Raw genomic sequence first — 144,179 nt, 5'->3', positions numbered from 1 at the left:
AAAAAAATATGGGCTAAGAAAAAGAGAACCTGGTTCTCCAGAGTTAATTTCATAGAAGAACCCTCAGGCTAGCAGAACGGGCTTGGCCCAGAAGTATTCCAAAAGCAAATCTCGTGACTGTGTAATTCATGCAAAGAATACAAAAAATTTATTCTGGAAGCTGAGGCAAACTGTATCAGAGATTGAATCAATAATTCCAATAATAAACCAAGAAAACTCTTTGAACTAGTCAATAATCACACCACTCCTCAGCCACCCACTATCATTTCCTATTCCAAAAAATCCTGTGAAAAATGCTCCAACATCTTCAACTCTAAAATAAGAGCGATCAAACACTCTGAAAGGCTAAACTTCTAATGAGCCCCCAGCAGCACAGCTAAGCATCAAATCCCCTTTGAGATGGTCAACTTTCAAGGAAGTAGCACAAGTCAAAGTCTTTCAACCACCCCAAAATTTACCCCACCAACACATTTTTAGACCCAATACCAGCCAAAAATCCTCAAAGGTATCATCTCTGCCTACATTCCTCTCTTGATCAGAATGATAAATGACCCTCTCACCCAAGGGAATGTTCCAGGCAGTCTCAAAGTAGCTAAAAAAAAAACCTCTACCAAAGAAACACAATGCCAACCTGGAAGACATGAACAACTTCTTCCCAGGATTCAATCTTCAATTCATGGCCAGTCTTGGAAAGCTACGTGGAAAGACAACTGAAACCTATATTAACAAACACAGTCTAATCAACCTCCACCAGTCAGGATTCAGAAGCGGCTGCAGCACAGAATCTGCTATAATAGATGAAACACTCACCCACTTTGTGGAAAGTGAGTCAGATTTGCTTTCTACTACTGTCATTCAACATTGTCAACCTTATCTCATTGATAAAATCATGAAGAATTGGATGGTTTTTGAAGGCAGGGTGCTAATACAATGATTCCTCTCAACTCCCAATACGTGAATTCGCCAATGACATATCATACCGTCCCTACTCGAAAAAGCAGTTCCTCAGCCTTCATCCTCTCACACATCCTCTTCAAACTATACACAGAACCCCCGGACTCTCTCTTGAATAACTTGAACTTCCCATTCTACCTATACACCAACGAAACCCAATATAAAATTAAGATCTACTCCTCTGAGGACATGACCGCACTAGGAACTGTCTTAAAAGATCTTCAAACATGGATTACCAAATACAACCTCAAATTACCCCTCTGAAAACAGAATTCCTCCTGATCTCACTTACTCATAGTAACACACCCATATAAACCTGGATGGATTTGGTAATTATTCTTGACGGTAAGACCTCAATTGTTGAGACCGCATATCCTTGGGCTTCATCCTGGACAAGAATGTAAATCTTAACATTCACTTCACTTCCATAGCAGAAGGTACTCAACATCAAATCAGACTCTGAAAAGTCAGACCCTTCATCCAGACTAACGACAAGACTAATGTCTGATCTCCATTGCTCTCTAAACTCAGCTGTAGAAAAGACCTCTTAGTCAGCATTTTCAAACCTCCCTTTGCCCCTTTAAAAGCAGCATTAAGCTCTGTAGCCCGCTCATAACCAAGCATCATTAAATGAGATCACATTACTCTCTTACTGACTGCCCTCAATTGAATTCAAATCGAAGCCAGAAATATTTTTAAGCAAGCCTGCATCTTCTACAAATTCATACACCATGGAACTCCAACCCATCTGGCTCGCAAACGAAGGCCCAGATTCACTAATGCTTTGTGCTAGGTTTGCATCACTTTTGTGACTTTGTGACGTAAACTTGGTGCAAAGTGTTAGGGTGGGATTTACTATCCAGCGCAATACAGGATTTGGATTGAACAGTATCCCACAGAAACACAAAGCTGTGTTATGCAGTGTTTTGTATTACTGTGCATCAAGGGAGTGTTCCGTGTATTCCCTGGGTAGTGAATCCTCAATCCAATGCAACTGCCCATGGGTTTTGATGCAAACCCTAGCTACAAACATTGATAGACAGGGATTTGCAATAAAATCTTACCTCTCCTCGAGGCAGGCATAACGACAAGAGAATCTTCCATTTCTCCTTGTGTTTCTAACTTTGCATGTGTGCTGCATTGTACAGCACACATACAAAGTGGGAAAAGTATTAGAATTGCACCATTTCAGTACAAAACCTGTGCTTCAGAGAACGGATACACCCTTGCACTATGGCCCAAAGGGGTGTGCATTGTTGCAGGCTACCAAAAACGTTCCAGCGCTGGGAAGGGATAAAAATGCAACATAAGTTAGAAGATATTTCCCATGATTTCTTCTCATGACACAAGGCAGCGCAGCAACTTTGGTATAGGTTGGCTTGCATCAAAGAACAGTAAATCTGGACCAAAATGTTTAAGGTAGATCCTGAATGCTCATAAAATCTCCACATCTAGAAACCCTCTGTTCAGAAAATCCCACTCAAGGAAGCAATCCTTCTCAGGCAGTGCTTCTAAAATCGGGAACTCCATCCCAGCAGCCATAAAAAACAATCTTTCTCAAGCCTCATTTAGAAAAGAACTCAGACACTTCCTCATTAATCTGTCCCTACAACTATAAACTAACAAACCTTGTCCAGTCTTCATAGCTGAGTCATACCACCGAGGTATCTTCTAAAGCTTTCTAAAGCTCTTCCTTTCCTCCCTCCTCTCACCAACAATGCCCTCTTGATCATCCCCACATGTATTTACCTTGTTTTACTATTGCAAAGCATTCTGTCACACATCCAGTTTCGGTTCACGCTACATACAAAAGAAATAATTACATTAATTTAATAAGTAACATTAATTTATAAATAACCTCTCCCAAATACCTAGAGAAGGGGCAACATAAGATTTTACTTGCCTTTTTAAAGGATGTCAAGCTTCATATTACCACTTTAGGCTTCCGCCAACAAATGAAACCAATAGCTTTCACTTGGGGCTATCCCTACACAATTACTTCTCACTCATCCTCATAGCTTGTACAAGTCTACTCCTCTTCACGGACAGGTGTATCAATAGGCCTACAAGAGACACAAAAAGAACATTCAAAATACGCATTACATTACATGGATGTAGCAGGTAGCTCCATAAACTCAAACAAAAACCTAAAACACAAATATCCACTGAACAGATTTGCAAAGCATTAAAGAATCTGGGGCATGCCTGACTTCTGCAAATCTTTTCGAATAAAGTTAAGAGCAAAGCCAAGTCGGTACTAAATGCTTTTTTCTTTTAAGTTAATCGTATGTGCAACATTTTCTATGGCAAGAACATATATACCACATATATACCACAGCCAACAGTACCACTGTTGTATATGTGATTCATTCGAGGTTCACTGGAAAACACATAGGTATATTGTCAAAATACTTTAAGGCAGAATAAGAGAAAGAAAAGTCAATAAGTGAGAATGTGTCAATGACGTAGCCTAGCTGTGATAGGGTTATCCCCTGTATAGGATGAATTTCCAGGTGTGGTGTGGGGGCAGAGTGTAAACTAATGTGTAAGATAAACCCAAAAGAGACCTCGTTTTTGTGAATACACAGAGGTAAAGTTCCTGTGCTGTCATGGTTTTAATCCTGACCCAGAGATGCATGAATACATTATTTAGCATACTCTGGAGTTGAATTAATGAATGTTTATTTTATTAGTTAATTAAAACCATAAACATTTTCCTTCAACATAAAATGAACAGAACAGTATTGGTGCTCTAAGACATTTATATTGCAATAAAAATTATGAAATAAAAGTAATTTGATACATTCTGCAGATTTGCCCCCTCTTAATTCCAGTTGATGGTACATGGCTTAATTACAAGGTTGGCTGGATGCACAGCGATGTTACCTAAGAGCCTTCCTCTCTTTAATATATTTATCCATAGTAGATGGATTTTGTTTCCATTGGCACCATCCCTTGATTTGGCTCATGAAAATTTGGAGGAAAAAAATTCAAAAAATTGAACCAGCCTAATATTCAATATGATGTTTCATGGATTAAATGCTTCAGTTAAAGCTTGTCTACATGATCCAATCCCCAAAACATTTAGGCCCTCATTACAACCCTGGCCGTAAATCCCGCTTTCCGCCATGCAGAAGACCGCCAACATACCGCTGCGGCCGCAGAATTCCGCTACAGGTATTACGACCCACATCTCGGAATCCGCCACAATACAGACAACCACACAAGTCTGCCACACCAAAGGTCAGTGATAAACTGGCGATACCAAAACCGACACCGTCACGCCAACAGGAATAAGCCCACACTATCACGACCCACGAATCAACGCAGCGGTCATTCAACCGTGGAAATCCATTGGCAGTACACACCGCTGCGCTGAAAACACACACACACTTACAAAACACAACCACATTGGACAATTCAAAATACACGCACCTGATACACATACACACACCACACCCAATCCAATATAAAGCACACACCCACATCACCCACAAACCCTTACAACCAAAAATTTGAAAGAAGGCCAGAGAGAGAGACTACCAACACCAGCATCCACAGACACACAACACCATCACTTACACAACATCCACGCACCTCAAACAACACACACCAACACATCCCCTCACACATCACAACAGACACCACCTCACACATCACCCACACCACATCATGGCACCTCAACGACACCCTAGGTTCTCTGAGGAGGAGCTCAGGGACATGGTGGAGGAAATCGTCCAGGTAGAGCCACAGCTATTCGGATCACAGGTGCAGCAGACGTCCATTGCAAGGAAGATGGAGCTATGGAGCAGAATTGTCGACAGGGTTAACGCAGTGGGACAGCATCCAAGAACACGGGAGGACATCAGGAAGAGGTGGAACGACCTACGGGGGAATGTGCGTTCTGTGGTATCCAGACACCAGATTGCTGTACAGAGGACTGGCGGTGGACCCCCACCTCCTCCCCCACAACTAACAACATGGGAGGAGCAAGTCTTGGCAATCATACATCCTGAGGGCCTCGCAGGAGTAGCAGGAGGACTGGACTCTGGTATGGCAAATCTTTAATACTTTATCCCCCACACCCCACCTGCATGCCATCACATATCGCCACCCTTACCCTCACACCCATCACCCCAACAACCCACAGATACCCCACTAACACAACCCACACATCTCAAAACCAAGCCCTGAATGTAACACCGATGCATGGACACCCATCACCAAAGCATGTCTAGTACAGAGACTCACTCATGCCCCAAAATCACCAATCACACAAGGACCAAGCCAATAATGCAAGCACAGGAGTAGAGGGTCACTCACCCATTGCACACGATGGCACACCCACATAAAATAACTATGCATTTACACCCCAACAGGACCCATACCCAACGTCACCGGACAGGAGGTGCCAGACATTTCCAGTCCCCCCACAGAAGAGACCCACAGTGATGACAGCAGCTCTGCACGCCTGGATCAAGATGACCAGCCCGGCCCATCAGGGACCTCGGGACAGTCGGTTCCCCTGTCACAAACCACCATTGAACCTCCCCCATCAGGAAACACCACCACAGCACCCACCCAGCGGGCCCATCCCTCTGTCCCCAGGACACTTAAATCAGCATTGTGTCCACCACTACAGGGAACCCAGGCAACCCCACTAACACAGGATGATAAGGAACCTGGGGGCAGTGGCAATGGGCACATGGATCAGGGGACAGAGACACAGGATAACAGGGAAGCTGGGAGGACTTCTGTGCGACAAGGGGAGGACAAGCCCAGGGAACCCACTCTCCACGAGGCACTCTCCAACATCATGGGAGCTTATCACCATTCCCATTACTGGGCAAGTTTCAGGAGACCCAGCAGCTGCAGGAGGAACACTACCTGGTGATCAGGGAGGACTTGAATTCCATCAACACCACCCTGGTCACCATTGCAGGGGTGCTGGCAGACCTTCTCAACACCAGGAGGGACACAGTGGCACACCAACGGGCCAGTGACACTAGCCTGGATGATGAACAGCCCTCCACCTCCGCTGGCGCTGGTGGACAGGAGTCACTGCCACAGGACCAACAGGCCACCAGCACCCCACCCCCTGCAGATGGAGAACCACCCCGCAAACGGTCCCTGAGATCCAGGAACAAGACAGAGAAAATTGCCAAGACCCCCGCCAGGAAATAAGACCCTCCTGAATGTCACCCTTCTGTCCCACTATGTCACTTCCTATGCCCCTTTGGACAATGCACCTGTGAAACACATAGACAGTACTCTGCCATGGACATACCTTCACCATCACCCCAGCCCATTTTACAACCCCCTCCACTTATTTGCACAGGAATAAACACACTTCAATCACAAAACAATCTGGAGTCAGTCTGTGCTTTCACAAATGTGTAATTGCAATATCTATGAAATACAGCAATGCCAATTTACTTGTTCACATACCAATGTAACACAGCTGTAGGCCAGGAGTAAACATAGCAGAGGGCACAAAGTGGGACACAGATATGTGAAATGGAAGGTCAAAGTGACAAGTCAGTGTCCATACACTGAGTGAAGATGACAGACTTATGCTAGGTCCAACAAAAGTATGAGATGTGGGAAGCAGTGACATCTTCTTACCTGTGTCTCACTGGAAGTATTGCAAGATGAAGTTGTTTCGGTTGTCGATATCCTCTTCTTCTGCCTCCTCTTCTTCACTGTCCACAGGCTCCACAGCTGCCACAAGACCACCATCTGGCCCATCCTCCTGCAGAAAAGACACCTGGTGTCGCAAAGCCAGGTTGTGCAGCATACAGCAGGCCACGATTATCTGGCACACCTTCTTCGGTGAGTAGTATAGGGAACCCACCTGTCAGATGGAGCCACCAGAATCTGGCCTTCAGGAGGCCGAAGGTGCGTTCTATTATCCTCCTAGTTCGCCCATGTGCCTCATTGTAGCGTTCTTCTGCCCTTGTCCTGGGATTCCTCACTGGGGTCAGTAGCCATGACAGGTTGGGGTAACCAGAGTCACCTGCAAATGTCAAGGGACAACTGTTAGATACACACTAACCCTTAGAGACAACCCCATACCCAGACACCTATGTCAACTGTATTGGGACCTTGTCCTCACCTATTAGCCACACATGGTGCCTCTGGAGTTGCCCCATCACGGGATGCTGCTATTCCTCAAAGTGTAAGCGTCATGCACAGAGCCAGGATACTTGGCATTCACATGGGAGATGTACTGGTCTGACAAACACACCGTCTGCACATTCATCGAATGGTAGCTTTTCCGGTTTCTGTACACCTGTTCATTCCTGCGGGGGTAAAAATGCCACATGGGTGAAACAAATGTTGTTGGAGATATGTCTCAGGGCATAGAAGTCGCCTTTCACTGTGGGTAAATCCTCCACCTGAGGGAAAACGATGTAGCTGCGCATGTGTTTCAGCAGGGCGGACAACACTCTGGACAACACGTTAGAGAACATTGGCTGGGACATCCCTGATGCCAGGTCCACTGTTGTTTGAAAAGACCCACTGGCCAGGAAATGGAGTACAGACAGGACCTGCACTAGAGGGGGTATCCCTGTGGGATGGCGGATAGCTGACATCAGGTCTGGCTCCAACTGGGCACACAGTTCTAGGATTGTTGCACGATCAAGTCTGTATGTGATTATGATATGTCTCTCGTCCATTGTCGATAGGTCCACCAGGGGTCTGTACACAGGAGGATGCCGCCATCTCATCACCTGCCCAAGCAGACGCGCCCTATGGAGGAGAACAGCGAGCAGAGAGTCATCTAACACTGAGGTATCACAATGTGTTATTTGCAGAAATGCAAGTAATCCGCAATGTGCTGGTATCTGTCTGTATTCCTGGCCTACATAGGTGTGACGCGGTTTATATCCATCCTATGTGGCCCCCTGAAATGGCGGCTGCCTGACCTGTAAGGTGGGACAAGGGGATATGAGGTAACTGCGCTGGCGTACTACACCGTCACCGTGGGCAGTCGAAGACCGCAACGTAATTCTGCATTGGTTAACATTGGGCCCTATGGGTCCCTGGAGCCAATGACGATGTACACCGGTGGTGACGGTATGCACTGCCGCGGACGTGACCGCCATTTTCTCTCTGTTCACTCACTTGATACCTGACCTTCAACAGGAGAGGACCTACAATGCAAGTGCTGCTGTGACCTGTGTCTGGAGGCGACAATGGCTACAGTGTCTGGGGAAAGGGCCCCTGCCTTCACTTCGGAGGAGTTGGAGAAACTAGTGGATGGGGTCCTCCCCCAGTACACGCAACTGTACGGTCCTCCAGACAAACAGGTGAGTACACTGTGAGCATGCTGCATGGGCAATGCCTGTTTTGAGTGGTGTGGATGGAAGACACATGGGGGGAGCTGAGGCCTGCATGTGCTGATGGTGAGTGTCGGTGCATCAGGGCATGGGTTGGAACTGGTGGGCAATGAGTATGACGGTCCAGACGGGTGAGTAATTTCCTTTCCCCCTGTACCATTCCTCTAGGTCAGCGCCCACCAGAAGAAGGGTATTTGGTGTGCCATCGCCAAGGACATCCGGACACTCGGGGTCTACCACAAACGGAGCACCCACTGCCGTAAAAGATCGGAGGACCTGCACCGCTGGAGCAAGAAGACGGCTGAGGCCCAGCTGAGGATGGCCTCCCAACGTGGAAGGGGTGCCATTCGCACCATGACCCCCCTGATGTTCCGGATCCTGACGGTGGCCTATCCGGAGTTGGATGGGCGCTTGAGGGCATCATAGCAGCCACATGGGGGTGAGTACACTCTCATTCAGCTGACTGCGCGCATTACGAGGTGTTTGGGTGGGAGAGGTGGGCAGTGGGTGCCTCTAGGCCAGGGTGAACTTGGTAGGCAAGGTCCCTTGTGAGGCAGGCTTTGTGGCACCCCAACCCCACTAGTGGCAAGAGCCATCTACACCTAGTCAGGCTCCTGTGACTTCCAGGTGTGCAGCAATTGGGCTGAGGCCTCGTACCCCATGGTCAGGTGAATTTTCTAGGAACTGTTAGTGCATGGCGTAGTGCTGAGGGCTACTCCCTGGGTGTTCTGTCCGCCAACGGTAATGGTGTTGCATGCACTAAACATGTTTTTCTTCTGTCTTTCTCCCCCTTTTTGATTTGTCTCCCTGTTCTTGTGTGCAATAGCATCATCTTGCGGTGGAGCAGTGGCACCGGAGCAGGAGGGAGCTGCAACCCACTTGTCCCTGGAGGGTGAAGCAACAAAGTCTGAAGCCACCAGTGGGACGAAGGGCGAGGGGAGCTCCACGACGGGGACTGGAGTATACACCAGCGACAGCGACTCCGCCTCTGATGGGAGCTCAACAGGTACAGCCGCCCCCCCCCTACCAGCACTGCCCTCCCAGCAGCCCCTCAGCGTGTGTCCCGTGCCCGCTCACCCAGGAGGCTGGGCATCTCATTCGCCCCAGGCACCTCAGGCCCTGCCCCAGTCAGCCCTGCTGTCCTCAGTAAGGAGGCTACTGACCTCCTGAGATCCCTCACTGTTGGGCAATCTACCATTTTGAATGCAATCCAGGGTGTCGAGAGGCATTTGCAACAAACAAATGCATAACTGAAGGGCATTCATTCTGGGCAGGCGGCCCAACAGAGAGCATTTCAGGCCCTGGCCTCAGCACTGATGGCAGCCATTGTCCCTATGTCCAGCCTCCCCCTTCCAACCTCCTCCACCCAGACCCAATCCCCTGTACCTCAGACTATCCCAAGCACACCATCAGAACAGCATGCACACAAAAGTGGCTCCAGAAAACATAAGCACCACACATTCCACAAGCACTCACACAATCACCATCCCCATGCAGACACAGCATTATCCACTGCCTCCACTGTGTCCCCCTACTCCACATCCTCCTCCTCCCTCCCTGTCTCATCTCCACTCACACCTGCATGTACTACATCCTCAGCCACTACCTCCATCACCAGCACACCGCTCACGTGCAATCACCACCCCACTACCATTCACACACCCCCTGTGTCCTCTCCCAGTGTGTCTGTGAGCCGTCCTCCCAAAGTGCAGGCACACACCCACCCAACAGCCATCCATCCCACAACAGCCTCTGGCCCATGCACCTTCACCCAAGTTCAGCAGACGTACACCTCCCACAACCACTACCTCTTCCTCCACTCCCAAACCCACTCAATCTTCCCTCCCAGTGTGTCTAAAAAACTTTTCCTCACAACCCTTGACCTCTTCCCTTCACCCCCGTCCTTCCCCTAGGGCCAGGCTTTCCAGGTCCCAGCCCAGCACCTCAGCCACCAAATCCCCAGGCACAGTGGTGCCAGCAACTGCGGGGTCATCGAGTGCGCCACCCATCAGGGCTGCCAGTGTGCCACGTAGCGAGGGCAAGGACATTCCGCCACCTGCCAAGGTGAAAAAGGTGCCAAGGGCTCAGCAAAAACAAAAGGGGATAGTGGCAAGACAACTGCGGCACCATCAAAGGTGGGGAAGGGACAAAAGCAGAAGGGCAAGTCAGGAGAGGGCAGGGTGGCACCGACTGAGAGACCAGTGCCACACCTTCTGTCCACGACCACACCAACCTGTATGGCAGCGTACACCGCAAGCTGCCTCGCCACCACAACCTCCACCTGCCCCGCCACCTGCACCGCCACATGCATAGCCACCTGCACAGCACCTGCACAGCCACCTGCACCGGCACGCCTAAAGACTCAGCGACAGTCCCCATCCTCTTCCCCAGTGGGCAGCCGTCCGAGGCTGCAGGAGACATCCCGCTGTGTCCCTCAGTAGGTACTGACCCATGCACCACCGCCAGCACCGCCGCCACAGACACCGCCGCCACAGACACCGCCGCAAGCACAGCCACCAGCCCCGCGACGTGCTCGGACAGTGGCACCACCGCTGACATGGCTACCATCACCAGTGGTCAGTCGTCCGAGGCTGGAGGAGACTTCCTGGACCCTGGCCAGCTTCCATGAGGCATGACGACCATCACTGTTTGCACCTGTACCTCAGCAATCTCGTGGCACACACACCCAGGAGAGGGAATTGTACCGGCCACACTGCACGTGGAGCACTCTGGGCACCACGCCCCCTCCAGAACCAGTGGAGCGATACATCCACTACCTCAGTCCTTGGCAGGATGAAGCACTCTGGGCACCAGGCTCCCTCCAGAACCAGTGGAGAGATACATCCACTACCTCAGTCCTTGGCAGGATGAAGCACTCTGGTCACCATGGCCCCTCCAGAACCAGTGGAGAGATACATCCACTGTCGCGTGGGCTCTCATTATCCTAAATGAGACTACTGGATTTCTAGGCAGCAGGATCGATAACGGTGTGGGGGACTGAGTCTGACCCACGTGTAGGGAACTCTGTCACCCTAAATCCGGTTTTTGCTCCGGCTAACTAGCAGTGCCTCATTTCTCCCACGGGGAAGAGATGATTGGGCAGCCGAGCGCATGACATCTTTGGAACTTCTCAGGGAAGTCGTGGTCACTCAGATCCAAACCAACTCTCTCATTTACAGTATGATCTCATATACAAATGACAAAGGCAGTATAAGTTTTATATAATGTTTTAATAAAACGACTGCATTTTAGATAATAAGGCGTGAGCCGCAATAACCAGAACCATACAACACAGTAGGATTGAAATAGTCACCAGGAGAGTAAAACATAAGAACAAAGCTATCATCGTGTCTAATAGTTTCTACTCTCCCTCTGCTTGTTCTATTTCGAGCACAGCATGTTAAGCTTCTAACTTGCCTTTCTGAATCACTGGGGAGACATCAGCCCTCATACCTGAGCAAAGGCCTGTGATCTTGGTTCAGCATCTGCAACGAGGCAGTCAGCGTCTAGTTGTGGTTCCCTGGTCGGAATCTCCCTCTTGCGTGTGTTGGGACAAGGAAGTGTTTTTATACGTGATCACAAAATGTCCCTACGCAAGAATGCCAAAGACTAAACTCCTACCACGTCTATCGGAAATGTACCAGACTGTATCCTTGACTGAAGCACAGAGTGAACAAGAATGTGTTATGGAGAACTCCAGTGCTGAAGTAGGCTAAACAGTGTGATATGAATATAAAACAAGACCGTATAACTGTTTTTTTGAAAAATAACAGTACGAAGCCTAATAAAAAGCATTTAGAGCAAAGTGCACGGAGGCTCTAAGCTGCAAGCAAATGAATAAAATACATCCAGGGCAAAGTGCACAAAGGCCTAAAGCCTGAAGCTAATGCGCAAAGGATACTTAAAACTAACCACACTACACAACTACCTCAGTCCTTGGCAGGATAAAGCATTCTGGGCACTAGGCCCCCTCCAGAACCAGAGGAGAGATACATCCACTACCTCAGTCCTTGGCAAGATGAAGCACTCTGGGCACCAGGCCCCCTCCAGAACCAGTGGAGAGATACATTCACTTGAGAGACTGTGGCTTTGCACTCCCCAGGATAAAGCAGTGGGCAAACCACCCACTGGAGAGACTTGAGAGACTGTGGCTTTGCACTCCCCAGGATACAGCAATGGGCATGGAGCCCCCTCGTGCAGCAGTGGTGTTGTGCGTTCATCTGGCTGAGGTGCCCCCCCTCCCCCTGAGATGCCTGTATGTTTTCGATCTGATGCCCCAGCAGTGTTCTCTCCGTTTCCAGTCAGGTATCTTGTGTGGGCCTCGCCCATGCATTTTGGGACCAGTGGTCCACAGACAATGATTGGTACACTATCCGAACTTGCGTAGTTGGTGTACATATTTGTATATACTGAATTTTGATTTTTGACTATCTGATTTTTCATGATTACAATCGTTACAATCATTTAATTTTGTCCTTGCATTCTTCCAGGGGGTGGGGGGTGTATATGTAATGTTGCTGCATGTATTTGTGTGTAAGGTGTTGTGGGTGAGTGTGGGGGTATTGCGTGTTGAGTGTGTGTGTCACTCTCTTTTCCCTTCCCCCCTCCCCTGTGTTGTAGGTGCAGCACTCACGGTGGTCGTCCACGGAGTCTGTCCTGCTCCTGATAGAGTAGGAAGAAGAGCAGCATTGGTAACACCTGTAGTTCGGGCTCCATGGCGTCCTGGCTCCTCGTTGGGTGTCGAGAGGTGAGTGTTTTCCCTTCTGTGTACTGTTTCCACCATGCTTTTGATAGCGTTGGTTCCGCCCCGGAAAAGGTGGCAGATAGGCGTGTTGAAATACAGTGGGCGGTACTTTGTCCCCACCTGTTTGTTGGCAGTTACCGCTGCGGTGTTTGTTTTTACCGCCGTGGGGGTCGGAGTGTTAAAGTGGCTGTCTGTGTGGGCGGTTTCCGCATGGTCGTGATTCCATTTTATTTCCGCCGGCCTATTGGCGGTATTACTGCCGCTTTAACACCGACCGCCAGGGTTGTAATGAGGGCCTTAGTTCTTTTTTCAATAAGCATCTTCTTTCAGTAGCCAAAGCTGGGCAAATGCAGACCACATGCACCAGGTTTTCTTCCACCAGATGACATAGTCGGCACTTATGGGTGTCTGCTAGCGTCCCCTTCTTCCATTTTGGCATGAGGTCTAGCGTTTGAACTTCACACAGCCTTAGCCTTAGAAAGCGTTGTTTGATTTTCTGTGAATAGGGGAGCAGCCATAATTGGTGATTCTTTGAGAGTTTTATATGAATTAAGAATCAACCAACCATGCAACCTTTTAGCTAGAACTTTCCTGTCTTCTAGCCAGCTGTGTAATTTACTTGATTTATTCACTGCTTTGTTGAAAGCCAGGGTGGGAAGCGACTGATCCCATACATCGCCTACGTTTGAAAGAATTATACTCTTTTCCAGATGCCTTTTGTAATTGGTATTCCCTCTTTCTGAATTAATTTCCTGCCAAACTAAATTAGCTTGTGACCCTTTTGGGGCACGGCTCAGTTTGTAACAGCATTTGATATATGCCGCGGGACGAGCCAGCGACTGCTTAACCAACATAAATTCCAGTCTATATTGGGCTAGGGAGGCATGTCCTGGTAGCCGAAAGACACGCTTATATGTCTTTACCAGAAGTTTATCCAGGAGAGCTACCTCCATCCCCCTCATTATTTCGACCCCATAGGTGAGGGTTGGAAGTAATTTTTCTCTCATTATGGCTGTCAATGGATTCAGAGGATGGCCACAGATTGAATTTGCAAGCTTGCCAAAGGCGTGAACAAGTGCGTGCACCTTATTTTTTTATAGCTTCTTTTTATGGCACTTAATTACCTCTGACATCTATCACGACTCCTAGGTATCTGTATGAGCTTACTTCCTCTAAAGTCTTTCCATTCAGATAGCATTTACACTGGCTAGTGAGTCTGCGATTGAGAGTAATCATTTTAGATTTGCTATTGTTAATTTCTAATTCGTTTTTCTTGCATACTCTTGTAGATTGTTTAGCAGTTTTTGCATGCCTATTCTGGTGTTGCTAAGCAATAATAGGTCATAACATGTTAGATAGTTGTTGGCCACCTAGACAGGGGGAGTAGGCTGACTGATCGTTTAACTTAGCAGAGAGATCTGCTATGTACAGGTTAAATAGTGTTGGGCCAATACACAGCCTTGTTTAACACCAACTGTTGTTTTAACTGCCCTAGATAGGTGTGAACCTCCCCCCAGTTTGTCCTTCACCCATGTATCAGAGTACATCAATTTGATGGCATTTAAAATCGTAGCTGGTAACCCCCAAATCTGCAGTTTGGCCCATAATTTGCAACAGGGGACACAATCAAAGGCAGCTTTAAAATCAACAAAGCACAGATAGGTGGGAGTCCCAGTTGCTTTTGCTCTGTTGATGATCAGTCTCATTGCCATAAGGTTCATTAACGTTCCTTAATACTTTGTGAAGCTGCTTTGAATTAAGGGCAGTATGTTGTTATCTGCAATCCATATCTCTAAGGGATGTAGCACACAAGATGAAAAATACTTGAGGTCGACGTCTAAGTGGGCGATTAATTTGTAATTGCTTGGCGAAGCACCGTTCCCTCCCTTGTATATGCGGTGGATTATTGAACCTCTCCAGGTTGCCGGGACAATTCCTGTTGTAAGACCATTTAGCACAAAGAGGCCTACAGATTCACAGATGTGTATAAAACTCTCCCCTAACTTATCTTTCCTACTTTTTATTGGGAGAGTTTGGCCAGGCACCATTGCCACTGTTTGAATTTGATCTTCACCAGGATTATAGAATAGACAGAGATTAAAATCACCCGAAATTAGCCAATATGCAGAGTGTACTGGGCTTTTTATCCTTACCAGTTGGTTTAGTAACTTGTTGGCTTCAATTGTTTTCTTTTTTGGATTAATGTATATATTGACTAAGATCAATGGTTCCTGTATATTCTTTCCCCATCCATCAAGCCTGACTAGTTGAAAGGGTAGATATTCCTCCTTATGCTCTGTGATCTTCGCTAGGATGCTTGTGCTAACATAGATTGTTAGGCCTCCCTTCGCCGTGCCAGACCTATTGGTTTTTGTGGCTGGACTGAAATATTCCATAAATCCTATTAGCGGTGTTGATTCCTTAACCCAGGATTCCTGTAGGAGTATAATGTCATATGAACTAAAAAATGTTGTTACTGCTGGGTCCTCCATCTTTGCCAGTAGGCCACCTATGTTCCACAAGCAGATGTTTAATACGCCTTGTGGGGATTGTTCCTCAGCTATTCAGCTTTTGCCCGTCACTCCTGGGGATGATGCCGTCGATGACCATTTCCAGTCAGGCTGAGATCTCTGACCTAAAACAAGTCTTTTCCTCCCTTCTTCCTTCCATATTTGAACTCTCAAGGGGGACTTGGGTGTTCTCCTTTCGCTAATCATTTCTTCAGTGACTCCTTTGTGATGGATGGCGGCCGGTACTCCATGCAAGACTGACTGCGTGCCCTTAGGCATTTCCGAGTGTTGAAAGTCTAGTAACGGGGATAGATATCGCTTGCCTTCAGAGATAGCCACCTCAATACCCCAGGCTTTCAGTAGGTTCTTCCTCTCCATGATCTGTTTGGAGAGGTCCGGAACTAAAAAAAATAGTAAGCGTTGGGTCCATATGCTGGTTGCCTCTTGCTTGAATAAATGTTATAGCAGCAATGTTGTCCGTGGACACATGCTGTAGGTCTGGAAGTGCTTTTATAAGTCTAAAGATAGTAGAGCGATTGAGGACATCTGTAAGGGACCTTGAGATGAATTCCGGTATCCAAACCAGCTGATAATTCAGCTCATGATAGTTCGTACTTGTTTGAGTTGACTGGTTTTGCTCCGCGTGCCAGTTTTGTTCCCTGTAGCCAGCTTCACTCTGTCTGGTACCATGTTCATTTCTCTTGTTGCTTAAATTGGCCTGTGATAGTTGGCTAGATTGTCCAGGCATAGTATTCTTAGGCTTTACACTCTGCTGATCCCTTGGGGGGCTTGCCTTTTGTCCATGTGGTTACCAACTACTGTGGGCGAGCGATGCCCCGAAGGAGACCTTATTGACTGAGTGGCACCTGCAAGATCAAGGGGATTCTTTACGTCTGCATTTAGGTCGGTACTTTCGTTAGTATGGGCAATATTGCACCTGTTTTGCCTTCCACTTGATACCGTGCTCTTCTTGCTTGGTTCATTTATAGTGATTTCAGTGGCCTTTACAGCGGTTAGTTGGTGAGACCGTACAGACTTCCTTCCTTTTCTTACCCGTTTCCATTCTCTTTTTGATCAAATCCGAGTTATGGGGTTCTCAGAGCTCCCGGGCTTATTGGCAGCCTGTGAGAGAAATTGAGTCTCCATGGTTTTCATACTAAGGCTTGCTGTAATATTACTTTCTGCCAAATCTCTTTTATCTGTTATGGTTTAAGATGAGGCCACTGGGGTAGAGTGAAGCATCTCCTCTTGTTTCTGCACAAGAGGTGTAGATGTTAACAATGTAGCGAGGGAGTTAATATATGTGCGTTCATCATTTCGGGTGGAACGAACTTCTTTTAATATTCCTTCTAGGATTAGCGACATTTGGGATAATTTATCTACCACCTCTTTACAAGAGCAGATGGTAAAATCATTAGTTTGTTTGGCTTGGGCCCTTGTTATCAAGGCATTTAATTCTTTCAGCTTGCCGTCAATTCTGGAAACAAATACCGCCATTGTATTTAGCAAATCTACCTGAATGTCCATTTTATTTGAATGAAACTGCAGAGCCATAACCGTTGCTTGCATTGAATTCAGGATTGCGGCCCACATTTTGTTCGCCCTGAATGCCGCTGGGGGTTGTGATTGTGAGTTGGCTGTATGGTCCCCATTTACAGCTCTTTTGATTGTATTTGCTCTGTGGAGATCATTCTGTGAGGCTTTCACCTTCTCTTCCTTCAGTGTTCTGTTTGGAATACCTGGTTTTGTATCCCAGAGCTCCTTCTCCTCACTTTCACATCCATACATCGGAAAGGAGTAGAGCTTCGGTCTTTGACACAGGGGACCACCTTACTGGGAGTCTTGTTCTAGGGTTTCTGCGGTTGCTACCATCTCTGAATCCAGAATAGTTAGATTAGCTGGACTGGATGTCCGGTGGTACTTGGAGAGGTCTAAATAAATGTTCCTCATGATTTTTTCTTGGCTAGGGGTACAGGGAGCTCCTATTGCAGGAGTTGGTACTACTGGGGCTATAAGCTGTACGTCTTCCGTCAGAGGCTGCTTTCCCATAATCACTACTGTTGATGAAAGAGGAAGGAGGGGGTAGATTGACTTTGGCTTTCTTTCCAGGACTTCCTGCAGGTTGTGAATAGATGGTGTACCACCCCCCGAGTTTAGTTGGATTGGTGCCAGCAGAGCAATCCTTCTTTCATTGTCATGGATTCTTGCAAAAGTAAAGTAGTCAGTTATCTTACGATGATTGAGTGGGGCAACGTGGCTGGGTCCCCCTTCGAGAGGGGTCCCAATTTTCCAAAAGTCTGATTCTCCCCAGTTCGTTTCTTCCACGCTGATGTTTCGCTCAACCGAGCCCCTTCCTATTTTGTTGGTTGAGGTCTGCCCCCTGCACGGAGTGGGGTGATCTAAATCACTACTTGCTCTCCTTTTTGCTACTGCTTCATCCAAAACCAGTTCTCTTTTCCTTTTCCTCCTAGTTTGAATAGTGGGTTGGTTGGTAACATTTCTTTGTGCTTTACCTGACTTCATACTCCTTTTCCCGATTGGTCAGTCTGTTTACAGGGCAGTGGATTAGTCTACTCGAGGGGACCTTCAACAATTTGGATAGGCTGCAGGTAGGAGTTTTCACTAGGTCTGTTCTAATACCGATGACTTGCCCCAAAGTACTCTCTAGCTGCTAGGTTACACAACCTATTTAAATTGTGGGTGTCGTGACACTTTACTTTCTTGTGTCATTTGAGGGTCAAACAGGTATAGAGACTGGTGAGCAAGCTTGTCAATTGTCTGCAGTCTATAATCTCCGCTGGCCTGTGGTGGTAATATATGGTGGTACTTGTGCTGGTAATCGAACAAAGTCAACAAAGTCTACGTGGCCACCCTTATTACAGCCCATCTTTTATAATAAAATCCCCCTCCGTACCTCTTGCCACCTTCTGTTCCTTGGTCCTATGTCCGCGCTTTGTCTGCGCTCCGGCTTCACTCCATTACGCTGCTTGCTGCTGTTTAACCCGCTCTTGTCCTGCTTTAATACCTTTTTGCTCCTTATTGGTGCCTTCTGGGAGCCTTCCGGTCAAGTTTTTTCTAGACACTTCCAGAGTTCTCTAGACTCTCTGGATTGCTATTTCACAGGTTCCAAGGGCTCCACTAAAGCCTTCTCTCTTTCTCAGTCACCTTTTGCCGTGACTGCTGTAACCACCACCAACCCACCTCGCAAGCTAGGGGGGCGTCCTGACTGCTTGCGCGCCCTCTCTCGTGTACCGCTCCACTCTGCTCCGGTGCTTGCCACTGTTCGAGTTCACTGATCTGGCACCTTGTCACACACTGCACTGTGCACTGTGCACAGTGCCTGTGTCACTCCAGATGCCTCCATCACTCCAGGTTCACTGCAGACCAACGACCAAGGAACAGCCCAGAGTTGACACTCCTGCCCATTCCTGCCCAGCTCCTACACAACCCCCACGGGCTCCAAGGGCTCCACAGGCTGCACACAAGCCAGGAAATCGATGGGTGCCCGAGGGTCGTGATCCAAGTCCGTGGGCGGGTTGGAGTCGGGGTCAGAGTCCAGCTGAAGGGCAAAATGGCAAAGGCAAAGAAACTGGGCAGGCAGTCAAAGCAGAAGTTGTGCCAGGAGCCTGGGAGCCTGTGTCGCTGTTCCCGCCTACTAATTTTCCACCTCAGGGTGTCCGGGCTGACGGAGCTGGCGACCGCGCCTCCCTTCTCACAGGGGCTGGATGCCATGTGCCAGGTGCGCCGGGGATTAGGCGGCTGAAGAGACTTGAAAAAGCTCGAGAACTTCAAGCTCCAGAAGCTCAGACGGCAGCAGCGGACGACCGTGCCAACCCTTGCACCTTGTTCGCTCGTACTCTGGACTTATTTTGAACACACATCACTGCTTTCTCCTTTGCATTTGGGTTTTTCTTACACATAAGTTTACAAGCCCTCACACCTGGCTTTCCAACATAGGTTGTAAGTATCTCTTGAAAACATCCGCAGGAGCTCCCCCTTAGCAGTGGAAGGTTTTGTAGCCTGCACCATGGTTAGCTGTCACAGGGCAATGAGGTTCCTTAAGATGAAGCATGCCACCTCTAGGTGCGTGAGGTAAGTTGTCCTACAAAGGGGATATCCCTCTCACAGCTAGGCCACATCATTGAAACATTCTCACTTAATGACTTGTCTTTATTTTCTTCTACCTTCAAGTATTTTGGCCATAGACCTAGGGGTTTTCCAGTGATATATTGTGATGTATATGAGGGGGAGATAAACCTGGTAGGTATCTTAAAATTCCCCGAGCTCTAATAGTGTGAAAGGATTCATTAGAGGTTCCCAATTTGCTTAAGACTGTTTACTTTTCTGACAGCAACATTATGTTAGAAATGCCAGTGATCTCTTTCTAGAAGACTTTAAAGTCTCAGGGAGTAAACCTCATAGAGCAGTTATCGGATCAGCACTTATCTGTATAGCTAAGGCCGCTGAAACGGCCTGCAGGATCATATTACAGAAAGGTCTCAGATTCTCACACCAAAAGGATATGTATAGTTGTTCCCTTAGCTGCACAATTCCTCCAGCAGTCATCAGTCCTAGTTATGTCTATAGCAAGCATTTTGGTGGGGTTGAGGTGCTGGCATAAAATCAATATGGTAGTAGCTTGCAGCCCTCAAAGGTGTGTGGCCCCACTCCTCGCTTGTTCCATAATTATATTCCATTGATGTTTGAAGACTATTTTAGCTAACTCCTATTACTTTTTTACTTGAATCCTAGATTTATCTTTTCCTAGAGTGTCCAAAAGATTGCGTACATCTGAGAAATTAGGGGTCGAAGTTATCAGATTTATCAAGGCTTTGTATCGCCCTTGCACCACACAAGGGGGAGCAAGTGCACACAAAACCTAAGTGAGATTTATCAAGCCACGCAAACTGGCTCTGCATGGCTTGATAAGTCTAGAGTAACACAAGGAAGCACAAATCGCTGCATTTCATCACTCTGCCCTGGGAGGTGCTCCATGGATAGAGCATGGGTGTTCCCACAGATGCACCCATGAATTTTGGCACATTCACACGTTTGCCATTAGTGGTAGACCTGGAAATGCATCAATCTGCTACACTTACCCAGGTGAGGCGTAACAAGGAGAAACAACTTTATTTCTCCAAGTTTTACCTCTCTGTACGTGTGCTGCTGGGTTTGGGTTGTTGATTGAGAATAGAATGTCATCAGCAAACAGTAACACCTTGAATTCATCCTGTCCAAATTGTACACATTGGATTTGGTAATACTGTCAAATCCTTAGGACCAGGGGTTCTATGTATACTGCAAATAGCATAGGCGAAGTAGGACACCCTTTGTCTGGCACCTTGCTGTATAACTATTGGGTGGGATGATCAACCATTATTTGTGCTTCGTGCCACTGTGTCCAAATAACCTGCAAACATATAGGTAAATCTTGGCCCAAATCCTCAACAGAGTAAAGCCTCTCAAAGGAAGCACTACTAACAAAGGCTTTGTCAAAGGCTTTCTCACCATCCAAAGAAATTGAAAAGGATTATCTTTTTTTTTCTCGTGGACGAAATCTATTAGGCGCAGTTTATTTTGCATTGTTGGCTACCTACTAGTTGAGTATAAATCCAGACTAGTCTAGGTGGATCAACTACAAGAGAATTTTTTCTGATTGTAAAGTCAGAATCTTTGTATAGATCTTCGCATGAACAATAGTTATGGAAATGGTACGATACGAACCGCAGTCAGTGGGTTCCTTCAAAGGCTTCAGAATTAGGGAAATCCCAGACTATGCCATTGATCTCACTAACCTACCTTTGTCAGCAGTGTCAATAAATAATTGAGGCAGAACTGAGATGAGGGGAAGCCAGCATTCAGAGTAAAACCCAGATGGAAATGTATCTGGCCCTAGGGTTTAAGGATTTAGGGATTTAATAGCCTTGATAAGTTCTTCAAGGGTCATTATTTGTTCAAACAGTTCTTTCTGGAAGGGTATACTTCATGAAAGTTGTGTATGGCAAAAAAGTGGTTAATATCTTTGGGGCATGTTATTTCCTTAGAATATAGGTCTTTAAAAGCTTTAAGCTTCTGTTTATGTAAGGAGTTTGCAACCCCAGGCTTTTCTATGATGGTTAATAGTTGAGACTGTGCCCTTTTGTCCTTCAATGTTATTGCTAGCATTCTACCCACCTTGTCCTCCTTTCATAACAGTGCTGTTGAGCTCTGACCAATGTGTATTGTGCCTTATACAATTCTAATAAACATTGTTGGTCCATAATAGCCAGCACTTTATAGCAAACCTTCTGTGAGAGAGATATTTTGTGTTGATGTTCCCGCTATTACAATTGGAGAATACGTTTCTGTAATCTCCCTGATTCCGCTATAGATATTCCCATGTCTCAAACTGTTGTAGTAGGGCATTCCTCATTGTTCATAAGCTGTATGTACTCTTTGATAATGTCAATGATAAGCTGCCTTAATACTGGGCCTATATGTAGTAATGAATTAGCTTTCCAGAATGTATTCCTGTTTGAATGTCTTCTGCACCAATCCATTGTGCAAGTGACTACACCATTATCAGATCAGATCAGGAGAAAACACCCTGTTCCACCTACTGGGCTGAGATTCTTAGAGCTTGATAAGGGGGACCATATCAATCCTGGCACACAATCCATGAGTGGTTAAGTAAAAGGGATAATCTTTAACATTAGATTTAGGGCCTGATTTAGAAGTTGGCGGACAGGTTACTCTGTGACAACAGTGATGGATGTCAGGTCTTTAAACATCTAAATCCTATTATATCCAATGGGATTTAGATTTTGGCAGACTGGAAATCTTTCACTGTTGTGACAGAGTAATCCATCCGCCAACTTCTAAATCAGTCTCTAAGTGCCTTTCCAGATGTCTATAAATCTAATCTCTTTAAATGAGTCTCGTACCTCTTGTGACAGGGTAGCAGTATCCTTGCTACTGTGGCTCGATTTATCTAGTCTCGGATCTAGAAATAAGTTCCAATCTCTTCGCAGTATCAAAGGCTATTGAGGTGGGGATAACTATTTTCAGACTGTATCTCTTTAACACCCCTCTTGGCACTGATAAGCAGCATAGACCACTCTCAGGGAAATTAGATGATTATTCAGTGAGCCATTTAATAACAGCCATCATCCTGCTCTGCATATACTGTTTCACGTGCAAAGTGTGCTTTGTTGCTAAAGAGTATAGCCTCTCCCTTTGTTTTAGTTTTCATATTAGCAAAGTATTGTTGTAGAAAGTATTTGGATACCAGCCTATCCCTGTCCTTCCATAAGATGTAGGTCTCCTGGTTGAAGTTAAAGCCCTCTTTTGTATGTTTCTGAGTACTGAGCATACCAATTGTTTTGTTAGGATTATTTAGGTCCCATAAATTGAAAGTGATAAAAGATTTACCCATAAGGAGACACAGAAATGGGGGTCTTCTGTGTTACAAACTAGTCTTAATCTTGTCCCTAGGTATAGATTTCTGCGAGATGAAAGAACAAATGTAGAGGTCTATTTGTGTGTGACTGGTGTAGTGCCCAAAGAAAGAACACAAACTGAACACAACTATATTAACATTATAGTGGGAACTTGACTGCTACTGTAACCACCTCCTGCATGTGTGATGAGGGGAGGCAGTACTCCATCCGGCCCCGCAGGTGGGGGAGCTCTATGTAAGAATCTCAATTTATCTCTGAGCTCAGCCCCAGATTCATCCCACACCACATCCCCCTTCAAAGGGTGTACCAATGAGGACTATACATATCAAACAAACTCCAACCAAAGCCCTGTCCTGGAGGCCCCCAATCTCTCCCAACCTCCCAGCTACCACTCACTTGCATCTCAGGGATCTCAGTCAGCCTAAGAATTCCTCATTAATAGTGCACTGTAAGGTGCAGAGAGACAATGCCTCCGGACATCTGTCTCTGAGATAATCCATTACTGCCCTTTCACCTTATTGATAACATTTGCACCTGGCTTGGAACTAATCTTCAAGCACTTTCTGTAATCTCTCTTCCATACACCAACTAGTCAGGGGGTGGACTGTGAATGAGAATGTTAATGCTCTGTGCTTGCTGTCTGCTTGTCAGTGAGATGATGTATGAAATTTGCTTGTTCCAGTCATTATGGCGGTCATTATGAACATGGTGGGTTGGCCCGCCATGCCGGCGTTAGCGGGTGAAACCGCCAGCCGGCATGGCAGGCCAACACACCACATAATGAACACGGTGAGGTCCGCCATCGGCAGCCCTCACTCACCGCCAGGCTTCCTCCGTCAGGCAGCCTGGCGGCAGGAGGAAACATAATCTGACAGGGCTGCGGTGCTACCCCTCGAATAATGTTTCCGAATCCTCCAGCCTTTCCCTGGCGGGTGTCCCCGCCAGGGAAAGGCTGGCGGAGGGGGTGCTCTGGGGCACCCCTGGGGCCCCCTGCACTGCCCATGCACCTTGCATGGGCAGTGCAGGGGCCCCAGTGCAGTGCCCCATCACGCAGGTCATTGCCCGATTTTCAGGTAGTGATCTGCACGACGGGTGAAGCTGCACCTGCCGCACAGAGGCATTGGTGGTGGCTCCATGTGGAGCAGCTGTCAATGTCCCAGCCAGGAAGGTTCATTATTTCGCCGTCAGTGTTTTGACCGCCAGCATGAACACAGCGGTTGTTACTGCCATGTTCATAATGAGGGCCTATGTCTGGATTGTCCATACTTGCCAGTTAAAAATAACCCTAAATGGGTAGCCTCAGCGTAGTTCTAATAGTTCCTGATGCAGAACGTTGAGTCTTCTCCAAAAATTATGTATATAAATTTGTCTCTCAGATGAGATCTATTGTAAAGGTGTAAAGGTGTAGCTAACTTAATTTGTGGATGAGTGCTTTCACATGACTAAAGCAAGGATATGCATTAGTCCCAAGGAAAGGAGAAAGGTGATTAATACCGGTAGAAATAACCACAAGTGTTGGGCTACGATCCAAATGGTGAAGACAGGTGAAATCCATCCCATGTTAGTAGTAATTTTATAATAAAGGTCAAGAAGAAGTGACTAATAAACTGTTCGAAAAGAAGTGACCAAATTAATAACGAAAATGAAAAGTGATCGGTCATTAATCCACCCATTCTAATTTCAGCTGAATAATACAATGCATATTCAATAATGCTTATGGGTAAGTCCTTGTTTAAGGTTTGTTGTCATATTACGTTGATCAAAAAACATATCTGTACAGACAGAAAAATGTACAGGGATTAAGTCCCCATATGTCATTCATGCACTTTATAAATATTGTATAGGTAAACATAAGTTCAACACAACTCGTAGCAGTAGGATATCTGAAAATAGAGATTATCCACAATGCAGTGGTAATAAATTATAACTTCAGTACATGACATGAGCCCTGAAGGGGAAGAAAGGGACCAAGTATTGTAAACATATATATTTTTTAGACATGGAACTTTTTTTCTTAGTTCATTTTTCATAATAGAGCCCAATTTGAGTAAATTTGTCTTTAATTATGAAGTAAAATACAACTGAAGAAATAATTAATACTCTGAAACAAGTTGTTGTGTCACCAAATAAGATATTCTTGTTATAATGCTACTTTATCATGTTGCCAATTTTGCATTTTAGGGGCCAGTTATAGGGAAAAACAATACGATCACCGGTATTTCAAGTTTAATCATCTATTTTCTCACTGCTGAAGTAGATATGTATGCGATATGTTGTTCTGTAATGAGTACACACGTATCTTATTGGCAGTATTGTATATTTTGTGCCAGTTATAGGGAAGAAAAATACGATAACTGATACTTTAAATTTAATCGTCCATTGTCAAAAGGCAAAAGCAGATAAGTCTGTGATTTGTTGTTATATGGTATATATATTATCTAAGGGTATTCATGATTGTCAATCAGCAAAACATCTTAAAAGTTGAAACCGAGTAACCGCGTTACGGAGTGTCACAGGATAAATTCCTGACTTTGGATAAGCTGAACTTGGATCGGGCGTTCTGATTCAGCGCCATATTTGTAAGGGATGGTAAGTTTGTCCTACTTCAGTCTTTACCAACAATTTTTACTCAAGTAAGTCGAGGGCGGCCATCTTAAAGGAAAGAAATAATATGGGGGAAAACCAGAAGCTTGAAATACGGCATCAATTGTGATGTAAACAGGGATCTAAGTGCTACTTATAATTTTTCTAATATTATTAATGGTAATTGCTTAAAGAGCGTAGCGGAGACCATTTTGAAAGGATGTAATGGGAATTGGAAAACCTATACTGGTACGTCGGAGGATATTAGAGGTAGAGAATTTAGTCCTGCTTCTATGCCAGTCACGGAACATATTCTCATCATGCCGTGACGGCGGCCATATTCAAGGGATGTTGTGTGCAGGTAAGAAGGCTTGTATCGTAAGTCATGGCTTATTAGGAAGGGCATCTCCACCCTTACAGTTTTGCAAAAAGTGTTAAAAAGGCATCATATTAATACAGAACATGAAATCTGTACGCTATGTGTTTATTCAAACATTGTTATGGTGCATATCAATGCAGAACATAAGATCTGTATGCGTGGTATTCATGTAAGTATAATTTTATGACAAGACCGGAGGCTCCTATTATGCAGTAGTCTTTTCTTTATTTTTAATAGCAGCTCCAGTCAAGATCAACTACAAGTCCCATAAGGCAAACAACAAGTAGCCAATGGGAGAACAAAAGTAGTTCATAACGATGCACCAATCACCACCGTATCCATGGAATAATACCCATCTTGACTGAAAACAGCCCTCTTTTCTTGCTGCTCCTCAGTCAAGATAAGTATTATTCGTGTTTTCTCTTCATTAAGTGTGTTGGCGCGTTATCGGTGCGCGTTAAAAGTTAAAGTTATTTTCATTTGTTTGTATTTGTAAGATCGGCTTGTCAGCCGCATGCTTTCGGTTTTTCCTCCCGTCGCACGCAGCTTTTAACGGTCTCCGCGACCGTTTGGAGCCCTTCAGCGCACGTTGGCATATTTCAGCCTTCGCGTTGAAGGAACCTCACGCTTACCTCGGCGCTGTACAGCTGCGCTTCGGTTAGCGCTCGTCTTTGGAAGCCGGTTTTCTTCTTGTTGACTCGGTCAGCTCCCGGCTCACTTTCTCGGCAGTTAACCCCGCCCGAGGGCGGGCCGGATACTTTCTTTTCCTCTCTTTGAGAGAGGTTTAACCCTTGCATGTCTTTCGGTTGAAAGGAGTTGTTTCCAGACACCACCATGGACAGTACCCAGTCACAGATATCTCATGAGGAGGAGGAGGACGTTTTAAAGGAGCATTTAAATGATTTTATTCAATCTTCTGTGGATCAGGCTATGGTTGCCTCTTGGCAAAAGCTTTCAAAAAATTTAGAAAACTCGGTGGTTAATATTGTGTCCAAGACCATGCTGGCCCATTCTGCGGGGGAAAGCAGAAAGCGTCAAATCTCTTCAAAAAATGTAAAAGCGACGCTAACTGGAAGTGACAGTGTTTCACACAAGGCGGAGAACGTGGATCCTCATGGGCCTCCTAACAAGGAGGGGTTAATAGCTAAGTCTGTGAAAAAATGCATGGTGAAATCTAAACACATATCATCCCCTATTAAAATAACAAATATTTTGGGCACAGATGATGAAGGGAACGGTCCTGATTCGGATGCGGATAGTTCCGATGAGGACGTTGGGGAGTTGTTCTTTCCTCCTCCACTCAAAAAAGCCAAACATACTTCAGGGTCCACCGCTATTCTGGATTCAGAAGGGGTACCTATGTTTGACCCTGGAGATATTCAACACCCAAATTCCACAGAGTGGCTCCCCGAGGAGCATGTGGCGGACTACGTCACTGCCAGACTTCGAACCCCCCTGGATAAACAGGTCCGGGCGAAATTAAGATCGGAGTGTCCTCGCCCGGCTTTGTCTTCTAAAATAACAGCGACTCCAACTATTGACTCTTCACTCCTGACGTTCTTTACCAGATACGGTAAAGATCCCCGTAAAGGGGTAGATAAAGCTTGGTCCACGTGCCAAGATAAGCTTTTGGACATTGTGGGTCCCTTGACCCGCATATTTGATATGGCGGAATCAGCTCGGCTGGAACAAGTGGCCATTGATGCAGAAGAACTCTCTTTATGGGCACAGCGGGCTGTATGCCTGTTAGGGAATGCTAAGTCCTCTATTACTCACGAACGGAGGAAGGGACTCCTTCTCAAGTTGGACCCAAAGTTGGTTAACTTAGCTGGTTCGGATCCGGGGGTAAAAGCAGAAGGCTTGCTGTTTGGTGATTCGTTCATCAAGGAGCTAAGCAAGTATGTGACCACTTTTTCGTCGTTGGACAAGGCACATCAATCTTTAAAAAAGATGTTTGCTTCTCAGGTTTTCACCAGGGCCGGCAGAGGTAGGAACCGCTTTGCCGGCCGAGCCTACGCCAACCAAGGTTCCTGCGGTTCCTATCAGAACACCTATCAAGATTACAGGCCCCAATTCTACCCCCAAAGAAGCAGGGGCTTCAGGGCTAAGGGAGGCCGTAACACCAGAAACGCGGCACAACTCGGTAAGTCAGAATACCTTTACTCCTGTGGTGGGGGGTCGCATTGCGCAATGTATGTCAAAATGGGAGGATCTTACAAAAGATCCTTGGGTTTTAAACACAGTACGAGGTTATGTTATAGAACTCTTTTCAGAACCTTTTCAAGAGGTTTTTCCTCCCCCTCCTCAATTTTCGAATCAAATGACAGATCTAATCTTGTTAGAAATTCAGTCTCTTTTGCAAAAACAGGCTATTATTCCTTGTTCTCTAGATTCTTCAGGTTTCCTCAGTTCCGTTTTCTTAGTTCAGAAAAAGAACAAGAAAATGCGTCCTGTCATCAATCTGAAACAGTTCAATCAGTTTGTTCTTTATCGGCATTTCAAGATGGAGACCATTCTTCATCTCAGAGATACTCTTCTTCAAGGCGATTGGTTGGTAAGATTGGATCTTCAGGATGCTTATCTGTTGGTCCCCATTCATCCCGTTTCGCAGAAGTTTCTCCAATTCCACTGGGCAGGTCAGTACTTTTGTTTCACCTCTCTTCCCTTCGGCCTTTCCTCCGCCCCATGGTGCTTCACAAAATTAATGAGGCCAGTGGCGGCTTTTCTCAGAGCTCGAGGCATCCGCCTGGTGATTTACTTGGACGACATTTTAATCATGAGTCAGAGTCGCACCTTGCTACTGTCTCAAGTTCGTCTTGCTTGCGCTCTGTTAGAGGATCTGGGCTTTATAGTAAATTACGAGAAATCTTCTTTAGATCCAGTTCAACAAATCGAGTTTCTAGGCTTTTTAGTGGATTCCGTATCAGCTACTCTCCTTCTACCGTCATCAAAGATCAAATCCATAAAGTCCGAAATTCTCCTGATTCTTCGCAGTTCTTATATATCCCTCAGATCTCTAGCAAGGATTGTGGGTCGGCTTTCGTCCTCAATTCAAGCGATTTTTCCGGGTCCTCTGCATTATCGAGCATTACAAAGACTAAAGATTCGGCATATCCAAAAAGGTCTAGCTTATTCAGATGTTATAGCTCTAGACCAAGATTCACGTGCAGAACTCCAGTGGTGGATAGACCATTTAGACGCCTGGAATGGCAGAACTATCTTTGCATCAGCCCCAGATCTTGTATTAGAGTCAGATGCAAGTCTGTCGGGTTGGGGAGCCCGGTGTGGTGCAATCTCGACTGGAGGTTCATGGTCTCTAGAGGAGTCAAAATTGCACATAAACTGTTTAGAGATGCTTGCAGGCTCCTTTGCAATCAGGAGCCTCGCAAGGGACATGATTTCTTGTTCGGTTCTGCTCAGAATGGACAACAGCGGTGCATTACATCAATCGGCTAGGAGGCGCAAAATCCAAACCTTTAGCGGAATTAGCGAAAGGGTTTTGGGAGTTCTGTCTTCAAAACAAAATCTCGGTTCAAGCCGAATATCTGCCAGGCAATCTCAATCTGGTAGCGGACTGGTACTCCTGTTTCTTTCGGGATTCCAGCGATTGGATGCTCAATTTACAGGTGTTCAACACCCTGGTACTCAAATGGGGTCCCTTCCATATAGATCTCTTTGCTTCACGGTTAAACGCTCAACTTCCTCGATTTTTCAGCTGGCTTCCAGACCCTCTAGCTCTAGCCTTCGATGAGTTTACTCAGGATTGGTCGTCTTCCCTCAATTACGCCTTTCCTCCTTTTATCTTGATTCCCAGAGTTCTGGCACAAGTCAGACGTCAACAAGCCTCTTTAGTCCTCATAGTCCCTTATTGGCACTCCCAGGTTTGGTTCCCTTCCATCCTGGAACTGTCAATCGAATCTCCGATTCTGATACCCTCCTTCCCAGACCTCCTGACCAATCATCAAGGCCTCCGGCACAGTCTCATACTTCAAGAGTCCCTGATCTTATCGGCCTGGAAAATTTCGGGGAATCCCGACCTAGCGTTTCAATTTCGGCAGAAGCTGCAGCCTTCATTGACCGGGCTACAGCTCCTGGGACAAAGAAGGCTTATAGATCAGCTTGGTCGCTCTGGTGTTGCTGGTGTTTGGGAAGACAAGCTGATCCCATTACAGCGGATGTGTCTCTGATGGTCAATTTTCTGGCGTCGGAAGCCAGTAAAGGTAAGTCCTTTCGTACTATTAATTTATATAGGTCTGCGATTTCTTCGGCTCATGATTACTTCCAAGGGAAGCCTATTGGTGAACACCAGTTGGTCTGTTGTCTGTTAAAGGGAGTAAAATTTTCTAATCCGCCAAAACCTAAATACAGTTTTTTATGGGATGTCAATACAGTACTAAAATTGTTTGTCTCTTGGCCTGACAATCCTTTGTTATCTTTAAAGCAGTTGTCGGCTAAGCTAGCTATGCTTTTATGTTTGCTATCTTTTAAACAGTTATCTGATGTTAGAGCTCTCGATGTTACTGCTCGCTATTTTACTCCCTCCGGAGTTCTGTTTAATGTGGCGAGACGTACCAAAACTAACCTTTATTCAGTTTTTTATCCCTTTTTTCCCGATCATCCCAAGCTCTGCGTGGGTCAATGTTTAAAAGTTTATGAACAACGGACAGCCGATCTGGGAAATTCCTTTTCTGCCCAATTGTTGATCTCTTTTAGGAAACCTTACAATCCTGTGTCCTCTCCTACTTTGGCCCGTTGGGTCCGCTGGATTATGTCTTTAGCTGGTATTGATACCTCTGCTTTTGGAGCGCATTCAGCTAGAGGAGCCATGGCGTCCAAAGCTTTTTGGGCCGGTTCTCGTTTAGAGGATATTCTCAGGTCGGCTGACTGGTCTAATGATAATGTATTCAAAGTATTTTATTGTAAACCAATTCAACATGCCTCTTTAAATGTGATTGAATTGCTTTAAAATCGCATAATAGGAGCCTCCGTTCTTGTCATAAAATGTAGATTTTCCTAGTAATTTATAAAGGAAAGTCTTAATTTTATTAAAGACACGGATGCGAGTATTATCCCGCCGCTACAAACTCTAACTATGTGTTTTTGTTACCCTCCCTTTTTAGCTTCTACTCCAACACAGCAAACCTCTTAGTGGAGATTCTTTATGTACGGTGTCTGCTTCGTTGTTGCCTTTCAAGGATTATCAAGAGACGGATCGTCAAAGCCTGCCGGTTTTCCTACAGAGACTTTTGTTCTATTTACAAGAAGTTTTCTCGCTCTGCTTGGCGTTTTGTATTTGTTGCGTTATTATACCATTGTTTACTTCTCATTGAGTTTCGCACAAGAAAAGAGGGCTGTTTTCAGTCAAGATAGGTATTATTCCATGGATACGGTGGTGATTGGTGCATCGTTATGAACTACTTTTGTTCTCCCATTGGCTACTTGTTGTTTGCCTTATGGGACTTGTAGTTGATCTTGACTGGAGCTGCTATTAAAAATAAAGAAAAGACTACTGCATAATACTCGCCTCCGTGTCTTTAATAAAATTAAGACTTTCCTTCATAAATTGCTAGGAAAATCTACATTATAGTGTATATTATGTGAATAGGTCAAATAGTTCAAGAATCTCTCAGGGAAACTCAGAACAATTATATTGTAATATAGGGTCTAAATGGACAGTGATCTCAAAAGGGGCTAATGCCATGCATTTGCCATTTTTAGGTGTACATAACTTGAGGCAAATCATACTATTGCAAATACTTAGTTCATTGTTCTGCAGGGGAGGGGGGCATTTATTTAGTTATTTATCAATATTGTTTAGTTTTACATATGTTTGTTCGAAAAGCATGTGGTAGCCCATTGGGGCTACCCCAGAAGTGCTACGAGCCAATGATACCCTTCTCTCGAATTAGTTAATTGTTGACTATATATAATCAGTAAAATCTGAATTATATTGTGATGTCGAGTTATATATTTTTTTTTATTATAGCGACCTAATAGCATAAAAATACGTTGTCCATAGTGTTACATAGGAGTAGCAGAAGCATGGGAAAATATACATATCAGTTGATGGTTACAATAGCCAATAATGCCATTCTGCATCTTTATTTAAACCAAGTCGAACTGCATCAAAACGAATAATGAGGGAACTTACATGTCATCCTAATTTTAGCTCCAGGTCCCCTCCTCGAGGATGATGTCTTAGTTTCAAAAGACCCCAGAAGAAAAAGGTCCTAGAATATGGATGACATGGTGTGAAATGTTCTACCAGTGGGAGATGCAGGTCATCTCTTTGTATATTTTTGTTTGGTCGTACTCCCAATAGAATGTTTGTCACAAGGGCAGGTGATAAGACATACTACATTAGTACTTTTGCAATTGATGAAAATATGTATTGCAAATTCCTGACCATTGATGTTTATTTGTTTAGATTTTGACAGTCCAAGTTTACAGATTGAGCAGTTAGCACAAATATAGAAACCAGAGATCGTTGAAGAAAGTGTTGCATTGTTTTTTTTTCATGAAGAAAAGACGGGCAAAGTTTACCCCTGAGATTGGGTGCCCTTTTGAAGCACATTTGAGGGAAAGGTGGAATACCTTGTGAAATAGTTGGGTTCTCAGTGAGTAAGGACAAATGTTTTTGTAACAGTTTGCGGACATGTTGGTGACCAATGCTGAATTTAGTAATAAAGTGGGTAGGTGTTTTGACTTCAGGAATCTTGATGTTATATAGAATGTTATTATGATCTGTATTCGCAAAGCGATCTTTTGTTTGGTTTAACCTTAATTAATGATATCCTCTCTTAGTTAGCCGTTGTGTAATCTCCAGTGCCTGTTGTTCATATTCCTCCTTTGTGCTGCAGTTTTGTCTAGCCCATCCATATTCCCTTGATGGTATACTGATTATTGTGTTGTGTGGATGGCAGATAGATGCGTGAAGAATATAATTGGCAGCCGTTTCTTTTCGATGGAGACGAGTATACAGTTTGTTCTTTTCAATATACAGAGTCAGGTCTAAAAGTTCAGGTGATTTGTGTGAGATTTCGTAGGTCACTTCAATATCCCATCTGTTTGGTGTTAATGTTCTAAAAAATTGTCAAAGGTTGACCTCCTGACCTTGCCAGATAAGTAGAATATCAACTATATATATCGGCCCCAGAAAATGATATGATTGGCTAGGTTATCCGTATTTTCCCTCCACAGCCAATATCTTTCCACTTCTCCCATCAGAATACAGTCATGCCGTGGAGCAAAGTGAGCTTCCATCGCAGTACCTTGTAGTTGGAGGTAATATTCACCCTTGAACAAGAAAAAAAAGTTTTTCAGGCAAAAGGTGGGCATTTCAATGATCATGTTATTTCTGTCAAGAAAGTGTACTGAACGTGTTGATAAACATTTGTGTAATGCTTCAAAGCCATCTCTGTGTTTAATTGAGGTGTATAAAATGACATTGATGGTTGCTAATATGTAGTCTGATTGCCAGTCAATATTCTGTAATTTTTTAAGTATATCTTTAGTATCTTTGATAAAAGAGGGTCGGTGTTTCATGAAAGGTTGCAGTTCAAGGTCTATGAAGTTGCCAATATTAGAACAAATAGAGTTGATTCCAGCAATAATAGGTCTACCTTTGGGTGGAAACCCTCCCGTGTGAACTTTTGGAAAAAGGTACAAGGTTGGAGTAGTAGGATGTTTTATAAACAAATAAGCCTTTTTGTAGTCCTTTTAATTTGTTTTGAACTTCCTGGGTTGGATTATTAGACACTTTCATATAGCAAGTATTGTCATTTAATTGTCAATATGCTTCCCTGGTGTAGTCTTCTTTGTTAAGAATTACAATATTCCCTCTTTTATCTGCCTCCTTGATTATGATTGTCTTATCAACTTGTAATTTGTGTATAGCTTGTCTCTGTTTGTAGTTAATATTCATGGGTAAATATTTTTGCTTAGCTATATATTTCTTGTGTTCCCTGTCCAAGTCCTGCATCATTGCCGTGAGGAAAAGGTCAATTGTGTTGCCAGATGATAATGTTGGTGTAAAGGTGGATTTGATTGGTAGTGCTGAATATTTGGAGTGGGAAGTGTCAATACCGAGTTCCAATGCTGTTTCATTTATTGGTTGGTCCACTTCTTCAGTTCTTGAGATATTGCTAAGTAAATTGACAGTTTCCAGGTCTTGAACAGTTAGATCACTTGTAATAGGTTGATGAGTAACCCTGGTATTTGATGGTTCTCTGGTAGCAAAAAAAGATTTTAACCTAAATTTCCTGGTAACTTTGAATAAATCAACTTTAGTTTGAACTAAGTCCCATTCAAAATTTGGGCAAAAAGAAAGTCCCTTTGTTAGTATCTCAATCTGTGATCTTGAGAGAACTTTATCAGGTTGATTTAAAATGAATTCCTTGTTTAAGTTTTGTTCCTGGCCTCCTTGCTGCGAGCCCTTGTCTGTACACCTGATGTACCTGGTTCTTGGGTTGTGGAACTTGGTGGTCTTGTTCGATTGTCTTGTGCCGTGCCCAAATGATGTCTTCGTACTTCCTTGTAAAAATGTACTCCTGGTCTAGTAGTGAGTCTAATATTCGGTCGTGTCCCAGTCTCTTCCGCTGATTCCACATCAGATTATGGTATTGTTTCTGAACAACTAGGTAATTCAGTTGTAGGTTTAGATGTGTTGATATTGTCATATTTCTTCCCAAAAGTATACACTCGGCCCAGTTGGTAATCTGTGAGATCCCTTCTAAATTTTTGTATTTTTCTTTGGATTATGTCTTTCTCGTATCCATCAATGACCTTATTGAGAATTTCATAGTTTTTTGGTAATGTCACCCCAATTTGCTTCCTCAATTCGTTTATTTAATGTGTCTACCTCCTCTTGATGAAGTTCGTATTCTTCCTGTGCTATTTCTGCCAGTAATCGTAGCATGTTGTTCGATGCTGTATGTAAGTTTGATTCCCATTGTTTGAGTCTCTCTTGGGATGCTGTTTCTATGGGTGGAAAGATCAACATCCTTTGGCCTCTAGGAATAAGGTCATGTTCAATGTATTTTTTTAGGGAGGTGGCTTTCCACCATTTGCATGTTTCTTTTTTCACCTCTCTTTCTAGTGTCTGGAAAGTATTTTTGGCAGAAAAGGTATTATGGACATTGCAGCGACTTCTAGCACCCAATGGAATAGAAGGTTTGGTTCAATTTGCTGTCCCTTAATTCACATGTTTTCAGTAATCTGCCATTGGTGTTGGTCAATAGAAAGGTAAGGGCTTGTGAAGAGAGAATTACATAAGGTAAAAACATACACTCCAGAAGGGTCAATACTCTCTTCTTAAATGCCCTATTTTTTAGGGGTTATGGGCTACAAAGGGGGTGTGGACCCCTTATTTTTCCTCAGTATAAGTATATACATCTGCAACAAAATATTGGTAAGCCCATATTTCAAGTTAATAGTCCAAGTCCTCATTTCATAGTCATATTTAATAAGCACGTTCATCCAAGACAGTGAATCCAGTGGAAATGTATTATAAGGTACATAGAGGAGATCAAACGCCGATACCTGTTTCGCCCCCGGCAGGTGTGTGCAAACCTGGAGGCTGTATCACACCTTTTAGACCTGACAGCCTTAGGTTGGTCTTCCCCCAACTTGTTGCCTGCCGTCCTCTATTTTCTGACCTTGTTTTTGCTGGCTTCAGGACTGTGCACTTTACCACTGCTGACCAGTGTTAAAGTGCTTGTGCTTTCTCACCTAAACATGGTAACATTGGACTAACCCAAATTGCCATTTTACATTTACTCATAAGTTCCTAGTAACGTGCGCTACATGTTCCCAGAGCCTGTGAACTACATGCAACTGGTGGGACTGCAGCACTCATTGTGTCACCCCCTTATGGTGAAGTCGAATTTTAAATTGCAGTTCTGAAAATGCTACTTTTAGAAAGCTGGCATTTTCTTACTTTAGCCATTTGGTGCCAGCTGCCTGTTTCTAGTACACATCTGGGGTGACAGCTAGGCTTGTGCCTTCCCTCTAGATAGCCACACACAAATGAAGCTTAGGTGTAACTGATGGGTCATCCACAGCTTCATGAGCCATCCTGGATAGGAGAGAAGGGCTGACACTACCAACTGAATGGTCAGTGTCCTGCCCCCTACACAAAGGGCTGCATACCGCCCTGTAATGAGTCTGAAGCCATGACAGGAAGGAAGGACCTCTGTGCCCTTCAAGGCCCTTCTTTGAAGTCTTCCCCACTTCAAAAGCACAAGTGGGTATAAGTACTGGACCTCTGACACCAACAACCCAGTACACTTCTGGACCTGTGACCGCTCTGCCAATAAGAAGGACTGCTGTGCTGCTGAAAGGACTGCCACTCTGCTAGACTACTGCTTTGCTGGACTCTTGTCTTGCTGAGCTGCCCTGCTGTTTGCTGGTCTTCTGCTTGGGGGAGAAGGACTGGACTTGCATCACTTGAACCCAGCATGATTCCAAGGGCTTGCAGACTTGTCTCCTGTTTTCAGAAGTCTCAAGGACATCAAATACTTATCCTGCCACAGCACCTGAAAGTCTTGCCCTGCCAAGTGGTGCCAACCCAGTCCTGTGGGTATAAAGTGCTGCGCCAACCAGAAATCCAGTTTCTAACACCACCAAACCAAAGCACTGTGTCTGGGAGCATCTGACCATGCCCACTGAAGTTTAGCACCAGCGGTCTAGTGAGAATCAGCCTCTCTGATTGTAGAGATTCAACCTGTCACCGGATTTATGCTTCTCTGATGCTGGGGGAACCGAAATTGTCCATTCACATCTAGTTTAATGAGGCAGATTATGGTTCACAATTGAAGCAGCGTTTGAATTATCGCCACCGATTCAATGTGAGCCCCGCCTTATCTGGCACATTCCTTTTCTATGGTCTTCCTGGTTGAGTAATTGAATGTGAAGAAGCAGTGAAGTTGCTGGAGTGGGGGAGTCTCATTTAGCAGTGCACCCTCTGCTGCCAAGTCAGTACTGCCTGACCAGCGAATCAGTAGAGTGGTCACTCCATGTGAGGGGAGCTTAACAGCATCAAAAACGTAAGTAGAATGCTGAAGTCTGCAGCTAAGAGTGGTGAAGTCTGGGACATGTCAAAAGGAGGGCAACTATTTAAAGGTGTTCTGGGCAGAGTTTCTGGTGTCACAACCCAGCATGGGATCACTCATATTGGAGATCCCAGGCACTGCTCTAACATCCAGGGGCCTGCACTGCTAGCAGAGCCAAATGACGCTCCACTGCTCCATATGCATGAGCCCCATATGCATGTGCTCCTCACATCAATATGTAGGAGTTATGATGGCTCATGCCTGGGCTGATCTTCAGGGCCCTCACGCTTAAGGTAGCCAGGCCGCACAGTACAGGGGGGCCACTGACAGCTCACCCAAGGCAGTGCCACAACTGCATTAAAAGTCTTTCAGTACCGCTACCCTATCCAAGGGCTGCACAGTCTGTGGATGGACCAAACAAAAAAGTCCTGCAGGACCAAGTGGGCAAAATGCCCCTCTCTGCAAACCTGACTGTCTAGACAATAGTGCTTCATGATCATATGGAGGGATTCCCACGTAGCTGCCTGGCAGATGTTGTAGGAGGCTGGACTGGCTTGTAGTGGGTACCAAGGGGTACTTACACCTTGCACCAGGCCCAGGTATCCCTTATTAGTGTAGAGGGGTGTCTAGCAGCTTAGGCTGATAGAAAAGGTAGCTTAGCAGAGCAGCTTAGGCTGAACTAGGAGACGAGTGAAGCTCCTACAGTACCACTAGTGTCATATGCACAATATCATAAGAAAACACAATACACAGATATACTAAAAATAAAGGTACTTTATTTTTATGACAATATGCCAAAGTATCTCAGTGAGTACCCTCAGTATGAGGATAGCAAATATACACAAGATATATGTACACAATACCAAAATATGCAGTAATAGCAATAGAAAACAGTGCAAACAATGTATAGTCACAATAGAATGCAATGGGGGCACATAGGGATAGGGGCAACACAAACCATATACTCTAGAAGTGGAATGCGAACCAGGAATGGACCCCAAACCTATGTGACCTTGTAGAGGGTCACTGGGACTGTAAGAAAACAGTGAGGGTTAGAAAAATAGCCCACCCCAAGACCCTGAAAAGTGGGTGCAAAGTGCACCTAAGTTCCCCAAAGAGCACAGAAGTCGTGATAGGGGAATTCTGCAAGGAAGACCAACACCAGCAATGCAACAATGATGGATTTCCTGACGAGAGTACCTGTGGAACAAGGGGACCAAGTCCAAGAGTCACAATCAAGTCGGGAGTGGGCAGATGCCCAGGAAATGCCAACTGTGGGTGCAAAGAAGCTGCCACCGGATGGTAGAAGCTGTGGATTCTGCAAGAACGACACGGGCTAGAAACTTCCCCTTTGGAGGATGGATGTCCCACGTCGTGAAGAGTCTTACAGAGGTGTTTCTGTGCAGAAAGACCACAAACAAGCCTTGCTAGCTGCAAGGGTAGCGGTCAGGGTTTTTGGATGCTGCTGTAGCCCAGGAGGGACCAGGATGTTGCCAATTATGTGAGGAGACAGAGGGGGCGTCCAGCAAGACAAAGAGCCCACTCAAAAGTAAGCAGCACCCGCAGAAGTGCCAGAACAGGCACTACAAAGTGGAGTGAACCGGAGCTCACCCAAAGTTACAAAAGAGGGTCCCACGACGCCGGAGGACAACTCAGGAGGTCGTGCACTGCAGGTTAGAGTGCCGGGGACCCAGGCTTGGCTGTGTACAAAGGAAATCCTGGAAGAGTGCACAGGAGCCGGAGTAGCTGCAAAACACGCGGTTCCCAGCAATGCAGTCTAACGTGGGGAGGCAAGGACTTACCTCCACCAAACTTGGACTGAAGAGTCACTGGACTGTGGGAGTCACTTGGACAGAGTTGCTGAGTTCAAGGGACCTCGCTCATCGTGCTGAGAGGAAGCCCATTCGACCGGTGATGCAGTTCTTTGGTGCCTGCGGTTGCAGGGGGAAGATTCCGTCGACCCACTGGAGATTTCTTCTGAGCTTCTAGTGCAGAGAGGAGGCAGACTACCCCCACAGCATGCACCACCAGGAAAACAGTTGAGAAGGCGGCAGGATCAGCGTTACAAGGTCGCAGTAGTCGTCTTTGCTACTTTGTTGCAGTTTTGCAGGCTTCCACCGCAGTCAGCAGTCGATTCCTTGGCAGAAGGTGAAGAGAGAGATGCAGAGGAACTCTGATGAGCTCTTGCATTCGTTATCTAAGGAATTTTCCAAAGCAGAGACCCTAAATAGCCAGAAAAGGAGGTTTGGCTACTTAGGAGAGAGAATAGGCTAGCAACACCTGAAGGAGCCTATCAGAAGGAGTCTCTGACATCACCTGCTGGCACTGGCCACTCAGAGCAGTCCAGTGTGCCAGCAGCACCTCTGTTTCCAAGATGGCAGAGGTCTGGAGCACACTGTAGGAGCTCTGGGCACCTCCCAGGGGAGGTGCAGGTCAGGGGAGTGGTCACTCCCCTTTCCTTTGTCTAGTTTCGCGCCAGAGCAGGGCTGAGGGATCCCTGAACCGGTGTAGACTGGCTTATGCAGAGATGGGCACCATCTGTGCCCATCAAAGCATTTCCAGAGGCTGGGGGAGGCTACTCCTCCCCAGCCCTGACACCTTTTTCCAAAGGGAGAGGGTGTAACACCCTCTCTCTGAGGAAGTCCTTTGTTCTGCCTTCCTGGGCCAAGCCTGGCTGGACCCCAGGAGGGCAGAAACCTGTCTGAGGGGTTGGCAGCAGCAGCAGCTGCAGTGAAACCCCGGGAAAGGTAGTTTGGCTGTACCCGGGTCTGAGCCAGAGACTCAGGGGATCATGGAATTGTCTCCCCAATGCCAGAACGGCATTGGGGTGACAATTCCATGATCTTAGACATGTTACATGGCCATGTTCGGAGATACCATTGTGACGCTATACATATGTCGTGACATATGTATAGTGCACGCATGTAATGGTGTCCCCGCACTCACAAAGTCCGGGGAATTTGCCCTGAACAATGTGGGAGCACCTTGGCTAGTGCCAGCGTGCCCACACACTAAGTAACTTAGCACCCAACCTTTACCAGGTAAAGGTTAGACATATAGGTGATTTATAAGTTACTTAAGTGCAGTGGTGAATGGCTGTGAAATAACGTGGACGTTATTTCACTCAGGCTGCAATGGCAGGCCTGTGTAAGAATTGTCAGAGCTCCCTATGGGTGGCACAAGAAATGCTGCAGCCCATATGGATCTCCTGGAACCCCAATACCCTGGGTACCTCAGTACCATATACTAGGGAATTATAAGGGTGTTCCAGTATGCCAATGTAAATTGGTGAAATTGGTCACTAGCCTGTTAGTGACAATTTGTAAAGAGAGAGCATAACCACTGAGGTTCTGGTTAGCAGAGCCTCAGTGAGACAGTTAGGCATCACACAGGGAACACATACATATAGGTCACAAAGTTATAAGCACTGGGGTCCTGACTAGCAGGGTCCCAGTGACACATAACAAACATGCTGAAAACATAGGGTTTTCACTATGAGCACTGGGCCCTGGCTAGCAGGATCCCAGTGAGACCGTGAAAACACTCTGACATATACTCACAAACAGGCCAAAAGTGGGGATATCAAGGCTAGAACGAGGCTACTTTCTCACAGATGTCCAGGACAGAGACTCTGCATGGCAATGCAGTGGTTGCAGCTTTGACCATGGTCGGAAAAGAAGGCAGTCCTGCTTTTTAGCCAATATGTAGCAGAGCTTAATGCAGAGCAAGATCCAGCAAGAGATGGTTCTCTTCTGCACAGCCTTAACTTTCTTTGCTTTAGAGAATTCCACAAAGTGCTGACCATCAACCCAGAGTTTCTTGGCACTTTCTATGTAAAAGCGCAGAGCTCTCTTGGGGTCAAAGGAATGGAGTCTCTCCTCCTTAGAGGGGGTGAGGCAGAGCATAGATGCCTGCAAGGTGATGTTTTGGCTGATGTTGAACGGTGTCACAACTTTAGGCAGGAAGGATGCCCATGTGTGCAAAACCAGCTTATTCGGGAAGAAGGTGGTATACAGCGGGTTGTTACAGACAGCTTTGAAACTGACTCACATTCCATGCTGATGTAATGCCAATATGTCAGTGAGGAACGCTGTCTTGAGGTTGAGAATCTGCAAGAAGCAGTCTTGAAGAATTTTAAAGGGAGTACTCATCAGAAACATAAGGACCAGGTTAAGGTTCCATGTGCCATGACAAAAAAGAGGGAGGGAGGACACAAATATAAACCTTTCAAAAAGTGTAGAACAACTGGGGGCTTAAACAATGAAGACTGACATGGCAACCACAAAAAGGACAAAAGAGTTGAAAGGTACCATTTAAACGTGCCCAAAGCAAAGCCTAGCCTGGTGAGGGATAAAAAACAAATAGTGAAACATTAGATAACATCTCCTGGAGGGGGCAATCTGCTGAGTACTGCACCAAGCCACACATTTCTCCCAAGGACAAGCATATATGGTTTTCTCGAGGGACGCCTGAATGCCAAGATGACAACAACCACCTCCAGAGGAAGGGCAAAAGTATTTAGCTGTCACTGTTCAGTCTCTAAGTATGAAGATGTTGAAGGCCCGGGTGCAGAACCCTGCCCTTCTGCTGCAACAGCAGACCCTCCCGCAAGGGCAACCTTATCAGAGGACAGATGCTCAAGCCTAGGAGTTTTGGATACCATACTCTCCATGCCCATTCTGGGATAACTATGATGATTTGGACCAGGTCGGTGCTAATCTCCATGAGAACTCAGGGCTGGCGAGGTATCTGTGGAAAGGCATTTGGAAGTCCTGAATACCAATGTAGGCCAAACATGTCTCTAAGGAAGGAACACCTTGGAAACTCCATCACACAGAAGAGCTGACTTCTCATGTTCTTGGCAGTGATAAACAGATTGAGCTAAGGTTCTTCCTATCTGCAGAAGATACCTTGTGCAACCTCTAAGTGTAACTGCAACTCATGATCAGCTGGGCACCAATGGCAGAGCTCGTCCACTTTGACATATTCAAAACTCCTGCCAGGTGAATCACCACTAGTAAAATTCCTTGGTGCTCTAGCTATTTACAGAAGCGTAGGGCCTCCTGGAACAGGGTCTGTGACTCCACCCCGCCCAGATTTTTGCAGTACCACATGGAGGTAGTGTTGTCCGTGAGCACCTGAACCAGCCTACCCTTGATGTATATAATGCCCTGGCCCTCTGCTCCAGAAGGTTGATATGAAGGTTGATATGAAGCCGGGACTCTGCTGGAGACCAGAGGCCTCTGATCTTCACCTCTCCTAGATGGCCACCCCAACCCAGAAATGATGCATCAGTCATCACTGTTAGTTCTCGGTGGGGAAGGGGAAAGGGTCTGACGCTGTACCCGTCACAGCCCAGTAACCATCACTGCAGATCTTTTGCAGTCTCATTCAAAATCTGAATGTGGTTGGAGTGGCTTCCTCAATTTTGGGCCCACTGAGACTCAGATCCCACTCCAGAGCCTGCACATGCCATCCCACGGGCACAACCAACAGGATGCAGGAGGCCCTCAGTTCCAGCAGCCTGAGAGTCATCCTCACTGAAATCCAAGACCAAGGCTAAAAGACTGGGATCGTAGCCTGAATGTCCTAGACTCTCTTCACATGGGAAAGGCACAAAACCGAACCATGTACAGAATGGCTCAGATGAAGGGGCGTGTCTAAGGAGACAGGTGTGACTTTGGCACATTGGTAGTGATCCCAGGGATGACAGGAGGTTTACCGTAGTTTAGAAGTGGTTGATGACTGCCTAGGGCAAGTCCGACATCTTCTGCCATCAATGGAGTCTGCGTAAGCATCAAAGTACCCGGAACCGACGTGGGACGTGGCATTGGAGTTGAAGTCGGTACAGGAGTGAAGGAGGCCCCCGTTGTGGGCTTGGAAGGTCCTGGTGGTGCTCAGGGCAAACCCGCCAACAATAATCCAGGTGAAGAGCCTTTCAGCTCTGGGGGGCCAGCAGGCACAACAGAGTCAGCAAGGACCCAGAGAGTTGGACCATGGCCTTACAGAAATCTTTGATCTGTGTTAGGAGTGGCAGATGGCCTGGGAAACTTGGGTTGTGCTAGACCAAGGTGCAGCATCGACTCCAAAGTTGAGACTGAGAAGTCTAGTGCCTCCCCCACAGACTTTTCATGACAGTCTGAAAGGTGGGAAGGGCCGAATCCTGCTTAGATTTCTTGTGTTCTTTTCTTCAACTATTCAACGACTTTGATCAATATGAAGCACGACCTCTAGAATGACTCCTGCAACTTCTGGACTTTGATTGGGGCCAGGACTGAAATTTTGACCGGTTTCGCTGAAGTCTCCAGGTGCTTCAAGATATAGAGTTTCACCTTGTGGCCTCCTATGGCCTTCAGATTCATTGAGGAGCAGTAACTACAGACATCACAGTTGTGGCTGACCGTGGACACCACAAGAAAATCTGATGATGATCTGTCACAGACATTTGTTTGCGACAGTCATAACAGGGCTTAAAACATGTAGTTTGGGAGTTGACATGTCCCTTACAGCCTGAAAACAGAATTTTGATTGAGACAATGTCTCAAACAAACATGAGAAGGAGCTCTGGATCCACATCTGGTGGTGTAGAAAGAAAGGAACTCACATCAGGGCACAGGAGTGGCACCTATATAGGCTCCACACATCATTTCCGGAGCAGAAAAGTGTCAGTGCAGAGCCCCACAGCCCCACCTATCGGTGCACAGAGGTGCTGCTGAAAAGTTTCTGGATCCAGTCTGATGCCTGGACATATTAAAAAGGTGGGGAGTCTGTGACGAGCAGTCTCTGTCAGAAAATAATCTTCATGTGCCACTCAGACTGAGCCTGACTAAAGTGGAACGCTTTAACAATACACATACCTGTGTTACATTGTTTATAGACCAAGAGTTCACCTGTTTGTTGTGTGTGGACAGAATCGGCATTTCATCTGGTTGCCTGTAACCAGTGTATACCACTTGCGACTCTTGTATTGGTCCTTAGCAGACCTATGCAGCAATGTCTGAAATTTGCCTGCCACTGCCCAATTTTGATGAAAAAGGTGTGAATATCATGTACAAGCTGGGCACAAGGCTTTAGCCTCAACTGCTCTTTTTTCCCTGACTCCTGTCCATTAATCCCTTACCTCCTCACTCTTTCTTAACCTATCCATTGCTCCTACCCACACTACTAGATGTCACATCGGTCTTAGTGGTATCACCTGGTGTCTTAGCACTGCACCAGTGTATACATTTCTGTAATTTCTCTGTGGATTCCATGGGGCATTTCCTGATGACTTGGCATTGATGCTAGGGACTAGGATTGTGCTGCTCCTGGGGGAGAATAGGTCTTTATACAAGAAGAACTGAGTGGAGGATGCCCACCTGCCTTCCCAGGTTAAAGATCTGTCCAGTCTCTGGGAGAAAGTAGCCTCTTTCTAACATAGTTATCCCCATTTTTGGCCTGTTTGTCAGTGTGTTTTACTGACTCACTGGGGTCCTGCTAGCCAGGAACCCAGTGCTCATAGTTTGAAACCTATTTGTCAGTGTGTTTTTACTGGCTCACTGGGATCCTGCTAGCCAGGTCCCCAGTGCTCATAGTTTGTGGCCTAATGGGTGTGTTGTCAGTAGTGCTTAACTGTGTCACTGGGGCTCTGCTAACCAGAACCTCCGTGCTTGTGCTCTCTCTGCTTTTAAATTTGTCACTTTAGGCTAGTGACTTAATTTACTAATTTCAATTGGCACACTGGACCCCACTTATAAGTCCCTAGTATATTGTACCTAGGTACCCAGGGCATTGGGGTTCCAGGAGATCCTTATGGGCTGCAGCATTTCTTTTGCCACCCATAATGAGCTCAGACAAACCCTTCCACAGGCCTGCCATTGCAGCCTGCGAGAAATAGTTCACACACTATTTCACAGCCATTTTCACTGCACTTAAGTAACTTATAAATCACCTATATGTCTAACCTTCATTTACTGAAGGTTAGGTGCAAAGTTACTAAGTGTGGGGGCACCCTTGCACTAGCAAAGGTGGCCTCATATAGTTCAGGGCCGATTCCCGGGACTTTGTGAGTGCAGGGACGCCATTACAGACGTGCACTACATATAGGTCAATACCTGTATGTAGCTTCACAATGGTAACTCCGCATATGGCCATGTAAGGTGTCTAAGATCATGGAATTGTACCCCCATTCCAAATCTGTTATTGGGGAGCCAATTCCATGGCTCCTGGGGCTCCACCATGGACCCCCAGTACTGCCAAACCAGCTCTCTGAGGCTTGCAATGCAGCTCAGCTGCTGCCACCTCACAGACAGGGTTCTGCCCTCCAGGGGTCTGAACATCTCAGTCCCAGGAAGGCAGAACAAAGCATTTCCTTTGGGATGATGGTGTTACACCCTCTCCCTTTGAAAATAGGTGTTACAAGCTGTGGATGGGTAGCCTCCCCCAGCCTCTGGAAATGTTTTGAAGGGCACAGATGGGGCCCTCCTTGCATAAGCAAGTCTACACCAGTTCAGGGACCCCCAGTCCCTGCTCTGGCACGAAACTGGACAAAGGAAAGGGGAGTGACCACTCCCCTGTCCATCACCCACCTAGGGGTGGTGCCCAGAGCTCCTCCAGCGTGTCCCAGACTTCAGCCATCTTGCTTTGCAAGGTCTCAGAGTGGCTAGAGCCAGAAGGTGATGTCAGAGACCCCTCCTGAAAGGCCCATACCTGATGAGGTAGCCAATCCCCCTCTCAGGGCTATTTAGGGTCTCTCCTGCGGGTTCTCTTCAGATTCTGCTTGCAAGTTTCCTTCAGGAATCCTCTGCAACTACTACTTCATCCTCTGACCACGGATCAACCGCAGCCTGCTCCAGGAACCACTGTAATAGCAACAAAGTATCCACAAGGGATACTTTTCTTCTGCAACTTCAGCTCCAGCCAGCAACTGCAACAGTTTCTATGATGTGCACTCTCTGGGGACTCCCTGTCTTCATCATGCACCAGAAGGACCAAAGAAATCTCCTGTGGGGTGACGGAGTCACTCTCCTGCTCACACAGACACCTTCCAAGATGAAGACTGGTACCCTTGGACTCCTCTCACAGTGACGAGCATGCTCCTAAGGACACAGAGAGTAGTCCCCATCAATATAGACTGTCCTGAGGTCCTGCTGACGCAATTTGGAGGAGATAAGACCTTACCTTCCCTGAGAGCGACGGTACCCCTGTGTACCTAGGCCTTGGTGCACTATTTGTAAAATTCCTTCATGCTCAGCCTGGCCCAGGTCCCTAGCGCTCCATCCTGCGATGCTCAACTCGCTGAGTTGTTCTCCGGTGGTGTGGGACCTTCCTTTGTTGTGCTGCACCAACTGCGTTTTGCACCTCCTTTGTCCCCGTGTCCTGGGATCCCGTGGGTGCTGTATGGCATCCTGAGGGCTCGCTAAAGTGCTAAGAGCCCCCTCTTCCTCCTCCTTCAGAGTTGAGGCCCCCAGGTCCCTCCTGGGTCCAGCCAGAGCCATTTTGGTGCAAAACGCATATTTGTCATAACCAAGGCTTGTTGGTGACTTCCAACACAAAATCATGTCTGCATCCATCTTCACATTGTGGGACATCTTTTGCATCAAGCAGGAACCCATTGGCATCTTCCTAGGGTGAATTCCTGCAGTCTTTGACTAACCGGGGACTCTTCTTTTGCACCCTCTTCTGGGTTGGCAGGGGCTCCTGTCCTTCCTGGAACTTCTTTTGACTTCGGGACTTGGTCCCCTTCTTTTGCAGGTCTTCAGGTTCAGGAATCCAGCAGTTGTTGTTTGCATACTTGGTTGATTACTGCAATAATCCATATCACGAGGTGTAGTGTGTCCTAAGGAAACTTCCAGTACTTCACTCCGGCTTTTCTGGGCTCTGGGGTGAGGTAATTTACTTACCTTTACTGTATTCTTACTCTCCTAGCGGTTGCCACTGGAACCTGTTAACAGCTGACATTCAGCCTTGTGAGCTGTAGCATGTATGATGCATAATTTCAGTAGTAGGTGATATGCTCACCGACCTAGTGACAGCTTTTCTGAAGCTCTTTAGAGCCTACCAGACAGTTCAAGCTATCTGGATAAAAAAACTATTGTGGGCTTACCAAAGACATATAGGGTCTCACAGTCTACCCATTGCTTACCACTAGTGGGCTTTATTGCCAGTCTCATTTGCTTTCTTCTTATTTTATGACTTTCTTTGTCCGTGCGTGTCCAGCTTGTGTTTGTCCCTCCTCTGGCGATTAGCTATTTACCATCTCTCTGATATGCTTGCTGTTATCCTTCCACTGCTAGCTGTCAAGGAACTTATTTTTTCTTTCTGCTTAAGCACTTCATGAGAGTGTGCACTTCATGACAGTGTATGCAGTTCGCAACTCTCTCTCCCATGTGCTCTTCCTCTGCAAAATATCCACTTCTGTGCTTTCTGGTGCTGCCTTCCTCTTGTTGAAAGACCTCTCGCTTATGCTTCTTTCCTACCAAACTCCTACCCTCACCTACGTGGCTTTCCCTCTTATGCTGCTTTTCCCCTTCCCTGTCCACTATCTGTTGCTTCCCTCCACCCGCTCCACCAATTATCGATTGCCTGGCATGCTGCCCTCCATCATATTTTTATTTTTATTAATTTTAGGAAGGAGACCCTTCGCCTTAACAAAAAAAGTGCTTTTGCGCTATTTTTCGTTTTTATGTATGTATCCATCTTGGATCAGTAAATAAAAAAAAATATGGCACTGCATCATTTTGTTGAATATGTACACACATATTATTACACGCATATGCCTACAAAATGACGCGGCCGCTGCAGCCTTGTCATCACATATTATTTTTGCTTTTTTTTCTTGGCCATCCAGTACAGCATCTTGCCGATGTGGTACATCAACCCCGAAGGGCATAAGCAAAGCCAATAGGTCTGAAAGGCGAAACCTATTAGCTTTGCCAATGCTTGTTTCATATAGCAAACAAAGAACTCAATGCTATGAAAATTTGAATGCCGTCATGAATTTGAAAATTGTTACTTTTCAAAATGTCGTCCATTCTTTTACTGGTACCTCTGAAGAGCCCCATACCTTCCATCCCCAAAATACCCTTGATTTTAAACCATTGTCTGTATAGATTGTTTAAGCTTTTACAAAACAGCCAACGCTGTCTCTAAACAGATCTAAAAATATTTACGTGTGCATTTGCTGCTAAAAGACATTGACATTCTACAAAACACCAACACTGCGTTGCAATTGCAACAAAAATAAATATTATGACTATGCAGAACTTCATAAGGAAATATTGGTTACAAGCCCTTTTGGTATCACATGATTTAAATATCAACAGGAAAGAACTTACCCAGGCACCCTATTCTGTATCTTCTTTATTGATTAATTATAAAAGTTAATGTAATCAATGGGACTGGTGAATTTTACCTTAGGCAGGAAGTGGACATATAGGCCAACATTTAATGAGCTAGAGTTCAGAAGTTATAGAACCACAGATACTTATTTGAAACTTGCCTGATTCATTTTGGAAGGAGGCATATGTATTTTCACTTCAATCGTTTTTAGGATATTAAGGCCCATATTTATACTTTTTTAGCGCCGCATTTGTGCTGCTTTTTGATGCAAAAGCGGCGCAAACTTACAAAATACAATTGTATTTGGAAGTTTGCGACGCTTTTTCGTCAAAAAAATGACATAAATCCGACACTAAAGAAGTATAAATATGGGCCTAAGTGCCTCCAAATGCTGCACCATTGTTTTTTATTTTTTGAGCATTCGTGATTAAACATTTATCATTTTTTCCACAAGGGATATCTATGACAAATTTGCATTCTTTTTCCCGTGTGTTACGTATTGTAATTTACCCTAAAGAGGCCTGAGAAAAGAGCAACAATGTGAGCTTTTTTGTCAACGAAAAAAAAATGTGTCAAATGTGTTTTGAAACAAAGGGCTTTTTTAATCAAATGGAAATACAAAGAATTTGCATTGCTAGGATCAACTTCTTCCCAGCTGTTGGAAAAACAAAGTAGAGGAATTTTTTTTTTTAATCAGAATGTTTGCAGATTTCTAATTAGTGGTCAATATTTTCTACTTTTGAAGGTTTCTAGCTACTGCTAAATAGCAGGAGAAAAAAAATACCCATGAGTGAACCCAGAAACCTACACATTTCTGATAACGAGACACAATTTGGAATTCTACAAGTGATCGTTTGCAGGGATCAATCAAGGATTTCGAAAATAAACTAATCGTTGCAATAAGAATTAGTGACAGTAAGTAGGAACAAGCATTGACAAAGCCAATAGTTCATGCCGACGAGTGAGCTATTGGCTTTGTCAATTTATTTTAGCAATATTGTACACTAGTGCGGCTGCCATTCAGCATGGCTTAAAGTTAGCGGCATGGAGTGGGGTGGGTGGCGTGGCTTGCTCAGCCAACAAGGTAAGCGCGTTCTAGGAGAGCTCTGCCAAATACCCCTGTTTATCCGCAATTAATACTTTCTGAAGCCCGCCACCATGCAGAGATAGGCACCCTATCCAGTCACCTTGACTAAGCTGCACACACTCGGGATGCTTCTGCCCTTCGGTAAATGCTGGGGGTGGATTTACGGCCTGAGGGAGCGGCAGTTGACCTGGCCCAGGGCTGCTTTCCGCGGCGCATGGCAGAGGGTCTGCGGGGCTGAGTTGGGGCCCCGGAGCAGCGATAGGAGGGGAGGCCTCCCCCTGCATTGTACAAGGATTCGGCTAACAACACCCCCTGATGACAGGGTGAGCTTGGTGCCAGCGGTGGCTGCTGTGCACGCGGCGGGACTGGAGTACCGGGCTGCGCCGTGCGGCCTAGGCATGACAGTAACCCATCGCACCCGTGAATTCTGCCAGAGTTCATTACATATTGACACACAACTTGGCATCACTGCACTCCAACAGAGCTCTAGCGCAGATGCACTACTTGTCTGAAGCTACATCTTCCTCTCGTTTTCTGTTACCTGATTTACACCAAAATGCACCTGATACCATGGAGGGAAGCCTCCAGCTATTGGCCAGAATTCACGCACAAGATGCATTCGGATAGCAGTTGTGCGAACATAGTGGCTGACCCTGATGTCCTACATAGACAGTTAACCCCCTAATGTACCATGGATCACCGTTGCTGTCACTACTCTGTGCATATGAATGATCAAAACTGTTGTGCAGAGTGACGATACTGGATACATGACGCTATGGGATCAGTTTAGTAATAGTCCCTCCCTACTCTATCTGCCATCATACATGAGCCATACTGGATCATCCAGGCTGCAGAACCTACCACACCGTGTACCAGCAGGACTGCTCGTGCTGCTGTGCCTAGCGAAATAGCGAGGTGCACGCATGCGGGTCCTTTCATTGGTACCACTTGTACTAACAGATGCGACAACATTATAACACTCGTGGTATACCTACTTAGAGAAAAACGCTTTGTAATTTCTGTCACTGGCTGCTCTGTTGCATTCACTTTTTGCGTAAGTCAGACACTACAACAGGGTTGATGCTCTAGGGCTGCTTTTGCTGCTACGTTCCTTGACGGATCCGGAGTTGGCAAGTGGGCCCTAGCTGTGATTACCCAATCAGAAAAACGGTACTATCACGCTTCACCATGATGGGACAGCAGCACATCGGCACACAATCTGCATCCTCCAAACCTGCTTCTAGCACTGACAAATCAGTACCTAACTATACAACCCCTGGTGATCCCACACTCCCGTTATTGATCAGTGACAAACTGGATGCAGTTCTTATGGCAGTTGGCAAAATTAGCCCGGTGTTGGAATCTATGAGGACATCTCTGGAAAGTAAAATAGATGCGGTAACAACAGATCTAATGCTATTGCACACAGTTCATCGTAAACTGGCAGATACGGTGCACTCTGCTGAATTGATTATTAGGGACCTGCAATCAAAATTCGCGAACTTGATTTCTCGATGTGCTTCATGGCGGCGCTCGTTGCTATTTTGGAAAGCCACATGGAAGATGCAGAGGGTCGCTGCCAAACCTAAAAATATATGTGTGGTAGGACTCTTGGAGGGAACGGAAGGCCTGGATGCAATTGCATATGTAGAACAATGGCTGCAACACCTGCTTTCAGTAGACACTCTCTCACAATTCTATTTCATGAAACATGCTCATCGAGTGCTAACATGCCGACCGCCACCGGGTGCAAGCCCCAGACCCCTGTTATTTTGCTTACTACATTACAAGGACAGAAACCCCATTCTACGCGAGATATGGAAACTTCAGATCACAGTAGATAACGCCAAAATAATGTTTTTCTCAGACTATACCACCGCTTTGCAGAAGAAACACAGCTCTTTCCTTGATGTTAAAAGACATCTTCGCAAACTTGCCATCAAATACACCCTCAAATTAACCCTCAAATATACCCTCCTCTTCTCAGCAAGGATAAGAGTAACATCAGAGGGGAACTCATGTTTCTTTAATACTCCAGGAGATGCATGTTACTGGTTGGAGACCGCAGGACATATAATAGCAGGCCACTCAACACGACACAGAACGAAACCTCATGAAGAGTCACTGCGTCGGAGAGGTAGGCGACCCAGATCTTGACGTTCCCCTCAAATGAAAGCTGTGCCTAATCCTGGAACAGGTTATAAGGGAGAGGAGACAAGCCTTACGGCGCAAAGTGAGAACCCCCGGTGTTTGGACATGGACAAGGACATAAACAAATCTATGGGTGAAGATGACTCCTCTGTTACTTGTCATTCTTGAGCGGACTTGACAGTGATCCCTGTGGTCACGCCACAGTCATCGGATGACATTATTTAATAAGTGTAGTTCCGATACATTATGGTTAATCCTTACTCCTGAGTACTTAAAACTAACAGACATGCCAAATGTAGCTGTAAAGAATGTTTTACTTACTCTGTGTCTCACCGCTATTACACTGCAAATAACATATTTCCTCACTCGTCCACAGGACACTGGATCCGTGTGGATGATATGACAATTGCCTCATACTTAGATACAGGTAGCCAAGCCCTTGTACATACCGCTGTTCACCTTAATACACAGGCCACTCCCTTATTGAGGGCTTCTACACATGGCTCCTTAATTATATTGGGTGCTGTAAGTATTGGCTGCCTGGCTCTCCCCATATCAGTTCCTCTTGTGACTGATCAATCTCCACTAAGTTCGTTCTTTTAAAAGTTTGGGGGGGATACCCGTTGTCTATCTGCTCTTTTGGAATTCAGGGTTTAATGTTCACATTACATAGGTTTTATGTACTGACGCACAACATTGCATGTCCCAATTCCATACTATACTTTCATCGCAGATATGCCATAAACTGTGCTATCTTGATCACCGTTCAGGAAAACTTTAGCCTCACAACAACATATTGTGCTATTCATGACACATTTTAACATACATATATGAAACATGAGGGGCATGCATACTCCCTCCCAAGATTATTCAGTCTATTCCTTTCTGAGACAACACTGTACACATTGCATTATTGCAAGAAACTCACCTCATACAGGTGGAAACTGTTAAATTATGTAGATGTTGGTGTGGACAGGTGTTTGCCAGTAATTTCTCCACATATGTATTAGGGGCACTGATCTAGGTTAAACCAGCGATCCTGTTTGTAGCTGAAGTCACGATCCTAGACCCGGAAGAGCGGTATTTGATAGTGTTGGGTCGCCTGGATGGCAGACCCATCCTCTTGGGCTCTATTTATTCCCTCAAATTCACACCAAATTACACTTTTTTCATATGCTTTTGAATATGCTTTCCGACTGGAGCACTGTACCCTAACCCTTAGAGGGGGGTCTTAAACAGGGACTTAAACAGAGTATTGGATACCACACTGAATCAGTCCTTCCCTCCCCTGCCACACACCCTGCATATTCCAATGCTCAGATGTTAACTGTTTGGCTTGTAAACTGGAGGATGGTCGACAATCATCGTTCCAGCAACCGAGATACAAAGGTATACTCATTCTTTTCTGAGCCCCATGGTCTTCAGATTCGCACTGGCAGATTTGTTGATGCACCCTCACTGATACCCTCCATTACCTGGGTGGAATATATGTGACGCACCCATTCAGATCAAAACTGACACATATTACGGGTTAAATGGACACGTGACATGCCCCCTATCCCCATATGGCACCTGAAACCTGCTTTGCTAGAAGACCCCCCCTTTCAAAGTCTCATTGCAGGAGAAAATGATGGAATATTTTGAACACAACACCCGCACCACCTCTTTCAAATTGATAGAATTAGATGATTTTAAAATGACTTTGCGTAGACAATCTCTGAGTATACAGGGCAACATGAGATGCCTTCTTAAAACAGGCATAACCAAACTAGAAAACTAGAAAACATGTTAATGAAATTGGAATCCAGATTAGTGAGCAAGCACTATGCCGCAGTAGAGCTATCAACAGCTCGATCGAACCATACTGCCTTACTGGAAAGATTGAGCTGCCTTAATTTTGCAATGCAATCAGCTCATAAGAATGCCATGGTTGATAAAGCTGGGCAACTCTTAGCGTGGCTTATCCATCAGGGACAGACTCAGCAGCCCATAATGGCATTACAATTGAGTACAGGCTTCATCCTCCAGAACCAAAAAGATATTCACAAGGAACTCACAAAACATTACACTCTGGTTTACCAATCAAAAACAGAAGTAAGCTCAGAAGCCTACAACTCCTTCTTCAATACTCTACAGATACCCTCCATCACTATGGGTCAGTGAAGAGACCTGGACGGTCCAATCACACTGATGGAAATAAAAGATGCAATTGCATCGCTAGCCACTGGCAAATTTCCAGACCCTGTTGGATTACCAGTAGAACTATACAAGGCCTATGCAGACTAGACTAGGTAGTTCCTCAATTACTGTCAATGCATAACGAGGCCTTGGCCACTGGCAGCCTCTCTGCTTCTCAAAGGGAGGCAATGGTCATCTCTTTACCCAAACCTAATAGAGACCCACTCCCTGTGGGCTCCTACAGACCATTAGCATTGCTGAGCACTAATTACAAAATCCTAGCAAAAATACTAGCAGAACAGTTAACACCTATTGTCCCGACCTTAGTACACCCTGATCAAAATGGGTTTGTTCCCACTTGTAACAACTCCCTAATCCTGCAATGCTTTTTCAGAGTCATGACCTATGCCCATAATGCATGGTGCCGTGCCTGGGTGCCGAGTATCAGATCTCGGAAAAGCCTTTGACTCTTTGGAATGGGAGTTCCTCTTTGCAACACTCTCTAGGTTTGGCTTGGCCGTCCGTTTTCTCCGCCTAGAGTGTTTACTCTATACTGGCCCTTTGATCAGGGTCAAGACCAGGACCACTTGTTTCAGAGGCCATCAACATACATAGGGGTACGAGACAGGGTTGCCCTCTGTCTCTGGTATTATTTTCACTGGTTATTGAACCACTGGCAATAGCCTTTCACCACTGGGGGACACAATGGGACATAGCATTAGGGGAAGGGATACATACCATCTCTCTATATGCCGATGATATGTTGCTATATATCAAATATGCACACATCTCTGACACAATCGCCTCCACTCTAACTCAGTTTGCTGCTCTTTCTGGTCTGTGGGTAAATTGGACGAAATCCTGTTTGTTTCCCTTCCAGCTGGATATAGCTGATCCCTGCTTTACACTGGACGGCACAAGATTGGACTGGCAACAACGCACATTTAGATATCTGGGAGTAAGGGTATACCATACTGCATGAGGGAAATGTTACTAAGGTAGTGACATCTATTAGAGCACAGATGATCTTTTGGAATATGCTGCCACTGGGGATGGTGGGTAAGATGGTGCTGTTGAAGATGGTGACTCTGCCCTGACTCCTGTATTACTTCGTGAACATCCCAGGAAACATCCATAGAGCTTTTTTACTGCAGTCAACAAGAAGGTTTGTGAATTCATTTTAGGCAAGTCAAGATGCAGGATATCAGTAGAGAAACTCTCCACGCCCAGATAGAGGGAGGGCTAGCTGCACCACACTTAGAGCATTAGTGTCTTGCTACCCAGATCCAGTGGATAGCAGGACTGCACTTAACAGACACAGCCACATCCTCTGGCAGCTGGACACTATCAGCTATTTTACACCTGTTCCACCCACGTACAAGGGCGTGGACCCTCACGTCACCATTGCTGCTTTCATTGGTGCCTATGTTACACTAAACATGTGAAGCCTTATGCACCGGGACTAACACTGTTGGGCACACCGATACCTGGAGGACCCTTCACAATGAACAAACTGAGCACATGGCATATGGCACATGGCATATGTCAGGCATACACACACTGGGGGATCTGTATAGAGATGTAGTTGTTGCACACTATGAAACACTGATAGAGGAGGATGGCCTGCCTCCTGGGCAGTTCTTACTTCATACCTCTTTACTCACCACATTTGGGCATCACTGGGGAGACATAACCTCGGAACCACTTACACATCTCGCAATTCAATATCTGCATGTATTAGGCAGGGGTAAGCGATTGGATCGCTGGTTTGCTTATTCACTCCCCTATCATACAAACCCTCAACTTCCTAATCTGCGACAACGTTGGGAAGCAGACCATCTAAGCCCTTTCAGTGCAAAGGGGTGGGATACCGTCCTGGAGGACTCAAGAAATGAGCCACGTGATGCCTGGTTCCAGCTAATGAAGCTGTACATAATACACCAAGCTTACCTCACACCAGCAAACATAAATAAGTTCTACCATAAAACTGATGAGGCTTGTCCACGCTGCTCTCAAGTGAATGCTAACCTGCTCCATATGCTTTCGTCCTGCCCTCACTTACATCCATTTTGGACCAGTGTCACTACCAGATTAACCACCTGCACTGACCACCCAGGCCTCCATAAATGGGAAATATGCATCCAGGGACAAATCTGTAGGACAAAGAAAAACAGGATGACTTCCTGCTTCCTAGATTTAGGCTTTACAGTAGCTAAACGTCTCATTACTCGCAAATGGAAACCCCTTGAGCCACTGCTGTTTACAACCCGGGGGCGCTCAATGATCAATTGGGCACAGGCAATGGAAAGTGTAGCTCTACATAGGGAAGATAAGCTTGGTTTGAGGAAATACTCCATAACCACCTACTTGGACAATCTTCTACAGGATTTGCAATACCCCATCCCTCCGCTGAACATGATAGCCCCAATTTCACAATGGAGCCGCTAAACACTCAAGTAGTGTATACACACTGAGATTTAACATTATAACCAATTAGATGCCCCCCTCGCATTACTCACAAATTACATTGGCACCATCCAAGCTACAATGGCAATGCTGAACTTACTAATGGGTGGGAGTGGTGACAGGCAGAAATGAATTAAGGTTCGTTAAAATGTTTAGTTTATGGTTCTATTAATGGTAACCTTCTAAAATGTATTGTTCTGTTATTAATGTCAATCATATTATCAATAATGATTCCCCTTCTATAACTGTTTCTCAAGGAGCTGCTATACAGACAGCTCATCAGTTTTGTACCCATGTGCACTGTGATTGCATGTATTGATTGTGTACCTAAGATCCAGCATTCTAGCATGTTCAATATTCTGCCGACTAGTACTTTCTGTAACTGATTAGCAGAATCAGGGCTACTAGTAGATATTTTCAGCAAAGTTTGAAAACACACACTATTAATATGTTCATAACACACTGCACTACTTGAACAGATAAAAAAAAAAAAATGGAGTGGGTGGGAGGGGTAGATTTGAGTAGGGTAGTTTGGGGTGGAGTGGGGCAGGGTAGATTGGAGGGGTGGAGGGGGTGGATTGGGGTGGAGTGGGTTAGACTGTCCTTGAGTGGGATAGATTTCAGTGGCATGTGGTAGCATGGATTGAACTGGAGTGGGGTATATTGGGTAGGAGTAGAATGGAGAGTGGCAGATCAAGGTAGAAAGGAGTGGGGTGGATTGGGTGGACTGCAACAGGTAAATTGGAATGGGTGTAGATTGGGGTTGAGTGGAGTTGGGTAGATTGGGGTATAGTGGAATTAGATAGATTGGGCTAGAGTCAAGATTGGAGTGGAGTGAAATTGATTAGGGAGGAGTGGAGTAGGCTGAATGATAGAGGGGTAGAGTGGAGTGGATTGGAATTGGGTAGAGTGGGGTAGGGTGGGATAGAGTTGGGTGGAGTAGATTGCAATGGGGTGGGGTGGAGTGGGGTGAAGTGGGGTAGATTGGGGTACAGTGGGATACAGTGGAGTAGATGGGCTAGATTAGAGTGGGGTAGATTGGGGAGAGGTAGATTGGGGAGGGGTGTATTGGGCTGGAGTGAGTGGGGTAGATTAGAGTGGACTAGATTTGAGTGGAGTGGGTTAGTTTGGAGTGAAATAGGGTTGATTTGAGTGGAGTGTGGTAGGCTGGAGCAGGGTAGATTGGAGTGAAATGGAGTGGGGTACATCTGGGTAGTGTGGAATGTGGTAGACTGGAGTGGGATAGATTGGGGGGAGTGGGGTAGACTGGAGTGGTGTGAGGCTAAATTGGGATGGGGGTAAGGTAGATTGCAGCAGGGTAGAATATGAGTGAAGTGGAGTAGACTGGAGTGGAATAGATTAGGGTAGACAGGATTGGTTTGATTAGAGTGGGCGAATGGATTATATTGAATTGAGTAGATTGGGTTGAAGTAGAGAACATTGGGGTGAGGATAAACTGGAGTGGGGTAGACTGGAGTGGAGTAGGGTAGGCTGAATGGGGTAGATTGGGGTAGTGTGGAGTGTGATACATTGGGGTAGATCAGAGTGGAGTGGGGTAGATTGGGGAAGAGTAGAGTGCAGTGGATTGGGTAGATTGGAGTGAAGTGGGGTGGATTGGAGTGGGGTAGTTCAGAGAGGAGTAGATTGGAATGTAGTGGGGTACATTAGGGTGGAGTGAGGTAGATTGGGTAGATTATTGTAGGGTAGATTGGAGTGAAGTGGGGTAGATTTGAGTGGAGTGGGATGGAGTGCAGCTGGATAGAGTGGTGTGAAGAAGATTGGGATAGGGTGGTGCAGATTGGAGTGGGATAGATTGGAGTAGAGTAGATTAGGTTAGTGTGGGGTACATTGGAGAGGGATGGAGTAGATTGGAGTGGAGTAGATTGGGTTAGATGAGTGGAGTAGATTGGAATGGGGCTTTGTGGATGGATTAGATTGGAGTAGGATGGTTTGGGGTAGAGGGGGTAGGGTACATTGGAGTAGGGTTGAGTTGAGAGGACTGGGATGAAGTGGGCTTGTTTGGCTGGAGTGAGGTAGATTTGAGTGACATGGTAGGTTGGAGTGAAGTGGAGTAGGGTAGATTGGGTAGAGTGGAATAGAGTGTGGTAGATTGATTAGAGTGGAGTGGGGTAGATTGGGTGGATTGGAGTGGGTAGATTGGAGTGGGCTAGATTGGGGTAGAGTGGAGTGGGGTATATTGGAGTGAAGTGGAGTTAGATAAACAGGAGCGGAGTCAAGATTGGAGCCAAGATTGGAGTAGAGTGAGATGGATTGGTGAAGAGTGGAGTGGGGTAAATTGGAGTGTAGTGTAGTGGGTAGATTAGGGTGGAGTTGGGTAGATTGGGTCAATTATAGGTGAATAGATTGGAATCGAATATGGCAGATTGGAGTGGGGTAGAGTAAAGAAGGATGGTTGGAGTGAGGTAGTTTGGAGTGAGGTGGGATAGATTGCAGTGGAGTAGATTGAAGTGGGGTGGTGCAGAGTTGGGTGAAGTGGGATAGATTGGGGTAGAATGGGATAGATTGGAGTGGCATGGAGTAGATTTGAGTGAAGTAGATAGGGACAAACTGGAGTGGGGTAGAATGGGGTGGTGCAGATTGGGGAGAGTAGATTGGCGTAGGGTAGATTGGGGTGGTGTGGGACTGATTTGAGTGGGGTGGATTGGGGTGCACTGAGTTAGATTGGAGTGGAGTGCTGTAGATTTGAGTGGAGTGTGATAGATTGGAGGATGGTAGACGAGTGAAGTGGCGTGGAGTAGATTTGGGTAGACTGGAGTGGAGTGTGGTAGAGAGGAGTGGGGTAGATTGGAATGGAGTGGTGTAAATTAGAATGGAGAGGAGTTGGATAAATTGCAGTGAAGTTTGGAGTGGGGTAAATTGGAATAAATTGGGATAGATTGGAGTGGCTTGGAGTAGATTTGAGTGAAGTAGATAGGGATAGACTGGAGTGGCATAGAATATTGGACTGGAGTAGAGTGGAGTAAGGTAGATTGAAGTGGAGTTGGGTAGATTGACATGGTGTGGGTTGGATTGGGGTACATGGAAGTGCGGTTGATTGCCATAGTTTGGGGTGGAGTAAATTGGAGTGTAGTGGGGTAGACTGAGGTAGTTGAGTGGAGTGGGGTAGATTGTAGTGGAGCAGACTGGAGAGGAATGGGGTAGACTGGATTATAGTTGATTTGATTGGGGTATATTGGAGTAGGGTAGATTGGGCTAGAGTGGAATAGATTGAATTGGGGTAGATTGGAGTTGTGTGTGGGAGATTGGGGTGGGGAGGGTAAATTGAGGTGGGATAAATCAGAGTGGGGTAGATTGGAGTGTAGTGAGGTGGACTGAAGTGGAGTGGGGTAGATTGGGTGGAGTAGATTGGGGTAGTTGTAGCAGAGTGGGGTGGGGTAGATTGGAGGACATTGGTGTGGAGTGGAATAGATTAGAGTGTGTTAGACTGGAGTGGGGTAGAGTATAGTGGGGTAAGTGGTGTGGAGTGAAGGGGTGTAGAGTGGAGTGGCGTGTTGTGTCATTGAGAGAGTGACATAGATAGGAGTGACTTGGAGTTGAGTGTCGTAGAGTGTCTTAGAGTGGAGTGGCATCTCATAGGGTGGAATGGAGTGTCGTAGAATGGAGTGGAGAGGCATAGAGTGGAATGGCGTAGTGCGGAGTGTGCATGGTGTGGTTGCACACTCCCATTACAGATAACACATTTTTAATTGAAATGACCATTACATTTTCACTAAAATATGGTTTTACTCCACACAAACGGTAATGTGTGCAAATGTCATTACCTAGGGGGTCATTCTAACCCTGGCGGTCAGTGATAAAGCAGCGGCCATCCCGCCAACAGGCTGGCGGTCCAAAAAATGGAATTCTGACCCTGGCGGGAACCGCCAAAGCAGCCCGCCACTTTAACACTCCGACCGCCACGGCGGGACAGACAAACAGCGCGGCGGTCACCGCCAACAGGCAGGCGGCAGACAATGTACCGCCCACAGTATCACAACTCACCAATCCGCCACCTTTTCCGGGGCGGGAGCCCCACCGATAAAAACACGGCGGAAACAGACTACGAACGGGAAAACGCTCACCTCTATACACTCCAAGAGGACGGAGGACAGCATGGAACCCGAATTAAACATCCTACCAGCTCTTGTCTACCTGCTCATCTACCACGAGTACGAACTCCGGCGCAGAAGACGACGGTGAGTACTGCACCTACGACACAGGGGAGGGGGGAGGACGAAAGATTACGGGCACACACATACGCCCCCCCCAACTATCAACATACCAATACAGAGCAACAACTGAGTGACTCCCCCAACCCCCCCCTAAAAAATGCAAAGACATAATAAAATTTTAAATTAAATATATGTAAAATTAGGTTAATTGAAGTCATGGAAAATTATCGTAATGAAATATCAAAGCAAAAATCATGAACATTGCGAAAGCTATGTACAAAGTCAATAAGTCCTGCTCAGTGTGTCAAATTTCCACAGTCCGTGGGCCAATGTGTACCAAACACATGGGCAAAGCCCACACAGGAGACCTGAGTCCGTTGGAGAGAACACTGCTGGGGCCTCAGATGACAAAACTACAGGCACCTCAGGGGGAAGGGAAGGGGGGGCACCTCAGCCACAGGGGTCCACGACGCCAGAACCACGAAGGGGCCACCATGCCCACTGTCCCATCCTGGGGAGTGCAAAGCCACAGTCCATCAGGTGGATTACAGACTCCACTGGTCATGGAGGAGGCAGGGTGCCCGAGTGCAGCGTGAACACTAGCTCGACACAGAACCGGCACTGTCAATGGGCCAGCGGTGCATGACAGGAAGGGCCCAGCGGAGCGGTGCTTGAGACGGCGGGGCCCAGCGGAGCGGTGCTTGACAGGAAGGGCCCAGCGGAGCGGTGCTTGACAGGAAGGGCCCAGCGGAGCGGTGCTTGACAGGAAGGGCCCAGCGGAGCGGTGCTTGACAGGAAGGGCCCAGCGGAGCGGTGCTTGAGACGGCGGGGCCCAGCGGAGCGGTGCTTGACAGGAAGGGCCCAGCGGAGCGGTGCTTGACAGGAAGGGCCCAGCGGAGCGGTGCCTGAGATGGCGGGGCCCAGCGGAGCGGTGCTTGACAGGAAGGGCCCAGCGGAGCGGTGCTTGACAGGAAGGGCCCAGCGGAGCGGTGCTTGACAGGAAGGGCCCAGCGGAGTGGTGCCTGAGACGGCGGGGCCCAGCGGAGCGGTGCTTGACAGGAAGGGCCCAGCGGAGCGGTGCTTGACAGGAAGGGCCCAGCGGAGCGGTGCTTGAGACGGCGGGGCCCAGCGGAGCGGTGCGTGACAGGAAGGGCCCAGCGGAGCGGTGCTTGACAGGAAGGGCCCAGCGGAGCGGTGCTTGACAGGAAGGGCCCAGCGGAGCGGTACTTGACAGGAAGGGCCCAGCGGAGCGGTGCTTGACAGGAAGGGCCCAGCGGAGCGGTGCTTGAGACGGCGGGGCCCTGTTCAGCGGTGCCTGTCTTCACGGCGGGGCCCTTTTCAGCAGTGCCTTTCTTCACGGCGGGGCCCTCTTCAGCGGTGCCTTTCTTCACGGCGGGGCCCTCTTCAGCTGTGCCTTTCTTCACGGCGGGGCCCTGTTCAGCGGTGCCTTTCTTCTTGGCGGGGCCCTCTTCAGCGGTGTCTTTCTTCTCAGCGGGGCCCTCTTCAGCGGTGCCTTTCTTCACGGCGGGGCCCTCTTCAGCAGTGCCTTTCTTCACGGTGGGGCCCTGTTCAGCGGTGCCTGTCTTCACGGCGGGGCCCTCTTCAGCGGTGCCTTTCTTCACGGCGGGGCCCTCTTCAGCGGTGCCTTTCTGCACGGCGGGGCCCTCTTCAGCGGTGCTTGTCCAGTCATTCAAGGGAGCCAGACCTGGCCATGACTCCCTGCTTAGTCGCCCTCCGACCGTGCATATGCTGGACCCTTCGCTGACGGAGTCCTGGGCCCGTGGGTGTCCTCCCTCACACCCGGGATGGGGCTTGTGGGGCCCTCCTTGTCCGCGCCCCTGCTGGCTGACTTCTCCGCCCTGCTGCCCTTGCCCTCCTTCGATGAGGCTCTCTGGCCCTTGCCTTCCCTGGATGTTGTGGCAGGTGACGGCCCAGGACTTTGCTCCTTGGGGGCAGCCGTGTCAGTCTTCTCGCGGCAGCCCTTGATTTTACGGGTCCTCTTTCCAGGGGGGGGCTGGCTGTCCCCTTGCTGCTGGCCGATGTATCAGTGCTGGGAAAGGGTGGACTCCAAAACCTGTGCACAATGGTGACACTTGAAGCAGGGCTGGTGGTGGCTGAGGTGCTCTTGGGACTCTTAGCAGATGGAGGGGGTGGGTCAGGTGGGGCAAAGAGGTTAAGTTTGGAGAGGTAAAGTTTTTTAGGACCAATGTAAAGGGTGGGTGTAGTGGGTATGGGAGTGGAGGAAGAGGATGTGGTTGTAGGAGAGTCAGGTGTGCTGTCTTTGGGTGCAGGTGCTTGTGACGTAGGCTGTCGTGAGGTGGTTGGCTGTTGGGTGGGTGGCTGCCTGCGTTTGTGTGTCTTGGAAGAGGGGGTGACAGACACAGTGGGAGAGGACACAGGGGACGTGTAAATGGCAGTGGGGGTGGTGACTGCACGTGTGCGGACTGTACTGGAGGGTGTGCTGGTGATGGAAGTACTGGCTGATGGTGGTGTGCATGCAGGTGTGAGTGGAGACGTCACAGGGAGGGAGGAGGGAGACGAGGAGGAGGGGGACACAGAGGAGGTAGTGACTGTTGCTATGTCTGCATCTGGGTGTTGCTTGGGTGAATGCTTGTGTGATCTGTGGTGCTTATGTCTGGATGAGCTGCCCTAGGGTGTTGAGGTGTGTGCAGGCTGGTCTGATGGTGTGGATGGGATAGGCTGAGGAACAGGAGACAGAGACAGGGTGGAGGCAGTTAGAAGAGGGAGGCTGGAAACAGGGACAATGGCTGCCGTCAGTGCTGAGGCCAGAGCATTGAACGATCGTTGATGGGCAGCCTGACCCGAATGAATGCCCTCCAGGTATGCATTGCTCCGATGCACCTCCCTCTCTACCCCCTGGATGGCATTCAGAAGGGTAGACTGCCCAACAATGATGGTCTGTAGGAGGTCAATGACCTCCTCACTGAGGGCAGCAGGGGCAACAGGGGCAGGGCCTGAGGTGCCTGGGGCGAACGAGATGCCCGCCTTCTTGGACGAGCGGGCACGGAGCGAAGGCTGAGGGGCTGCTGGGAGGGCGGAGCTGGTGCGCTGGGTGGCGGCTGTACCTGTAGAGGCGGGGGGCCCGGATGTTGCCGCCACCGCTAGGGAGCTCCCTTCCGAGGACGTGTCGGTGTCGCTGGTGTCACCACGGGTCCCCGTTGTGGTGCTCCCCTCGCCCTCCGTATCACTGGTGACCTCGGTGTCTGTAGCATGGCCCACCGGGGCCTTGTGAGTTGCAGCTCCCTCGTGCTCCGATGCCAATTCTCCTCCACCTGATGATGCTAATGCACACATGCACAAGAAGATAAAGAAAAAGGGTGGGGGGAGAAATAAAAACAGGTTGAGTGCATGCATTGTCAACACCGTTGGCGGAGAGGACAGACACAAGAGCCTCATGCACTATGCCGCGCAATCGGGGTACACTACTCAGTACTTGTGACTAGGCCAACAGGTCTATGGACAACAAATGCGCACATGGGTGATGCTGGACCATGGATTGCTGTACTTGGCACCCTACAGAGGTGGGGGGCGGGGGCACAGGGCCATGCCTAAAGGAGGGGACTACACTACAGAAAGCGCCCTGGCCTAATGTCACCCACAGCCCTCCTCCCCCACCCAGATGCCTCCACTGCGTGTAAAGATAGCAGAATGTGCTGGTACTCACCCCCTTGTGTCTGCTGTGATGTCCTCACGCGCCCATCCCAATCGGGGTAGGCCACCGCCAGGATCCGGGACATCAGGGGGGTCAAGGTACGACTGGCACCGCTCCTACGTTGGGAGGCCATCCCCAGCAGTGACTCAGCGGTCTTCCTGGTCCCGCAGCGGATGTCCTCCCACCTCTTTCGGCAGTGGGTGCCCTGTCTGTTGTGGACCCCCAGGGCCCGGACTTCCTTGGCGATGGCACGCCAAATGTCGACTTTCTGATGGGCGCTGACCTATTTGACTTGTACAGGGTGGGAAAGGAATTTTCATCATTTTTCTGCATGTTAGATGTGATTGCCCCCCCCCTCCCCAACCCTGCCATGTGGCACATGCTCTCATCTGTCGTGCCTTGCACTCCTCATTCGCTCCCCACCCCACCATCTTACATCCACCATACACAACCCAGGCATAGCCCATTCAACGTGCACCCAGTGTACTTACCTGTTGGTCTGGAGGACCGTAGAGTAGCGCATACTGGGGCAGGACTCCATCCACAAGTTTCTCCAACTCTTCTGAAGTGAAGGCAGGGGCCCTTTCCCCAGTCGCAGCAGCCATTGTCTCTTCCAGACCGAGGTCACAGCAGCACTTGCAGTATAGGTCCTCTCCTGTGGATGGTCAGGTCTCGAGTGGTTAAGCAGATAGAAAATGGCGGTCACGCCCGCGGCGGTGCGTACCGCCGCGGTGCGTACCGCGACCGCCGGCGCACCTCGTCATTGGCTCCTGAGACCCATAGGGTTCAATGTTAACCAATGCGCCTTCGCACTGCGGTCTTCGACCGCCTACCGCCACGGTGTGCCACGCCAGCGCGTTGACCTCATATCCCACTGTCACACTTCTCAGGTCAGGCAGCCGCCATTACAAGGGCCCACATGGCTTAATTGCTACTGCGTCACACAGGCCTAGGCCTTGCATTGCCACTCATACAAGCCTTTCAATGCATAGCGATTTGTGTACTGTGCAAGCTGGGTGAACGTACCTGTGGGTTGCTTGACTCTGTGCTCCATGTTGTCCTTCCTAGGCACCGTCCGCTGGGACTTGCGAGGAGAAGGATGAATCCTCCTGTGTACCGACCGCTGGTGGACCTGTCGACAATGGAAGAACGACATATTATACTTCGATACCGACTTGACCGAGCCACTATACATGAACTGTGTGCCCAGCTGGAGCCTGACCTTGATGTCCCCCATCCGCCAACCCGCAGGGATTCCCCCTCTGGTGCAGGTTCTGTCAGTACTCCATTTTTTGGCAAGTGGGTCTTTTCAGACAACAGTGGCCATGTCATCAGGGATGTCTCAGCCTATGTTTTTTAAGGTTTTGTCCAGAGTGTTGTCTGCCCTGATGAAATACATGCGGAGATACATTGTTTTCCCTGAGGAGAGTGATTTGGCCACTGTGAAGGGTGATTTCTATGCCCTTGGACATATCCCCAACATCATTGGTGCCATTGATGGGACCCATGTGGCTTTAGTAACCCCAAAAGACGATGAGCAGGTGTACAGAAATCGAAACAATTACCATTCGATGAATGTCCAGGTGGTCTGTTTGGCTGACCAGTACATCTCCCATCTAAATGCCAAGTTCCCTGGATCAGTGCATGACGCGTATGTCATGCGAAATAGCAGCATCCCTTATGTGATGGAACAGCTACAGAGACACCATGTGTGGCTAATAGGTGACTCTGGTTACCCCAACCTGCCTTGGCTATTGACCCCAGTGAGGAATCCCCGGACCAGGGCAGAGGAACGCTACAATGAGGCACATGGGCGAACTAGGTGGATTATAGAACGGACCTTCGGGGTCCTGAAGGCCAGGTTTAGGTGCCTGCATATGACAGGTGGATCCCTAATGTACTCACCAAAGAAGGTGTGTCATATCATCGTGGCCTGCTGTATGCTTCACAATCTTGCATTGCGACGCCAGGTGCCTTTCCTGCAGGAGGATGGTCCAGATGGTGGTGTTGTAGCAGCTGTGGAGCCTGTGGAGAGTGAAGAGGAGGAAGACGACGGGGACGACACGGACAACAGGGACACAGTTATACAACAGTATTTTCAGTAGCACACAGGTAAGAATCACCCACGCCTTTTTACATTTACTTCTGCCCTCCTGCATCTCTACTTTCTGTGTTTCCCCCCAGTTCATTTTAACTGATTTTTGACTTTCCCTTCCCTTTTCAGAGCTGTATGACCCACAGCGTGACTGCTGCTTTGTTTGACCATGGACTAATGCTTATAGACATTGGTATGTTGTCATCACAATGTGACTGAACATTATTGCACCGTTATGTGTAATACATTTGTAAAGAATACAAGCAGACTCCTGATTTTTGAAGTACAATTGTGATTTATTTTAAGTGCTGCATATGGGTCCATGATAGTAAAATGGTGATGGGTGGGGGTGGAGTAATGTCCATGGCAGAGTCCAGTTCTCAGTCGCACAGGTGCATTGTCCATATGCCTGTGGAAGGATGGAGCAGGGGCAGTTCAAGGTTGGACAGGGTGACAATGTGGGACAGTGGGATGACATCAGGGGGTATCTTATGCTGGCGGGGGTCTTGGCATACTACTCTGTCTTCTTGTGTGATCTCAGGTTCCGCTTGCGGGGTGGTTGATCTTCAGCAGGAGGTGGGGTTCTGGTGGCCTGTCGTTGTGTGGGGGCCTCCTGTCCACTAGCGCCGGCGGAGGTGATAGGCTGTTCGTGGTCCGGGCTAGTGACAGGGGCCCTTTGGGGTGCCACATGGTCCCGCAATGTGGTGACTATCTGGGTGAGGGCCAGGACGATGGTCCCCATTGCGGAACCGATGTTCCTGAGTTCGTCTCGGAACCCCATGTACCGTTCCTCCTGCTGTGACTGGATCTCCTGGAACCTGGCCAGTACCGTCGCCATCGTCTCCTGGGAGTGGTGGTATGCTCCCATGATGGTGGTGAGGGCCTCTTGGAGAGTGGGTTCCCTGGGCCGGTCCACCCCCTCTCGCACAGGAGCCCTCCCAGTTGCCCTGTTTCCCCGGGCCTCTGTCCCCTGGACGGTGTGCCCACTACCACTGCCCCCAGGTCCCTGTTGTTGTTGGGGTGGTGGGTCAGCCTGGGTGCCCTGTAGTGGCAGACACACCGCTGATTGACGCGTCCTGGAGACAGAGGCATGGGCCCGCTGGGTGGGAGCTGTGCTGGTATTCCCAGAGGGGGTTGGGTCTGCTGTGGCCTTTGTCTCTGTGTGGGGAACCGACTGTCCAGAGGTCCCCGATGGTCCGGGCTGGTCATCAGGTTCTAGGTCGACAGAGCTGCTGTCATCACTGGGGGCCTGTTCTGGGGGCGGGATGGACAAATCTGGACCCTCCTGGCCGGTGTGTTGGCGTTCGGGCTCTGCAGGGGTAAAAGAGTATGGTTATTGCTTCTGTGTGTGCCATGGCGTGCAATTTGTGGGTGCCCTTGTCCCCCAGTGCTGGCATTCCCTTATGGGAGGAGTTGTGAGGGTGGTTTGTGGGGGGGGATGGGTATGTGCAGTGGTCATGCTTAGGTGATGGGTGGCCATGGTTTGTGTTGGCATTCAGGGATTGGTGTTGTGTTGGGTGGGTTGTGCTGGTGAGACATTGGCAGGGAGGATGTGTGCTGGGGGGTTGGGGGTGAGGGTGGGGGTGTGGGTTGGCATGCTGGTGGTTGGGGGGGGGTAAGGTAGTTGAGATTAGACTTTCCAGAGTCCATTCCTCCGCCTACTCCAGCGAGGCCCTCAGGATACAGGATGTTCAAGACCTCTTGCTCCCATGCTGTGAATTCGGGTGGAGTGGGTGGGGGTCCGCAGCCAGTCTTCTGCACAGCGATGTTGTGTCTTGACACCATCGACCGCACATTCCCCCGTAGGTCATTCCAGCGCTTTCGGATGTCTTCCCGGTTTCTGGGATGCTGTCCCACAGCGTTGACCCTGTCGACGATCCTTTGCCATAGCTCCGCCTTCCTGGCAATGGTGGTGTGCTGCACCTGTGTGCCGAATAGCTGGGGCTCTACCCTAATTATTTCCTCCACCATGACCCTGAGTTCTTGGTCCGAGAACCTGGGGTGTCTTTGGCGTGCCATAGGGTGGTGTGGGGTGGTGTTTGTGGTGATGAGTGTGGTGTGTGTGGTGGTGTGTGGTGTTTTGTGCGTGGATGTAGTGTGGGTGATGATGTTGTGTTCCTGTGTGTGTTGGGGTTTTTGATAGCTGTGCTCTCTCTCTCTCTCTCTCGCGCCTTCTCTCCGAATTTCTAGTAGTGGGGGTTTGTGGGTGATGTGGGTGTGTGTTTTATAGTTGATTGGATGTGTGGGAGTGGTGTGTGTATGTGTATCAGGTGTGTGTATTTCAAATTGTCCAATGTGGCTGTGTTTTGGAGCTGGGTGTGTATTTTGAGCGCGGCGGTGTGTACCGCCAATGGAATACCGCGGTTGAAAGACCGCCGCGTGGATTCGTGGGTCGTAATGGCATGGGCGTGTTTGTGTTGGCGTGACGGTGGAGGTTTGGTCATCTCCAGTTTATCGCTGACCGCTGATGAGGTGGCCTTCCGTGGATGTCGGGTTTTTGGCGGTTTGGCTGTTGTGGGTCAGAATGACCGTGGCGGTTTACCGCGGCCGCGGCGGTAGAATGGCGGTCTTCTGACCGGCGGTAAGAGCCTTTTACCGCCGAGGTCAGAATGACCCCCCTAGTGTCTTGATGTGTTTTGATCGTATTCAAATATTTGTTTGCACTGCACTTCAGAATTACTAAAACTGTGCTTCATTTGTACTAATTCTGATATATTCTGAAACATCAGCACAGTCCTTTTCTTGTTGTATGCTAGCAAAAAAGATCCTTAACCCTCTCCTCCTACATGGGTAAATCAGAGGGATTGCAACATAAATGCTCTCATTTTGAAGTCAGAGAAAGAAAAATAAACACCAAGATCGCTGGAAGGGAGAGCCAGACATCTAACCTCTGTCTTTGAATGCACAGCAAATGTGACAAGATAAGAATACGATTCAAAGGACTATTTACCGAAAGTAAGTTTGTGGAAGAATACAGTAAACAAGGTTTGGGCAACTGGAAGTACGGACAGCCTAAAGCAAATAAAGACAGCAAATAGAAAAACAGAAAATGTGAGTTACTGTCCACAAAGCCAAGGGTAAGCAACACGCAGAATGTGTTCCTAGATCAGCTTTCTCAGTGTCCCGAAGATGTTGTTAGCAAACCAGTAGGTTTTCACCTAAAAAAGAAAAATGGATAACAAAATTTTCATTTGTAAGATTACCGACCTAGGAAAGTAATATATGGTCATATCTGTTGGCACGTCTGACCTTATTTGGTTATTTGTCATTAATATATGAGGACGCATTAGAGGTTCGGTGGACCTTTTGAGTGCGCTTAGAGTAGTTCCCACCATAAACTCAGTTCTAGTACAAATCAATAACAATATCAATCAATAACATCAATAATATTAGGAGTCAGTAATTTCCCAGCACCATGGCCCCTTGGCCATGAATAACCACACCTTTATGCAAAAGTTAGAATGTTTATTTCCGTATATTAACAATGCTAACATCACGTAACTTAGTCTCAAAATCAAATGATAAGCATACAGAAATAATACAGGTCGACCGCATCTTCTAAAGAATATCAATTTAATCAAAGCTTGGATCACTACACATTCTAAGGTTACAGTACAAATCAACAGCAAGAATAACCGTGCAAAAGAAATGGCATTAGATTCAGCAAAGAAAATACATCAGCTGTTGTTAATATGTAGCAGGCATCGATCAGTGAGTATCCTAATTATCCTTCAGATTAGAATGGTATGTTTGGGCTTCATGCATCTAATATCTAACTATGGCTCTATCAAAATTAGAGCTTGGTACCTAAGGAAAAAAGCAAATAGACATAACAGTCAGTAACATAGGGCCAGATGTAGGAAGCCTTTTGCGGGTCGCAAACTGTGAAATACGCAGTTTGCGATGTGCAAAAGGCCAAACGCGATGCACAACCTCAAATTGCGAGTCGGTACCGACTCGCAATTTGAGGCTGCGACTCGCAAATAGGAAGGGGTGTTCTCTTCCTATTTGCAACCGCATTGCCATGCTGAGTTGCTTTGTGACCCGAATGCGGTTGCAAATCAACTCGTAGTTACCATCCACTTGAAGTGGATGGTAACTCATTTGCAAAAGGGAACCTTCCCCTTTGTGAATGCCCCCCAAAAAATTTTTTCAGAGCAGGCAGTGGTCCTATGGACCACTGCCTACTCTGAAAAAAACGAAACCAAATGGTTTCGGAAGTTTTTCTTTTTGCAGCTCGTTTTCCTTTAAGGAAAACGGGCTGCAAAAAGAAAAAAAAAACTGCTTTATTAAAAAAGCAGTCACAGACATGGTGGTCTGCTGTCTCCAGCAGGCCACCATCCCTGTGAGAGCATGGACTCGCTATGGGGTCGCAAACTGCGACCCACCTCATGAATATTAATGAGGTGGGTCTTTGCGACCCCATAGGGAGTCGCAGAAGGTGTCTCAGCCACCTTTCTGCATTTCGTTTTGCGAGTTGCAATTTGCGAGTCGCTATGACTCGCAAATTGCAAGTCGCAAATTTTTACCTACCTACATATGGCCCATAGTTTTATACCTTGCCTCAGTATGGTTCAGCAAGCTGTAACTGTCTCCGTCAACTGGACATCTGTTCGGTCCGCAAAGCATCGGAATTCAGCATTAAAGTTTGAGATAGGAAATGTTTCTTCATGCAGTTCAGAAAGAATAATAACTATCCTCTCGGGACGGTTAGAAAAGAACGGGGGGAATGGCCCCTCTCTCCTCTGTGCATTCTGGCTAAGTTAGAGTCCCTAAAACCACTTCTCACGTTGCAATTGTTCAAAGAATCGTACGTTTACGTTTAGTCCAATGAAAGTAGAATCTCAAATCTAAGAATTTACTAAACCATAGTTCACATGTCGATGATTGGCACCTCTTTTTCTGTTCCCGTCGTTTGGTTCGTCAGGTAACAAATTTGTATCAGCTTATACTCCAGTCAGTGCATCCATTGTCTGCTCCTGGGAACATTGCCTTTACACACACTAAGTTATACAAAGTATCCTTAGCTAGTACAACATATTCTAGCAAGCAGTTCTCATGGAAAATAATTCTACTTAATAACATTTGGTTAATGCAATGGAAAATTACAATTACAATTTAATTCTCTAAGCAGCTATTTTATAATTCATCTAAGCAATGCAACTTGACATGAGGCCGTGCAGCTAGGCTCAAGACCTCGCTAAATTAAGCCCTATGATTAACAAGGCAAATTCATAATACATAACCATTAATATGACATATTATTACATTATTTCAAATGCCAGCTCAACATTTTACATTAATAAACTGTTAATAAGTACACTTCGTGATGACTGGTGGTCACTCAAGTAGGCACATTTTCAAATGCATGTATTATTTTTCTATGTTAACTTGTTTTCTATTCAGATTTAACATTCAGAATACATGAATATTCATTAGAAACTTTCAGTGTTAACAATCCCTCCTCTGATGGCTAAATATGTTATCACATTTACATCTTCCCACACAAATTTTCTGCTTCAACTAAAATTTGTCATCTCTATCCCTTTTAACTTTCTTTACCTCCTTGAATTTTCACTAAACAAATTTTCCATTTTTATCTCTTCCCTCCTCTGATCATTTTTCATTTTCTTTGATTTATTCGTGTGATACAATTTACATATTCCCCATGCTCCAATTATGCAAATCACAATAATCAATATCCCTTGTATTATTTTGATTATTATCCCTTTTCCAATGTTGCTGAGACAATTTCTGACTGAAGCAAATCCTTTGCCAACTTTTTCCCCAAACACCTGGTTCTTTCAGCTCTTTCAAATCAGTACTTTTATTAGTCAGATTAGTAAGTAAACTTCTAGTGTCTTTGCTATTATCAGGAATATATGAACAATGCTTCGAATTCAGCATTTTGCAAACTCCGCCATCCTTTAGTAAAAGAATGTCTAACGCAAGGCAGTTCTGAAGAGTAATAGATCTTACAGCAGCCACTTATGTATCCATTAGGATCATGGCTCCTGAAAAACCTGTCAACATGTTATCTACAATAGTAGACAACTTTTGAATCTTTATAGAATTCAGAACAACTCCTACTGAGGGAATAAATTGCTCCAAATAAATCTCCCACTATACTATAGAAAGACTCTCTCTTTTGCTTAACGTCATGTAAGTCAGTCATTTTCGGTAATCTTTTCAAATCATCAGGTTGGAATATCTTCGGGAAAACTATCTCCAAGTAGCATGTGCCATACCATCCTCTTGGAAGACAGAAATAAGCATTTGGCCCACAGATGTAATAAATTCCAGGAATCGCTGGATCCTGTCCATTCAACATAAATGTCCACTTACAATGAAACAAAAACACGTCTACATTCACTCGTTCCCACAAACATGTCAGTACTAGATTTAGACCTATATATACAAAGCTTTCCTAAGTGCTGCACATCTAAAGCTAATCTCCCTTGTGGTTTTATTTCACTAAATGCATGATCATTTCTAAAAGTCTTTTCTCTAAGCCTTTTTCTAACTTTTCCTTTAATACCTTTCTCCTGTTATCTGTCTGATCTAAGATGCTCTTTTCTAATGGGGCAAGCAAGCATGTCAGATTGTTCGTGTGCGCATATGCAGTGCCAAAAGTTAATTTAGGCTAAAATAATCCTCTCACTAGCTCTATAGTGTTCTACTTAGCTACCCTACTCAGGTACTTAATTATAGGTACAAACGAAAACACAACATCAAAATTAGAATAGAAATACTCAATGTATTCCTGGTTATGGAATCTTGTTAGTAACAGGCTTCAACTTATCCCATAAGCAAGGGGCAAACTACGATAGGTAAATCCTTCTTCGACTGATGAAGGAATCTGCATGAAAATATAACAATTTCTTGCATACATCGTCTCAACATACTCACTCAATAAGTGATAGAAAACATTAGAAGAAAGTTCTCCTTGTGCAATATCTACGTGCAGATACTTCTCATCTAACCTGAACCTTTCTATTTCTGTGAGTGCGGTAGTTGTTTATAAAGCTGAAGTATGGTTGGCTTTACTCTTGTCAAGATCGGTCATTCCAAAATCAATACCAGGCACAATATCACGCACACAGCTTTCAAACCAATACTCATGTATTTACAGCACATATTCTTCCTATCCTGTTGGCTAAGGTTTACTCATGATCTGTAAAGAGTCAGAAAATAGAAAAGAAAAATATTAACTATGCAGCAAAATCAAAAGCAAAATCTTCAATCTTCTTTCAGAAATAAATCAGGTTATTTTGTCAAATCAAGTTATAAAAAAAAAAAACATTCCCACTTACTTTGAACAGACTCTTTTTCTTTATACTTCTTTGTACTTTCTCAGCTTGTAGTTTCAACAGTTCAGTTCATTGGTTTCCTTCAAGTGCCAAAATATTGATCTGAAACGTCTCGATCAAAACAAAAAGACAAACATTCTCTTTGCCATTCACTTGTTGCTGCATATGCCAATTCAGGCCCAGCGTACCTCCGATTTGCAATTCTCTTTCTTTTCAACTTTCGATCTCCATTCAACTCTCCTTCACTTAGATCCTCTCGCCTTGTCGTATCTACTTCCTCCTCAATAGTTGTCACTGCAACTGCTTCTTTTCTCTTTGCTTGCGACTCCAGCCACTTACCTCCTTTCAGTGGACCTTTTGTCAATACTCTTTTCAGTGTTGAACTGGTAACTTCTTCTTGCTGTGCAAGACTTTCTCTTGATGGACTTGCAACTGGTTCAGGAGGTGTCAGACCACAGCAGCTTTGATCTGCCTCAACTCCTTCCCCCTCAGGATCTGTTGTTAGCTCTGTTTGTCTCTCAAAATCATCTACTTCTGGGAGAGCCCTCCTCTGACTAGACTCTCCTGCTTCCTCAATTGAGATTGGTTCACTTCCACTCTCCTGTAGGTCTTCTCCTTCGTCTCTCACAGGACTGGCTGAACCGTTCCCAAATGGGTCAGATCCGGTCTCAGTTCCTCTTTGTCCTTTTTCCAGCTCTGAGGTTGGTCTGGTCGTTGTTGGTACTCTCAACAACTCCTCTTCATTGTCCAAAGGGCATGCCACTTTTCTCGTATGGCTTGTGTGGATCCAGTTCGGAACTCCAGTACACTTTACAGCTATGGTAGTTATCAAAACTACCTGGAAAGGGCCTTCCCACTGAGGCTCCAAGCATGTCTTCCTCACGTGTTTTCTGATCACAACCCAGTCACCAGCTCTCAGGTTGTGTCCTTGATCTTGAGACGGTTGCAGTGTGGTGGCTTCCACCTAATGAGAGAAAGAGTGTACCACACCAGCCAGACCCTTGCAGTAGTCCAACACCATATCATCTGTTATGTTTGCAAAAGCATTTGCAGGAACTGCTGGCAACCTCATTGCTCTTCCCACGAGGATCTCATGCAGTGACAATCCTGTCTTCCTGTCGGGGTGTTTCTCATTGTTATCAGAACTAACGGTAGTGTGTCTGGTCATTTCAGACTCGTGGACGCACACATCTTCGTCATTCTTGATTTCAAGGTACCATTCATCTGTTCCACAAGTCCTGATGCTTCAGGGAGGTAACTACAATGCAACTTCTGCTCAATGTTTAAGGCTGCACATAGTAATTTAACTACTTCATTGTTGAAGTGACTCCCTCTATCTGATTTTAAAGAGATTGGAAACCCAAAACGTGGTATCAGTTCCCTAAGAAGTAATCTTGCTACTGTGAGGCTTTCATTTCTTTGTGTAGGATATGCTTCAATCCAATAACTAAAGAGGCAGACAATCACCAACACATATCTCAATTATCCACACACAAGCATTTCAATAAAATCCGTCTGCATTCTGCTGAACGGACCTCCTGCTCTTCCAATGTGGCTCAAATTGACCACTGTCCCTTTCCCCGCATTCATTTGTTGACAAATGACGCAGTGATGCAAAGTGCTTCAGCAACTTGTCTAAACTTTGGATTGAACCAATTCTGCTTGAACAATCAAATCACTGCACCACTCCCAACATGTGCTTGACGATGATAATATCTAGCCATTTAAGTCAACAAACTGTTCGGCAGTACTAATTGACCCTCTTCTTAAATCCACAGTTCATCCTGTTGTTGCACACATTTCATTTTGACCCATGACTGTTTTTCCTCTGTAACAATATTATCTTGCAGTGTTCTCAGCTATTCCAAGGTATCTATCACATGTAATGCATAACTTGGACATGTCTCATCTTCTTCAGGTAACAATTCCCACTTATCCTTGAACAATATACAGTTCAATGTGCAAAACCTTGCGACTTGATCCGCACATCCATTTCCATTGACACAAAATCTTGCGATTTCAGATGTGCATTCCATTTCACCACAGCAATCCTTTCAGGCATTTGGATAGTTTGCAACAACTCCTGAATTCTCTCACCATTTCTTACTGGTGAACCAGCAGAGGCCAGGAAACCTCTCTGTCACCACAACTGGCCAAAATCATGCACTTTTCCAAATCCATCCTGGCTGTCCGAATAGAAGGTAACTTTGAGCTGTGCGGAAACATGGCATGCTCTAGTAAGGGCTACCAGTTCCGCTAATTGCGCAGAGTATACTCCCCGAAGCCAGGATCCTTCAAGTATACCAGAAATGGTGCACACAGCATATCCTGCTCTCAGTATTCCTCTATTGTCCCTTAGACAGGAACCATCAACAAAGAAAATTGGGTCATTTTCTTCCAATCGGGTGTCTCTAATATCAGGTCTCAGTTTTGTGCACCGATCAGTTACTTCAAGACAATCATGCTCCATATATCCATATCTTTTCAATCTCAACATTTTAATTTGGGAGTAAGGTTGCCGGGTTAAGCACTGTACATCTTTTCAGTGACACATTAGGGGATCCCTGGATGCTCTCTCCATAACAAGTCAGCCTGGCACTTGTTAGGTATTGCGTCTTTGTTCGTGTAAGTAAAACTTCAATGGAGTGAAGGACCATAATAGTCAGAGGATGTCCCATCACAATGCCTTTACACTGTGCGAGGCTCTGTCCAACCGCAGCAACTGAACACAAACAGCCTGGTAAAGCTGCGGCAACTGGGTTCAAAGTAGCTGAAATATATGCCATTGAGTGGTTTACACCTTCATGGACTTGAGTTAAGACAGACAAAGAACATGCAGCACTCTCATGACAGAACAACATGAAGGGTTTTGTGTAGTCAGGCATTCCCAAAGCCAGGGCTTTGCACAAACTCTCTTTCAATTCAGAAAATGCTTCCATACAGGCCTGATCTAACACTAGGGGATCAGTAACTTCTTTGAGAGTCAGCTTCTGCAATCGCATATGGCTTTGAAATGACTGAAAAGTTGGGAATCTATTGGTGACAGTAGACTACCATCCTCAAAAACATCCTGTCATCTATCTGTGTGGCTGGGGGACTCATCTGTAATATGGCTGTGACCATTCCTCTGGATATTTTCCTAATTCCCTTCTCAATCTGGTGACCCAAATATTTCACTTCTTTCTGACAGTATTGTAATTTAAGTGGGGACACTTTATGGTCATTCTTTCCCAAATGTTTCAGTAAGGCAATCATGTCATATTTGTACTCTTCCCTTGTCTTGGATGCAATCAACAAATCATCAATGTACTATACCAATGTCGATTGGAAAGGCATTTCCAATGACTCCAGGTTCTTTTTCAAGATCTGATTGAATATGGAAGGTGATTCTGAAAACCCTTGAGGAATTCTACACCAACAGTGAACTTGATCTAAAAAATTGAAACAAAAGAGAAATTGACTATCCTCAAGAAGAGGCACAGAAAAGGATGCTTGTGACAAGTCTATGACAGTGAACCATTCAGCATTGCTTGGAATCTGAAACAGAATCAGGGCTGGATTTGGCACTACAGGATATAATTAAATCACAATGTCATTTATTTGTTTATTTGGACAGTTTTTCCCGAAAGGGGCAGGTTTGGAACTTCTGCAGTTCTCACTGTGCAGCGTGTAGCTCCTGTGTCATCCAAGAATGAAACTTTGTGACCCATTACTTTTCCCTTCACATATAGACCCTTCTGATCTACCTCTAGGGAAGCTGCAAGCACACATTCCTCTTCGTCCGAACTCTCGCTCATCCAATACTTGTTTATTCCATTCTCACTGTGTAACAGGAATTGGTGTACTGTGTTATTACTCTGGTTAAACGTCTGACCTGTGACCTGTTGAGGAAACATCACCTGCTACTGCTCCATTGGGGCTTGAGGTATTTGGATTTGCTGTCTCAGTACCATTTGAACCTGCTGTTTCAAGTCAACAATCTCTTCATTCCCTGCACATCACTCTGAACCACTACAGTACCCAAATCAGGACTAACCTTTCAGTTTCCCATTCCTCCGCGACCTCTACCTTTCACTTGATTTTGAAATACCACATTTCAATGCTGTTGCTGTTGCTGCTGTTGTGGAAAATTTTCCTGCATCCCTGTCTGTGCCGCTCTGATCTGCATCACCATCGCTTCTCAACTTTCTCTGCTTCAACTCAGTCTCGTTACCACAGTACTTTGCACACTGCAATATCTCATCAATGGCTTCGCTTGCCAGCAAATCAACTGACTCTTAATCATCTGGCTAATTTCAGATGTCAATCCTTCCACAAATCTGAACATGAAATTAATCATGTCTTTCGGCTCAATTATTTCTGTACCACTGTAATTCTTAAACGCCTGCAACAATCTTTCATAATACGCATGTATTGATCCTTTCGCTTCCTGGGCTGTCCTGTCTATTCTCTGCCAGTCAATCTTTTGGGGCGAAATTCTTGGTTTAAAAAATTCCATCACTTTATAGTAGTATTTCATTACCTCGGAAGATGGTGCACCTGTAATCGGATCTCTCTCTGGTTCCTTTATCGGCCAATCTATACTCCTGTTGCACTCCATCCATATATCAGCTGGAACCACTATCTCTAATAGAGCGTTCAAATCCTACCACAAGCATTTTGCAAGTTTCACAAACCTGTCTGTCTGCTGGTACCATTCTACTGGTTTCTCTCTCAACCTGGGATAATCGTTTGTAAAGGACAGAGGGGGTCATTACAACATTGGCGGTAAAAGCCGCATACCACCGTGCAGAAGACCGCCAACACACCGCCGCGGCCGCGGAATTCCACCACAGCTATTATGACCCACATCTCAGAATCCGCCAAAACTCTGACACCCACACAAGTCCGCCACACCAAAGGTCAGTGATAAACTGGCGGAAAAAAAACCTCCACCGTCACGCCAACAGAAATACGCCCACACTATCACAACACACGAATCCACGCAGCGGTCTTTCAACTGCGGTATTCCATTGGCGGTACACACCGCCATGCTCAAAATACACACACTCTTACAAAACACAGCCACATTGGACAATTCCAAATACACACACCTGATACACATACACACACCACTCCCACACATCCAATACAATATAAAACACACACCCACATCACCCACAAACCCTTACGACCACATTTACAGAGAGAAGGCCAGAGAGAGACACCACCATCCTCAAACTAGCAGCCACAGACACACAACACCATCACCCACACAACTTCCACGCACAAAACACCACACACCACTACAAATCACCACACTTATCACCACACACACCACCCCACACATCACCTACACCACCCCATGGCACGGCAAAGACACCCTAGGTTTTCAGAGGAGGAGCTCAGGGTCATGGTGGAGGAAATCGTCAGGGTAGAGCCACAGCTATTTGGAACACAGGTGCAGCACACCTCAATTGCAAGGAAGATGGAGCTATGGCGAAGAATAGTCGACAGGGTCAACGCAGAGGGACAACACCCAAGAAATAGGGACGACACCAGGAAGAGGTGGAACGACCTACGGGGGAAGGTGTGTTCCGTGGTCTCAAGACACCACCAGGCGGTTCAGCGGACTGGCGGCGGACCCCCACCTCCTCACCCACAACTAACAACATGGGAGGAGCAGGTCTTGGCGATTCTGCATCCAGAGGGCCTCGCAGGAGTCGGTGGAGGAATGGACTCTGGTAAGCCAAATCTTAACTATTACATTTCCCACCCTAACTGTATGCTACACATACCCCCACCCTCGCCCCCACCCCTATCACTCCAACTCCTCACAAATGTACCAATATCACAAACCACACATCCCAACACCAAGACCTGCATGCAACAACAACGCATGGACACCCATTACTAAAGCATGCCCACTGCACATACCCATACACCCCCTAAACCATTATCACACAAGCCCCCACACAGGAATGCCAGCATTGGGGTACATGGTCACCCACCCATTGCACACCATGACACACACAGATGCAATAATCATGCTTTTCCACCCCTGCAGGACCACTACCCAACATCACCAGACAGGAGGGTCCAGACATCTCCACTCCACCCACAGAAGAGGCTCACAGTGATGACAGCAGCTCTGTCCAACTGGATCTAGATGACCAGCCCGGACCATCGTGGGCCTCGGGACAGTCGGTTCCCCTCACACAGGCACAGGCCACCACAGACCTTCCCCCCTCTGGTAACACCAGCACAGCACCCACCCAGCGGGCCCATACCTCTGTCCCCAGGACACGTCAATCAGCTGTGTGTCCACCACTACAGGGAACCCAGGATAACCCACCACCCCAACAACAACAGGGACCTGGGGGCAGTGGGCACACGGTCAAGGGGACGGAGGCCCAGGAACACAGGGGTACTGGGAGGGCTGCTGTGTGACAGGGGGCGGACAGGCCAAGGGAACCCACTCTCCACGAGGCCCTCTCCTCCATCTTGGGAGCATACCACCACTCCCAGGAGACGATGGCAACGGTCCTGGCCAAGTTTCAGGAGACCCAGCGCATGCAGGAGGAACAGTATTTGGGGTTCAGGGAGGAACTCAGAACCATCAGCTCCGCCCTGGGCACCATCGTTGGGGTGCTGAAGGAAATACTCAACACCAGGAGGGACACTGTGGCACTACAAGGGGCCCCTGACACTAGCATGGACGATGAACTGCCCACCACCTCAGCCGGCGCTAGTGGACAGGAGGCACCGCCACAGGACCACCACACCAGCACCCCACCCCCTGCAGACGGAGAACCACCCCGCAAACGGTCCCTGAGATCCAGGAACAAGACAGAGCACGATGCCAAGACCCCCGCCAAGAAATGAGACCACCCTGATTGTCATCCCACTGTCACTTTGTCACCCTGTCCATAATAAAACTGCCCCAGCTCCACTTCCTATGCCCATATGGGCAATGCACCTGTGAGACTAATAGACTGGACTCTGCCATGGACACTCCTCCACCATCACCCCTCCCCATTTCACTTCCCCCTCCAATATTTTGTATGTAAATAAACACACCTAAAGCACCAAAAGATCTGGAATCTGTCTGTGATTTTGAAATAGTGTATTTGCAATTACAGTGACATAATTTTCAGGAATTAGTAATGTCAATATACCTATGTCACACAGCTCTAGTCCATGAGGAATCTCTGCAGATGACACACGTTGGGATTCACACCTGTGAAACCGTAAGGGAAAGTGACAACTCAGTGACCATACACTGGGTGAAATCGACAGACAGGATAGAGGTAGAAGTGTAAAAGTACTTGTAGAAGGCAGGTAAGTATTCTCACCTATGTTGCACTGGAAATATTGCTGGATGACTGAGTCCCTGTTGTCAATGTCTTCTTCCTCTGCTTCCTCCTCATCACTGTCCCTAGGCTCCACAGCTGCCACAACACCGTCATCTGGATCATCCTCCTGCAGAAAAGGCACCTGTCGTCGCAAAGCCTAGTTATGAAGCATACAGCAGGCCACGATGATCTGGCACACCTTCTTTGGTGAGTAGAATAGGGATCCCCCTGTCATATGGAGGCACCTAAACCTGGCCTTCAGGAGGCCGAAGGTGCGTTCGATCACCCTCCTAGTCCGCCCATGGGCCTCATTGTAGCGTTCCTCTGCCCTGGTCCTGGGATTCCTCACTGGGGTCAGTAGCCATGACAGGTTGGGGTAACCAGAGTCACCTAATAGCCACACCCGGTGCCTCTGTAGTTGACCCATCACATAAGGAATGTTGCTATTCCGCATGATGTAGGCGTCATGCACTGAGCCAGGGAACATGGCATTCACATGGGAGATGTACTGGTCTGCCAAACATACCATCTGTACATTCATCGAATGATAACTCTTCTGGTTCCTGTACACCTGTTCACTCCTGTGGGGGGGGACCAAAGCCACATGGGTCCCATCAATGGCACCTATGATGTTGGGGATATGTCCAAGGGCATAGAAGTCACCTTTCACTGTAGGCAAGTCCTCCACCTGAGGGAAAACGATGTAGCTCTGCATGTGTTTCAGCAGGGCAGACAACACTCTGGACAATACGTTGGAAAACATAGGCTGGGACATCCCTGATGCCATGGCCACAGTTGTTTGAAAAGACCCACTTGCAAGGAAATGGAGCACTGATAGCACCTGCACTTGAGGGGGGATTCCTGTGGGATGGCGGATTGCTGACATCAGGTCTGGCTGGGTACAGAGTTCCTGGATTGTAGCACGGTCAAACCTGTAGGTGATGATCAAATTTCTTTCCTCCATTGTCGACAGGTCCACCAGCGGTCGGTACACCGGAGGATTCCGCCATCTCCTCACATGTCCCAGCGGACGGTGCCTATGAAGGACAACAGCGAGCACAGAGTCAAACAACTCAGAGGTATGTACCCACAGTCTACACAGAACACAATTCATACACAAAATCTGGCCTGTATGTGTGTTGAGAGTAGGCCTAGGTATGTGTGACGCAGTTGGTAACTAGGCCATGTGGGTCCCTGAAATGGCGGCTGCCTGACCTCTAAAGCGGGACAATGGGATGTGAGGTAACTGCGCTGGCGTTGTACACCGTAGCGGTAGGCGGTCGAAGACCACGGCGCAATGCTGCATTGGTAAACTTTGGACCCTATGGGTCCCAGGAGCCAATGACGATGTGCGCCGGTGGTAATGGTACGCACCGCCGCGGTCGTGACCGCCGTGGACGTGACCGCCATTTTCTAGCTGTTGAATCACTCGATACCTGATCTTCGACAGGAGAGGACCTACACTGCAAGTGCTGCTGTGACCTCAGTCTGGAAGAGACAATGGCTTGTGCGTCTGGGGAAAGGGCCCCTGCCTTCACATCGGAGGACTTGGAGAAGCTCATCGACGGGGTCCTCCCCCAGTACACACTACTCTACGGTCCTCCAGACCAACAGGTAAGTACACAGGGAGCATGTTGTATGGGCTATGCCTGTGTGGAGAGGGCTGGTTGTAAGAAGGAAGGGGGCAGAGTTCTGAATGCATGAAAGACAGTGGGTGCATGTGCCACTTGGCAAGGGTAGGGATGGGGGCCACTCACTTTGACGGAGCAGTTGTTAATGACTTCTCTTCTTCCCCTGTACATTTCATGAAGGTCAACGCCCACCAGAAGAAGGATATTTGGCGTGCCATCGCCAAGGACGTCCGGACCCTGGGGGTCCACCACAGACGGAGCACCCACTGCCGGAAGAGATGGGAGGACATTCGCCGCTGGAGCAAGAAGACGGCGGAGGCTCAGCTGGGGATGGCCTCACAACGTGGGAGGGGTGCCCGTCGAACCATGACACCCCTGATGTTCCGGATCCTGGCGATGGCCTACCCTGAGTTGGATGAGCGCTTGAGGGCATCACAACAGACACAAGGGGGTGAGTACACTCTCATTCTGCTGACTTTGCGCTCAGTGGAGGGGTCTGGGTGGGGGAAGAGGGCTGTGGGTTTCCCTAGTCCAGGGCGAGTTCCGTAGGCTAGGCCCCTTCGTAAGGCATGGCCCTGTGGCCCCGCACCCCACCTCTGTAGAGTGCCAAGTACAGCTATTCATGCACCTGTGTCATCTATGTGTGCAGATGTCGTCCATAGCCTTGTAGGCCATTTCCCAGGAATTGCACTGTAGAGCCCAACAGCGCGACGTAGTGCAGGGGGCAGCTGTGTCTGTCTTGTCCGCCAACGGTAGCGGTAAGCCATGGACTCAACCTGTCTTTCTTCTGTTTCCCCCACCCCCCCTTTTTTTGCAGTCTCCCTATTCTTGTATGCATTAGCATCATCAGGGGGAGGAGCAGAGGCACCGGAGCACGAGGGAACTGCATCCCACATGGGCATGGAGGCCCAAACTACGGACTCAGAATACACCAGTGGGATGGAGGGAGAGGGGAGCACCACAGCTGTCACAGGATCTGCAACCAGCGACACGGACTCGACCTCCGATGGGAGCTCCCTTGTGGTGGCGGCAACATCTGTGCCCCCCACTTCTACAGGTACAGCCGCCACCCCCCCTACCAGCACCGCCCTCCCAGCAGCCCCTCAGCCTTCGCCCCATGCCCGCTCACCCAGGAGGGTGGGCATCACCTTCGCCCCAGGCACCTCAGCCCCTGCTCCTGTCACCTCTGCTGCCCTCAGTGAGGAGGCCATTGACCTCCTCAGGTGTCTCACTGTTGGGCAGTCTACCATTTTGAATGCCATCCAGGGTGTAGAAAGGGGGTTGCAACAAACAAATGCATTCCTGGAGGGCATTCATTCTGGTCAGGCTGCCCTTCATCAAACCTTTCAAACTCTGGCCTCAGCACTGATGGCAGCCATTGTCCCTGTGTCTAGCCTCCCCCCTCCAACTTCCTCCACCCAGACCCAATCCCCTGTACCTCTGCCTATCCCAAGCACACCATCAGACCAGCCTGCACACACCTCACCACACAAGGGAAGCTCAGGCAAACATAAGCACCACACATCCACAGGCACTCACGCAAGCATCACACACATACAGACACACCAACATCCACTGCCTCCACTGTGTCCCCCTCCTCCTCGTCTCCCTCCTCCCTCCCAGCCTCATCTCCACTCACACCTGCATGCACTACCACTACAGCCACTACGTACCGTACCAGCACACCCACCACCACACCCCGCTCACGTGCACTCACCCCCCCTACCATTCACACGTCACCTGTGTCCTCTCCCAGTGTGTCTGTGACTCCCCCTCTGAAGATACACAAACGCAGGCACACACCCACCCAACATACATCCACCTCACAACAGCCTCCAGCGCATGCACCTGCACCCAAAGCCACAAAACTTACACCTCCTCCAACCACCACCTCTTCCTCCATTCCCAAACCTCCTCCAGCTACCCATCCCAGTGTCTCCAAACAACTTTTCCTGTCCACCCTTAACCTATTTCCCACCCCCCCACCGCCCGGTCCAACTCATAGGTCCCATACTAGCACCTCAGCCACAAAATCTCCGGGACCAGTGGTGCCTGTTGTCACAGGTATGTGGAGTGCACCGGCCACCAGGCCAGCCAGTCTGTCACGGAGCCACAGCACAGCCAGTCCCCCCCCTGTGAAGCACCAGAAGTTGGCCAATGCCCGGCGGGAGAGGGGGAAGACTCCAGCCAGCCAAGCCGCTCACAGGGGTCCCGGCGGGAGTGTGGACTCAGCTGTGACTCCTCCCAAGGTGGGGAAGGGGCAGAAGAAACCTGCAAAGTCTGGGAGGAGCAGCACGGCGGAGAAGACCGCCATCATCCCCGCTGGCCAGGAGGGCCCGCCAGCCCCATCGTCGCTGCCCAGGAGGCCACCGCCAACCCCATCGTCGCTGCCCAGGAGGCCACTGCCAGCCCCATCGTCGCTGCCCAGGAGGCCCCCGCCAGCCCCATCGTCGCTGCCCAGGAGTCCACCGCCAGCCCCATCGTCTCTGTCCCGAAGGGGGCCACCGACAGCCACAGCCCCGCTGCCCAGGAGGTCCCCGCCAGCCACAGCCCAGCTGCCCAGAGGGCCCCACCAGCCACAGCCCAGCTGCCCCGGAGGGCCCCACCAGCCACAGTCCAGCTGCCCAGGAGGGCCCCGCCAGCCACAGCCCATCTGACCAATGAAGGACCGCCAGCCACAGCCCAGCTGGGAAATGACGGACCGCCAGGGCAAGCACCGCTGAACAGGGCACAGACCGCCAAGGCAAGCACCGCTGAACAGGGCAAGCACAGCTGAACAGGGCAAAGACCGCCAAGGCAAGCACCGCTGAACAGGGCAAGCACAGCTGAACAGGGCACAGACCGCCAAGGCAAGCACGCTGAACAGGGCAAGCACTGCTGAACAGGGCAGAGACCACCAAGGCAAGCACCGCTGAACAGGGCAAGCACCGCTGAACAGGGCAAAGACCGCTAAGGCAAGCACCACTGAACAGGGCAAGCACAGCTGAACAGGGCAAAGACCGCCAAGGCAAGCACCGCTGAACAGGGCAAGCACCGCTCAACAGGGCAAAGACCGCCAAGGCAAGCACCGCTGAACAGGGCAGAGACTGCCAAGGCAAGCACCGCTCAACAGGGCAGAGACTGCCAAGGCAAGCACCGATGAACAGGGCAAGCACCGCTGAACAGGGCAAAGACCACCAAGGCAAGCACCGCTGAACAGGGCAGAGACCGCCAACTCAAGCACCGCTGAATAGGGCAAGGCCCGACAACTCAAGAACCGCTAGCCCATGAGCGGCAGGGGCAGTGACACAACTGGGACCGTCACGGGGTGAGTGATGCACTCTGGGCACCAGTGCCCCTCCAGAACCAGTGGAGAACAGCATCCACTACCTCTGTCCTTGGCAGGATGAAGCACTCTGGGCACCAGTCCCCCTCCAGAACCAGTGGAGAACAGCATCCACTACCTCTGTCCTGCACAGGATGAAGCACTCTGGGCACCAGTCCCCCTCCAGAACCAGTGGAGAACAGCATCCACTACCTCTGTCCTTGGCAGGATGAAGCACTCTGGGCACCAGTCCCCCTCCAGAACCAGTAGAGAACAGCATCCACTATCTCTGTCCTTGGCAGGATGAAGCACTCTGGGCACCAGTCCCCCTCAAGAACCAGTGGAGAAAGACATCCACTTGAGAGACTGTGGCTTTGCACTCCCCAGGATTGAACAGTGGGCAACCCACCCACTGTAGAGACTTGAGAGACTGTGGCTTTGCACTCCCCAGGATGGAACAGTGGGCAACCCACCCACTGTAGAGACTTGAGAGACTGTGGCTTTGCACTCCCCAGGATTGCACAGTGGGAAACCGACCCACTGTAGAGACTTGAGAGACTGTGGTAGTTCTCTCCGTCATGTTCGGGTATCTTGTGTGGGCCTCGCCCATGCATTTTGGGCCCAGTTGTCCACAGACTATGAATGGTGCAATACCTGGACTACTAATCGTGGTGTATATTTTGTTAATAGTGGATATATATATGTATATATATATATATATATATATATTTTTTTTTGTTTTGCTTACTGATTTTTGATATATTACAATAGTTACACTCATTTCCTTTTGTCTTTGCATTCTTCCAGGGGGGTGTTACTGTAATGTATAGATATGCATTGGCGTGTGAGTGTCCCTGTGTTTTCCCTCTCCCCTCCCCTGTGTCGTAGGTGCAGTACTCACCGTGGTCTTCGCCGCCGGCGTTGGTGCTCCTGGTAGAGGAGCACGAAGACTTTCACAGGGAGAATATGAAGTTCCGGCTCCATGGTGTCCTCCTTCCTCGTGGAGTGTGTAGAGGTGAGCGTTTTTCCTTCAAAATGCCTGTTTCTGCTGTGTTTTTATCTGCGGTGAATCCACCCCGGAAAAGGTGGCGGATTGGCCTGTCATAATCGTGTGGGCGGTACACTGTCTCCCGCCTGTCTGTTGCCGGTGTCCGCCGCGCTGTTTGTCTGTACCGCCGTGGCGGTCGGAGTGTTAAAGTGGCTGTCTTTGTTGGCGGTTTCCGCCACGGTCGTAATTCCAACATTTTACCACCGGCCTGTTGGCGGTCTTACCGCCGCTTTAACACCGTCCGCCAGGGTTGTAATGAACACCAGAATGTCACTTCTGCTCCAAGGAACATGTACAAAATTCCATCCCTAAGATGTGCCTTCATTCCTGCAGATCTCATGTGTTTGAAATCTTCTGAGTCAAAATCTAACGTGTAACTCCTCTTCAAGTGTTTTGTTTTCTCTATTTCTATGCCATATTTCGCTGCCAAATCTGCTAACTTTTGATGCACCTCGCTTGCTTCTCTTGTAAGTTTTGGGCACAAGTATCTGAATTCTGCTTCTGTGTAGGATTTAAGTCTGTTCACACCCATAATTCCTTTGATAAGTTCACCCGCTTCCATCCGTAGTCTAGTATAGTTCAAGTACTCCTCTCCCCTAGGAGCACTCTGCGGGGTATTAAGCTTATCTAACCATTCAGTCAATTGTTGGGCAGTCAAACCTTGCAGCAAAATGTTGTTGGGCTGGGTATTTGGCAATGGTTGTACAGTTAGTTTTGGAGACTGCGGTATCAGTAACTGCAGGCTATGACTTACGTTTGACCCTGTTCAAGTATTCGGAGGAACTCCAAATGGACTAAGGTCCAACAAAGGTCTGTCCGACAGGAGAGACTACTCTGACATTCTCATTGAGTCCTCCCCTTATTGAATTCTGATTCAATACTCCCTGTCAACTGGTACAGTTATTTCCCTGGGCAAATAAGGGTATGACTGGACCAATGGTGACAGGTACAGATACAGCGTCTGAGCTTGGTCTAACGTTCGGGTTCTGTAGGTGAATCATTCCCCTATTCTGACTCAGTAGTGCGGACATATCTGTCTGTGTCCCTGTTATAGGAGTGCACTTTGGCATTGCTTGTGACTGCACTTGAGGCAGTAAAAGTGGAGTTGGCTCTGTCCGAACCAATGCCTGTTTTGGGAAATCTGTCCTGTTGGCCCTATCAGGTTTGTGGCAGTTTCCACAATAGGTACAGCAGGGTAAATTCTCAGGACATTCGGCTGTGGCATCTGATTTTGAGCTGTTGATGTAGTAGGCAGATTAAGACTGTTCTACATTGGGTCCTGTGTCATGCTAGAACTAATCTGCGACTCGTTGTCATGTTAACTGGTGTCAGTGCTGAAGGGGTTACGCTAGTGCTTGGACCGTTCTTTTGTGCTGCACATGGTGGGGGACGAATTCTCAGTAACTGTAAAATAAACTCATCATCATCTGATTCTTCCTCAAGTGTTAAAGATCTTCTAGACTATTTTGATCTCCACTCCCTACTCTCGGAGGAACTTCTGTTTGTCTTTCTGTAGCTTTCCTTTCTTCTATCTCGCTGTCTTATATAATTGCAGGAAACAACTTAATTCCCTGTCCCATCTAGCCTCTACTCATGTCTTTTCTGCCTTTCTAATTTTACTCTCAAACTTCTGTTGCTGTTGCTGTCTGTCTTCTAATTCCCAGATTGCTAATGCACCGAACTGTGCTGGTCTCTTGGAAGGTTTCAAATCATATAGCACCCTCCTCAAATTCTCTAAGCTCCTCAAATTAAATGTTCCATGGGCAGGAAACGCTAAACTCCCATCTTTCTCCGTCACCTTTGCACCATTGTTTCAGCCAAAGACATGGTGTAGCACCCTTTTCTTCGATTAAAATGTAAGCTGGTGTACCTTTTGGTGGTGCAATGTCTCCTATATTCGTTGTAATAAACGTATCTCTCCTTATAGCACTCTTTAAAGCTTTGAAAAATTACATTTCTGTGACTTTAATGTTAATCTAATTTAAATCAGGAAGTGACCTTCAATCCCAGAATTATTTTCACCAACCTTCTCGACCAATATTGCTTCACGGTTGTCCACCAATCTGTGCTCGACCCTTCTAACCAACCTATCCCAGCGTGTCTCCAATGATGTCATACCCACATGTACAGCGGCTGACAAAGTCTTGCGGCTTGTCCTCCTAAAATCAGATTAACACTCAACTAATGCAAAATTATTATGAAAACTAAACAAAATCAAAACCCAATATGTCTTTTTGCTACAGGTAGGGTAACACAATTGCTTCAGAAACCTTACAGAATTTTCACTCATGGCATCTCATTCTAGCAGCTACTCTTTCTTTCTCAGTTTCCCTGATTCTCAAGTAAAGTTTGACGCACAAATGTTACTCTCAACTGATCAGTGGTTCTGTCCTGGTGCAGATAGAACTCGCATGATCTCAGTCAAAAATTTATTTCGCTCACTTTGACTCGCACTCTGACTTGCTGACCACGCCCGATTGACCTATTAAACCAGACAAATTACAACAAAAAACAAGTGTCTTATACACTTTTCAATATACTCTGGAGTCTTAGACCTCGCAGGGCCCGTATGCCAACAACCGCATGGACAATTTTTTAGCACAAAGGGCCACACACGTGAAGTTCAACAACTTCCCCACTCTCACACTTCGGAGTACGCAAACTCCTTCAACAACTTCATTTGGAGTATGCAAACTCCCTAAACCCTCAGAAATATCACAATTCACCTGTGATTTGCATAAGCTGTGCAAGCGCAAAACATATTCCATTCGCACTGTCATTAGAACGCCGAGAACATCCTCAAGTAATCATTGGCAACCTCCAAGGTTCTGGGAAAGTCATTCTAAATACTTAGGGATACACTTTATCTCCACTTTGTATCATCGAATTTGAAAATCCAATCTTTCTGCAAATTATTCTCTCTTTATGGAACTAATCATGAACCAGGACTTTATGATGGGCTCTTAAGGAGACAAACCATCATACTCTGCTACCATCACTGTTGGCAGTGGTCCCACTGCCATGCAAAGGCTGGCGTAAAGGGGGTGCCGGGGTCCCCATGGGCGCCACTGCACTGCCCATGCACTTTGCATGAACAGTGCAGGTGCCCCCATGGCCACCCCTGTTGCGCTTTTCACTGCCTGAGTTACGGGCAGTGAAAAGCGCCAGCGTCAATGTTGTGGTGTGTCTCCTTCTAGGCCGGCGGGCAAAAACGCTGTTTTCGCCGGCCCAGAAGGAAACTTGTAATAGTTACAGCAGAGGGACGGCCGCACATGTGGCCATCCTGATGAGGGACTTTGGCCAAAGTCAAAATGAGGGTCTAAGTCTCCAAAAGTAGTAAAGTTACTCAAAAGTGCAAGAGTAGTCGTACATGTGTAGATTTGCTCACCCTGGTCCAAATACCGCAGCTACCCACATTACGAAAATGGGTGACTTTGAAAGGCAAATTATTGATGTTTCTCTGTTGTGTTGTGTGGCCTTTTCCTGTCACCAGTGATAATGCCAGCCACATCAGTCATGTACCATTTTTATTGGTAACAGGTAGGAACATCAAATAGTAAACAATTGTTATCATCAACTGAATTTCTCTCCATTTTTGGCTTCTGTATGTAAGCCAGTGTGCAAGAAGGAGCATATTTTGCAAAATGCCCTCTAATTCACATATAATGGCTAACCCAGAATACATACTTGTGCAAATAACCACTGTTCCTAACTTCTTTATTTTGGGCACATTTCAGAAATGCTTATATTTCCTTCATTCCTATTTTTCATTCATCAGATGAGCGGTTCTCAAGCTATGTTCCTTGACGCCTACTCAAGGGGATCTGCGACTCTTTAGCAAATGATATACTAGCAGATTAATAAAGTATACATACATCAAAAGCAAAATTGCACATTCAAAAATTTAAAACACTCTGTTAATGTGAAGAAATTCGAAATCATAGGCTAAAAAGTAAGTTGGTTAACTTATTTTGAATCTTTGGACCACCACAAGAACAAAAAATTGATTTGAGCAAGGAGGAACGCTGACCTCTATTGAAGCAATGGAATGCACCTACAAAAACAGACCATACATTACGAGCAAAGATGAGAAAGTGATATGCTATAGTTTAGCCAATAAAACCTTGCCATTAAAATTAAAACTTTGTTTTTTAAAATGTCTTTGCTTGTGAAATAAATAAATTTTTTATAATTTGTGTGTCAGTTTGATGCATACTTGTTTGTGTATTATTTTGAGGTTTGACTCAAAAAAATAGCTTAGGCAGGGTCCCCAGCTTCAAGTTGTGATTTAGTGGGGGTCCTCAGAAGTCAAAAGAACCGCTGTATTATATTTTACTATATGAATAGATGTATGGTGGATACAAAATACAAAAATCATTATAAACTGCAGCGCCTTGATGGCTCTGGGTTCCTCCTGCTTTCGGGAAACCAACAAACGCTATATATTCCTGTGACTAGAAGCGTGTGATGGATGTAACTGTGTCTGACGTTTGTAAAGTGGCCATCAGAGCAAAAAATACAGCTTAAATCCTTGTAACTTATTTCTACATTTTCCTTCTTATTTTTATCATTTTTTTTATTTCAACAATTAGTTTCAATGGAAAAACCATGAGTGATTAACACAAAAGTTATCTTCTTGAATTTCATATTTTCTCTAATTCTCTGAAGTGTATATCTGCCTGGGTTCACTCATGAGTTTCATACTTGTTTTTACCAGTAGGTAGAAACCACAAAAAAAGGAAAACATTAAGGCCCTCATTACAACCTTGGCAGTATATCCCGCTTACCGCCTCGCAGAAGACCGCCAACATACAGCTGCGGCCGCGGAATTCCGCTACAGGTATTGCGACCCACAGCCTGGAATCCACCACAATACAGACACCCACACAAGTCTGCTACACCAAAGGTCAGTGATAAACTGGCGAAAACAAAACCAACACTGTCACGCCAACAAGAATACGCCCACACTATCACGACCCACGAATCAAGGCGGCGGTCTTTCAACCACGGTAAACCATTGGCGGTACACACCGCCGCGCTGAAAATACACACACATATACAAAACACAACCACATTGGACAATTCGAAATACAAACACCTGATACTCATACACACACCACACCCACACACACAATCCAATATAAAACACACACCCACATCATTTGAAAGCAGGCCAGAGAGAGACACTACCTAAAACAACACCAGAATCCACAGACACACAACACCATCACTTACACAACATCCACACACCTCAAACAACACACACCAAGACATCCCCTCACACATCACAACAGACACCACCTCACACATCACCCACATCACATCATGCCACCTCAATGACACCCCAGGTTCTCTGAGGAGGAGCTCAGGGTCATGGTGGAGGAAATCGTCCGGGTAGAGCCACAGCTATTCAGACCAGAGGTGCAGCAGACATCCATTGCAAGGAAGATGGAGCTATGGCACAGAATCGTCGACAGGGTAAACGCAGTGGGACAGCATCCAAGAACACGGGATGACATCAGGAAGAGGTGGAATGACCTACAGGGGAAGGTGCATTCCGTGGTCTCCAGACACCAGATTGTTGAACAGAGGACTGGCGGTTGACCCCCACCTCCTCCCCCACAACTAACAACATGGGAGGAGCAAGTCTTGGCAATACTGCATCCTGAGGGCCTCGCAGGAGTAGCAGGAGAACTGGACTCTGGTAAGGCAAATCTTTACTACCTTATCCCCCCACCCCACCTCCATGCCATCACATACTCCCACCCTTACCCTCACACCCATCATCCCAACAACCCACAGATACCCCACCAACACAACCCACACATCCCAAAAACAAACCCTGCATATAACACCAATGTATGGACACCCATCACCCAAGCATGTCCAGTACAGAGACTCACTCATGCCCCAAAATCACCAATCACACAAGGACCAAGCCAATAATGCAAGCATTGGGGTAGAGGGTCACTCACCCATTGCACACAATGGCACACACAGATACAATAATTATGCATTTACACCCCAACAGGACCCCTACCCAATGTCACCGGACAGGAGGTGCCAGACATATCCAGTCCCCCCACAGAAGAGGCCCACAGTGATGTCAGCAGCTCTGCACGCCTAGATCAAAATGACCAGCCCAGCCAATCTGGGACCTCGGGACAGTCTGTTCCCCTGACACTGTCACAAGCCACCACAGAGCCTCCCCCTCAGGAAACACCAGCACTGCACCCACCCAGCGGGCCCATCCCTCTGTCCCCAGGACACATCAATCAGCAGTGTGTCCACCACTACAGGGAACCCAGGCAACCCCACTAACACAGGACGATCCGTGACCTGGGGGCAGTGGGCACACGGTTCAGGGGACAGAGGCACAGGATAACAGGGAAGCTGGGAGGACTGCTGTGCGACAGGGGGAGGACAGGCCCAGGGAACCCACTCTCCACAAGGCACTCTCCAACATCATGGGAGCTTACCATCATTCCCAGAAGACCATGGCAAGGGTACTGGCCAAGTTTCAGGAGACCCAGTGGCTGCAGGAGGAACACTACATGGGGATCAGGGAGGACGTGACGTCCATCAACACCACCCTGGTCACCATTGCAGGGGTGCTGGCAGACCTTCTCAACACCAGGAGGGACAGAGTGGCACAACAAGGGGCCCCTGACACTAGCCTGGACGATGAACAGCCCTCCACTTCCACCGGCACTAGTGGACAGGAGGCACCGCCACAGGAACAACAGGACACCATCACCCCACCCCCTGAAGATGGAGAACCACCCCGCAAACGGTCCCTGAGATCCAGGAACAAGACAGAGAACATTGCCAAGACCCCCACCAGGAAATGAGACCCCCCTGAATGTCACCCTTCTACCCCACTATGTCACCCTGTCCATCCTTAAACTGCCATTGCTCCACTTCCTATGCTCCTTTGAACAATGCACCTGTGAAACAAATAGACTGGACTCTGCCATGGACATTCCTCCACCATCCCCCCAGTCCATTTTACAACCCCCTCCACTAATTAGCAAAGGAATAAACACACTTTAATCACAAAACAATCTGGAGTCAGTCTGTGCTTTCACAAATGTGTAATTGTGATAACTATGGAATATAGCAATGTCAATTTTCTTGTTCACATACCAATGTGACACAGCTGTAGGCCAGCAGTAAACATAGCAGAGGGCACAAAGTGGGACCCAGATCTGTGAAATGGAAAGTCAAAGTGACAAGTCAGGGTCCATACACTAAATGAAAATGACAGACTTATGCTAGCTCAAACAATAGTATGAGATGTGGGAAGCAGTGACATCTTCTTACCTGTGTCTCACTGCAAGTTTTGCATGATGATGTTGTTTCGGTTGTCGATATCCTTTTCTTCTGCCTCCTCGTCTTCACTGTCCACAGGCTCCACAGCTGCGACAAGACCACCAACTGGCCCATCCTTCTGAAGAAAAGGCACCTGGCGTCACAAAGCCAGGTTGTGGAGCATACAGCAGGGCACGATTATCTGGCACACCTTCTTCGGTGAGTAGTATAGGGAGCCACTTGTCAGATGGAGGCACCGGAATCTGGCCTTCAGGAGGCCGAAGGTGTGTTCGATCACCCTCCTAGTTCGCCCATGTGCTTCACTGTAGCGTTCCTCTGTCCTTGTCCTGGGATTCCTCACTGGGGTCAGTAGCCATGAGAGGTTGGGGTAACCAGAGTCACCTGCAAATGTCGAGGGACAACTGTTAGACACAAACTAACCCTTAGCCACAGCCCCATACCCAGACACCTATGTCAACTGTATTGGGACTTTGGCCTCACCTATTGGAGTTGCCCCATCACATAAGGGATGCTGCTATGCCTCAAAATGTAAGCGTCATGCACAGAGCCAGGATACTTGGCATTCACATGGGAGATGTACTGGTCTGCCAAACACACCATCTGCACATTCATAGAATGGTAGCTTTTCTGGTTTCTGTACAACTTTTCATTGCTGGGAGAGGGTACAAATGCAACATATGTACCATCAATGGCACCAATGATGTTGGGGATATGTCCCAGGGCATAGAAGTCACCTTTCACTGTGGGCAAATCCTCCACCTGAGGGAACACAATGTAGCTGCGCATGTGTTTCAGCAGGGCAGACAACACTCTGGACAACACGTTAGAGAACATTGGCTGGGACATCCCTGATGCCATGGCCACTGTTGTTTGAAAAGACCCACTTGCCAGGAAATGGAGTACAGACAGGACCTGCACTAGAGGGGGTATTCCTGTGGGATGGAGGATAGATTAAATCAGGTCTGGCTCCAACTGGGCACACAGTTCCTGGATTGTTGCACGATCAAGTCTGTTGTCGACAGGTCCACCAGGGGTCTGTACACCGGAGGATGCAGCCATCTCATCACCTGCCCCAGCGGACGTGCCCTATGGAAGAGAACAGGGAGCAGAGAGTCATCCAACACTGAGGTATCACAATGTGTTATTTGCAGAAACGTTATTAATCCGCAATTTGCCGGTATCTGTCTATATTCCCGGCCTAGACAGGTGTGTTGCAGTTAACATCCATCCCTTGTGGCCTCCTGAAATGGCGGCTGCCTGACCTGTAAGGTGGGACAAGGGGATATGAGGTAACTGCGCTGGCGTTGTACACCGTCGTGGTGGGCGGTCAGAGACCGCGGGACAATTCTGCAATGGTTAACATTGGGCCCTATGGGCCCCAGGAGCCAATAACGATGTACACCGGCGGTGACGGTACGCACCGCCGCAGACGTGACAGGAGAGGGCCTACACTGCAAGTGCTGCTGTGACCTGTGTCTGGAAGCGACGATGGCTCTTTTGTCTGGGAAAGGGCCAATGCCTTCACTTCGGAGGAGTTGGAGAAACTAGTGGATGGGGTCCTCCCCCAGTATACGCAACTGTACGGTCCTGCAGACAAACAGGTGAGTACACTGTGAGCATGCTGCATGGGCAATGCCTGTTTTGAGTGGTGTGGATGAAAGATACATGGGGGGGGCTGAGGCCTGCATGTGCGGATGGGGAGTGTATGTGCGTCAGGGCATGGGTGGGAACTGGGGGGCAATGAGTATGACAGTCCGGACGGGTAAGTAATTTCCTTTCCCCCTGTACCATTTCTCTAGGTCAGCGCCCAACCGAAGAAGGGTATTTGGCGTGCCATCGCCAAGGACGTCCGGACCCTGGGGGTCTACCACAGACGGAGCACCCACTGCCGTAAAAGATGGGAGGACCTGCGCCGCTGGAGCAAGAAGACAGCGGAGGCCCAGCTGGGGATGGCATCCCAACTTGGGAGGGGTGCCCGTCGCACCATGACCCCTTGATGTTCGGGATCCTGGCGGTGGCCTATCCGGAGTTGGATGGGCGCTTGAGGGCATCACAGCAGCCACAAGGGGGTGAGTGCACTCTCATTCAGCAGACTCAGCACGCATTACGAGGTGTCTGGGTGGGGGAGGTGGGCAGTGGGTTCCCCTAGGCCAGGGCAAACCTGGTAGGCAAGGTCCCTTGTGAGGCAGGCCATGTGGCACCTCAAACCCACCGGTGGTAAGAGCCATCTACACCTAGTCAGGCTCCTGTGACTTCCAGGTGTGCAGCAATCGGTCTTAGGCCTCGTACCCCATGGTTAGCTGAAATTTCTAGGAACTGTCAGTGCATGGCGCAGTGCAGAGGGCTGTTCCATGTGTGTTGTGTCCGCCAACGGTAGTTGTGTTGCATGCACTGAACATGTCTTTCTTCTGTCCCCCCCCCTTTTTGTGGTCTCCCTGTTCTTGTGTGCAATAGCATCATCAGACGGAGAAGCATTGGGCCCCTGGGGCCAGGCTTTCCAGGTCCCAGCCCAGCACCTCAGCCACCACATCCCCAGGCACAGTGGTGCCAGCAACTGCGGGGTCATCGAGTGCGCCACCCATCAGGGCTGCCAGTGTGCCACGTAGTGAGGGCAATGACATTCCGCCACCTGCCAAGGTGAAAAAGGTGCCCACATACCGGAGGGAGAAGCCGAAACTACCAGCCACCAAGGGCTCAGCAAAAACCAAAGGGGATAGTGGCAAGACAACAGCGGCACCATCAAAGCTGGGGAAGGGCCAAAAGCTGAAGAGCTGGTCAGGAGAGGGCATGGTGTCACAGACTGAGGGACCAGTGTTATACTTTCTGTCCACGACCAAGCCAACCTGTACGGCGGCGAACAGCGATAGCTGCCCTGCCACCACAACCGCCACCTGCACTACCACCTGCACTGCCCCCGGCACGTCTACGGCCTCAACGACAGTCCCCAGCCTCTTCCACAGTGGGCAGCCGTCCGAGGCTGCAGGAGACGTCCTGCTGTGGCCCTCAGCAGGTGCTGACCCATGCACCGCTGCCACAGACACCGCCGCGAGCACCGCTGCCACAGACACTGCCACAAGCACCACCACCAGCCCCGCGGCATCCTCGGACACAGGCACCACCGCTGGCATGGCTACCATCCCCAGTGGCCAGTCGTCTGAGGCTGGAGGAGAGTTCCTGGACCCTGGGCAGCTTCCATGAGGCATGACTTACATCACTGTTTGCACCTGCAGGTGGAAGGCGCAACCGTAGCAGTGTGGGGTATATCGCTGCCTCCATGGCGTATCATGCTACCTGAACCTCGCCAATCTCGTGGCACGCACACCCAGGTGAGGGATTGTACCGGCCACACTGCACGTGGAGCACTCTGGGCACCATGCCCCCTCCAGAACCACTGGAGAGATACATCCACTACCTCAGTCCTTGGCAGGATGAAGCACTCTGGGCACCAGGTCCCCTCCAGAACCAGTGGAGAGATACATCCACTACCTCAGTCCTTGGCAGGGTGAAGCACTCTGGACACCAGGCCCCCTCCAGAACCAGTGGAGTATCACATCCACTACCTCAGTCCTTGGCAGGATGAAGCACTCTGGGCACCAGCCCCCCTCCAGAACCAGTGGAGAGATACATCCACTACCTCAGTCCTTGGCAGGATGAAGCACTCTGTGCACCAGGCCCCCTCCAGAACCAGTGGAGTATCACATTGTCAACACCAGAGCAATACGCGCTCTATTGGCGACAAAAATGCAAAAACCCAGGACTCTCAAAACAAAGTAATTTATGCATTGTGCTGATATGTTGTGGTTTAACCTTTTGCATTGCAGAGTTCAATCCTGAAAACTTATTTTTAATATGCTTACAAATACTATTCCTTTGCAATGTATTACTGCAGGTTTTCAGAGTGTGTTAGGGTGTGGCCCCTTTCCAGGGCCTTCCAGAGACTTTCCCTGCAACATGCCTGGGCATGGTTCTGGGCTGGGCCAAGACTCTATAAAAGAGAGCCAGCCCAACTCCCAGTGCTCACTATTCAGAGGTCCCGGTGCAGAGCAGCAGCTTCTTCCTGAGCTCCTGTCCCGGCGGCCTATTTGGATCTTCCAGTCTTCTGCCCTAATCCTTCATTGGTGATCATTGTTCCAGGCGGTAAGACGGTGGTTGGACTGTCCGGACACCGTTATTTAGAATTTTCATATTCATGGTTTAAATTCTTAAATGAGTAACAGATTATTTGCCCGCTACCATTTCTTGACATTTATATGGTAGTTTACAAATAGGCAAGACGCGCGATTTATTTCATAAAGGTATGACATTGTAATTGATTGCGCGCTACCACTTCTTGACATTTACATGGTGGCTTAAGAATCGGCAAGACGCGCAATTCGTTTTATGGTGTTTAAACATTGTTGTCCATTGCGCACTACTATTTCTTGACATTTACATGATGTTTTACGGATTGGCAAGACGCACAACTCGTTTCATGAGCATTTAACTGTGTTGTTCATTGCGCGCTACCATTTCTTGATATTTTACATGGTGGCTTAAGAATCGGCAAAAGAAGCGCAATTCGTTTCATTGTACTTTGATCTTGTTATTTATTGTGAGCTGTTATTCCTTGACATTTACATCGTGTTTTATGAATCGGCAAGACGCGCAATTCGATTAATGATGATTTGACTTTGATATTCATTGCGTGCTACCATTTCTTGGTATTTTACATGGTAACACTTGAATTGGCAAGACGCACGATTCTCTCCTCGAGTTTAATTCATGTTGTTTATTGTATGCTACTATTCTAAGATATTTATTATGTAATATTCGAGTTGACAAGTTATGTGATTTTTTTCCTGAATCCATATTGTGTTATTCATGGTGCACAATCCTTTTATGGTGTTTACTATATATATATATATATATATATATATATATATATATATATATATATATATATATATATATCTGCAATATGCGCAATTTGTGTTGAAACATTTTAAGAGTACACAGAAGGCCAGAGTTTCTAGATGCAATATTGTATGGTCCTAGTATACATTCTCAAAATAGGATTTATATGACTGGTTTAAAATTTAGTCAGAATGCTTTTTCTGATTCTCATGTAAAGGAAAGTACTTGAATAAGAAAGTTTTCATTTAATTCATCTTGATTCCCCTACAGGTATCCGGCCATCTTGAAACTTAGGACCATATGTAGAAACACATTTTCCCATAGACATAGAATGGGTAAAACCCTTTGCTACATCTGGCCCTTAGTCATTTTAAACTTAACTCTTAGATTGATTATGTTTTCAGAGTGACTAGGCTTAGAATCATAGTCTAGTATTGAGTTCAGGAAATATAATTTTCATTGTGTGTTCTAACCTTTTTCTTACTACAAGTCTCCTTCCCAATTCCCTCTTCCCCTCTTGGACTCTCTCAGTCTCTGTGATTTATCTATCAGAGTCTTGGAGCTGTTCAGTGGTGCACGTGTTGGGAACGTGCACAAGGATCTGGTGACTCTGACACACATCCACTACCTCAGTCCTTGGCAGGATGAAGCACTCTGGGCACCAGGCCCCCTCCAGAACCAGTGGAGACTGTTATCCACTTGAGAAACTGTGGCTTTGCACTCCTCAGGATAAAGCAGTGGGCAAACCACCCACTGGAGAGACTTGAGAGACTATGGCTTTGCACTTCTCAGGATAAAGCAGTGGGCAAACCACCCACTGGAGAGACTTGAGAGACTGTGGCTTTGCACTCCTCAGGATAAAGCAGTGGGCAAACCAAGACTGTGGCTTTGCACTCCTCAGGATAAAGCAGTGGGCAAACCACCCACTGGAGAGACTTGAGAGACTGTGGCTTTGCACTCCCCAGGATACAGCAATGGGCATGGGGCCCCCTCGTGCAGCAGTGGCGTCATGCGTTCATAAGGCTGAGGTGCCCCCCCCCTGAGGTGCCTGTGTATTTTCGATCTGATGCCCCAGAAGTGTTCTCTCCATTTCGAGTCAGATATCATGTGTGGGCTTTTCCCATGCATTTTGGGCCCAGTGGTCCATGGACAATGATTAGTACACTATCCGGACTTGTGTACTTGGTGTACATATTTGTATATACTGAATTTTGACTAATGGATTTTTAATGATTACAATCGTTACAATCATTTCCTTTTGTCCTTGCGTTCTTCCGGGGGGTGGGGGGTGTATTTGTAATGTTGCTGCATGTATTTGTGTGTATGTTGTTGTGGGTGAGGGTGGGGGTGGGGGTGTTGCGTGTGTGTGTCACTTTATTTCCTCCCCCCCTCCCCTGTATTGTAGGTGCAGTACTCACCGTGGTCGCCGCCACCGCCATATGTACTCCTGGTAGAAGAGTAGGTAAACCAACATGGGTAACACCTGAAGTTTGAGCTCCATGGCGTCCTGGTTCCTCGTTGGGTGTCGTGAGGTGTGTTTTCCCTTCTGTGTACTGTTTCCGCCGTGCTTTTGATAGCGTTGGTTCCGCCCCAGAAAAGGTGGTGGATAGGCCTCTTGTAATACAGTGGGTGGTACTTTGTCTTCCGCCTGTCTGTTGGCAGTGTCCGCTGCGCTGTTTGTTTCTACCGCCGTGGCAGTTGGAGTGTTAAAGTGGCTGTCTATGTTGGGGGTTTCTGCCACGGTCGTAATCCCATTTTTTTTCTGCCGGCCTGTTTGCGGTATTACCGCCGATTTAACACCGACCGCCAGGGTTGTAACGAGGGTCTAAGTATTAGTAAGAAAACTGGAAAACTGTGGTAAAAATATTATGTATTTTTATAACTGTGCCTGTCCCTTAAAGTTGGGAAGAAGGTGACCTTAGAGCATCAAACCCTTTGTTAATGTCATTTTTAGTTAAAAAAAAACACACACACACCTTTTTGCACAATACGTTTTCCCATTTTTACAAAGACAAATGTTTCTACATTTTGGGTATCTCCTTGGTTCCCTCCTGTGGAATCCACAAACCCCAGATGTATTTAGAATCGCCAGCAAGTGGGAAACATAGGACACAAATATGGTCTAGATGTCTTTTGTGAAACAAATCTGAACGCTTTAGCGCAAATGGCTAGAAACATCAAAAAACGGGCCAATGCAGGAGGAAGGGAAAGCCTCAGTATTAAGGGGTATGGAATATTTGTAAGCTGTGTTAAAACCTTTAGGTTAGTATTTTGTTAACATTGAATCTCACAGATTACAATGGTAGGCAAAGGTTTAGATGTTGGTTACCCCCATTGACAAACCCTCGGGGTAGAAGATGTGCACTGTGAGAGTCCATGTAAGGCCTTTTTAGGAGGAGTTGTATATTTTTGGGGAAATGTAATTTTGTACCTATTTATAATTTTATGACTGTATGCTTGATAACTGCCTTGTGGGAAAGCTTATGTGCAATATACGAGGCCTAAGTTTGTTATGGCGTCAAGCCAATGATAATGTCTTTAGCCCTGAATAATTCATTGGGAAAAATCATGTCAGAATGCCATGTCTGATGTTCTTTTTCTGAAAAGTCACAACAAAGGCAGTAGGCCTAATATATTTATTGTGAATAAACATATGTTAAAGTGATAGGCCTTTAAAAATGAATAATTATTAGATTCAGTTAAAATATTACAAAGAGCGTTTTGTTGCAATAAAACTCACAAATTAACATAGTAGGAAACAAATAGTTTGGTGGTTACCAGCTCAGACAAAACATTGGGATAAAAGATGTATACTGTGATAATCTTTGCTAGACCCTGCATATTGGTTTGTCAACTGTAATCTGTATATATTTGCAATTTCTTGTTCAGTAGTAAGCTATGTGAGTACTAGGATTGTTCTTAGATCTGACCTGACAGTAATGGTTGTCTGGTAGAGTACTGAAATAAAAGAAACATAAAGAATGATTCATAAGCAACATGTTGAAATACACAATCAGAGATAGCAAAAAATATACAGTTTTCATTTTTATATAATTATTAAATAGGGCAACTAATATTCCTCCTCTTAATAAAATGTTTAAATTAAGACACAGATGTCTCAAAATGATAAAAAGTCAATGTCCAGCGGGTGGAGGGGGAATAGTGTCCTATTACAGTTTGAATTTTTGCCATGGTCTCCTGCCTTTGTGTTTGTCTCCCAACATTCCGCTTAGGTTTTTTCACAAAGGGCTCTCCATCCTCAGGGAGCAGATGAGATTCCACATATTTATTTTTGGAACTGGTTGGGTTTGCAGCATTTTAATGAGAGTAACAGAGTCTTTGGTGTTTAGTGGAGGTAGTTCTTGGGGCATGGTATTTTTGTGGCGTACGGTGAGGTCTAGGGACAGGTAGAATAATGGAGGGAGGTGAAGGAATTGTTCCTGAAGGTAAACTTAGGGTGGGTGTTGGAATTTGGGCAGTTGGTGAAATTAGAGTCGATGGTGGAATCGGAGTGGTTGTTGGAAATCAGGCTGGTGGTAGAATTGGGGTGAGTGGTAAAATTGGGGCAGGTGGTGAAACTGGTGCAGGTTGAGGAATTTGGGCAGGCACCTGGAAGCACCGGGGCCTAAGGAGCCACTACGAGAGAAAGGACCTCTCTTTGGGGCAGACATGGCAGAGCGTATGTCCTCCAGGATGTCAATAACTTTTGCTAGTTGCTAACTGACACTCTGAGTTGCATACAAAATGTTGTCTTCCCCACAGAGGTGTTCTTAAATACCTCCAGTGATTACTCTGACTCCAGTGATGGCAGAATGGATGCAGGGAGTGAGGTGCCTATGTTAAAGGACACCCCAGTCCTTTTTTGACTGAGTGCTGGCTTGGTATCGAGAGACACGAGTGAGGGCAGTGCTGGTACTATTAGTAGTGGGAACCATAGGAGCAGATATTACCTCAGATATTTCTGCCACCACCATGCGTGGCTAGACAGAGTTGGAGATCTCAGAGTCTGATGCACATGTTGCCTCCTGGCTAGCCTCCTCACCCTGAGTGCTACTTGGTCCTTCATTGTCAATGGCTAAACCATCCGATACCAGGCGGGGTTTCTGATGTTCCCTCAAAGTGAAGCCAGAGTCTCCCTTGCTTGCTGCAGAAGAAGCTGAAAGCAGACATGCACACATCAGTCTTCCACGTCTAACGGGCTCGCACTTTTTAGCTCATACTTTTTAGTTTTAACTGTTTAAATCTGTATGAACTGTTAAGGAAATCTGTTATTTCGTTTTAAAAATCTTCCTAGAATTGTCATTCTTGTTGTTCAGTCTGTGAGTAAGGAGCGGCAACGTGAGGGTATGACAGAAGCACTTGCACTTTATTAACTGTCCGTGTTCAGTACCAGATGCCATTGTGGGGACAACTAGAGACACAATTTTTATTAGTGCTCAAGTTGTTAATTTTTGCCTCAGTATTTAATGAGCACCAGGGTGCGAACGCACAGTAGGCACACCTCTGGCATGATTAAGGGGCACCAAAGGCAAGCCCATCTGTCCCCTGCTGTTTTTCTTTTTTAAAGGAGGGTAACCTTCTCCTCAGAAGACCTCATCCAGCTAAACAGGTCTTTAGCTAAGGTCTGTTACCATACAATAGTCTCTATGAGTTCTTCCTTTACATGCAGTTACTAGAAGCAGAATGTGGGGCAATTAGAGTCAGTGGTACAAAGGGATACCTTAGAACTCTCTTAACAGCAACAAATGGCTTATGTTTCTGATTAACTGCATATCATTCCCCAAGCATAAACTAGAGCGGTTTGCTTCCCTTGAGGAACATCAGCCTGATCCCCTTTTTCTTACAGAAACCTGGCTTAGATAGGAGTCTATGCCCGATATAATGGTGGTCCTCCCACAGGGATACACTATAGATAAATGTGACTGACAAAATAAAATAGGCGGTGGGTTGCCATAATTTTCAAGGAACATCGCAAAGGGAAATTTACCCTTAATAACATTTCAGGGTATGATAGTCTCTCCTTTGGGATAGCACTTCCCCCAATCTTTACCTTCTCAGGGCCATTGGTACAATATCCTTCAGAACCGGTCACTCAGTTTATTCATGCTTTGCCAGATATTTTGTCCAAACAAAGCTTATAGAAAGCCAACTGTACTATATTGGGAGTATAATAATTGTGATTGTGCAAAAATCTAATACATGATCTGTCCACCATTCAGCTTACACAATTGGTAACACTTCCCACACATAAAAAGGTCATCTTCTCAATTCCATTTTTACTAACATCTCCAACATGAGAGCAGAATATCCTCTCCCAGTATGCTGGTCATTACACGATCCCATTCCATCTTCCTATAGCAAAAAAGAAAACTTTATCTGTCAATAGTTAAGGCTTAGTTGATGCTGGTCAAAACTGACTGCAGCAAGTTGGGAAACCACCCTACTTAATTCTATTCTGATATGAATGTAGTAATATCAGAAATAAATTTAAATTTCAGGGACTGACTAAAGGATTCACTGGAAAAACTAGTCGTTATGAGATTGACTAAAATCAGCCGACCTCCGGGATGAACCCTTAGTTTTCTTCGCAATTAGCAGAATGGAAAAGAATGAAGAGGAAGTGGAGGAAAAAATATGATATCACCAGTAAATTTAACTATGAGAGATCAATAAAGAAATAGAATTATGCCATTACAGAAGCACAAACTACATATCTTGGCAGTAGGATTGCACCAAATTCATCAAAAGAGCAATTTAAAATAGTCAACTCTTTTATGAAGCTGTCTAGTATGCATTCTGGTCCCCCCCCTTCTGAATCCAGCTGCAATATGCTAGCTAATTATTTTCTTGGAAAAGTCAGCAGTATCAGCACCACTTTGGCAGAGGAAACAGATTCCTGTGAAGCTAATAACTCCCCAAAGGATGAAATGGCAAAAGAGAAATTATTAGCCTGCCCACTGGTGAGGATGGAAGTCAGTAAAGGACTCATAAAAACAGTAAAATCCGGATCCCCGCTTTATCTGGCACCCCTTGGCATATTGAAGAAAGGAGAAAATGCAATCTATCCAGTTCTGACTGATATTTATATCTGATTACTTGAGAGCGGTAGGATTCCAGCTGCATGGAAACATGCTATTGTGAGATCTCTACTAAAGAACCCATCCTTAGATCCCACACGAGCAGACATTTCCAGGCCAATTACCCTGCTTAAAGGCTCCAGCAAACTATTGGGGAACATTTAAATAAACATCTCTCCTCATTTTTGGAATATTATATCCAACCCAAATGGGTTTCCATACTGGAAGTGGAATTTCGATCTAATCCTTTTGTTTTAAAAATAAAGCAAGCTTGTTAGGTAGCCTAGGAACACATATTAATTTGCAAACAATTTAACATGCAAAGCCACATGCAGAAAATGAAAAGCATTGCTAGTATTTTTTGCAAACAGGATACTCCCTCACAAATGTGGTGCAATACCCTGTGTGCAAAACTCAAAATCAGAACCAGTTAGATGGCACTTTAACTACAGTTGGCATGGCATCCACCACGTTAGGGCAAATGGCACATCCCACAAAGCATAGATTAGTGTAACAATATGTAGGAGATTTTTTGATTTTTTTACCTTGCCTGGCTCTGCTGGGCCATACAGCTGGCTGTAATTGGTCAAGCCCCCCTCTTCCAGGATTTTCAACACCTCTAGAGTAAAGTTGCTGGCCCTGTCTCCTGCACTTTCAGCCATGGTGGGTCCCACGGGAAGATATTGAGCAGCAATAGTTGAGGGAGTCTTCTACAGATGATGGTTAGGAGAAAAGTGACCTCATGGGCTAGAAAACCTGCATGTCAATGTGACAGACCTTCCATCAATGGCTACTTACACATCCTGACAATAGATTCAACCACTCATGTACCTGTTTAACATATGAGGGACCTCATTCACTGAAAAAGGTATGTAAACCACTGGCCATCCATGACGGATTAGTCAGGCAACCATCATGCATGATCCACCCTAAATCATTGTCAGCATGGGGTATGTCTGGCAGTATGTCAAACCACTAGTATGTCATTTGCAGAAGCATTCATCACCTTGCATCTGCCAATAACAACTAGATGGATCTCCATTAGAATCAGATCAGTTACATCATCCGAAGTGTATTTTCCCTCAAGTTTGGAAAAATGTAAAAATAATTAAAAACATTCAAATTTAAAATAAAAATAATTTGTACCTGTATTGGAATGCAATGATCTGTTTTATTTTATATTCCATTTAAAAAGTGGTTAAGTGCATTTGGAGGCTAAATGATACCTATTTTTAATAAACAATTGTAACTGTGCCTGTTGACTATTATATCTTTGTGTGTGTTAAGTTACATCACCAACGCCTCAAGGATCTTATGCTCTTATGCTCGGACACATGCATGATCAACTCACCAGAAGACTACAAATCATCCAAAATTTGACAGCCAGAATCCTCCTCAACCTCCCACACAGAACTCACATCACCACAACTTAGGGTACTCCACGGGCTTCCGATACACAGAAATGCTCATTTCACACACCCATTCAAGGAGCTACACAACTTAGGCCTACATACCTGAATAGTTTGGTTTTCTTCCACCAATCACCCAGAGACTTCCACCTGCAGTACTCCTACTCCACGCATACACAGAACAAGATCAGGTGTGCAGGCATTCTCTTACACTGTTCCTAAAGCATGGAAGGACCTCTGAATCCACATGAGAGCCTCCTCCTATCTTCTTGAACTCTGGAGGAAGCTGACAATCTGCCTTTTCAACTACGCAAGCTACCCTAAGTAGGGCTAGGCACATGCCTGCTCAGAGACATGATACCCCTGCGAGTGATAGTTCGCTTTACAAACACACATAAAATAAGTAAATACAGAATCTTATGGATAATGCTACACTGAAAACCATTAAGACTGTGTTCCATGGTATGGGACACATACCACATATGTTAGGTGCCATGGAGGGAACCCATGTTGCATTGGTACCACCTCATGACACAGAGCAAGTCCATTGCAATGGGAAGCATTTCCACTCCATCATGGTATAGGTGATTTGCATTGAGCACCTCTACGTCGCCAGTGTCTGTGAAAGATTTCCAGGCTCTACCCATTGGCTCCCGTGTGCTCTGCAACTGCGGCAACCATCACAGATAGTAGGTCTTGCACCAAGGAGTGTCTGGCTTGTTGGTAAGTCTCAACCATTTGTTTCTGCCCTCTTAACTGTTAGAATGATGTCAGGCAGCCATACCTCAGTTCAATTACGTTTGTGTTCTGATTATGTTGATGACTTGACCAAACGTATTGAGGAAGCAAAGAGGGGTGACATAACCAAGAAAAACTATGACATTCTTAATCAAGTCATAGATGATTTTGATGAGGACCTAATCAAAAGGAAACCCTACAAATTTAGATGGAACCAATTAAACTATCAGTTGGGATGTATGTATACATTTGCAAAGAAATATGATTCAGTAATACAACTTACACAAGGAGCAGAACAGTCAACTTACTCCTCTGATCAAGATTTGAAATCAGACGTGGAATCACCAGAAGCTAGCACATAATCAACCTCTTGCAAACACAAAGTGATTTTTTTCAAGAAGGGAAGACGCCACCGATTAGGTAGACAGATACCAAATGTATATAAGAATCTCTCAAGAAAAATCCCATAACAAGATCAACCCACCAATGCCTGGGGTAAAAACACGAACAAGACTAAAAGAACTGGACAAGGAAGCATCAACAACACCAACTTAGATATCAATTTATGAATAAAGGATGATTCTTTTTTCCAACTGCTGTATGGGATGTGCTAGCGCGCCTGGTCCTTAGTAAGTAAACTTACAAGGGGATGCATATAGGCTGAAGAACCTTTTGGATCGCATGGAGTATCCTAGCCATGTAGTGACCAATGTTATCAATAATCAATATACCCAATCAATACCCACTAAAATAATTACTAATTATTAATCAATTAAATCAATATTTCCTGAATAACCACAACTCAATTATACGTTTATCAATTTTATTTCCCTATTAGTTACAATACTAGTCCATTGGTTAATTCAAACTTTATTCAATCAGCTCATAATTAGTTCATTAATGACCACCAATAACATAATCTAATCAGAACTTGAGAAAACATATGCTCGAATGCTTTAGCATAAGCCAACAAAGCTGAATATAACAGCATTAACAGCAGAGTTCAGCAATCAGTTCATCAATCATTTGTCACTGTCAGCGTTACCCAAAGGAACCCTACCTAACCCAGATTAGCATTAGCATGTGAGACTTCATGCAAAAACAATTTAGAACACAAATTTAGAAAATATCTAGCTAAAAGAAAAAAAAAATATTTAAACAACGCAGTTGGTACCTAGAAAAAAAGGCACAAAAAGTTAACAGTCACATTGTCATAGCTACCTTTCCACAAGATAGATCAGCAACCAAGTCAGTCTTCGTCTTCAGGTCATCAATCGATCAACAACACATCAGGCTCTCAAGAGAATAAGCCCAATAACAGAATCTTCGAATTGCATCTTCAAACATCATCAATTCACCCCTCGCATCTGAAGTTTTTGCCCTTTGTTATGACTTTTTATTAAGGTTTTCCAGTCCATCCCCCTAATTCCTAATCGGTCAGCCAATCACCAGTTATTACCCTAATCAATAACTTTAATTTTACAAATCTATGAAGTCTAATATTACGCCATTCTCAGGGTGACGACTGGTTCACTGTACGATGTCCTCATTATCCGGCTCATCAGGTATCGAAAATGTTGCATCTTCTTCTCCTGTCAGTGTCTCTATTGTTTAAGTCCTAGGAAAGTACATCTTGTCTGCTCCACACAACATATGTTGGGAATTTGATTCACTGATCCCCTGTCCGTCGGTACATTGCAGAAAATTCTTGCTAATCAGGTTTTAACAGCAAATGGTTCACAGTCAGTTTAATACATCAGCTTTCTCTAAAGTGCTAGTAATTCAGCTTCTGCATAAGCCTGGCAAAACTAGGCCACAACTTCGGCTAAGTTAGCTCTACAATCTAATGCAAAACACACGTTATACATCTTAATATGACATACTACTACATTATTATTATGCATTTTCAATATTTTATGCATTTTTTATCATTTTAGTACAAATTCGTATAAACTGGCTGTCACTCTCCGTGAGCACATTTTCAAATGTGCACATTAATTTTCTACGTTTAATTTCTAGAATTATTTTCTTGTTAATCAAAACGCAGAAACATTCATTTATAATCTCTAATTAACATATCTGCGTCAGCAATCCCTCCTATCATGACTAAGGGGGTCATTACAACCCTGGCGGTAAAAGGCGCTTACCGCCGTGCAGAAGACCGCCAATACACCGCGGCGGCGGCAGTAGTCCGCCACAGCTATTATGACACACATCTCTGAATCCGCCGAAATACAGACACCCACACAACTCCGCCACAACAAAGGTGAGAGTTAAAGTGGCGAAAACAAAACCTCCACCTCCACGCCAACAGAAACACGCCCATGCTATTACGACCCACGATTCCACGCGGCGGTCTTTCAACCGCGGTATTCCATTGGCGGTACACACCGCCGCGCTCAAAATACACACACATCTCCAAAACACCGCCACATTGGACAATTCAAAATACACACACCTGATACACATACAAACAACACTCCCACACACCCAACTCAATATAAAACACACACCCACATCACCCACAAACCCCTATGATAAAAATTCACGAACGAAGGCCAGAGAGACAGCACAGCCAAGACAACACCACCATACAGAGGCACACAACACCATCACCCACACCACATCCACGCACAAAACACCACACACCACTACACATCACCACACACATCAACACTCACACCGCCCCACACATCACACACACACCACCCCATGTCACGCCAAAGACACCCCCGCTTCTCCGAGGATGAGCTCAGGGTCATGGTGGAGGAAATCATCCGGGTAGAGCCACAGCTATTTGGCTCATAGGTACAGCACACCTCCATAGCCAGGAAGATGGAACCATGGTGAAGAATCGTGGACAGGGTCAACGCTGTGGGACAGCACCCAAGAAATAGGGAGGACATCAGGAAGAGGTGGAACGACCTACGGGGGAAGGTGCGTTCAACGGTCTCCAGGCACAACATAGCGGTTCAGCGGACTGGCGGCGGACCCCCACCTCCTACCCCACAACTAACAACATGGGAGGAGCAAGTCTTGACCATCATGCATCCAGAGGGCCTCGGAGGAGTCGGTGGAGGATGGGACACTGCTAAGTCAAATCTTAACTATCATATCCCCCACCCTACATGCATGCCATCACACACCCCCACCCTCATCCCCTCCCCTATCACCCAAAATCCTCACTAATGTACTAATAACACAAACCACCCATCCCAACACCAAGCCCTGCATGACACAACTAAGCATGGACACCCAGCACTAAAGCATGCCCACTGCACATAGCCAGAACAACCCCCTAACCATCATCACACAAGCCCCCACACAGGATTGCCTGCACTGGTGTAGACAGAAACCCACCCATTGCACACCATCACACACACAAATGCCTTAATCATGCTCTTATGCCCCTGCAGGAACCCGAAGGACCGTCACCACACCAGAGGGTCCAGACAACACCACTCCACCCCCAGAAGGGGCCCACAGTGACGATAGCAGCTCTGCCCTACTGGATCCTGATGACCAGCCCGGACCATCATGGGCCTCGGGACAGTCGGTTCCCCTTGCACAGGCACAGCCCAACACTGACCTTCAACCCTCTGGTAACACCAGCACAGCACCCACCCAGCGGACCCAAACCTCCCTACCCAGGACAGGTCAATCAGCAGTGTGTCCACCACTACAGGGAACCCAGTATAACCCACCACCCCAACAACAACAGGGACCTGGGGGCAGTGGTAGTGGACACAGGGTCCAGGGGACGGAGGCCCAGGAACACAGGGGAACTGGGAGGGCTGCTGTGCGACAGGGGGCGGACAGGCCAAGGGAACCCACTCTCCACGAGGCCCTATCCTCCATCATGAGAGCATACCACCACTCCCAGGAGACAATGGTGACGGTCCTGGCCAAGTTTCAGGAGACCCAGCGCCTGCAGGAGGAACAGTATTTGGGGTTCAGGGAGGAGCTCATGACCATCAGCTCCGCCCTGGGCACCATCGTAGGGGTGCTGAAGGACATACAGCAGACCCTGAAGGACACTGTGGCACTCCAAGGGGCCCCTGACACTAGCCAGGACGATGAACTGCCCACCACCTCCGCCGGCGCTAGTGGACAGGACGTCCCGCCACAGGACCACCACACCAGCACCCCACCCCCTGCAGACGGACAACCACCATGCAAGCAGTTCCTGAGAGCCAGGAACATGACAGAGCAAGATGGCAAGACCCCCGCCAGGAAATGAGACCACCCTGATTGTCCTCCCACTGACCCACTTTGTTACCCTGTCCATACTTGAACTGCCCCAGCTCCACTTCCTATGCCCAGATGGGCAGTGCACCTGTGAGACTAATAGACTGGACTCTGCCATGGACATTCCTCCGCCATCACCCATCCTCATTTTACAACCCCCTCCCATTTCTGAGCACTTCAATAAACACCCTTGAAACACAAAACAATCTGGAGTCAGTCTGTGATATTGTAAATATGTATTATCAATGACAGAGTCATAATGCGTTTCCCATTGTAAAGCCAATATACCTATGTCACACATCACAAGTCCTTGAAGGATGCAAGCAGATGACACATGTTGGTAACCACACCTGTGAAACCGTAATGGAAAGGTACAACTCAGTAACCAAATACTGGTTGAAATCGGCAGACAGGATAGAGGTAGACGTGTGAAAGTTAATGTAATGGTGAAAATTAAAATGTTCTCACCTGTGTCTCACTGGAAATATTGCTGTATGACGGACTCCCTGTTGTCGTTGTCTTCTTCCTCAGCTTCCTCCTCATCACTGTCCACAGGCTCCACAGCTGCCACAACACCGTCATCTGGACTATCCTCCTGCAGAAAAGGCACCTGGCGTCGCAAAGCCAAATTATGAAGCATTGAGCAGGCGATGATGATCTTGCACACCTTCTTCGGTGAGTAGAATAGGGAACCACCTGTCATATGGAGGCACCTGAACCTGGCCTTCAGGAGACCGAAGGTGCGTTAGATCACCCTCCTAGTCCGCCCATGGGCCTTATTGTACCGTTCCTCTGCCCTGGTCCTGGGATTCCTCACTGGGGTCAATAGCCATGACAGGTTGGGGTAACCAGAGTCCCCCAATAACCATACACGGTGCCTCTGGCGTTGACCCATCATATCAGGGATGCTGCTATTCCGCAGGATGTAGGCGTCATGCACTGAGCCAGGGAACATAGCATTTACCTGGGAGATGTACTGGTCTGCCAAACACACCATCTGAACATTCATGGAATGATAACTCTTCCTGTTTCTGTACACCTGTTCAATCCTGTGGGGGGGGGGACCAGAGCTACATGGGTCCCATCAATGGCACCTATGACGTTGGGATATGTCCAAGGGCATAGAAGTCACCTTTAACTGTAGGCAAATCTTCTACCTCAGGGGAAATGATGTATCTCCTTACGTGTTTCAGCAGGGCAGACAACACTCTGGACAAAACGTTGGAAAACATAGGCTGGGACATCCCTGATGCCATGGCCACTGTTGTCTGGAATGACCCACTTGCAAGGAAATGGAGCACTGACAGCACCTGCACGTCAGGGGGGATTCCAGTGGGATGGCGGATTGGTAACATCAGGTCTGGCTCCAACTGGGTACATAGTTCCTGGATTGTGGCACGGTCAAACCGGTAGGTGATAATGACATGTCGCTCTTCCATTGTCAACAGGTCCACCAGCGGTCGGTACACTGGAGGATTCCGCCATCTTCTCACATGTCCCAGCTGACGGTGCCTACGAAGGACAACAGCGACGAATCAGTCATTTTTCCTCCAGGTATGTACCCACAGTTACACACAAGACTACACCAATCACAAAACCCTTCCTGTATGTGTGTTGAGTGTAGGCCTAGCTATGTGTGACGCAGAGGTAAATGAAGCCATGTGGGCCCCTGAAATGGCGGCTGCCTGACCTCTAAACTGGGACAATGGGATTGTGGGGTAACAGCGCTGGCGTTGCACACCGTCGCGGTAGGCGGTCGTAGACCGCGGCGCAATGCTGCATTGGTTAACATTGGACCCTATGGGTCCCAGGAGCCAATGAACAGGTGCGCCGGTGGTGATGATGCGCACCGCCACGGACGTCACAGCCGCGGACGTCACCGCCATTTTCTATCTGTTCAATCACTAGATACCTGACCTTCGACAGGAGAGGACCTACACTGCAAGTGCTGCTGTGACCTCGGTCTGGAAGCGACGATGGCTGCTGCGTCTGGGGAAAGGGACCCTGCCTTCACTGCTCAGGAGTTGGAGAAACTGGTAGACGGGGTCCTCCCCCAGTACACGCGACTCTACGGTCCTCCAGACCAACAGGTCAGTACACAGGGAGCACGTTGTATGGGCTAGGCCTGGGTGGAGAGGGCTGGTTGGAAGAGGGAAGGGGGCAGAGTTCATAGAACATTAATGCATGTGAATGAATGGGCCACATGGACAGAGTAGGGAGGGGGCCACTCACATCGACGGTGCAGTTGGTAATGACTGTTCCTCTTCCCTTGTGCATGTCATGTAGGTCAGCGCCCACCAGAAGAGGGACATTTGGCGTGCCATCGCCAAGGAGGTCCGGACCCTGGGGGCCCACCAGAGACGGGGCACCCACTGCCGGAAAAGATGGGAGGACATTCGCCGCTGCAGCAAGAAGACGGCGGAGGCTCAGCTGGGGATGGCCTCCCAACGTGGGAGGGGTGCCCGTCGCACCATGACCCCCCTGATGTTCCGGATCCTGGCGGTGGCCTACCCGGAGTTGGATGGGCGCTTGAGGGCATCACAGCAGACACAAGGGGGTGAGTACAACCTCATTCTGCGGACTTTGCGCGCAGTAGAGGGGTCTGGGTGGGGGAGGAGGCCTGTGGGTGTATCTAGGCCAGCCAGAAACACGAAGACTAGGCCCCTCTGTAATGCAGCCCATGTGGCACTCTACCACACCTCAGTATAGTGCCAAGTCAAGGTATAGTTGCCCCTGTGGCATCCATGTGTGCAGATGTCCACCATTGCCATGTAGGCCATATCCCAGAAATTGCATATGCAGAGGGCAGGAGCACGGCGTAATGCAGGGGGCTGCTGTGTCTGTCTTGTCCGCCAACGGTAGCGGTATGCCATGCACTCAACCTGTCTTTCTTCTGTTCCCCCCCCCTTTTTCTGCTCTCCCTGTTCTTTTGTACATCAGCATCATCAGGCGGAGGTACAGTGGCACAGGAGCACGAGGGAGCTGCATCCCACATGGCCATGGAGGGCCACACCACAGACTCTGAATGCACCAGTGGGACGCTTCACGTCGGCCACCAGATCACCAACCAGCGACACGGACTCCTCCGCCAATGGGGGCTCCCTTGTGGTGGCGGCACAATCTGTGCGCCCCACTTCTACAGGTACAGCCGCCACCTCCCCTACCAGCACCGCCCTCCCAGCAGCCCCTCAGCTTTCGCCCCGTGCCCGCTGTAAGAAAGTAGCCTCTTTCTAGCCTTGTTACCCCCACTTTAGGCCTGTTTTGTGAGTGTATGTCAGGGTGTTTTCACTGTCTCACTGGGATCCTGCCAGCCAGGGCCCAGTGCTCATAGTGAAAACCCTATGTTTTCGGTATGTTTGTTATGTGTCACTGGGACCCTGCTAGCCAGGACCCCAGTGCTCATAAGGTTGTGGCCTATATGTATGTGTTCCCTGTGTGATGCCTAACTGTCTCACTGAGGCTCTGCTAACCAGAACCTCAGTGGTTATGCTCTCTCATTTCTTTCCAAATTGTCACTAACAGGCTAGTGACCAATTTTACCAATTTACATTGGCTTACTGGAACACCCTTATAATTCCCTAGTATATGGTACTGAGGTACCCAGGGTATTGGGGTTCCATGAGATCCCTATGGGCTGCAGCATTTCTTTTGCCACCCATAGGGAGCTCTGACAATTCTTACACAGGCCTGCCACTGCAGCCTGAGTGAAATAACGTCCACGTTATTTCACAGCCATTTTACACTACACTTAAGTAACTTATAAGTCACCTATATGTCTAACCTTTACCTGGTAAAGGTTAGGTGCAAAGTTACTTAGTGTGAGGGCACCCTGGCACTAGCCAAGGTGCCCCCACATTGTTCAGGGCCAATTCCCCGGACTTTGTGAGTGCGGGGACACCATTACACGCGTGCACTACATATAGGTCACTACCTATATGTAGCTTCACAATGGTAACTCCGAATATGGCCATGTAACATGTCTATGATCATGGAATTGCCCCCTCTATGCCATCCTTGCATAGTTGGCACAATCCCATGATCCCAGTGGTCTGTAGCACAGACCCTGGAACTGCCAAACTGCCTTTCCTGGGGTTTCACTGCAGCTGCTGCAGCTGCCAACCCCTCAGACAGGCATCTGCCCTCCTGGGGTCCAGCCAGGCCTGGCCCAGGATGGCAGAACAAAGAACTTCCTCTGAGAGAGGGTGTTACACCCTCTCCCTTTGGAAATTGGTGTGAAGACAGGGGAGGAGTAGCCTCCCCCAGCCTCTGGAAATGCTTTCATGGGCACATTTGGTGCCCATTTCTGCATAAGCCAGTCTACACCGGTTCAGGGACCCCTTAGCCCTGCTCTGGCGCGAAACTGGACAAAGGAAAGGGGAGTGACCACTCCCCTGACCTGCACCTCCCCTGGGAGATGTCCAGAGCTCCTCCAGTGTGCTCCAGACCTCTGCCATCTTGGAAACAGAGGTGCTGCTGGCACACTGGACTGCTCTGAGTGGCCAGTGCCACCAGGTGACGTCAGAGACTCCTTGTGATAGGCTCCTTCAGGTGTTGCTAGCCTATCCTCTCTCCTAGGTAGCCAAACCCTCTTATCTGGCTATTTAGGGTCTCTGTCTCTGGGGAAACTTTAGATAACGAATGCAAGAGCTCATCCGAGTTCCTCTGCATCTCTCTCTTCACCTTCTGCCAAGGAATCGACTGCTGACCGCGCTGGAAGCCTGCAAAACTGCAACATAGTAGCAAAGACGACTACTGCAACTCTGTAATGCTGAACCTGCCGCCTTCTCGACTGTTTTCCTGGTGGTGCATGCTGTGGGGGTAGTCTGCCTCCTCTCTGCACTAGAAGCTCCGAAGAAATCTCCCGTGGGTCGACGGAATCTTCCCCCTGCAACCGCAGGCACCAAAAAGCTGCATTACCGGTCCCTTGGGTCTCCTCTCAGCACATCGAGCGAGGTCCCTCGAATCCAGCAACTCTGTCCAAGTGACTCCCACAGTCCAGTGACTCTTCAGTCCAAGTTTGGTGGAGGTAAGTCCTTGCCTTCCCACGCCAGACTGCATTGCTGGGAACCGCAACTTTTGCAGCTACTCCGGCCTCCGTGCACTTCCGGCGGAAATCCTTTGTGCACAGTCCAGCCTGGTTCCACGGCACTCTAACCTGCATTGCACGACCTCCTAAGTTGTTCTCCGGCGACGTGGGACTTCTTTGTGCGACTTCGGGTGAGCACCGTTTCACGCATCCTCATAGTGCCCGTTTCTGGCACTTCTCTGGGTGCCACCTGCTGCTGAGAGGGCTCCTCGTCTTGCTCGACGTCCCCTCTCTCTCCTGACGCAATTTGCGACATCCTGGTCCCTTCTGGGCCACAGCAGCATCCAAAAACGTTTACCGCACAATTTGCAGCTAGCAAGGCTTGTTGGTGGTCTTTCGGTGAGAAAACACTTCTGCACGACCCTCCACGGCGTGAGGGATCCGTCCTCCAAAGGGGAAGTCTCTAACCCTTGTCGTTCCTGCAGAAACCTAAGCTTCTACAGTCCAGTAGCAGCTTCTTTGCACCCGCAGCTGGCATTTCCTGGGCATCTGCCCATCTCCGACTTGCTTGTGACTTTTGGACTTGGTCCCCTTGTTCCACAGGTACCCTCAACTGGAAATCCATCGTTGTTGCATTGCTGGTTTGTGTCTTTCCTGCAGAATCCCCCTATCACGACTTCTATGTCCTTTGGGGAACTTTAGTGCACTTTGCACTCACTTTTCAGGGTCTGGGGGAGGGCTATTTTTCTAACCCTCACTATTTTCCAATAGTCCCAGCGACCCTCTACAAGGTCACATAGGTTTGGGGTCCATTCGTGGTTCGCATTCCACTTTTGGAGTATATGGTTTGTGTTGCCCCTATCCCTATGTGTCCCCATTACATCCTATTGTAACTATACATTGTTTGCACTGTTTTCTAAGACTATTACTGCATATTTTGGTATTGTGTATATATATCTTGTGTATATTTCCTATCCTCTCACTGAGGGTACACTCTGAGATACTTTGGCATATTGTCATAAAAATAAAGTACCTTTATTTTTAGTATAACTGTGTATTGTGTTTTCTTATGATATTGTGCATATGACACTAAGTGGTACTGTAGGAGCTTCACTCGTCTCCTAGTTCAGCCTAAGCTGCTCTGCTAAGCTACCATTATCTATCAGCCTATGCTGCTAGACACCCTATACACTAATAAGGGATAACTGGGCCTGGTGCAAGGTGCAAGTACCCCTTGGTACTCACTACACGCCAGTCCAGCCTCCTACACCCGCTCACCCAGGAGGGTGGGCATCACCTTCACCCCAGGCACCTCAGGCCCTGCCCCAGTCACCCCTGCTGCCCTCAGTGAGGAGGCCATTGACCTCCTCAGGTCACTCACTGTTGGGCAGTCTACCATTGTGAATTCCATCCAGGGTGTAGAACGAGAGTTGCAACACGGTAATGCATTCCTGGAGGGCATTCATTCTGGTCAGGCTGTCCTTCAGCGAACCCTGCAATATCTGGCCTCAGCACTGATGGCAGCCATTGTCCCTGTGTCTAGCCTCCCCCCTCCAACCTCCTCCACCCAGACCCAATCCCCTGTACCCCAGCCCATCCCAAGCACACCTACAGACCAGCATGCACACAAGTCAGCACACACAAGTAGCTCAAGCAAACATAGGCACCACACATCCCACAGGCACTCACGCAAGCAACACACACATGCAGACACACCAACATCCACTGCCTCCACTGTGTCCCCCTCCTCGTCGTCTCCCTCCTACCTCCCAGTGTCGTCTATACTCTCACCTGCATGCAGTACATCTACAGGCACTAGGACTCGCACCAGAACACCCAGCACCACACCCCGCTCACCTGCACTCACCACCCCACTACCATTTACACGTCCCCTGTGTCCTCTCCCAGTGTGTCTGTGATGCCCCCTCCCAAAGTACACAAACGCGGGCACCCACACACCCAACATCCATCCACCTCACAACAGCCTCCAGTACCTGCACCTGCACCCAAAACACCTAAAGTGACACCTCCTACAACCACCTCCTCTTCCTCCACTCCCAGACCCCCTCCAGCTACCCATCCCAGTGTTCGTCAGAAAGTGTCCCATCTGTAAAGTTGACCTTTTTGCCCCCCCCCTCCAATTCATCAGTCACGTCGTAGTGCCTCAGCCAAAAAGCCTCCAATACCAGTGGTGCCTGTACAAGGTATGTGGAGTGCACCGGCCACCAGGGCAGGCAGTGTGACCCAGAGCCAAGGCACTGGCAGCCCACCCCCTGTAAAGGCTCTGAAATTGGAGTGTGGACGACGGGACCGTGTGAAGACTCCTGGTGGGAAAACAACTCACATGGGTTCCAAGGGGATTGGAGAGTCAGCTGTGACTCCACCAAAGGTGGGGAAGGGCCAGAGGAAGTGTGTCCAGCCTGTTGTGAGTATCACGGCGGAGAAGGGCAGCATCATTCCCGGACGTCGGGACGCCACCGCCAGCACTGTCGTCACTGGTCAGGAGACCACCGCCAGAGTCATAGCCCAGGAGGGCCCAAGTATCGTCACAGGTCAGGAGACCACCGCCGGAGGCATAGCTCAGGAGGGCCCAAGTATCGTCACTGGTCAGGAGACCACCGCCGGAGTCATAGCCCAGGAGGGCCCAAGTATCGTCACTGGTCAGGAGACCACCGCCGGAGTCATAGCCCAGGAGGGCCCAAGTATCGTCACTGGTCAGGAGACCACCGCCGGAGTCATAGCCCAGGAGGGCCCAAGTATCGTCACTGGTCAGGAGACCACTGCCGGAGTCATAGCCCAGGAGGGCCCAAGTATTGTCACTGGTCAGGAGACCACCGCCGGAGTCATAGCCCAGGAGGGCCCAAGTATCGTCACTGGTCAGGAGACCACCCCCAGAGTCATAGCCCAGGAGGGCCCAAGTATCGTCACTGGTCAGGAGACCACCGCCACCGCCGGTGTCAGTGCCCAGGAGGGCCCCGGCTGCCACAGCCCAGGTGGGCTATGAGGGAACGTCATGCCACACACCAATGCCCAGTCTAGGGAACGTCATGCCACACACCAATGTCCGTACCAGAACCGCCATGGCAAAGCACCGCTGAACAGGGCAAGCACCGCCATGGCAAAGCACCGATGAACAGTCCAGAACCGCCATGGCAAAGCACCGCTGAACAGGGCAAAGACCGCCATTGCAAAGCACCGTTGAACAGGCCAAAGACCGCCATGGCAAAGCACCGCTGAACAGGGCAAAGACCGCCATGGCAAAGAACTGCTGAACAGGGCAAAAAACGCCATGGCAAAGCACCGCTGAACAGGGCAAAGACCGCCATGGCAAAGCACCGCTGAACAGGCCAAAGACCGCCATGGCAAAGCACAGCTGAACAGTCCAGAACCGCCATGGCAAAGCACCGCTGAACAGGGCAAAGACCGCCATGGCAACCCACCCACTGTAGAGACTTAAGAGACTGTGGCTTTGCACTCCCCAGGATGGTCCAATGGGCAAGCCACCCACTGTATAGACTTGAGAGACTGAGGCTTTGCACTCCCCAGGATGGTCCAGTGGGCAAGCCACCCACTGTAGAGACTTGAGAGACTGTGGCTTTGCACTCCCCAGGATGGCACAGTGGCCAACCCATCCACTTGTGAGACTTGAGACACTGTGGCTTTGCACTCCCCAGGATGGCACAGTGGGCATGGAGCCCCGTCGTGGATCTAGCTTTGCAGTCATCCGGCTGAGGTGCCCCCCCTTCCCTTCCCCCTGAGGTGCCTGTAGTATTTCCATCTGATGTCCCGGCAGTGTTCTCTCCGATTGTGGTCAGGTATATTTTGTGGGCCTCGCCCATGCATTTTCGGACTAGTGGTGCACGGACATTGATATGTACATATCTGCACTACTTCTCGTAATGTATATATTTCTGCCTGATTTTCATATATATCTGTATATTTTTGCAAGACATGTATATTGATACATTACAATGTTTGAACGGATTTTGCTTTGTCTTTGCATTCTTCCGGGGGGATTGTGGGTTGTTACTGTGATTTTTGTGGATGCATTGGTGTGTATGTTGTAATATGCGAGGGTGGGGGTGTTTTGTCGGTGTCCCCCTAACTTTTGCCTCCCCCCTCCCCCATGTCGTAGGTGCAGTACTCACCGTTGTCTTCGGCGCCTACGTAGATGGTGGTCGTAGAGGAGCAGAAAGACAAGCGCAGGGAGTATTTGGAGTTCCAGCTCCATGGAGTCCTCTTTCCTCGTGGGATGTGTTCAGGTGAGCGTTTTCCCATTGCAAAACCTGTTTCCGCCGTGTTTTTATCCACGGTGAATCCGCCCCGGAAAAGGTGGCGGATTGGCGGGTTGTGATACTATGGGCGGTACATTGTCTTCCGCCTGTCTGTTGGCGGTGACCGCCGCGCTGCTTGTCTGTACCGCCTTGGCGGTCGGAGTGTTAAAGTGGCTGTCTTTGTTGGTGGTTTCGCCAGGGTCAGAATTCCCTTTTTTTTTTTGCCGGCCTGTTGGCGGTATTACCACAGCTTTACCACTATCCGCCAGGGTTTTAATGACCCCCTAAATATGTCATCACACCTTTCCTTGCCATTATTCACAATTCTATCTCTTCTGTATTTTGTCTTCTTCTCAAATCTTCCCTATAGATTCTTTCCCTGTTTTGTTCTTCCCTCCTCTGATTATTTTTAGATCTTCTCATTTTAATCTTTTGACACGATTTACAAGAGCCCCATAATCCTAATTTGCAAGCAATCACAATTAATATTCCCTATATGATTTTTAATAGTACCCCATTCCAAATGTTACTAAGCCAATTTCCTACTGAAGCAAATCATTTTCCAACCTTTTCCCAAACACCTGGTTCCTCCAAGGACTAGTAAGTAAGGGCCAGATGTATCAAACGGAATTGCATTCGCAAACGGTGCGAATCGCTAAATTTGGCCGTTTGTGAATGCAAAAACGTGGTCTGCGATGCATGAAAGGCATTCGCAGACCAAAAATAAGAAATTGCAGAAATAGCAATTTTTTGCGTTGCGACCTGGTTTTGTGTGTCGCATTTTGCATCTCGCAATTAGCGAATCGGTATTTCAAGTCGCACATTGCAAGGCGCAAAATGCGACACGCAAAACCAAGTCGCAATTCAATGCACCAAAAAAAATCACAAATTGTGAATTTTCGCAGAATGGCATTTTGCACATGCAAAATACCACTAAGTGAAACCAGGTGGTAACCAGGTGCAACCTATATAAAGAGGCCCAGAATGCCTCAGACTCTTTTCCACAATGGCTGCACTCTATCTCATGGCGGAGGAGAATGAGGATATTGGCAGGTTTGAGGAGAGGGAGGAGGAGACAGGAGCGCATTTTAAGAGTACGCATTACCCTTTTTGACCAGACTGAGGAGGACATTTTTGAGAAGTACAGGTTGAACTCAGCCATGATACTTGACCTGATAGCTGAGCTACAACCCATACTACAGCACACAACACACAGGACAAATAGCATACCCACCCATGTGCAGGTATTATGCTCCCTCCACCTACTTGCCTCAGGGAGCTATCAAGGGGTTATAGCAGTAGCTGGGGGGGGGGTGTATCACAGAGTGCACTCTCTAGATTTTTCAATGCATTTATCAACGCCGTGGTGAACAGAATACACCAGTACATCAGATTCCCCCACACCCCACAGGAAATACAGCAGACTAAAATAGATTTCTACCAGATAGCACAGTTCCCCCACGTCCTAGGTGCCATAGATGGGACACATGTTGCAATCTGTCCACCATCAGCCACAGAGTATGTGTCCCGCAACCGTAAATACCAACATTCCATGAATATACAGGTGATATGCAATGCCTCTTATATCATAACTGATCTCGTGGCCAGGTACCCAGGGAGCACACATGATTCGTACATCTTTCGCCACAGCGGGATTCACACAAGACTGCTAGCTGGGGAGTTTGGAGAAGGATATCTACTAGGTATTGACGCTCTGTACAGTGGCGCATTGAGGGCGTGGTGACGTCAGATGGCTCACTTACTCATCATACCATCTGTGTCTTCCAGAAGACAGTGCCTACGCAGTGCGCACCTACATGATGATGCCCTACCTCAATCCTACAACACCTGCTGAATGGAGATACAATGCAGCACACAGGGCAGCCCGCAATGTGGTGGAGCGCACCTTTGTGATGCTGAAGCGTCGCTTCCGGTGCCTCCACAAAAGTGGAGGTGCACTACAGTACAACTCGGAGACAACATGTAGAATAGTGGCTACTGCTGCAATCTTGCACAATATAGCAACCACCAGGGGCTTACCTGTGGAAATATCTGATTCTGAATCTGATGAGGATGATGATCCCATACCACCCCTACAGCCAGGACCAGTGCAGAAGAGGGCAGGCACAGGCGTGCTGACATCATGCACAACCATTTCAGAGTAAGAACAATACAACTCCACTGACATTTGTACCTGAAGTTAGTAAATTTATTACCTTAATGTCAGGTAACATCAGTTTCACTAGCAGCAAAAATAAGATTATGTAACTAAAAACAAAAGCAGATAACAGTATCTCACTATTCAATCATAGTTTACTGTATGACACAAAGATAAACAGTCCCCTGTGGCCATTACTCTCACTTTCTACGGCCACGCAAGCCACTTGAGTGTGCAGTGGCCTCACTGGCACCTCTGTTTTCTGCCTCAGTGGCAGTACTGTGTCTGGCATTGCGACGCCTAGCATCAGTTGTGGGCACTGCTAGGCTGCTGAGGCTAGATGTGTCCTCAGTGTCCCCCAGTCCCAGTTCACTGGGTGTGGCGGTGCGGTTTCCCAGCATATTGTCGAGCACATTTGTGATCTGCACCAGTCCCTGTGCCACATCCCTACTGCTGTGCGCTGCCTCCATCTGTGCGGCCACAGCACGCCGCGATATGAGGGCTGTTGAATTTGCAAGGCGATTGACTGAGTGACAAAAAACCACCAAACATCCCCATAAAACGTCGCTCCTGCCTGCGGTGGCTAACTCTGTTGTGGCGCAGCTCAGTACACAGTTCCCTCACTGCACTTGTCAGCTCCCTGGTGTTCTCAGATGCTTGGATCTGTCCCTCATGCAGTGTAGTGAGGTTCGAATTGAGGCACTCCAACTGCCGATGCAGCCCCCTCATCTTTGAATTGTGTGCCTGCATCTGCCTTTGTAAAGCAGAGATTTTCTTGTTTTGCAGGCGCTGCTGCTTCAACATAGCAGATTCCAGGCCACCGAACACTGATGGTCCCTCTCCTGCTTCAAAATGCTGTGCGCCTGCATACGTAGGCCTCCTGCGGGGTGTTGTGCTGCGCTGGGGCTGGGACTCCTGCATACCAGTGCATCTGCCATCTGGGGAAGGTGTGTGGGTGTCATCCTGCAGGTCATCAGAGTCCTGGCTCAGTTCGGGTAGCGGTACAGCCCTAGCCCTGAGTCTGATGGGCGCTATATTCTGTGACTCACTGGTGTTTGAGTCAGATGCTGGGTGGGTTTCAGTATGCCCCGCAATGGCACTTGCAGAAGTTGCTGGGCCCGGGCCACCTGCAACGACAATGTGCAGCATGTCAGTTATGTATGTATCACCAAAGGTCACACAATGGTAATAAATGTACAGTTACTTCTCATCACAATGTTGTGGGTGTTGTGTACTTCTGGGTGTCGCTCAGCATATTTACATTCTATGTGCTACTTTCAGCTCTGGGTTGTGGACTACCACTCCCATAAGGCATTGTTGGGCTGCTTCTAAGATGTGGAATGGACTACTTCTCACAATGCTTTGCCCTACTTGCTAATTCCTAAGGGGCATTTGTACATACACATATGGGGTTACATTTCAATATTGCACTTACCTTTTCTGGTGCTTGGGGTGCCGGATGTGTCAATGTCAGTGACCCCACTGACTGCTTCTGGGAGGAGTGTCGACTCCACCAATTCTTCCATCGAGGTGGAGGGTGTCTCTGTGGGTGGGCCGCCTCCTGTGCTCCTTGCCTCCTGTAGTTGTCTTGCCACCCTCTCCTTGACACGGGAACGCAGGTCGTACCACCTCTTCTTTATCTCCTCCACAGAGCGCTGCACAACTCCCACAGCGCAGATTTTGGTCTGAATGTCTGCCCAGAGTCTGCGCTTTTCACTCTCAGGCACCTGGAGTGAGCTTTTACCAAACAAACGGTCATCGCTCCTCACCACCTCCTCTGTGAGCACCTCCAGTTCTTGCTCACTAAACTTTAGTTTCCTTTTCCTTTCTCCCTTCTCCTTTCCCTGAGCAGAGGTGTCCATGGTGGTTCTGCACTCCTGCCATCTACACAGACTTGCTCACTGTGGCTGGGCTGTCTCTCTCTGGGTGCTCATTTGGATTTCACCTGCAAACTGCTTGGGATGACTCACTTCCTGCTTTTGATGTCATCAGGCTCCTCCAGGTGTGCGTTCTCGCAATTTTCAATTTTCAATTACCGAATCGCAATTTGCGTTCTCGCAAATTGCGATTCAGTATTTGGGCCTCGCAAACCACAAATAGCGATTTTTAAGAAATCGCTAATTCCGAATCCCAATAGTAATACATGGCATATTGCGACTCGGAAATATCAATTTCTTAAAAATCGCTATTTGCGATTCGCAAAGCCCTTTCTTGATACATCTGGCCCTATGTCTCTTATCTCCTTTCTATTGTTAGGGATATATGAACAACAATGCCCAGAGTTAATCATTTTACAGACTCTGCAGTCTTTTGCTAAAAGAATGTCTAAAGCAAGCCTATTTTGAAGAGTCATAGCTCTATCCACGGCTAATTCAGTATCTATCAGGAGTATTGCTCCTGTAAAATTTGTCAGCATGTTATCCACAATGGTAGACAACTTTCGTATTTTGATCGAATTCAGGATGACTCCCAGTGAAGGAATCACCGCACCAAAGATATCTCCCACAACTGCAGAAGAGGTTTCCCTCCTCTGTCGCTTATGATGTAATTCAGTCAATTTCGGGAACTTTTTAAAGTCATCTATCTGATAAATCTTTGGGAAAACTAGCCCCATACCATCCTCTTGGAAGACGGTAATAAGCATTGAGTCCACAAATATAATAAATCCCAGGAATCGCAGGGTCCTGACCATTTAACATAAAGGTCCACTTCCTCTGAAACAGAAACACATGCCTACATTCACTCGTCCCCACAAATAAAGTGTCAGTGCATGATTTTGGCCTGTATATACAAAGATTCCCTACATGCAATGCATCTAATGCTAATTTCCCTTGCGTTTTAATTGCAGTGTAAGCATAATCATTCTTGTAAGTCCTTTTCTCTAAACCTTTTACAAATTTTACCTTTAATGCTTTTCTTCTGTCATCAGTATGCCCTATGAAGCTCTTCTCTAAAGGTGTAACCAAGCATGTAAGGTTGGTCTGCTGCTCGTATGCAGTTCCAAACATTAGTGTAGGCTGAAAGAATCCTCTAACTAATACTATATCATGCTCTTTAGCTACTCTACTCATATCTAATAATAATAGGAGCAAACGAAAACACAACATCATAGTTAGAATAAAAATATTATATATACTTTTGATTATAGAACCTTGTTAGTAGCAAACTACAGCTTATTCCGTATGTTAATGGTAAGCTGTGGTACTCCTTCCTCTACTGATGAAGGAATTTGCGTACACACAAGACAATCTCTTGCATCCATTGTTTCAACATATTCACTCAATACGTGATAGAAAATGTTAGAAGAAAGTTAGCCTTGAACATTAGTATAATCATGCAAATACATCTCATCTAACTTAAACTTCTCCAAAGCTGTTAGTGTAGTAGTTTCATGAGCAGTATGAGTATGACTATGAGTGCCTCTCTTCACATCAAGAACAGACATTCCCACAATCACCACTAAAAACAAGATTCCACACATAACTGCCAATCCAACACTTATATATCTACAGCACCTAGAATTTCTACCTTGATTATTTAACTGAGCCATGATCTGTAAAGAATCAGAAAGCAGAAGTAACTATTTTATAAAGTGCAGTAAAAATCAAGAATAAAGAAAAAAAAAATTCTCACAGTTCAGTTTCGCATTCAGGGCCCCTTTTCCTTTGTCAAAATCGATTAGCAGCTTGTCACATCTGGTTTTTTATGTCAAATCAGGTTATCAGTGTCTCTTTTGGGTTTATTTTCAAAGTTCTCTTTAGGATTTTTCAGATTAGCTCAACAAATCAGCTTCTTGTTTCCCTTCAGGTTACATCAAAGTACTGACTCAGAACCTCTCTATCAAAACAAAAGGACATAAACTCGTGTTGCCATTCATTGGTGGTTGCATACGCCCATTAAGGACCTGCATAACCTCGACTTGCTATTCTCTTTCTTTTTAACTTTTGATCACCACTTAATTCTCCTTCACTCAATTCCTCTTTGCTTGTGGTATCTACTTCTTCCTCTATTGTTTCATTTATGACAAATTCTTTTCTTTTCCCTACTTGCGACTCAGGCCAATTATCTTCTTTTCTCAATCCTTCTGTCACTATTCTTCTCAGGATTGGACTATTCTTCTTTGATCTTTCCCTATGGTGTTTTCTCTTGATGGACCTGCAATGGGCTCAGGATGAGTCGGATCACCTTGGCCTTGATCCGTCTCAACTCTTTCTCCCTCTTGGTCTGGCACTTGCTCTGCTTGCTTTTCAGCACCGTCTGCTTCTGGGAGAACCTCTGCTGAACTAGGCACCGTCTGCTTCTGGGAGAACCTCTGCTGAACTAGGCTCTCCTGCTCTATCCATTGAGATTCATCTCTTACAGGGGTGGCTGAACCATCTTCCACAATCTCTGGTTGAATTTCAGGCTCTCTTGATTCTCTTTCTGGCTCAGGTGCGACAACCAGCTTCGCTGTTGTTGGTGCTCTCAACAACGATTCTTCATGATCATGTGGACATACCACTCTCTTGGTATGGCTCACGTGTATCCAGTTCTTGCACACTTCACAGCTGTCGCAGTAACTAGGATCACCTGGTAAGGCCCTCTCCAGCGTGGCTCTAAACAAGACTTGTGCACATGTTTTCGGACAACGACACAGCCTCCAGCTCTCAGATTGTGACCTGGATCATGGATGGGTGGCAGGGTGGTGGCCTGCACCTGCTGAGAGAAAGCGCGAACCACATCAGCCAGACCCTTGCAGTAGTCCAACACCATATCATTTGTAATGTTTACAAGTGCATTGGCTGGAACTGCTGGCAATCTCATTGCACTGCCCATGAGGATCTCATGAGGCGACAGCCCTGTCTTCCTGTCAGGTGTATTTCTCAGCAACATCAACACCAAAGGCAATGCATCTGGCCATTTCAGATTCAGAGCTGCACACATCTTGGCAATGCTTGATTTCAGGGTACCATTCATCTGTTCCACTAGTCCTGATGCTTCGGGGCGGTAACTACAATGCAACACTTGCTCAATGTTTAATGCTGCAAATAAGAGTTTAATCACCTTGTTATCGAAGTGAGTTCCCTTATCTGATTCTAAAGAGATCGGAAACCCGAAACGTGGTATCAACTCCCTAAGTAACAGCTTTGCTACTGTGAGACTGTCATTCCTTCTTGTAGGGTATGCTTCAATCCAGTGACTAAAAACACACACAGTCACTAACACATACATCAAACTTCCACACGCAGGCATTTCAATGAAATCCAATTGCATTCTGCTGACTGGACCTCCTGCTCTTCCAATGTGGCTCAAGTTCACCACTGTCCCTTTTCCCACATTTAGTTGCTGACAAACTATACAGCGATGACATACTGCCTCTGCTGCCTGCCTAAACTTGGGATTAAATCAGTCAATCTTGAACAATCAAACCATTGCATCCCTCCCAATGTGTGCCTGACCATGGTAGTAATGGGCCATTTGTGACAATAAACTATTGGGCAGGACCATCTGACCCTCCTCAGAAACCCAAATCTCATCAGGACGTTAGACACATTTTAATGTGGACCAGAGTCATTTCTCTTCTTTGTCGACATTATCTTGCAATGTTTTTAATTCTTCCAAAGTATCTATCACTTTCAATGCAAAACTTGTACATGGGTTATCTTCTTCTGACATCAGTTCCCACTTGTCTTTGAACGATATACAGTTCAATGCGCAAAAACTTGCGACTTGATCCACATATCCATTTCCCAGTGAGATGTAGTCTTGTGTATTTTGATGTGCACTGTATTTTACCATGGCAATTTCTTCAGGTAAGTGTATTGCGTACAGCAATTCCTTTATTCTGTCGCCATTTTTTACTGGTGAACCAGTAGAGGTCAGGAAACCTCTTTGCGACCACAATTGACCAAGAGCATGAACAATTCCAAATCCATATTGGCTGTCTGTATAGATTGTGACTCTCAGTCTTGCAGTAACATGGCACGCTTTAGTAAGAGCTACCAATTCTGCTACTTGTGCAGAATATACACCTTGAAGCCAAGAAGCTTCTAATGTCCTTGTAATTTTGCACACAGCATATCCTGCTCTCAATGTTCCTGTACCATCTTTAAGACATGAGCAATCAACAAAGACAATTTGGTAATTTTCTTCCAATCGTGTATCACTGATATCTGGTCTAGGTTTTGTACATAGCTCAGTTACCTCAAGACAATCATGCTCAATGTCTTCCTCTTTTTCAATCTCAACAGTATCACTCGGAAGTAATGTTGCCGGGTTCAGCACTGTACATCTTTTCAATGTTACATTTGGAGCACCTAGAATGCCCCTCTCATACCTTGTCAATCTGGCACCAGTCAAATACTGTGTTTTCGTCCTTGTCAGTAAGATCTCAACAGAGTGAGGAACCATTACTGTTAGAGAGTATCCCATCACTACTCCCTCACATTGAGAAAGGCTTTGGCCAACTGCGGAAACGGCACGCAAACAACCTGGTAAGGCTGCTGCAACTTGGTCCAAGGTAGCTGAAAAATATGCTACTGGGCGATAAGCACCTCCATGGACCTGTGTCAAGACAGAAAAATAACAAGCATCACGTTCATGACAAAACAATATGAATGGCTTTGTGTAATCAGGCATTCCCAATGCTGGAGCTCTGCACAAACTCTATCTCAACTCAGTAAATGCTTTCATCTGGTCCTGACGATCTATTCATAGTTACACGCAAGCTTAAAATGATTTCATTTTTTCAGGAACAAATGGAGAAACTCCCTACTTAATCTGGAACTAAAATGGCGTATTGTTCTGTAAAAGATCTGTTTGACGTAGACATCCTTACCAACTTTACTGAAAAAGGGTGGAGTACATACTCAACCATTATGACAAATGCCCAGGAACAAGGAATTGATTCCAGTGCTACAGATGTCACAACTATGAGAACAAAATCAACTTTCTGCTCTCAGTTGCCATCAATAAATAGTATACATGCATTTCACATGGCTGTCTCAATGGACATGGACCGGGCATTCAATAAATAAACCCGTAAATACGTATTCTTGCCATATAATATCTCCAGTCAAGAACGGATGGCAAAAAGAACCTTACGCCAACAAGAGCATCCAATTATTAAGGAGGCCAACAAAGGAGGGAATGTGATGGTACTACATATAGATGACTATATACAGGAAGCCATGCAGCAACTTGCAGATGCTACCTGCTCTCAGGAATTAGATTATGACCCTACCAAGCAAATACAATCTGAAATAAAAAGTCTGTTAGAGAATTGGTATTTATGTGAACTTCTAAGGGCAGGTGAGAAAAACTATCATCCTTCCCCGGGAAGATCCATCATTGCTGAGATCAATTCATTATTCTCACTTATGGGTGAATATATTGACAACATTTGCAAAAATAGAAGAAATACATTTCTTCCATTTTAAGGGACACAAAGGGCATCTTAATGAAACTTCAGAACATCACATGGGATCAGGATTACATCTTGGTAACTATTGACATGGATAGCGTATGCGCAGCTATTGAACACTCTGATGGCATAGAAGAAGTATGTTGAGTACAGTGGACCATACCAGCTAAATATCTGGAATCTAACCAAATGCTTTTTGATGTTATCTTTTTGTCTAACCTATAATGTTTTTAGCTTCAAGAAAAAATACTACAGACAACTATGTGGGACTGCGATGGGCATAAAATTTGCACCACTCTATGCCTATATTCTTATGGGTGATGTAGAACGCTATTGGATCTAGGATGACAGATTTTCTGAGTATACATCCCACATAATTTTCTGGGGATGATCCATGGATGATATCTTGTGTATCTGGCAAGGAAATGGTGGCTTACTTAATAGCTTTCTTGGCAAACTGGAGGACAATGCATGGAATATTGAGACAACCTCTAAATTCTCACATACAGAAATATATTTACTGGACCTCACTATTTACATCAACAACAACCAATTCAAAACCAAATTATTTGAGAAAGATACTGTGACAAATTCCATCCTTAGAGCTGATATTTGTCACCCCAAAAGTAACATTCTAGACATACCCCAGGGTGAACTAATAAGCACCAAATGCAATTGCAGTGAGCAGGGAACATTCCACCAGAAAATCACAGAATTATTAAATCAATTGTAAAGTCGGATACACAAAAAAAAAACATCTCCAGGAAACAATGAAAACTTTTACAAATACTAAAAGCTCTGACATTATGAAAATGGAACCAAATAAACAAAATCATGACCAAGAACCAGTACGTTTCCTTACGGGTTACCACAATGGTCATGAAATGATCAGGACAGTGCTTAAAAGACATTGGCAACTATTGACAAATAGCCCTTGCCTTACTAACTCCATTATGGACCACTCCAAAATAGGATTTTGTAGCGCATGAAACCTGAAACAAATGCGCAGCAATCATTTAGAAACGTTTTTTCCCAACAGGTTTTTCCACAAGCCAGTAGAGGCAGAAGTCGCTTTACCTGCCGGGCTTATCTCAAGCTGCGATCCAGAGGCTCCTTCAATAACTCTTATTACTACCAAGACTACAAGCCGCAGTTCTACCTGCAAAGAAGCAGAGGTTTTAGAAGCTGCGGACTAGAGAATTCCAGAAATTTCAACCAGCAAGGTGAGTCTTCCTTCTGGCCAACCTCCTAAGGGGAGTCATCTTCAGTTTTTTCTCACAAAATTGAAAACAATAACGGCAGACCCATGAGTTCTAAACACAATTCAAGATTATTGTATAGAATTTTACAATCCACCTTCTCAAAAGGTCTTTTCTCCTCCTCCAAAATTTTCATCAGACATGGAAAACCTAATATTGAATGAAATTCAATCTCTTCTTCAAAAATGAGCAATTCAGCTATCGCCTCTGGACCTCTCAGGGGTTTTCAGCTCCCCTTTCTTAGTTCACAAGAAGAACAAAAAGATATGTCCAGTAATCAATCTACGATTTTTCAATCAATCCGTAGTGTATCAACTTTTTAAAATGTAGACCATAATTCACCTCAGAGATTTTTTACATCAACACGACTGGATGGTAAGACTAGACTTTGAAGACGTTTACTTAATCGTTCCCATGCATCCTGCTCACCGGAAATTAATTCAATTCCAGTGGCAGGGACAGTTTTCCTCTCTTCCTTTCGGTCTTTCTTTGGCTCCGTGGTGCTTCAACGTAATGAAGTCCATAGTTACTTACCTCAGATCTCTTGGCATCAAACTGATAATTTACTTAGATGACATCTTACTTATGAATCAGTACATTCAGATTCTTCAATCCCACTTTCTTCTTACATGTTCACTTCTCACAAAGCTGGGTTTTCTTGTCAACTCAGAAACGTCAATGTTGGTCCCCTCACAAAAAATCATATTCCTAGGTTTTCTAGTAAACTCCTCAAGCTCTACTTTGCATCATCCTCAAATAAAAGTAAAAGTAATCAAAACATCGATCCTCTAATTGCTTCACAATTCCCAAATTTCTCTCAGATCTCTACCAAGAATAGTAGGCCTTCTATCCTTTTTCATTCAGGCAATCTTCCTGAGTCCCCTTCGTTATCGGACCCTTCAACAATTCAAAATTAACCACCTACGAAAAGATCTAGCCTATTCTGATGCTATCAATATCGATCCGGAATCTCATCTAGAACTTCAATGGTGGGTAGACCATTTAGACTCCTGGAATGGCAGGACTATCTTTGCATCCGTCCCCAATCTTATATTAGAATCAGATGCAAATCGGATGGGATGGGGTGCCTGTTGTGATACAATCTTGACTGGGGGTACATGATCTCTCGAGAAGTCCAAATTGTATATCAAATGTTTAGAGATGCTTGCAGGCTCCTTTGCAATCAAAAGCCTGGCAAATCACAAAATCCAATGTTCCATTCTTCTTCACATGGACAACATCTCTGCAGTAAGTTACATAAATCATCTTGGTGGTACCAAATCAAAGCCTCTTGCAGAACTAGCAAAAAGCTTTTGGGAGTTCTGTCTCCTCAACAATATTTCAGTCAGAGCAGAATATTTACCAGGCAATCTCAATTCCGTTGCTGATTGGCCCTCCTGTCATCTGCGAGACTTCAGTGATTGGAAACTTCATCCCTCCATCTTCCAGTCTCTTTCCCAAAAGTGGGGTCCTTTCAGCATAGATCCTTTTGCTTCTTAACTAAATTCCCACCTCCCTCAATTCTTCAGTTTGTATCCAGATCCTCTAGCCTTAGCTACAGATATGTTCATACAGGACTGTTTGAGTTGAACCAATTACGCATTTCCCCCTTTCCTTAGGATCAACAGAGTCCTCGCTTAGGCGATAACCAACAGGCTACTCTGGTATTTGTGGTTCCCTTTTGGCAATCACAGGTATGGTTTCTCCATCTACTGGAACTAACCATTGACTTCCCTGTTCTTCTATATTTTCTCAACCTTCTCCTAGATCCTTTTGGCCATCCTCACAATTAGATAGCGGGCATTCCTAGCCTTCCCTCTGTCTTTTGTCACAAGCTTCAGAATTCATAAGTAAAGCCTGGGCTCTAGGCACTACCAGAGCCTACAAGTCAGCCTGGTCTTTATGGTCTAGCTGGTGTGTGGGAAAACCTCTCAATCCCTTTTCAGCCGATACAATTTATATTGTTAATTTTCTGGCTGCGGAGGCTAGTGCAGGTAAGTCGTACAGAACAATTAACCTTTACAGATCGGCTATTTCTTTAAATCATCCACACATTGACAGTACGCCAGTTGGAGAACACCCACTTAACCTCCTCTTCCAAAATATACAAAATTGTAGGATGTTTATGTTGTTTTAAAATCGTTTGTTTCATGTCCTGACAACACAGCTCTTTCTCTTAAAATGCTTTCAGTGAGACTTACTATGCTATGGAACCACTGTTAGGGAGGGAAAATAACACCATTCCCCTCTATGTCTTTAATAAAATGAAGACTTTCTATTATAAGGATCTACATTATTACATGAAAAACACTAACTTCACAGCTTCTGTCATTTTCAGCCGTTGATCGTTATTAGACCTTCTTTTGAATCCTGAGTAACTATTTTTCCTTGAATTGTTCCTTTTTCATCAGTAATCTCATCATTGCTAAGAGTTTCTACCTGTAATATGGTGGTGATTATTCCATCTACTGGCAGCTAGGACATTTGAGTTCTATGCTACTTGCTGCCTGCGATCTTAAACCGGAAGAAAACTGAGCTAATATTTTGACTTGGTCCTTCAACTATTTGGAGCATTTTACTTTGTTATTTCTCATCAGCTAATTGCTGCATGTAACCACTAACTTCGTAGAATCTCTAATTTTTGGTCTTTCATAGCTCTTGACTTCCCTTTGGATTCTTTGTTACTTTTTTCCCCAATGTGTTCCTTTGTTGTCGTCCATCTCCCTATTGCTAATCGTTTCTACGTGCAATTTGGCAGCAGTTATTCTGTCTTTTGGAAGTCTTGGACTCTAATTTCAAATTCTTTGCTGTTTGCTGTCCTCAATCATAAACCGGAATTCAAAATTAAAATATCCTGGCAGTCCTGCCTTGACCTATGGACTTTGCTGGCCAAGAGCCTATTAGATATGAAGTTTGCAGAGACCCACACAGAATATTCCACACGCCATACAGGTACTTTGAATAACTTCTTTACCTAATCAGAGAGTTTTATGCCTCCTTTTTTGCGTACTATCCTTAATAGGCTGTATTTATCATTTAGATACCCCCAGTTAACAGGAATACATCTTTGATACAATTGACCCTTTTTGCCAGGAAGTGCTCATCTGTTGTTCGGCCTCATACCTTAGACACCTTAAGACAGAATAGGTGGATTCCTTACACAGGGGTGTGGAATTTAATAAAATATTTACTTGTCCATGGGACAGGTTGCTTCATAAATCTACTTGTCCTATAAAAAAATTCTACTTGTCCTTTTGGAGCCATGTAGTGCAGCAACAAATTACGGCAGCAATCTCATTATGTAAGAGCTCTGAATTATGTCAAGGCTCATGCTATAGTAGGGCTTGAATACTAGAAATTTCAAGCCATGCAATGGCACTTTCCTTATTTTGTCACCTTTCCACAGCCCTACATACTAGGGTTGGGGGAAGCAGTAAGCAATATTTATAGGCTGGAATAACTTTGAGTCTGTGCAAACCTATTAACTTGCATGTTTTAAGGACTTTCACCAGCTCTTCTCTAATCTTTTCTCATACTGAGAAAGGTTAGAAACTTACTCCTGACAAAAGCTGAAATGGAAGTACTTACAGGGTTAGGGCAAAAAGTAGTTAGAGGGAAAGTGAACTTCTGAAAAGCTCAATAGATTTTCACATGAGCAAATCTACACATGCATGTTTTCTTGTGCTAAAATACAGTTCACAAATACTTTCTAGGAGTACAATTTCTCTGTCTACTTCTGTAAATTCTTGTAAATTCATCAAAGGCCACTAATGCAAAGACATATACCATGGGCACACTTTTGTGACTTTCTGAAAGAATTAGGCCACTAATTAGGTCCGGTGTTAAGACATTTGCCAAGATATTCGCCAAGACATATTTTATTTTCACTAAAACTATATTTCTCTCTCTATCCACCTAACGGCTGGTTGTACTGTGAGTGACACCATTCTGCTCTTCTACAAGGAGCATATTGGCACACAAAGTAGTTTTGTTCACTGCCAGGAACAACTGTAGCAATGTGTGCTTTTTGAAACTTAAAGTTGTTTTTTTGTGTGTTTATTTTGCTTTTTATCATTGTTTGTTACAATGGTGAGGACCTGTCAGCTCCAACAACAATAAAATGTTACAAAAAGCCATGTCAAAACAAGATACTCATTGACAAAACTAAAAGCTGTTTGTTTATTTTCATGTTTTCCATAATATTGTTGAAAATGGTTACACTGATTTTACAATATAAATATTTTTTTTAAATACTAGCATGCAATAACACATTTTACTGAATGATGCTTCAAAGAAATAGTACCTAAAATTTCACAGTAATCTAGCAAAATATTTTTTCTTTCCTATTTGCATTTTCTTTGTGAACATTTTATTTTGAAAGCATAGAATCATCAATCTTGTTTAAAAGCTTCTACAAATACATGCATTTAATCAGTGAGCATTCTGGGAGCATTACACATAGCTTCATATTGTTAAACTTTCCAAACCTGGGTAAACATTTATTTTACTGGAACCACTGTCAGATTTTCAGTGTGACCTTACAACGTTTATATAGAGTGCTCACCCTAATAATAAAGGCTTTGCATTAATAAACCATGAATACAAGTTTGAACAGCTTTAACATATGGACACAAGTATTACCTCAATTGCAGACAGTTCCCTTCCATGTAAACTGACAGCCAAAGTTTGTGCTGCAGGGTGTTGGGCCTACCTGTCCCAAGGACAAAATAAACATGATATCGTGTTTCCCTTGACCGCAAACAATATGCCCTATGCATCAGGCTCTAGGAATTCCACACCTATGCTTGCTTTGCTTTCATTGCAACAATCATGCTTGGATTTTCAACATGCTACTAACAATTAGATCTGTATTTATTTATGTTGTGTCTTCTTTGCAATGCCTGTGTTAAGTAAGTGTCTGAACATAGTTTTGACAGGTCCTTCTCCCTTGCAGGGTTTTGGAAGTCTACCACATTTCTGTTAACTTTTGTGCATGGCCATTGTATTTCCATTGTCGTTGTAGATCCAAATGTCAGTTTGACTATTGCTGTTTGTAGTCATGAAATGTTTATTATATATCTAGGCTACATAATTGATAATGGTAAGAAATTTCATGTGAAGTATTTATGGTTTGTGTAATTCCACAAAGGAGGTACTTGTACACATCATTGGATAAGTTAGCTTCAATGTTGGATGTAAAAATTACCAATACCCAACAGTTGAGGATACTTTCCACAATAACATTCCTTGAGCAGATGGGAAATGCATGGCCCTTAAGTGAATAAGGAGAACTTTTGAGACTTTCACGTTATGACATCATATTTAGTTTCTCTTGTTTTAGGTTCCTTGGTGTTGTCTTCAACCAGGCCAGATAAATGTACTAGCACAAGGACAACTGGAACCGGCCTGGAGTGCAAACATGGGGAAACAGGGGTTAACAGGTGCTTCCTTTGGCAATAGTGTCCCACGTTGTGTGGTGCTATCAGCTGGGGAGGTGTCACAGAGCTGCCACACAGATGGTACTTAATCATGGTAAGCAGCAAATAAATCAGACACTTCTGCAGTCAATGTTTTGAAGCCATTCTGCACCACCCAGAATGTAGAGTTTGCATATCTAGTTGATTCTTCAGGATACTGCTCCGGGCCCATTGGAGTTGAAAAACCCAGCCCTTCAAGAGTTGAATAATCTTCGTCAGCTGATCCTCCTGCTATATAGCTACACTAATAGGTCACTATTAATGGTGGTGGCATTGGTGGCCACATTCTGAGCCTTTCTCCCTGTAGGAGATCCTACCACACCCTTTTCAAAACTATCCGTTGACCTTGCCCGAGTGGCCACAGGTATAGTGTCTGACCGCACAGCAGATATTGTGGCTGAGGTTATTACAGGAACCAGGACAGAGGTAGCCAGGCTAATTGGTGGGGTGGGCCCCACAAGGGGTTTGTGGCAGCACTTATGTTTGTAATGGGGATATGATTCTTCTGCCTGTTCTATTTCTTTCATCCTCCTGGAGAAGGAGAAATTTAGGGTGCAGGCCTGCAAAACCTAATGAGTTAGGCTGGTCATGAAGATCTTCTTTATCTGCAGGAGTTCTGCTCCCACTGAAAACTTAAGATGTTGTTTGCCCTCTAGACAGAGTGGACAACACTGCAGTGTGTGATGACTGTGATGTTTGTGCATCACCTGGAAAAAAGGAAAGAAATAATCATGTCATGTTTTTGTATAGTTGCTATTACATATGGTTCATTTGTATGTTATTAAACATTGGTCTTTTATTGATATTTGTGAGGTCAGAAACTTCAGCAATTATTTTCCTCACCCTACTAATGGACTGGAGCGGCTTGGCCTGAATACAGTTTTAAGTAATATGCCTATGATATCTTGAGGGCCTATTGTTAAATGTTCATTCAAAGTCTAACTGATAACTTTGACATCCAGCTAAATTTCTACAACTTTAGAATGTGCATTTGACAGTAACTCAACCAGAGTTTACAGCTATTAGCTCTAATGGATTTTGTCCCTGGCGTGGAATTTTAAATGTTATATGTGTAATTTTATGAAGTCAGTTTGCACCATATTGCATCAGCATGTGATTGTTTTGTACTAGAATACGTTTATGATTTCAGAAAGGAATACATCTACTTCCATTGGTTTATGTGTATGTTTGGCATAGATTTATGATTTTTAAAATCCACAAAATTTTCCTGGTGTAGTCTTAAGAAACTACAACAGATGCAGTTTTCACCCTGTAATCCTGAAATGTGCTTGTAAATTCGTAGTTATGCCAATTCTGGTGCATTTTTGCATGTGTGGATGCACATTTTGGAGCGTTTGGAAGAGTTGTGTGGTCACCAATGATCTTTTTTCTGCTGTCCTCAAAACCTCATTAAGGTGTCAATCTAGATCCAGCCATGCACATCAATGAACGGTATTACTGGGATGGGGATGCCTTTGTGTTCTCTGTTTCAAAGCAAAAAATAGCAATTAAAAACATGACACGTTCGTGATAGGGAAAGAGAAAAAAAAATCAGTATTGTTAGACAGATGGTGTTCTTTATATAGGATTTGTGCCCACATTACTTTATGTAGAACATCTGTTTATGCAACCATTATTATTTAATCTGATTTGGGACACATTTTATCAACTTTAGAAGGCAGAGATGCTAATTTGACCATTCTGGGATTTGAACCTGTGTACTGACTTAGCTGCTTCATCAATTGAGCGTCATTAATGCTTCTTTTCACTTCTGCCTAACTTTGATTTATCTCCTAGATAAACTACTATTTAATTATTTGATTGCTACACTTTAAGGAGTACATTTCTTGCAAAACAATAATTAGTAGCAGCTCCATAGTGTGAGAGCAGAATTCATCCAACTCTGGGCTCTGTTACTAAAAAAATGGAAAAAGGAGAAGGCCCACTTTTGCTAATGCATCAATTAGGAGGAAAGTGTGCAGAATCGTACATGATCAGAGAAGAATACAGGCCTAGAATGTTCATGATGTCCAAATAGAGAGCCCAGGATAAAGAGGATGCAGGTGTGCAAGGACAGGGCCAAGCAGAAACCTTTATTCATAATGCAGCTAGAAGTAGAAGGCCACAACATGAAAGTTTGAGCCATAACTTGATAACACACGCACAGGGAGGGTGCACATTCTGATCCACGGTCACAAGGGAAGTGTACACCATGGTGGTTTTGGAAAGGGAACACGATAAGCTTTGATGCTTGAAGGCCGGCAGCTGTGCAAGGGAGGATAGACAGAAATGTTTCCAAGTGTGGAGTTAGCTAAGGAAGGACATACTGATAGGCTTCAGAATGTGAGATCAAAAGGCACTGTGGTTATTAGCAAATGTGTCCATGACAGATATGTAACCTCCGCTTTTCTGTAAATGCATAATTAGATGCTTTCCCAAGGATAAATATTGCTTTGTGTTAACGTAAGTAGAGATAACAATATACCAAGCAAGCACTTAAATCAAAATGCATGACAAGTGATAAGACACATTCATGGTATTTAAACCTATAAAAGAAGCTGTTTGTGATGACAAAGTTGAGTGCGGTATCAGTCACTGAGCTGTGCTGCCCTCCCGGGTTATCCATAAATGCTCATATTATTTGCAAAACAGAGCTGTGTTGTTCTTTCATTTCCTGGCCCCACAACAACTCCAAGGACCCAGATGAAAACATGGGTTGAATTGGCAGAATAAAAAAGCACCATTTAATGAAAGATGCATTTTATGATGCCGACGTTTGTGCAGCACAGTTGTACTGATGTATGGGTTATATATCTGGAAGGGTGGAGGTACTTTGGCCAGGTTTCCTTTACGTTGACTTCAAACTTGTACCCCTTAATTGTATTCAGAATGCTCAGCTTTAGACATTTTCCTCTGTACAATATACCTCACATTCTGGTAGCTTCTAAAATACAGAACCAAAGTTAGAGGTACGATCTAATCAGGGTCATTAGCCCATGTGTAGATTGTGGATTGAAAAGCATATTTTGTTCTGCTCATAACTTTGGTGACATTTGTCAAAACTGCATGACACTGTCCCATATAAGTGTCTCCTGTGTGGGTGTGGTATGCCACGTTTTGTGCAAATTTCTCAAAGGGGAGTTAAGGATTGGGGGGGGGGCTGAGAAAATAGGGAGGGTGCAACAAAAGTAAGATTTCCCATTTCAATTCGAATTGGAATGTTTTGGTTTCCTCTTCTGGAAAAAAACATGCTGAGCGGAAATACATCAAACGTACCAAGAAACTATAACTTTAATCAAGGAAGAGCTTTTGCTTGGTTTGGTGGGAATGTGTTCAGTAGTTTCAGCAGTTTCAACACAGGGAGTCCCTTTTGGGCCCACAACTGAGCCAGGGGATCAAGGGATGCTGCTCCTGGCCCCTATGGCTCCTTCATTTTTCTCTGGGAAGCCTGGAATGGGTTTTAGCATCTTGTAATAATGTGCAAAATATTTATAATCAAGTTGCAGCCAGCCAATCAGAGTTTTTCCGGTCTGAAAAAGCAGCCTACCTCTAAAGGATAAAGCAAGCTGTGGTCAGCAACTAATTAAAGAGTTCAGTGTTTCCTTAACCCCTTCTGTGCCCAGGACGTAATGGTTACGTCCTGAGGCACAGTGCTGCTCTGCCCAGGACGTAACCATTACGTCCTGTGCACAGAGCCCAGGGGGGGGAATTATTTTAGGCCATTTCTGCCCCCCTGGGGGGTAGATCAGCCTATTTTGATTAGGCTGATCTGCTCCCAAGGGGGGCAGAAACCACTAGGCACCAGGGATTTTTTTGTTTTTTTTGTTTTACAGATGGGGAGCGACCCCTTGGACAAGGGTCGCTCCCCTAGAGGGGCAAATTGTATTTAGGCTATTTCTGCCCGCTTTGGGGGCAGATCGGCTGATTTTAGGTCAATCTGCCCCCAAGGGGGGCAGAAACCACTAGGCACCAGGGATCTTTTTTTGCGCCGTCACGCGAGGGGAGCGACTTTGTAGGCAAGGGTCGCTCCCCGGGGGGGGGGCAAATTTATTTTAGGCCATCTATTGGTATTAGGCCGATCTACCCCAAGGGGGGGCAGAAACCTCTAGGCGCCAGGGCAAAAAAAAATTGTGTGGTTTTTTTTTTTGTTTTGTTTTTTTAGAGATGGGGAGCGACCCATCAGGCAAGGGTCGCTCCCCTGGGGGGCAAATTGTATTTAGACCATTTCTGCCCCCCTTGGGGGCAGATTGGCGATTTTAGGTCAATCTGCCCCCAAGGGGGCAGAAACCACTAGGCACCGGGGATTTGTTTTTTGGCGCCAATGCCACGCAGGGGGAGCGACCCTGTAGGCAAGGGTCGCTCCCGGGGGGAGTGCGGGTTGGGGGGGGCAAATTTATTTTAGGCCATTTCTGCCCCCCCGGGGGCAGATCGGCCTATTATTAGGCCGATCTGCCCCCAGGGGGGGCAGAAACCTCTAGGCGCCAGGGCAATTTTTTTTTTTGTGTTTTTGTTTTTGTTTTTTTTAGAGATGGGGAGCGACCCATCAGGCAAGGGTCGCTCCCCTGGGGGGCAAATTGTATTTAGACCATTTCTGCCCCCCTTGGGGGCAGATTGGTCGATTTTAGGTCAATCTGCCCCCAAGGGGGCAGAAACCACTAGGCACTGGGGATTTGTTTTTTGGCGCCAATGTCACGCAGGGGGAGCGACCCCGTAGGCAAGGGTCGCTCCTGGGGGGGGGATTGGGGATGCAAATTTATTTTAGGCCATTTCTGCACCCCCTGGGGCCAGATCGGCCTATTATTAGACCGATCTGGGCCGATCTGCCACCAGGGGGGGCAGAAACCTCTAGGCGCCAGGGCAATTTTTTTTTTTGTGATTTTTTTTTTTGTTTGTTTGTTTTTTTAGAGATGGGGAGCGACCCATCAGGCAAGGGTCACTCCCCTGGGGGGCAGATTGGTCGATTTTAGGTCAATCTGCCCCCAAGGGGGCAGAAACCACTAGGCACCCTAGATTTGTTTTTTGGTGCCAATGTCACGCAGGGGGAGCGACCCCGTAGGCAAGGGTCGCTCCTGGGGGGGGGGATTGGGGATGCAAATTTATTTTAGGCCATTTCTGCACCCCCTGGGGCCAGATCGGCCTATTATTAGGCCGATCTGGGCCGATCTGCCACCAGGGGGGGGGAAACCACTAGGCGTCAGGGCAATTTTTTTTGTGTGTTTTTTTTTTGTTTGTTTGTTTGTTTTTTTAGAGATGGGGAGCGACCCATCAGGCAAGGGTCGCTCCCCTGGGGGGCAAATTGTATTTAGACCATTTCTGCCCCTCTTGGGGGCAGATTGGTCGATTTTAGGTCAATCTGCCCCCAAGGGGGCAGAAACCACTAGGCACCGGGGATTTGTTTTTTGGTGCCAATGTCACGGAGGGGGAGCGACCCCGTAGGCAAGGGTCGCTCCGGGGGGGGGTGCGGGTTGGGGGGGCAAATTTATTTTAGGCCATTTCTGTCCCCCCTGAGCCTATTATTAGGCCGATCTGCCCCCGGGGGGGGGGGGGGGCAGAAACCTCTAAGCGCCAGGGCAATTTTTTTTTTTGTGTTTTTTTTTTGTTTGTTTGTTTTTTTTTAGATGGGGAGCGACCCATCAGGCAAGGGTCGCTCCCCTGGGGGGCAAATTGTATTTAGACCATTTCTGCCCCTCTTGGGGGCAGATTGGTCGATTTTAGGTCAATCTGCCCCCAAGGGGGCAGAAACCACTAGGCACCGGGGATTTGTTTTTTGGCGCCAATGTCACGCAGGGGGAGCGACCCCGTAGGCAAGTGTCGCTCCCGGGGGGGGGGTTGGTGGGGCAAATTTATTTTAGGTAATTTCTGCCCCCCCTGGGGGCACATCGGCCTATTATTAGGCCGATCTGCCCCCATGGGGGGCAGAAACCTCTAGGCGCCAGGGCAATTTTTTTTTTGGTGTTTTTTTTGTTTTTTTAGAGATGGGGAGCGACCTATCAGGCAAGGGTCGCTCCCCTGGGGGGCAAATTGTATTTAGACCATTTCTGCCCCCCTTGGGGGCAGATTGGTCGATTTTAGGTCAATCTGCCCCCAAGGGGGCAGAAACCACTAGGCACCCTGGATTTGTTTTTTGGTGCCAATGTCACGCAGGGGGAGCGACCCCGTAGGCAAAATTTATTTTAGGGCATTTCTGCCCCCCCCGGGGCCGGCTGAGCTAGAGGCCAAAATCTACAGGTAGGCACTTTGCAAAAAACACCTCTGTTTTCTTTCAAAAATGTGGATGTGTCCACGTTGCGCTTTGGGGTGTTTCCTGTCGCGGGCGCTAGGCCTACCCACACAAGTGAGGTATCATTTTTATCGGGAGACTTGGGGGAACGCTGGGTGGAAGGCAATTTGTGGCTCCTCTCAGATTTCAGAACTTTCTGCCACAGAAATGTGAGGAACATGTGCTTTTTTAGCCAAATTATGAGGTTTGCAAAGGATTCTGGGTAACAGAACCTGGTCCGAGCCGCACAAGTCACCCCATCTTGGATTCCCCTAGGTCTCTAGTTTTCAGAAATGCACAGGTTTGGTAGGTTTCCCTAGGTGCCGGCTGAGCTAGAGGCCAAAATCTACAGGTAGGCACTTTGCAAAAAACACCTCTGTTTTCTTTAAAAAATGTGGATGTGTCCACGTTGCGCTTTGGGGCGTTTCGTGTCGCGGGCGCTAGGCCTACCCACACAAGTGAGGTATCATTTTTATCGGGAGACTTGGGGGAACGATGGGTGGAAGGAAATTTGTGGCTCCTCTCAGATTCCAGAACTTTCTGCCACAGAAATGTGAGGAACATGTGTTTTTTTAGCCAAATATTGAGGTTTGCAAAGGATTCTTGGTAACAGAACCTGGTCCGAGCCACACAAGTCACCCCATCTTGGATTCCCATAGGTCTCTAGTTTTCAGAAATGCACAGGTTTGGTAGGTTTCCCTAGGTGCCGGCTGAGCTAGAGGCCAAAATCTACAGGTAGGCACTTTGCAAAAAACACCTCTGTTTTCTTTCAAAAATTTGGATGTGTCCACGTTGCGCTTTGGGGCGTTTCCTGTTGCGGGCGCTAGGCCTACCCACACAAGTGAGGTATCATTTT

Source organism: Pleurodeles waltl, chromosome 11, assembly GCF_031143425.1.
Source record: "Pleurodeles waltl isolate 20211129_DDA chromosome 11, aPleWal1.hap1.20221129, whole genome shotgun sequence".
In the NCBI taxonomy this organism is placed as follows: Eukaryota; Metazoa; Chordata; class Amphibia; order Caudata; family Salamandridae; genus Pleurodeles; species Pleurodeles waltl.
This window is presented reverse-complemented; position numbering follows the sequence as displayed.